The sequence below is a fragment of the Eurosta solidaginis genome, chromosome 2 (assembly GCF_040869045.1).
Source record: "Eurosta solidaginis isolate ZX-2024a chromosome 2, ASM4086904v1, whole genome shotgun sequence".
NCBI lineage: Eukaryota > Metazoa > Arthropoda > Insecta > Diptera > Tephritidae > Eurosta > Eurosta solidaginis.
The window spans coordinates 151,107,032-151,251,210 of NC_090320.1; the positions used below are offsets into that span (position 1 = coordinate 151,107,032).

The 144,179-nt window shown below is 38.4% G+C and overlaps 2 protein-coding genes and 1 pseudogene across 3 annotated transcripts; 2 read left to right on the forward strand and 1 right to left on the reverse strand.

Annotated features, from left to right (window-relative positions):
• Positions 1-7,151: 7,151 nt before the first annotated feature.
• On the forward strand, positions 7,152-76,267 carry LOC137240284 (uncharacterized). Its single transcript, XM_067766331.1, has 3 exons — positions 7,152-7,208; positions 75,499-75,677; positions 75,746-76,267. Exons 1-3 carry the CDS (start codon positions 7,202-7,204, stop codon positions 75,911-75,913), a joined length of 354 nt encoding a protein of 117 aa, XP_067622432.1. The 5' UTR covers positions 7,152-7,201; the 3' UTR covers positions 75,914-76,267.
• On the forward strand, positions 45,514-51,726 carry LOC137240282 (uncharacterized). Of its 2 annotated transcripts, none has more exons than XR_010949675.1 (3): positions 45,514-48,995; positions 50,143-50,548; positions 51,108-51,726. XR_010949675.1 is itself a non-coding variant. In XM_067766329.1 (3 exons), the coding sequence occupies exons 1-3, from the start codon at positions 48,731-48,733 to the stop codon at positions 50,269-50,271; spliced, it is 339 nt and encodes a 112-aa protein (XP_067622430.1). In that variant the 5' UTR covers positions 45,514-48,730; the 3' UTR covers positions 50,272-51,726. The 2 variants fall into 2 exon arrangements, 1 of the variants encoding a protein (XP_067622430.1); XM_067766329.1 differs by having other exon boundaries at positions 45,514-48,747; positions 48,803-48,995; positions 50,143-51,726.
• A 45,867-nt stretch (positions 76,268-122,134) lies between the features above and the next one.
• On the reverse strand, positions 122,135-130,385 carry LOC137241695 (uncharacterized; annotated as a pseudogene).
• Positions 130,386-144,179: the final 13,794 nt, after the last annotated feature.

The following is a 144,179-nucleotide window of genomic DNA, read 5'->3' on the forward strand; positions in this document are numbered from 1 at the left end:
CTCTGCTGGCTGCCTGCCTCTGATGTCAACTGGCAAGCTGGAATGCCAGAGGTCGTGGTGAGTGTTGAAATCTACAAGAATAAGGCGATTTTCGCCCCAAAGTAGCGTACTGATATCAAGGTCATAGCCACTTTTACAGCAGATGGCTGGAGGGATATAGGTGTTAATTATTTCTTGGTAAGCGACGCCTGACCGGATGGTTATGCCTTAAATTTCTAAGGTTTTATCCCTGCGGCTGGTCGTCACTTTGTCCGATTGCTGCTGGAGTACCTCGTGTCGATGAGACGGTTGCCATTTCTAAGCCCAGAGCATCTATGAAGGTGACATCGGCCAAGGCATGAACTGCATTGGACCGAATTCGCTATCACAAGTATTCTTAACTGGCATAAGAAGCACATAGTGCGGGTGACTAGGAGTTGATGACTCCTTCTTACGCGTTTACGTGTCGGAAAAGGAGGGGAGGGACGGGGGTAAAAGCTGGTGCTCAGCATTGCTACTGTCCATGCTACGTAGATTGTAGTGATGGGTTGCAGCGACCGCGTTAGATGGAGGCGCCGTTTGACGCAAGCAACAGCGGACAGTTGATGTGGCCTGCTGGGCAGCGTTGCTGTTAGAAGGTGGCGGACATTGGGATTGAACCGCGGGAAGTCAGATGCTAAAGTAAGTATCGCAATCAACGCAGCTTATGAGCCCTGCGATGACGATTGAGATGTCAGGCGAGCTGTGACTAGCTGGTGGGATCATCGACGTTTATCGTGCAGAAAGTCGTATTGTATATTTGCTCTGCTAGCTGCCTGGTTCTGCTGTCAACTGGTAATCTGGAGTGCTAAATACACAATTGAACGTCGTTGCGTGGGGACTTGTTTTTTGTTTACCACTCGCTCAATTTTATTTGTTTATATTTTTCATAATGGATGATTTCTGTGCAAAGTGCAATAAATATTTTTCGAAATCAGAATCTAATGTCGTTCCGTATAATGGCTTTTGTATAAAAGTATTTCATCGTGCATGTTGCAAAAATATCTCTGAATATAATATTAGACTATTAAAAGCTAATCGTCATTTGTTGTACGTGTTCCAGCAGTGTGTTGACCTGCCGGATAGGCTTTGTAAAGCTCTTCATGCTGTGCTCACAGCTCAAAATCTGGGTTTCGAACTAATTTCAAGTGCTATTGATAGTAAATTCCTAAATGTTTCAAAACAATTTGACTTGTAAAGGAAGAATAAATGAATTGCAACAAAATTTTTAATGTTTCTGCAAATTATTCGAATGTCAACATCAGAAGCAACATTAACTATAATGTTCAAAGTTTACTAACAATTTCTATGCAGTAGTCAAATGGTCTTTCTTCCAATAATATTCGCGCTCTGCCTACATTCGCTTCTTCTTTTACTTCCACATCGACTTCAGAAGCAGATAAAGCGAATTGTCGACATATCAACGATCAACATCCATCTTCTTACACATCTACATATGTGACCTGGAATCATCAAACGACCCTCTTGTATGAAAATACCCTTTTTCACTTTTTGAGTGATTCTTATAGGAAATTTAACGCACACATATCGCATTTAAAATAGCTGAGTACCCCCCTACACGATAATTCAAATCTTTAAACGTTGATGAGGTTTTGTACACGCACTTACCTTAACAAAAAAAAAAAGTGCTTCATGCCTAGATGAGAATACATAGATAGATGGAAAGTAGGAGGTGGAGAAAAAAGGAATTAATGCCCGTCCAGAGTCAGGGGCGCGAAGTCATGGGCACTGCGCTAACTCCGATCACCTTACAGTGTCCCCTATGCCTGACTCAAGTTCGTCTGTCTAAGGGTCTCTCACGGCATTTCCCTACTCTTTTGGCTCAAATGTATATATTGTGGCGAATGTTGACATCACTATGCTCTTCGTAAAAGAAAAAAATTCGTACAAATGAATAATATTAGAAACTCTGCTATGGAAATTAAAACGGGTGTTCCACAAGGATCAACGCTAGAGGCAACATTAAAGCGTACGCTACATAAATAACGTATTAAAACTAAAACTTAAAGGTTCCCCCCAGTTATATGCTGATGACGGCACGTTTATGTACTCTGCAAGTACATTAGAGGAATTGGTAGCCAACATTAAGATGGACTCGGATGAGATAAAAAAGTGGTTCGATTGTAATTTGATAAAAAGAAATTTAGCAAAAACCAATTTCATTATTTAATTTTTTTGTTGGTTTTTTGGCCTTTAGTTTGTAAAAATGTTTGTAAATTGTCGAGCTTGAGGCCATACAATATTAAATAACAAACAAATAAAACTGTTTATTTGTATATGTTATATATTGTCGTTTTTTATTTATCGATATTTCGACTTCAATTAGAAGTCATCTTCAGGACTAGAAATACAAAAATACAAGTATTATAATAAAAAACGTAAAAGTACATGTATACATTTGACTTACATCGTTGGATGTACCAGATCGACTAATTTAAAATTTGATATGACAAAAACGAAAATAAACATAAAAAGTAAACAAATAAAGAACCGTAATTATAAACATAATTCTTAACTAACAACAATATAGCATAAAAAGTTAAACTGTGAGCGACACCCATAGCATAATTATGTATTAAATTCCCACCAGGTAAATGTTGTTGTATAACACTCTCAGCATTAATTTTTGCAATTTTGCTTTACCAATTGTCGGTATGCGTGAGCGCATTGGTCTGTGTCTGACATAAAATTCATTCTTTTATCGTTGGGTGTGCCGATGATGTGAAGCATCTCCAAAATATAGCGTTTCGTATAATGTTTTTCTTGTTGTAGAATTTCTACCTCATCGAAATCCGGAGAGTGTCCAGTTGTTTTGCAATGCTGAGTGAGGGCCGTTTTGTTATCATTAGTGGGGTCCCTATTTTTTATGTTTGATTTGTGAGCGGAAATCCTTGTCTTTAGTTTGGATTTAGTTGTCCCCACATATACCTTATTGCATACGTGGGACCCGTCGCCGTTGCATTTAATTTTATATATAACGTCAGATTTCTCATATTTTCCGATTTTGCTTTTTGTATTTGTAAATATTTTTTGTAAAGTGTTGTTATATGTGAAGGCAATTTGAAATTTTTCCCTGTCGTACAAATTCGAATGATTTATCCTATTCGACAAACCTGGTACAAAAGTGGTGGATTTATATATTTTATCTGGTTTGGCTTTCTTGTCTCTAGTCGTCTTGAAATGGCTATGTATGAATTGTTTTATAAGTTGAGCAGGAAATTCATTATTTTCAAGAACTTTTTGAATTATTTCAATATTTTTCTTATGGTACATCGCATCACTAATTGTGAGAACACGTCTTACGAAATTTTTGGCCGTATTTACAATTGCAGACTTGTCGTGTTTCGAATAAAAGTTTAATAATCTACCGGAGGCAGTAGGCTTTCTATACCAATCGAACGTGAGGTGGTTGTTGTTTTTTATTACCAGAGTGTTCAGAAATGGCAATTCTCCATCTTTCTCAACTTCTAACGTAAATTTTATAGATCTGTTGTATTCATTTAAGTTAGCCAGCATTTTCTCAATATGGTCCGTTCTTGCAATGGCAAACAGATCGTCTACATATTTAGTGAGGAGGCGTGGTTTATATGGTGTATCTTCCTCAAATTTAGTTAGCAGTTCTTCCATCACAATATCTGCTATGACCGGAGATGCCGGTAACCCCATAGGCATTCCTGCACGTTGTTCATAAATCTTATTGTTGTAGTTGAAGTACCTGTTTTCTTTAATACAAAATCGTACTACCTCAAGGAAGAGATCTTTGGTTAGATTTGTATGCTTTTTAATTTGGTTCCATTTGGACGAAATGATTTCCAAAGCATGGTCTACTGGAATGCTAGGGAATAATGAGACAACATCGAACGAAACTAGGCTCTCATCATCAAAGACATATGTATCCTTAATTTTATTTTTAAACTCAAAGGAATCTTTTACATTGTATTTTGATTCTTTGGTTCATCAAAATATTTACAACGAATTTACATATGTTATACGAAGGCGAATTGATGGAAGAACATATAGGCCTCAATGGGATACCTTCTTTATGAATCTTCGGTAGACCATACAGTCTTGGTGCATTAACGGTCTTACTCAAGAGTCGGTATTTTTCTTTCAAGTCTATCATATTGTTTTTAAAGAGCTTTTCCACGATCGCATTGTTTCTGTCTTGGAGCTTGGTAGTTGGATCTCGTTTTAATACTCGATATGTGGAAATGTCATTGACGATGCGTTGTAATTTTGTTTCGTAATCGTCCCTTTGCATTAAAACTGTCGCACTTCCTTTGTCCGCGTTTAGAACTAACAATTCTTTATTATTTCTAAGAAATATTTTTGTCGACTGTAGGGTATCTAGAACAAACCTGTCCCTCGCGCTAATGTCTGCTTTGTTTTGGTGATCTCGTATAATTGTTGTAAAATTATTTCTCTCTATTTCTTGCTGTTCTTTGTCTTTGATTGTATGTATGCAATCTTCGCCATCTGCTATAATTTGAAAAAGGGGGAGGCTATTCTTTGTTGTTGGTAAAGAGTATTTTGGGCCTAGTGAGAGAATCCACTGAACGTCTGGTGGTATGGTAGTACTTGTTGTATTATGAAACCACTGCGGTACGTTTTTTATGTTAAGTAATTGTTTTTGTTTTTCCCTAGGCTTCTCATATTTGTTCGTTTGTGTTTTCTTTATTTTTGCGGTAATATTTTGAGCTAACACTTTTTCGCTCTCGAAAAACATGTTGGAATCATCCTCACTAAGTTTTTGTTGTAATTTATAATTTAATGTATTTACCTCTTTTATTTTTTGTTGTTGTAGTTCATGTTTTATTTGTATTATGAGATTCAGGAGCTTCTTATGCACATTTTCTAAATACCTCGATGTTGAGTTGGTGATTTTCTTTGATATTCTATTTTTTCCGATGTTGCAGTTGACAATATAAGAAATAGTCTTAGTAGCGTTGCTGATAAAACTTGGTATAATTCCACTCTTTCTACATCTCCCAAGGAATTTAATCGACTCAGTCAGCCTGCTTAGTTGTTGTGCGCTGCGCTGATAGCGTTTTGTACATTTGATAGTTTTATTATTATACTTATCTTTTAAATTTCTGTAGATGTTGTATGTATTTTTGTTATTGCGGCGTGCTCTCCGTTCCATAATTAATTTTTTTGTTGGTTTTTTGGCCTTTAGTTTGTAAAAATGTTTGTAAATTGTCGAGCTCGAGGCCATACAATATTAAATAACAAACAAATAAAACTGTTTATTTGTATATGTTATATATTGTCGTTTTTTATTTATCGATATTTCGACTTCAATTAGAAGTCATCTTCAGGACTAGAAATACAAAAATACAAGTATTATAATAAAAAACATAAAAGTACATGTATACATTTGACTTACATCGTTGGATGTACCAGATCGACTAATTTAAAATCTGATATGACAAAAACGAAAATAAACATAAAAAGTAAACAAATAAAGAACCGTAATTATAAACAAAATTCTTAACTAACAACAATATAGCATAAAAAGTTAAACTGTGAGCGACACCCATAGCATAAGTATGTATTAAATTCCCACCAGGTAAATGTTGTTGTATAACACTCTCAGCATTAACTTTTGCAATTTTGCTTTACCAATTGTCGGTATGCGTGAGCGCATTGGTCTGTGTCTGACTTAAAATTCATTCTTTTATCGTTGGGTGTGCCGATGATGTGAAGCATCTCCAAAATATAGCGTTTCGTATAATGTTTTTCTTGTTGTAGAATTTCTACCTCATCAAATTGCCTTCACATATAACAACACTTTACAAAAAATATTTACAAATACAAAAAGCAAAATCGGAAAATATGAGAAATCTGACGTTATATATAAAATTAAATGCAACGGCGACGGGTCCCACGTATGCAATAAGGTATATGTGGGGACAACTAACTCCAAACTAAAGACAAGGATTTCCGCTCACAAATCAAACATAAAAAATAGGGACCACACTAATGATAACAAAACGGCCCTCACTCAGCATTGCAAAACAACTGGACACTCTCCGGATTTCGATGAGGTAGAAATTCTACAACAAGAAAAACATTATACGAAACGCTATATTTTGGAGATGCTTCACATCATCGGCACACCCAACGATAAAAGAATGAATTTTAAGTCAGACACAGACCAATGCGCTCACGCATACCGACAATTGGTAAAGCAAAATTGCAAAAATTAATGCTGAGAGTGTTATACAACAACATTTACCTGGTGGGAATTTAATACATACTTATGCTATGGGTGTCGCTCACAGTTTAACTTTTTATGCTATATTGTTGTTAGTTAAGAATTTTGTTTATAATTACGGTTCTTTATTTGTTTACTTTTTATGTTTATTTTCGTTTTTGTCATATCAAATTTTAAATTAGTCGATCTGGTACATCCAACGATGTAAGTCAAATGTATACATGTACTTTTATGTTTTTTATTATAATACTTGTATTTTTGTATTTCTAGTCCTGAAGATGACTTCTAATTGAAGTCGAAATATCGATAAATAAAAAACGATAATATATAACATATACAAATAAACAGTTTTATTTGTTTGTTATTTAATATTGTATGGCCTCGAGCTCGACAATTTACAAACAATTTCATTATTTTTAACAACTATAAACCGATTCCAACCATTAGTGATTTTCCTAGTCTAGAATTTGAAAGCACTTCCATTAAAAGAGTTGATAAGTTGAAATGCTCCTAGTATGGTTCGACTCTAACTTAAATTGGAACAATCATATAAGCAAATTGAAATTTAAGTTGATATCACTAAAAAAAAAAAAAATCACTAAACTTCCCCATATATCGAAATAGAAATAATATACCCAGAAAACAACTCTGGTGACTACGAAGCATATTTCATGTCTCAAATAGCACATTTAAACCCAATTTGGAGCCGGTGCGCAGATAACAAATTAAGCGAGTTACAAATATTACAAAATAAAATAATTAAAAATATTCTATTCCTGCCAAAAATTACCCCTTTAATTTGTCTATATTATAGTAATAACATCTAAATGGAGTATTGTCAAAATTAAGTTCAAAATTGATTTGACTTCTTTATTAAACAATTGTTTCTTTTAGTTTCAGATCCCTGGGAACTGCAATCTAAACAAACGGAATTAGTTGTGGGAAATGCAACGTAAGCATAAATAAATCGTGGGAATACTTGGGTGCCAATAAAGGCTTGTTAGCATTTAGTCAGCTTTAAGTTGAAATACGATAAGCTTCAAGTTACTAGACAGCGCACGGTGTAGACTGTCGTAGCGCAAGTCAGAATATAGGTGTGTACAAATGAATGTGAATGTATGTAAGAGTCAATGAATCTCAGGCCATACCAAAGCGAGCTCAAGGAACGCTACCCCAGCCGCCTTTGAAAGAATGGTCATACATTGTTTGTGCACAAACCCTGTATGACCATTAAATTTTGCATCTGTATATTTTGTTGTTTTGTTTATTCATTTGACGTGTGCCAGTATTTTATGACATAATTGCAACTCGATTTCAAAGAAGATTTATGTTCTTTTTGATTTCTTTTACATGTGTTTTTTTCCATGTGTACATTGTATGTTATGCGTACTTAATGGATATTATGAGTAAAGTGGAATGCTTTTATTTATTCAAGTGTGTGCAATTGCAATAAGTTTCTTAAGCCTATTTTTTTTCCTCACTAGGGTAGGCACCCTGTCGTTGGTGTGAGGGCTTAGCCGATCTCCATAGCGCCCGACTACGAGGCGGAGCAGTTTAGGCTTGACATCTACGCCGTTTCGCCTCATAGGAGGGCGGTGGGATGTCGGTGACCAAGAACTGCCAACCCCCTAATCCAGGGTGTTATGCGGACCGTGCCTATTGGACGATTTGCAGCCAAGGGATAAATTCGGCTGTATTCGAACGGAGCCTTCCCGATACCGAGCCACCTCGGGAAGTATTTATGGCCTTACCACAGTAAGGGGCGCTGCTGTGGCGGACGGTTCTTTCCCCGTATATAATACTGGACCATTGAGCCCGCCTTGTCGAGCAGGTGGTCGTACGACCAAGATGAACGAGTCATTACCTGATTGTAATAAGGACGATGTACAGAGGAGGACCGAGTCGCAATCCAAGGACGACAAATACGAATTAAGCGATGCGTCGGGAGAGTAGTGCTGATTCAATGAACTCCGTGTTGGAGAAGCACACAAATAAAAACGGAGTAGAAGAGTGGAGAAGAGTACGGAGCAGAGGAAGTAAAAGAGCTCTCTCGCAGTACCGTGCAGCACTAAGAATTGTACAACGCTTGGGAGCTGTGGTCGACCCAACAGAAGTGGAGATCGAGCGCTTGGAATGGGCCCATGAGGCGGTAGAAGTAGGTAGAAGGCAGTTGAAAAGGTTTGCTGCGAGAAACCCTCGGTTCTGCAACCGGTATGAGGAGGAAGAAGCGTCGAATGGCAGAATGAAGAGGCAACGTTCTGCTGAAGGCGACAAGCCTGATTTCAAGAGGCAGAAAGGACCCAGTCCTAGAGCCGCGAGGCAGGGCAGTCGCATAGACAAGACAAGTAGGCCCAAAGCTGTAAGACAGATGGGTTCCAATAGCGAGGTAGCAACTACCTCGAAAGCTGCGAGTCAGAGGGAAGTTCCAACTACGCTAGTAGGAGATAAGCCAAGGGGATATAACGCTAAGACTCCGGCTTTCTCGGAGATGCTAAAGGGAGTTAACGCTAAGGCTCCCGCTTTCTCGGAAGTGCCAAATGGAGATAACACTAAGACTCCGGCTTTCCCCGAGAGGATGAGAGATGTGGAAAAGCAGTCACTAACTGTGGCGCTGGTTGATCGTAGCAGCCTTTCGGACAAATGACTACTGAAAGGTGGAGATATGTGGAAAAGTAGCTTATTAGCTTAATGCTTAAGATGATGCGGGATCAACCAAGTAAGTTTCTTCCAACCTTTGATTCGGGGGGATGGTATAATGGTGTGAAGATGATAGCGTTCGACAACATCGCGAGCTTGCGCTGGCTGCAGGGAGTGGTTCCAAAACTCAAGGCACGAACGCGCGGTTTGAGGTGGTGGATAAAGCGCAAATCCCCACGGTACCAAAAGTTAAGGTATGGATACCATGCGTGATTAAGTCGGAGGATACACTGCGACTTCTGCAGAATCAGAATCCGAACATACCGACCCAGGATTGGAAGGTACTTACTGTATCTCGGCCTACCGAGAATGGTCAGTTCTACATCTTCCAAATAAACAAGCAGGCGGAGGATATGGTGTACACGCAGCTTGACAAAATGTCCTTTGGCACTGGCAAAATTCACATGCGACTCTGGAAAAGAAGTCCTGAGGATAAAAAACCCAACACGCTAGAGGTGGGTGAAGTCGAAAAGGACCTCAAAAGCCTAAGGGGAAAAAGACAGGTGCAGGTCCACGACGTCACCACGAAGGTGTTAGAAGAGGACCACCGCCAAATGGTGCTGTGATTCGCACAGAGGAACACCCAGCGCAGCAGTCATGAGAGGCTGAAGGGGGCCTCGAATACTCTAAACGTTTGGCGTTTTGGCGTTTACTACGCGCAAACGGAAGGACGGGTGGGAGCTGTAGTAATGGTAAGGAAACAGCTGCGTTCATATATGCTGCCTAATTACACCGCTGAGGACCTCGTAGCGGTGGCCGTTGAGCAAAAGAATAAGCAGGAATTTATCCTGGCATCCTGCTACATGGCCCATGCTGCGGAGGTTCCACCGATGATAAAAGGCTACTAAAGGTGGAAGGGCGCAAAGGGCGGTTGGTCATAGGCAAGATGCAAATGCGCACCACAATGCGTGGGGAGGAGCAGATACGAACGAGAGAGGCAATCTATATTTTGTTACATCCTGCAAACCAATTTGCAGATAGCCAACAGGGGAAATGTCCCTACATACATTGGTCCAACATCCAGAAATGTTCTGGATATTACATTGAGCTCCGAGCGTGATATATCAAGATATGATTGAATGGTTCCTGATAGACCATCCTTCTCCGACCATGCGTATATCAGCTTCAGCATCCCCCTAAAGAGGGTAGAGAAGGAAGGAACCTTTAGAAACCCTAAGTCAACGAACTGGACTAAATTTCAGAAACATGTATAAACAAAACTGGGACAACCCAAAGAGGTTGCCAATATGGAGGAACTGGAGGAGTCGTATGAATTCCTAACAAGGACGCTTATGACTGCGTATAACAAAGATTGCCCTCTAAGAAGATTCAGAGGAAAAGCAAAGCCGCCATGGTGGAGCAATAAGCTAAGTCTTCTAAGAAGATAAAAGAAATGTTTAAGCTCGGAAAGACCGCGGAAGCGTAGCGTGTCGAGTACAGGGATCTACTGATGATCTATAAGCGTGAAATTACCAGGGCGAAGAGAAACTCATGGAAAAGTTTCTGTACGGACATAGAGTGCTCCAGCGAAACAGCACGGTTGAAAAAAGTCCTAGCAAGGGGAAACATAGTCAAGGGACTAATAAAGAAAGAGAACGGGGAATGGTCACGTAATAGTGAGGAATCCCTTGAGGTGCTTCTCGACACACATTTCCCATCTGGAGACGGTTTAGAAGAGCCAGCAGACTTCACTCACACTTTGATCACGGAGCTAGTAGTGCCGGGCTTGGTGACCGATACCAAGATAGAATGGGCAGTGAAAACGTTTTCTAAATTTAAATCGCCGGGCCCAGACGGTATATTCCCGGCCATGCTACAAGTTTCAAGTAGGGCGGTCGTGGAATGGCTTAAGATAATATTCGATGGGTGCATAAGGCTGAATCATGTACCGAACTCTTGGAGAACTGCTCGTATAGTTTTCCTACCAAAGGCGGGAAAGATCGGTGACGTGTATCCCAAAGACTATAGACCCATTAGCTTAACATCATTTCTGCTCAAAACCTTTGAGAGGCTGATAGATGTGTATATAAAGTCAAACGTGGATGAAAAGCTGCTCTCCACAACACAGCATGCGTACACCAAAGGCAAGTCGGTAGACACCGCTTTGCATAGGGTGGTAATAAGCATAGAGAAATCCCTGGAATATAAGGAGTATGCTCTAGGAATCTTCTTGGGCATTGCCGGGGCTTTCAATAATGTTTCAAAATGGCCGATTATGGATTGTCTTAATTACATTAAAGTACATCCTGCCTTAATCAGATGGATTGGCTGCATGTTAAATTGCAGAAAGATTACATCACAATGGGGATTGTACGAGGCCACGAAATCAGTGGACAGAGCCACGCCGCATGGGTGCTATCACCTCTGCTGTGGACGCTGGGCATCAACCAACTACTCAGGCGATTCGATGAGAGACCCGTAAAACTTACGGTTTACGCAGATGAAGGATTGGGCGCTTCTGTATATTCATACCTGCGCATCTAATGTCGAGTTGAAAGTCAATGCGGAGAAGACGGATATGGTCGTGTGTACAAAGAGGCACAAGGTCCCAAATTGGACCTAAGGCCTAAGTTAGAAGGGGTGACTTTACAGGAGAAACCTTGCACAAAATATCTAGGAATCATCCTAAACAGCAAGCTGTCATGGAAGCTCAACGTGGAGACGAGGTTCAAGAAGGCCTCAATGGCACTCTATGCATGTAAAAGATGCAAATTTCGTAATTCCCCAACATTCCTTACAATCTATAAAAATTATCGAAAACAACAGGAAAACAAAATGTCTAAATCTTACTTACTTACTTAATTGGCGCTTAACCGTCTACACGCTTATGGCCGTCCAACAATGCGCGCCAGTCGCTCCTTCGCTCCGCCAACCGGCGCCAATTGGTCACACCAAGGGAGTTTAAATCGTTTTCCACCTGGTCCTTCCAACGGCGGGTTCCGATAGAAACACTTTCTTGGCCGGAGCATCATCCTTCATTCGCATAACATGGTCTAGCCAGCGCAGCCGCTGCGTTTTAATTCGCTGGACTATGTGGATGTCTGCATATAACTCGTACAGCTCATCATTAAATCTTCTTCGGTACTTGCCATTGCCAAAGCGTAGAGCTCCATAAATCTTTCGAAGAACTTTTCTCTCGAACACTCCCAAAGCCGCTTCATCTGCTGTTGTCATGATCAATGCTTCTGCCCCATATAGCGTACCCGTCCTATAAGTGACTTGTAGAGTATGATTTTCGTTCTTCAAAGTAGCATTTATTGGCACGATTGATTCATCGCTGGATTTCAGTGCTGATGTTGCTAGTGTTGATGTTGGTTGCCAAATAAACGAAGTTTTTTACTATTTCGAAATTATGGCTGCCAACAGTAGCGTGGTTGCCAAGACACGTATGTGCTGACTCTTTGCTCGATGACAGCAGGGACTTCGTTTTGTCCTCATTCACCATCAAACCCATCTTTACCGTTTCTTTTTCCAGTTTGGAGTAAGCAGAACTAACAGCGCGGGTGTTTAGGCCGATGATATCAATGTCATCAGCATATGCCAGTAATTGCACGCTTTTATAGTATATTGTTCCAGTGCGGTTAAGTTCTGCAGCTAGTATAATTTTCTCCAGCATCAAATTAAAGAAATCGCACGATAGGGGGTCACCCTGTCTGAAACGTCGTTTAGTTTCGAACGGCTCTGAGAGGTCCTTCTCAATTCTGACTGAGCCGCTGGTGTTGCTCAACGTCATTTTGCACAGCGGTATAAATTTTGCGGGGAAACCAAATTCAGACATAGCGGCATATAGGCAGCTCCTTTTCGTGCTGTCGAAGGGGGCTTTATAATCGACGAAGAGGTGATGTGTGTCGATTCTCTTTTCACAGGTTTTTTCCAAGATTTAGCGCATTGTGAAAATCTGGTCGATGGTAGATTTACCATGTCTGAAGCCGCACTGATAAGGTCCAATCAGCCGGTTCACGGTGGGCTTCAATCTTTTGCACAATACACTTGAAGGGACCTTATATGCGATTTTAAGAAGGCTGATTCCACGATAGTTGGTGCATTTTGCAGTATCCCCCTTCTTGTGGACTGGGAAAAGAACACTTAGATTCCAATCATCGGGCATGCACTCGTCCGCCCATATTTTGCGAAGAAGCTGCCTTACCAACACCTCGCCGCCGTACTTGAATAGCTCCGCAGGCAATCCATAAGCGCCACGGCCTTGTTATTTTTCAATCTGGTTATTGCTATTCTAACTTCGTCATAAACGGGCGGGGCGACATATATTCCATTATCATCGATTGCGGGATCGGGTTCGTCATCTCTGCGCGGTGAATCGCTGCCTTCATTTAGGAGAGCAGAGAAGTGTTCCCTTCATAATCTAAGCACTCTCTGGACATCAGTTACAAGGTCATCGTTTTCGTTCCTACAGAAGTTTGCCCCGGTCCTAAAACCTTCCGTCTGTCGTCGTATTTTTTGGTAAAATTTTCGGGCGTTATTCTTGGTGGCTAGCAGCTCCTCGCACTCACGCCTTTCTGTTTCTGCTTTTTTCTTCCTGAAAAGGCGTCTCGCTTCCCTTTTCAACTCACGATAGCGTTTAAACAGTCCTCTTGTTGCGCTCGCTTTTAACGTAGCCCTGTAGGCAGCGTCTTCTCTTTCGGATGCAACGCGGCATTCTTCACCGTACCAGTTGTTTTTTCGTGGCCTTCGGTAACCAATTTTTTCCTTGGCGGCAGTTCGAAGTGCTTTGGAGATATGCTCCCACTGCTCCTGTATTCCTTCAGGATGAGTTGTGCTCTCAGAGAGCAGGTGTGAGGGTCGAGTTGCGAAATCATTGGCAGTCTGTTGTAATTGAAGCTTTTCGACGTCTAGCTTTCCTTGTGTTTTTTGTTCCTTGGTTTTAGCCGCGCTGAGGCGGGTGCGTATTTTGGCTACAACGAGATAATGGTCCGAGTCGATGTTAGGTCCTCGGATCGTGCGCACATATAAAACACTGGAGGCATGCCGTCCGCCTATCACAACGTGATCGATCTGATTGCGAGTATTTCGATCTGGAGAGAGCAATGTAGCTTGATGTATCTTTTTATGCATGAACTTCGTGCTGGAAATGACCTTGTTTCGAGCACCGGCAAAGTCAATCAGCCTCAGTCCATTAGGAGAAGTTTCATTGCGTAGGCTGAACTTCCCGACTGTAGGGCCAAAAACGCCTTCTTTGCACACCCTGGCGTTAAAGTCGCCAAGCACGAATTTTATATCATGACGGGGGCAGCGCTCGTATGTGCGTTCTAATTGTTCATAAAAGGTGTCTTTCACCTCATCATCTTTCTCCTCTGTCGGCGCATGGGCGCAGATGAATGATATATTAAAAAATTTTGCTTTTATTCGGATAGCGGTTAGACGCTCGTCCACAGGCATGAACGCCAGAACTTGGCGACAAAGTCTCTGTCCCACCACGAATCCGACGCCCAAACTGCGCTTATTTGTATGGCCACTCCAATAGATGTCACAATTTTTGATCTTCTTTCTTCCTTGCTTCGTCCAACGCATTTCATGGATGGCAGTGATGTCAGATTTTGCTTTGACGAGGACATCAACCAGCCGGGCATCTGCACCAATCCCATTCAGGAGCGGATGTTCCAGGTGCATGCACCTCAATTCTTTGTCCTTCAAACGTTTGCCATGGTCGTCATCAATAGAGAGTGTATTTATCAGAGGCTTGTTGGTATATTGCATTGGAGTATGGTTTTACGTGGCGGGTCTCAAGCCCAGCGCACAACCCGCTCAGAAGGGGTGAAAATATTACTTGCACGTTTATATAGCGAGCCGCTTGCTCCAAGACAGACGTCCGCTTGCAGCCGCACCTAGAGGTGTACAGACGCTGCCGATGAAATCTCCCCCGGCTAGCCCTTAAACCGATTATGTCAGAGTGGCCTAGCCAGGTTGTCGCCTTCTCACATTAGCTCACCGCTAAACGGGTGTTTAGCGGCTACCCAGAGGATACTTGGCCGCAAGCGACCGGCAGTAGTGAGCTGATTGAACCGCATGCAAAAGAATCGCTCTGGCCATTCCCAGGTGAATGGCGGTCAAAAGCTTTCCCCACTTTCGTTGACTTCTACACACGGCTCCACCCTCCATTTTTTCGGAGCTTTGTAACATAAATTATTAAATAATAAATTTTAAATAAATATTAAATAATAAATTTTATTTCAATGGTGTCACTTGTGGTGTTAGTGTCCTCTGCTAACTGTTCTTAGTGTTCTACTACATTGTGGATAAAACAAGTGTGATAACTTCTGCATAGATGTCAAAATGACCAATAGAATGGATCACCTGATATCCCTTTCTATCAACCGCTGAAGATAGGTGGCCCTATGTGCCGCCATATTGAACACCCTGTCAAAACGCTACCAAATTCCGAAAAAGTTGCTATATTGAACATCCAGTTGACGGATAAGATATCACACTTATTTTATCCACAATGTTCTACTACATTCTCCAACCCATCGACGATAACTTTAACCGCTTGAATTCTGGAGCTCCATCGTGTTTCAGATTCATGCTCGACAGTTTTTTTAAAACATTTTTTAATAGATCCCATCGTGACGTTGACCGTGAGCAAAAAAGATATATGCTTTCAACTATTCCACAACCTGTCGCAAGTGTTCCGGATATATGCATGCATTTTTTAGTATAGAAATTTTTTTCAAGAAATCAGTTATAATAAAAATACAAATTATCCGAGAAGTTCTGCTTTGCGGACCATTTTGCGCCCCCCTGTGAGTAGCGCCCAGGGCAAGATACGCCCTTGCCCTCCCTCACTTCGCCACTGGACTTTAGGAGAAATGGGTGAACGAAAAAACTGAGAGTACAAAAGCAACGCAAGCTGAGGAATCAGGAATCAGTTTGATTTAAGCACGCATTAGTTGTGAAGTATAATTGTACTACTCCCGAAATAGACTAAATAAAGACCGTATTGCAATACAGAATATTGGAGTTATTTATTCGACAGTTCAGCGATGCGAACGTTAGTAGAAGGTGCAAATAATCGTAATCCCCCCAAATTCCTTACAGTATATAAAAATTATCAAAAACAACAGGAAAACAAAATGACTTAAATTTAGTTTTGACAATTCTATCTAGTTAAAAAAACACAATATATCTATATAAACCAAAGCTCGAAATCTTCAAACAACTCTTCAATTATAAATTCAAAAATATGCAAGTTTGAAGCTAGTTAAATAAATAAAAGAAACTTACAACAAAACAAGTAAGGAATGCTAAATTTGGGTGTAACTGAACATTACATACTCAGCAGAGAGCTTAGCTGCGTTGGTTTCGTAGGGTTTCGTAGATGGTTTATAAGTGGTTTTTAATTCCATATCACATACTTTTGCGAAATATCGACCAAATTGTAGACCAAGGGTGACTTTTTTGGAACGATTTTCCTTCATCCTTTTTCAAATAAGGGAAAATCAATATGTAGGAAAATGAAACTAGGGTAACCCTGGTATGTGTTTATATGACATAGGTATCAAATGAAAGGTGTTAATGAGTATTTTAAAAGGAGTGAGCCTTAGTTTATAGGAAGCCGTTTCGAGATGTCGCCATAAAGGTGGACCAGGGGTGACTCTATAATGTGTTTGTATGATATGGATATCAAATTAAAGGTATTAATGAGGGTTTTAAAAGCGAGTGGCCCTTAGTTGTATATGTGAAGGCGTTCGAGCAAAATGTGGACCAGGGTGACCTAGAACATCATTTGTCGAGTACCGCTAATTTATTTATATATGTAATACCACGAACAGTATTCCTGCCATGATTCCAAGGGCTTTTGGTTTCGCCCTGCAGAACTTTTTCATTTTCTTCTACTTAATTTCATTTCATTTATTTATTACGACTCGAAGAGCCTAGCTTATACAAAAAAAAAATTATTGCATTAATTAACAATAGGTACATCAGTTTAAATAGATATATGTATATATATATATAAACGAGGAAATATATATAAATTAGGAATACGTATCACAAACCAGCTCAGATCTTAGTATTTATTTTATCCTCATAGATTTGACGTAAGTGTATAACCTTTTTTTAAACAAGTTATTGTCACTATTTTTTATGTATTCAGGTATTTCATTGAAGCATTTTAACCCTTTGTAAAAAAGACTATTCTGTTCAGATTCTGTTTTATAATTAGGTAATTTGAAATCATTTCTTTGTCTTGTATTTCTTCCATGGACATCATAATTAACTCTAATATTTGTTCTTAAGTATTCAGGTAAATTTCCGGTTTTTATATTGTATATAAACTTCATCGTAAAGAAAAATATTTTTTGCTTCACGCTCATCCAATTTAAACTAAGTAGCATATCTTTTATTGGGGTATCATAACGTTTGTTTAAGATGAGCTTTATTCTGTATTTTTTGCAATTTATCGATTTGCGAATCTTTCATAACAAATAAAATTGTAGAGCAATATAAAAAGTAATGTTCAACAACGGATCGATATACTTTAGTTTTATAGTAATTACTTAGGTTTTTGCAGGTTCTTTGCATAATATGGTAGGTGTCACACCCATTTTACAAAGTTTTTTCTAAAGTTATATTTTATGTCAAAAAACCAATCCAATCACCATGTTTCATCCCTTTTTGCTTATTTGGTATAGAATGATGATATTTTTTTAATTTCTCGAAATTTTCGATATAGAAATAGTGGGCGCGGTCATAGTCGGATTTCGCCCATTTTTAATACCAAGATAAAGTGAGTTCAGATAAGTACGTAAACAAAGTTTAGTAAAGATACATCGATTTTTGTTAAAGTTATCGTGTTAACGGCCTAGCGGAAGGACAGACGGTCGACTGTGTATAAAAACTGGGCGTGGCTTTAACCGATTTCGCCCATTTTCACAGAAAGCAGTTATCGTCATAGAAGCTATGCCCTCACCAAATTTCAGGTGCCATATCTAAATTATTAAATAATAAATTTTAAATAAATTTTAAATAATACATTTTATTTCAATGGTGTCACTTGTGGTGTTAGTGTCCTCTGCTAATTGTTCTTAGTGTTCTACTACATTGTGGATAAAACCGTTATAACTATGTGACGTTGATTTCAACCTCGTGCTTTATTTAACGAATAGTCATTGTACATAGATATGTGTTTTCTAATGCATAACTGAACTAGGGTTACCTATATAGCAGAGCTGTAAAAAGATTGAATCAATTGAGTGTGCATTCTCTCAGCATTCTTTTAAAAATTTGTGATTTTTTGGTTGCATATTATAAATATCCATTCATGAATGGCTTAAAATACTTTAACTCAAATCTAAAGGGTGTGTGTTATTGAATGGTAAAATATAATTCAATATAGAGTGTGAATGTAGGAACCATTCCAACCCTTTATTGAATGTAAACTTGAAATGACTGCACACTTTTTTACCATTCAGTACTAATTTTCTTATATCAGAGTTGATATTTTTATACATCAGTAGCTATACAGGTATGTTAAAGGAATGCTTTCTTTAAAAGGTTATAAATATATGTGATCAAATATGTAATTTTTTAATCGAAACGGCGTATGTTCCGTCTAGCGTTCCATCATGTTCGTTTTCATGAACATGCGTTTATTTTTGACAGTTCATGTACGCTGTACCCTTGTGGCCAGACGATGATTCCTGTACTAAGCAAAGTATGTATTTGTGTACCAGATATTCAATTTTGTAAATGTTGATTGAGGTATCACAATAAAACCCATTTAATTATGATACAAAAGAGAAAGTCGCCCCACATTTAAACACGTCATCAAATATTTCATGTGGTAATCAAATGTAATTCCAATTAGAGGTAAATGTAGGGGTATATAATATTAAAGTTGTTATGACGCTTATAAAAAAATTAACAAGGTTTAGAATATATCAACAGCAAAACCATATTAAAAAGAATTAACTTTCATTAAGAGAAGCTTTTCAAAATTTTCGTCAGTTGCTGGTGAAAACAATCTCCCTACTGATGCTGATGAGGGCAAAGGAGTATTAAATTTCATATAGCACTTTTTCCGCTCTGTATACGTATAAAGCATTTCTTTACTAGTGCTGGGATCTGCAATATAATTGGAATATTCATTTTTGGCTTTATTGATTATCAAACTTTCGGATGCATCATCATCTATCATCTATGATTTTTGGAAAACTTTAAAATATATAATGTGATATATGATTAACCTAAAATTTTAATTACTTCGGTTTCCAAAATCGAAAAATTGGGGTCTATTGTTTAAGGAACTAGTTGCGACAATTTCATTTCGGCACTCCATCGAAAGAATACTTCTGACCCTCTCGCCCAATTCTGAAACCTTTGCGTCTCCATAAGTAGGATCCAGTGCATGTACCCATTGTAGCTTTACGTCTGGGCATAAAGTTGATGCAGTTATGGCTTCATCAACGTCTTCTTGAAGTGCAAATAAGTTTTTAAAGCGCTCTCTGATAGCCTCCATCAAGGGTGACACAATTTGCCAAAAATATCTTAGTTTATCTGTTGTAATTAAGTTGTTGTACTTTGTACAAATGGTGGCAAGTGTTGGCAACAGGTAACCATATAGCATTTCTTTATCATCCTGCAAGAAATCTACCTATTCGGCTAATGGTTTTAGCAAATGAATATAATCCTCCATATAAACAAAATCATTTTCATAAAATTTTTCAATTTCAAAAATTTCGCAAAGCGTATTAAGTTTGTCATTATGGGACCACAAAGAACATATGGAGTCGTACAAGGAGTTCCACCTAGTAGCAACAGGATACTTAAGCTGAGCTCCAAGAATTGTTTTGATCCTTTCGGAGCTTTTAGGCCTATTTACTCTAGCCCATAAGCTCGAGCACTTCGAAATTAACTAGAAATATAATATTATAGGTTGTATTATTTAAATGAGGGTGTAAGGATCTAGCTAATGGAATATTCAATACTTACAAAAGTGTGCTTCTCATACGCTGAGGGATACTTTTTGAAAATTTTTATAAAATATTTTACAAGTTTTAAATACATAGAGAAAAATAGTATATTACTATTGCATTTGCAAACCCACAGACCAGTATATAGATACAGTATTTGACCATATACCGCTAAGAAGAATACATAAAGGAACTTGTACTAAGACTTTTTATAATGAATTGCCTTTTCTTCAATTGTTTAATCACCAATTGAGGACGTTCAAATGTAGGTTAGTACTTTTACATGCAAGTAGCTTTTATATGGCACATTGGCAACACTTATTTAGAACGATGACAAATTTCGGAACAGAGATGTTGAAATATTTGTCATTTGCTTTTTTTATTATTAAATTTTTAGAACAATTTTAATAAAAATGCTTTTTCAATTAACTTCTTTGTGATTTATTACCATTTAAATAACGAAAAAACTGGCCATCACTGTCAATGACTAAATTTTTGTGTTGATATATTTGAAGTGGCTTTAATTAAAATGTTTGTGTTTCATTCAATTACTTCATTCTTGTTAATTTGTTTTTAAATCTGGCAATATCAAAATAACTCATTTGTATTAAATAACCACACGTCTGTATACATATATACTAATTAATAAAAAGTCACTTGATGTACGACTGTCAACGGAGATTCACGTGTTCTAATTAATAGGTTATGGGCCTCACGTTTTTTTTACATAAATAATTTTAAGAAAAATTAGTTGATCTTTAACTTTGTTTTACCAAACAATGGCTATCAATTATATACAAAGTGTGCCGAAATTGAAAGGCAGAGAAAACTACGATGAATGGTGCTTTGCGGCTGAAAACATGTTGGTACTGGAAGGAAAGGTTCACTACATTAAATCTAATTCCCAACAAGAAAAAAAAGTTGAGGAGGATGCAAAAACTAAGGCAAAGCTAGTATTGACCATAGACCCAAGTTTGTATGTGCATATTAAGGCAACTAACACCTCGGAAGAGTTATGGGCAAAACTGAAAGCAATGTCTGATGACTCAGGTTTTTCGAGGAAAATAACATTGTTGCGGCACTTAATCTCGTTACGCCTAGAAAACTGTAATTCAAGGACAACGTACATAACCCAAGTAGTTGAAACAGCACATAGGTTGAATGGTACAGGTTTTCAGATTACCGACGAATGGGTAAGTTCCTTACTTTTAGCTGGTTTGCCAGACAATTTTTCGCCAATGATAATGGCAATCGAACACTCTGGAATCAGTATAACTTCTGACGTCATCAAGTCAAAGTTGCTGGACATTGAAGTTTCTAAATTCGACAATGAATCAGCTAACGCTACATTTGTTGCGAACAAAGCACAAAGAAAATACGTGAAAAACAATAGCAAGCATACATACGGAATGTCAAATAAAGCGCAACTCAGTGCACAAAATAATATTACTTGTTATAAATGTAAGGAAGTTGGTCATTATAGGAATCAGTGTCCTCTATTGAAAAATAAACAATCGAATGCGTTCAGTGCCGTCTTTCTGAGTGGTAGTTACGACAAAAATGAATGGTACGTGGACTCCGGCGCTAGTTCACACTTAACAGCAAATCGGCATTGGATTGAAAACGTTAATAATTCCCCTGGCATGTTAGAAATTATAATTGCAAATGAAACAAAATTACCAGTTGTGTGTTCAGGAGAAATAAATATTGTCACTGGTTATAATTACGATATCACAGTAAAAAATGTGCTGTGCGTGCCAAATTTAACGACGAACTTCTTGTCTGTAAGTGCCCTGATCGAAAGTGGAAATCATGTATCATTTGAAGCCAACCACTGCTACATTCGCAACCAAAAAAATGTTCTTGTCGCCAGGGCAGACTTGGTTAATGGGGTTTATAAATTAGAGTTAAAACAATGTTCCGTTTTAGCAGCAAAATCATTAGTGAGCGCACAGCTATGGCACAGACGTTTAGGACATATTAACAGTTCTGAATTGAACAAAATGAAAAATGGAGTTGTTGATGGTGTAGATTACTCATTTAATAATGACATCAAGAAAAGTTCATGTGTGACATGGTGTGAGGGAAAACAAGCAAGATTGCCGTTCCCATCCAAATTGCACAAAAGCGACGACGTTCTGCAAATTGTACATGCTGATCTTTGTGGTCCCATGGAATCGAGGTCTATTGGAGGTGCAAAGTATATTTTGTTATTTGTAGACGACTATAGTCGCATGACATTTATATATTTTTTAAAAGAAAAGTGTGAAGCTTTTGAGATGTTTAAAGCATTCAAAGCAATGGTAGAAAACCAACAAAATAAGAAAATCAAGATTTTGCGTACTGACAATGGTGGCGAGTTTTGCAAGAAAAGTTTTGATAAGTTGTTATTGCAGGACGGTATACTACATCAAACCACTTGTCCATATACTCCCGAACAAAATGGTGTTTGCGAAAGGGCTAACAGAACAGTAATTGAAAAAGCAAAGTGCTTATTATTTGATGCTAATTTGCCAAAAAAGTTCTGGGCGGAAGCTGCTAATACAGCTGTTTACATAAAAAACAAATCCATTTGTTCAACGTTAGGAGACAAAACTCCACATGAAGTTTGGTTCTCTAAAAAACCGAACCTTGGTCATATTCGTTCATTCGGAAGCCCAGTTATGGTACACGTTCCAAAAGAAAAAAGATTAAAGTGGGACAGAAAATCTGCAAAACATATTCTTGTTGGGTTTTCCGAAAATGTTAAAGGTTATCGTGTCTACGATCCGAAAAAAAATATTGTTACTGTGAGAAGAGAGGTTATCATTATGGAAGATGCGTTAAAAAGCACAGACAACGACAGTTCTATATGGATTTACAGTGCAGATTCTTCAATCGAAGAGAAAGAAAGTAAAACAGTCGAGGAATGTATACCATCGAAGGAAGAAGAGGAAAGCAGAGATTCAGTGGGGGATTATTCATTCAATGAATCTCTGCATATTCCAACCTCAACCAACCCTGATTACACCTGTTCAGATGAAAACACCTCAAGTGAAGAAGGTCAAGAAGTGCAACAATCTGCTGAAATTGTTAAAGGCAGAAGAACGAGGAAAGCCCCAAACCGTTTTGGTTTTACTAATATGTGTGTTTCCAAAATCGTTTCAGAACATATTGACTTTACAGAGGCGTTAGAAGGTCCAGAAGCAGAGCAATGGTCATTCGTTATCCAAGAAGAGCTACAATCATTCAAAGACAACAATGCTTGGCAGATATCCGATATACCACACGGGGCATCAGTAGTTAAATCTGAGTGGGTCCTTAACAAAAAGCTTGATGTAGATGGTAACGTGCGTTTTCGAGCCCGACTTGTAGCGAAAGGTTTTAGTCAGAAGTATGGAATAGACTACTCCGAAACTTTCTCACCTGTGGTAAAGCACTCTACGTTGAGAATGTTATTTGCTATTAGCGTGAAATATGCGATGAATATCACACACTTAGATGTAACTACCGCTTTTTTAAATGGTCATCTGAAGGAAGATATTTATATGTCGTTTCCAGAGGGATATGAAAAGAAAATTACTGAGAAAGCTTTAAAATTGAAACGAGCCATTTACGGTCTTAAACAATCTTCTTTAATTTGGTACGAAAAAGTAAAAGAATGTTTATTACAATTAGGGTTTAAAATTAGTTTTTATGAATCTTGTCATTTACAAAAATTGATAATGATGTAAAAGTTATAATTACGATCTATGTAGATGATTTTTTGATTTTTTCAAATAACGCAAAAGAAACAGAAATGTTGAAAAATGTGTTAAACTCACAATTTAAAATAACAGATCTAGGACTTGTAAAACGCTATTTGGGTATGAGGATTCAACTGAATGGAAATTGCAGCCAAATAACTATAGATCAACAAGAATATATCGAACAATTATTATGTAAATTTAATATGTCAAGTTGTAAGCCAATCGATACACCTATTGAATGCAAACTCACTTTTGATCAATCTAAAACTATTTGCGATAATGTTCCATTTCAAAAACTTATCGGCTCTTTGATGTATCTAGCCGTTTTAACAAGACCAGACATTGCATATGCAGTAAGCTATCTTAGCCAATTTAATAATTGTTACAAAGAAGTCCATTATGGTTTATGCGAAAAGAATTTTGAAATACTTACAAAAAACCAAAGGTTACTGCTTAAGATATACTAAAGAATGTAATGAAATGTTGACAGGTTTTGTTGATGCTGACTGGGCGAGCGACAGTACAGACAGAAAATCATATACTGGCTACTGCTTTACGATGTTTGGTTCTACTATTTCTTGGCAAAGTAGAAAGCAGAAAACAGTCTCTTTATCCAGTACTGAAGCAGAGTACGTAGCTCTCTCAGACGCATCTAGAGAAGCTGTTTACTTAAGAAATTTACTTTATGATATCACTAAACAATTTTATATGATACCTATATATTGTGACAACCAAAGTGCATTAAAACTTGCAACAAATCACCAGTCGCATAATAGAACTAAACATATAGATGTTCGTCACCACTGCATAAGAGATGTTGTTAAAAACCAAATGGCTTCACTTAAATATGTATCAATTGACGAAATGCCTGCTCATTTGTTGACAAAGGGCCTTACGCCAGGGATGCACCTTAACGTTAAGCTAATCGTTTATCAAAAAATTTTCACCGTTTCCGTTGAAACACTTCGAAATATTATCGATAAAGAAATTATCAAGATAAATTGTATCTCGTTTTTAACCGAAACGAAAAGCTTTCGTTAACGTTAAAAACGTTAACAAAAACGTGATACTTTATGTTTGAATCAGGCATGCTTAACGAACGAAACGATATCATTTCGTTACGATAATCAACGTTAATAAACGAAACGAAGTCACTTCGTTTCGTTTATTAACGTTAAGATCGTCAAATTAACGTTAATTTGGCGTTCTTAACGTTAATAAACGAAACGAAATGACTTCGTTTCGCTTATTAACGTTGATTCTCGTAACGAAATGATATCGTTTCGTTCGTTAAGCATGCCTGGTTTGAATTGTTCTGGCAATGCTATAGCCATGGTAAAGCCGTAAGGTGGTAACAGCGAGCGGACATACACACACAAACTCCATGTAATTTGTTTGTGTAATTCGTTGGTGGTAATGTCAAAAATACTCAGAGAAATGTTCGTACTGTCAAAATTTATGAGAAAAGTTGCCATCAGCTTGGCTAGTGCTTTCACCTTTAATGACTCCGCCATCAATCAGCTTTGCCAGCATAGTTTGAAATAATAATCAACATAAACGATTTGATTTCGTTTGGTTATGGCAGAAAACGAAGCAAAATCATTTCGTTAATTTGACGTTCTTAACGTTAAAAAACGAAACGAAATGCCTTTGTTTCGTTTATTAACGTTAATTATCGTAACGAAATGATATCGGTTCGTTGGTTAAGCATGCCTGCCTTACGCCAACGAAGCATTACAAATTCATGAAAATGTTAGGAGTTACACCAACATAACATAAAACTATTGTATTTAACGCTAAATTTTGCAGCTATTTTGATAAGTGGGGGTGTTAATTTATTTTTAAATCTGGCATATTAAAATAACTCATTTGTATTAAATAACCACAAGTCTATATATATATATACTAATTAATAAAAAGTCTCTTGAAGTACGACTGTCAACGGAGATTCACGTGTTCTAATTAATAATTCTTTCTTCGAATGAGTTCAAGAGTGCATTCTTTTTTTCCCACTACTGAATGAAGAATGGGTTGACTTTTAAGCCACATTCCTTAACAAGGAATGAAAGAATGAAGAAACAGCATTCTTAAATCAATGATTTAAAATTTCAAATGATTGCACACTTTTACAGCTCTGATAAATAGTGTGGGTATGCATATACAACATCTTCCCTTTATAAAATATGTATCAATACAATTTGAAATATAATGCTTTACAAGTTCAGTTTGTTTGGCGGCTTAACTTTTCTTCCTTTTTGAGTTGTATACATTTCATTTGGTTTATCAGTTTGGTTAGCTATACTAGTATTTTCAAAATTCATATTTTTATTTTCTACAGTCTTGTTTTCTTGGATTTTAGTTTGGTTAGCTATACTAGAATTTTCAAAATTCATATTTTTTTTTTATGGTCTTTTTTTCTTGCATTTTAGTCTTTTCATTTACATGTGTATGGTAATTTATTACATTCCGTTCTTTTGCAATATCATCACTTATTGCGCAATTTTCATTTACATTTTCTTCTTTTCCAGGTTATTTAAGAATATGTTCTCGGCTTCTTCTATATAAACCGCCTTCAGTATCTTGAACTAAATAGGACCTCGGCTCTGAACATTTTTTAATTATTACGCCTGGATACCAAACAGAAGTGGGAGATTTCTTATACATAATTTTCTCCTTTTCATTAAGTGGCTTAAGAGTTCTGGTTTTCTTTTTGAAATTTTTAGCTGATTTTTGACTTTGTTTTTCGATTTCCATTCTATACGCCGACTTATCAACAAGCCTTGCTTAAAAATTTTGTGCCATTGATGGTATTTTAGTTCTCAGTCTTCGAGACATTAGTAACTAGCTTGGGCTATTTTTGGGAGTTGTTCTGTAATGTAAAAGTGCCGTGTATGGATCGGTTTTTTCATCTAGACATTTATGTAACATTTGGATTGACCTCTCGGCCAGGCCATTCGACCTAGGTAGATATGGACTGGAAGTTGTATGTTGAATATTCCATTCGACACAAAATTTTTTAAAATCAACAGAATTGAATGGCGGACCGTTATCCGAAACAAGGATTCCCGGTACCCCATGCCGGGCAAAAAGAGATTTCAATTTAGTTACTACTGCCAAGCTTGAGAAACCCAAGTTAAGAAGTTCAATTTCAATATACTTTGAATAGTAGTCTACGACCAGTACATACGTTCTTTTGTTGAACTCAAATAAATCACAGCCTAATTTGTACCATGGTATATCTGGTACCTAATGGTTCATCAATTCTTGTTTTCGATTTGCTACTCTGTATTTCATGCAAAGCTCGCATCTAGATACTACGTTTAAGATGTGATTATTTATATTTATATACAACTTGTAAGTTGTAACGTTGTAAACGCATCATAAAGCGTTGTAGTCGTGGTGGAATTTTAAAAAGAGGTTTATTAAACAGCGATACTCAAGGTTTGTGGTCAGTCTCTCGAATAACTTTCAACCCATAAACATATTGGTGGAACTTGTCGTAGCGGAAAAGAATAGTGAAACGTTCTTTTTCAATTTGTGCATAATTAATCTGAGAGCTAGTCAAAGAGACTGAGGCGAACGCAATCGGGGTTTCCTCATGAAAAATAGCAGCACCGACTGAAATTTAGAGGCGTCTACAGACAACCTCAGGTGTTTGCGGGTATCGAAATACGTCAGCACCGGTGCTCTTGTAATTTATTTTTTTAGATTAATGAATTCCCTTTTATGAACATCATTCCAATGCCACTGTATATCTTTTTTCAGTAATTCGCGTAAGTTTTTATTTTTGGCCGACATATTTTCTATAAAAGCCCCTAGATAGTTAATCATGCCCATGAATCTCTGTAACTCAGGCACTGAACGTGGTGCTGGTAACTCTGTTATGGCTTTAATTTTTTCTGGGTCTGGTTTAATTCCCTGCTCATTAAAAATATGCCCTATGAACTCAATTTCGCGTTTATAAAAATATGATTTTGTTTTATTAAACTTCAAACCTACGTTTTGATCCCTTTCCAGTACTTTCTTCAATATTCTGTCATGTTCCGCGAAGTTAGATGCATGTATCAAAAAGTCATCCATGTAAATTATTAACCCTTCAATGTCACAAAATAATTTTACCAATTCGGCATGAAATATTTCTGGCGCTGCATTGATACCAAAAAGTAAGCGTAAAAACCGATACCTGCCGAATGGTGTATTAAATGTAAATTAGCTTGGAGGATTGTTCATCCAATTTCATCATCCAAAACCCTGAATTCGCATCCAGTGTACAAACAACTTTAGACCCGCGTAATTTAGATTTACATTCATCAATATTCGGAAACGCAAAACGTGGTCACAAAATCACTTTATTCAAGTTCCGTGGATCTAAACATAAGCGTAAATTGCCATTTGGTTTTGTAACTAACACAATTGAGCTCACCCACTCGGTTGGTTCTTTAACAGGTGTAATAACTTTTAAATCCACCATACTATTTAGTTCATTTTGTAAAGGCTCATACAGTGTAAATGGAATTTTCCTAGGAGGATTTGTTACTGGTTCCACCTCCGGATTGATTTTTAAATGACATTCATCTTTAAGTAGCCCTAGACCCTTAAACACATTTGAATATTCTTCGAAGTTTTTATTTAGTCACTTTACCATATTGACCTGTTTCACTAAATCCATCAAAATGGCGCTTTGTAGACCTATAATATTATTACAATTCATATTTATAATATAGAATTATAATTTCTGTTTGAAATATAATTGTATGTTGCACATGCCTACGTTTGGCAATTTTTCGCCACTAAAGGTTAATATTTTGGTTTTGACATGTTTTTTTTAATTGTTTAGCTTCCATGTATTATACATACTCAATGACATAACATTCGCTTGTGCTCCTGTGTCTATCTGACAAATAATCTTGCTGCTGCCAGTTTGTACGGTGATGTTCCACTCCCTATCTGACTGACGTGGTTTTAGTTTTTTCATGACGCCCACAAAAAGTTCCTCGCTCTCGTCTTCATTTTCGCTTTCATCTTCCTGTACATTTTTTATGTATTTCTTCCGTTGTTGTTTGTTGTGACAATACTTGGCGAAGTGGTTGGGCTTACCGCAAGCATGACATTTGACACCTGCAGCTGGACATTTGTTTCTATGAAACTGTCCGTACTTCGTACATTTCGTTGTAGTCGTTTGCTCCTTCTTAGAGAGCTTGCTGTACTTGCTGTTTGAACGCGTCAATGCCGCAATGGTGCTCACTAGAGATCTGCTTTCAGTACGAATAAAATTAGTGCACTTAGTCATAAGCCAAAAAATTGTGTCTAAATGTGTACTTAGTCAAATACAGACAAATACTATGAGTCATTAGCACATAAAATAGAAAATACATACGAGTGCCCCGTAACACATATGTCTCATACATATATGACATTGTTGAGTATAAACTGATGTCGTCATAGTCGCTTTAACTCAGTAGCACTTTGAGTTCGTGTGTAATACACTGCATACTTCGTTTATCATCGGTTTTACTTTGGCGCTCTATTCAGTTTAGTTTCGTGTACATCGTTGTGTTGCTCGCTTCAAAAGACTGATATTACTTTATTCATTTTATTGCACTGTCAGTCTTACTTATTCCAATTAGTGTTTTCGTATAACACGGTTAATTTTCTTGCTCAATAAGTCAATGGCGGCCACCGTGGTGTGATGGTAGCGTGCTCCGCCTACCATTCCCTATGCCCTGGGTTCGCACCCATGGCAAAGCAACATCAAAATTTTAGAAATTAGGTTTTTAAATTAGAAAAAAATTTGTCTAAGCGGGGTCGCGACTCGGCAGTGTTTGGCAAGCGCTCCGGGTGTATTTCTGCCATGAAAAGCTCTCAGTGAAAACTCATCTGCCTTGCAGATGCCGTTCGGAGTCGGCATAAAACATGTAGGTCCCGTCCGGCCAATTTGTAGGGAAAATCAAGAGGAACACGACGCAAATTGGAAGAGAAGCTCGGCCTTAGATCTCTTCGGAGGTTATCGCGCCTTACATTTTTTTATTTTATAAGTCAATTGAGTACTGAACTGCTTCGTGGCTTATGAGCGGTTAGTCATTTTACGAAGCATAACTATGTAAATGTGTGTTAGTGGATATAAGTGCTTGATATTCCTTATTTGCATACGCACTAATACTAATTTTCTTGTTAGTCCACTAATAACCTTAAAAGATGAATAATTGCAGCTCACTGGTGCTCACTTCTTGTTCTCCCGAGTTTTCAATGACGTTCTTGTGAGCTGTGGCCAATTCAATGGATTTTGCTATGTCGAGTGCTTTTTGCAAGCGTATGTCACCTTCGCTTAGAAGCCTCTCCTTTATTTTTGAAAATTTGTGTGACAGGCCACATATAAAAATGTCCCGGACAAGGTCGTCACGGAGACTGCCAAATTCGCACGTCGAACTTAAATTGTTTAACATATTCATTTATTGATCCGCCTGTAAGTTGACCACCTGTGAAAAATTTGTGGCGCTCCATCGCTCTGTTGGCTTTTGGCACAAAATAGCCCTCAAATTTTTTAATCAACTCACTGTATTCGACCGTGTCCATATCTTCATTAAATGAGTTGAATATCTGTAGGGACTCTGCCCCGACATGGTGTATTAATAAAGAGACTTTTCGCGCGTTTGGTTGGTCCTCCAAATTTGACGCGCGTAAAAAAAGTTTGAATTGAGTAGACCAATTTTTCCATTCTACTGCCAAATTAGTTGCCGCCAAATTTATTGGCCCAATGGTTGTAGCAAAAGTCATTGCTGGCTTTTGTGAATTTGCCACCAATTCTTCGTTTCCGTTTTCATGTTTAGTTTAGTTATTATTAATTAAATGGTTCGAAAACCTGACACCATTTATAACTATATGACGTTGATTTCAACCTCGTGCTTTATTTAATGAATAGTCATTATATATAGAGATGTGTTTTCTAATGCATAACTGAACTAGGGTTACCTAGTTCACTTATGCATGTACAAGTTGTGTCTTATAAATAGTATGGGTATGCATATACAACAAAAACAAGTGTGATAACCTCTGCATAGACGTCAAAATGACAAATAGAATGGAGCACCTGATATCCCTTTCTATCAACCGCTGAAGATGGGTGTCCCTATGCGCCGCCATATTGAACACCCTGTCAAAACGCTACCAAATTCCGAAAAAGTAGCCATATTGCACATCCAGTTGACAGATGAGATATCACACTTATTTTATCCACAATGTTCTATTACATTCTCGAACCCATCGAAGATAAAGCTAACCGCTTGTATTCTGGAGCTCCATCGTGTTTCAGATTCATGCTTGACAGTTTTTTAAAGCATTTTTTAATAATTCCCATCGTGACGTTGAACGCGAGCATAAAAGATATATGCTTTAAACTATTCCACAACCTGTCGCAAGAGTTCCGGATATATGCATGCATTTTTTAGTATAGAAAATTTTTTCCAGAAGTCAGTTATAATAAAAATACAAATTATCCCAGAAGTTCTGCTTTGCAGACCATTTTGAGCCCAGGGCAAGATGCCCCCTTGCCCTCCCTCACTACGCCACTAGACTTTAGGAGAAATGGGTGAACGAAAAAACTGAGAGTAAAAAAGCAACGCAAGCTGAGGAATAAGGAATCAGTTTGATTTAAACACGCATTAGTTGTGAAGTATAATTGTCCTACTCCCGAAATAGACTAAATAAAGAGCGTATTGCAATACTGAATATTGGAGTTATATATTCGACAGTTCAGCGATGCGAAGGTTAGTAGAAGGTGCAAATTATCGTAATTCCCCAAAATTCCTTACAATATATAAAAATTATCGAAAACAACAGGAAAACAAAATGTCTTAAATCTTACTTACTTACTTAATTGGCGCTTAACCGTCTAAACGGTTATGGCCGTCCAACAAGGCGCGCCAGTCGCTCCTTCCCTCCGCCAACCGGCGCCAATTGGTCACACCAAGGGAGTTTAAATCGTCTTCCACCTGGTCCTTCCAACGGAGTGGGGGTCGCCCTCTACCTCTGCTTCCATAGGCGGGTTCCGATAGAAATACTTTCTTCGCCGGAGCATCATCTTTCATTCGCATAACATGGCCTAGCCAGCGCAGCCGCTGCGGTTTAATTCGCTGGACTATGTTTATGTCTGCGTATAGCTCGTACATCTCATTATTAAATCTTCTTCGGTACTCGGCGTCGCCAATGCGTAGAGGTCCATAAATCTTTCGAAGAACTTTTCTCTCGAAAGCCGCTTCATCTGCTGATGTCATGGTCCATGCAGGACCATATAGCAGGACGGGTACGATAAGTGACTTGTAGAGTATGATTTTCGTTCGCCGAGAGAGAGGACTTTACTTTTCAATTGCCTACCTAGTCCAAAGTAGCATTTATTGGCAAGATTGATTCTTCGCTGTATTTCAGTGCTGATGTTGTTGCTAGTGTTGATGCTGGTTCCCAAATAAACGAAGTCTTTTACTATTTAGAAATTATGGCTGCCAACAGTAGCGTGATTGCCAAGGCACGTATGCGCTGACTTTTTGCTCGATGACAGCAGGTACTTCGTTTTGTCCTCATTCACCATCAAACCCATCTTTACCGCTTCTTTTTCCAGTTTGGAGTAAGCAGAACTAACAGCGCGGGTGCTTAGGCCGATGTTATCAATGTCATCAGCATATGCCAGTAATTGCACGCTTTTATAGTATATTGTTGCGGTGCGGTTAATTCTTAAATCTAGTTTTGACAATTCTATCTATTTAAAAAAAACACAATATATCTATATAAACCAAAGCTCGAAATCTTCAAACAACTCTTCAATTATAAATTCAAAAATATGCAAGTTTGAAGCTCGTTAAAAAAATAAAAGAAACTTACAACAAAACAAGTAAGGAAGGCTAAGTTCGGGTGTAACCGAACATTACATACTCAGCAGAGAGCTTAGCTGCGTTGGTTTCGTAGGGTTACGTAAATGGTTTATAAGTGGTTTTTAATTCCATATCACATACGTTTGGGAAATATCGACCAAATTGTATACCAAGGGTGACGTTTTTTGGAACGATTTTCCTACATCCTTTGTCAAATAAAGGATAACTACCATGTAGGAAAATGAACATAGCGTAACCCTGGAATGTGTTTGTATGCATGGGTATCAAATGAAAGCTTTTAAAGAGTATTTTAAAAGGGAGTGGGCCTTAGTTCTATAGGTGGACGGCTTTTCGATATGTCGCCATAAAGGTGGACCAGAGGTGACTCTAGAATGAGTTTGTACGATATGGGTATCAAATGCAAAGTGTTAATGAGTATTTTAAAAGGAAGTGGGCCTTAGTTCTATAGGTGGACACCTTTTCGAGATATCGCCGTAAAGGTGGGCTAGGGGTGATTCTATAATGTGTTTGTACGATATGCGTATCAAATTAAAGCTATTAATGAGGGTTTTAAAAGGGAGATGGCCCTTAGTTGTATATGTGGAGGCGCTTTCGAGATATTGACCAAAATGTGTACCTGCCATGATTCCAAGGGCTTTTGATTTCGCCCTGCAGAACTCTTTCATTTTCTTCTACTTAATATGATAGGTGTCACACCCATTTTACAAAGTTTATCTAAAGTTATATTTTATGTCAAAAAGCCAATCCAATCACCATGTTTCATCCCTTTTTTCGTTTTTGGTATAGAGTTATGAAATTTTTTAAAATTTTCAAAATTATCCATATCGAAAAAGTGGGCATGGTTATAGTAGGATTTCGGCCGCTTTTAATACCAAGATAAAGTAAGTTGAGATAAGTACGTGGACTAAGTTTAGTAAAGATATATAGATTTTTGCTCAAGTTATCGTGTTAATGACCGAGCGGAAGGACAGAAGGTCGACAGTGTATAAAAACTGGGCGTCGCTTCAACCGATTTCGCCCATTTTCACAGGAAACAGTTATGGTCATAAAGCCTATGCAATTCCCAAATTTCATAAGGATTGGTAAATTTTTGTTCGACTTATGGCAATAAAAGTATTCTAGACAAATTAAATGAAAAAGGGCGGAGCCACGCCTATTTTGAAATTTATTTTTTTTTTTTTTTGTTTGTATTTTTTGCACAAAATCATTACTGGAGTTGAATATTGACACAATTTACTTATATATGTATATATTTACTTATATACGATTTTGCTAATTTTTATTTAGAACACATATAGTAATAGAAGTAACGTTCCTGCCGAATTTCATCATGATATCTTCAACGATTGCCAAATTACAAATTGCAAAACTTTTAAATTACCTTATTATAAAAGTGGGCGGTGCCACGCCCATTGTCCAAAATTTTACTAATTTTCTATTCTGCGTCATAAGGTCATTCCACCTACCACGATTCATCGTTTTATCCGTCTTTGGTAATGAATTATCGCACTTTTTCGGTTTTTCGAAATTTTCGATATCGAACAAGTACGGAGGGCTAAGTTCGGGTGTGGCCGAACATTACATACTCAGCTGAGAGCTAAGCTGCGTTGCAACGCGTTGGTTTCGTAGGGTTTGGTAGATGGTTTATAAGTGGTTTTTAATTCCATATCACATACGTTTGGAAAATATCGACCAAATTGTACACCAAGTGTGACATTTTTTGGAACGATTTTCCTTCACCCTTTGTAAAATAGGGGAAAATCAATATGTAGGAAAATGAAACTAGGGTAACCCTGGAATGTGTTTATATGATATAGGTATCAAATGAAATGTGTTAATGAGTATTTTAAAAGGGAGTGTGCCTTAGTTCTATAGGAAGCCTTTTCGAGATGTCGCCATAAAGGTGGACCAGGGGTGACTGTATAATGTGTTTGTATGATATGGATATCAAATTAAAGGTATTAATGAGGGCTTTAAAAGTGAGTGGCCCTTAGTTGTATATGTGAAGGCGTTTTCGAGATATCGACCAAAATGTGGACCAGGGTGACCCAGAACATCATTGTCGGGTACTGCCAATTTATTTATATATGTAATACCACGAACAGTATTCCTGCCATGATTCCAAGGGCTTTTGGTTTCGCCCTGCAGATCTTTTTCATTTTCTTCTACTTAATATGGTAGGTGCCACACACATTTTACAAAGTTTTTTCTAAAGTTATATTTTATGTCAAAAAACCAATCCAATGAAACATGGTCCCTTTTTGCTTATTTGGTATAGAATTATGACATTTTTTTTAATTGCTCGAAATTTTCGATATAGAAAAAGTGGGCGTGGTCATAGTCGGATTGGTCGGCCCAGTACCAAGATAAAGTGAGTTCAGATAAGTACGTAAACAAAGTTTAGTAAAGATACATCGATTTTTGTTGAAGTTATCGTGTTAACGGCCTAGCGGAAGGACAGGCGGTCGACTGTGTATAAAAACTGGGCGTGGCTTCAACCGATTTCGCCCTTTTTCACAGAAAACAGTTATCGTCATAGAAGCTATGCCCTTACCAAATTTCACAAGGATTGGTAAATTTTTGTTCGACTTATGGCATTAAAAGTATTCTAGACAAATTAAATGAAAAAAAGGGCAGAGCCACACTCATTTTGAAATTTTCTTTTATTTTTGTACTTTGTTGCACCATATCATTACTGGAATTAAATGTGGCCATAATTAACTTAAATACTGTAAATTTATTAAAATTTTTGGTAAAATTTGACTAAATTTTTTTTTTAAGTGGGCGTATTCGTTATCCGATTTTGCTAATTTTTATTTAGAAAACTTATAGTGTTAGGAGTAACGCTTCTGCCAAATTTCATCATAATATCTTCAACGACTGCCAAATTACAGCTTGTAAAACTTTTAAATTAGCTTCTTCTAAAAGCGGGCGGTGCTGCGCCCATTGTCAAAAATTTTACTGATTTTCTATTCTGAGTCACGAGGTCAACCCGTCTACCAAGTTTCATCGCTTTAGCCATCTTTTTTAATAAATTATCGCACTTTTTCTGTTTTTCAAAATTTTCGATATCGAAAAAGTGGGCGTGGTTATAGTGCGATTTCGTTCATTTTAAATAGCGATCTGAGATGAGTGCCCGGGAACTTACACGCCAAATTTCATTAAGATACCGCAAAGTTTACTCAAGTTATCGTGTTTACGGACGGACGGGCGGACGGACATGGCTAAATGAATTTATTTCTTCGCCCAGATCATTTTGATATATAGAAGTCTATATCTATCTCGCTTAGTTTATGCCGTTAAGGATTACCGTTATGCGAACAAGATTAATATACTCTGTGAGCTTTGCTCAGCTGAGTATAAAAAGGGGCGTTGTTATAGTCCGATTTCGTTCATTTTAAATAGCGATCTGAGATGAGTAACCCGGAACTTACATACCAAATTTCGTTAAGATACCTCAAAATGTACTCAAGTTATCGTGTTTACAGACGGACGGACGGATGGACATGGCTAAATGAATTTCTTTATTCGCCCAGATAATTTTGACATATAGAAGTCTATATCTATCTCGATTAGTTTATGCCGTTACGGGGTACAATTATGCGAACAAAATTAATATACTCAGCTGAGTGTAAAAAGGTAAATGAACAATACCGAGGGATGTGTATAATTCGCCACACCCTAATGTACCCGGTATAAGACAGATACTTGGCTATATTTTCAAAAATTGGCAAATAGATATGTACATATATTCCAAAAAAAAAAAAACAAATACCCAACGACCAATTTTTCGAATACCTGACCGTAAAACGAAATATGTAAGTCCAAAGAAATAATGTAAGTGAAAAAGAATTAAATAAAAATATTTTAGCCCAACTCCATAGCGCCCGACTATGAGGCGGAGCTGTTTAGGACTGGCATCTACGCCGTTTCGCCTCAAAGGAGGGCGGTGGGATGTCGGTGACCAAGAACTACCAACTCCCTAATCCAGGGTTTTATGCGGACCGTGCCTATTGGAAGATTTACAGACGCGGGATAAATTCGGCTGTATTCGAACGGAGCCTTCCTGCCACCGGGTCACCTCGGGAAGTATTGATGGCCTTACCACAATAAAAGGCGCTGCTGTGGTGGACAGTTCTTTCCCCGTATATAATACTGGACCGCTGAGACCGCCTTGTAGGGCAGGTGGCGGGACCACGAAGATGAACGACTCATTACCTATTTGTAATAAGGACGATGATAAGAGGACTGAGTCGCAAGCCAAGGACGACAAATACGCATTAAGCGATGCGTCGGACTCGTGGGGCGAGAGCAGTGCTGATTCAATGAACTCCGTGGTGGAAAATCATACAAATTAAAACGGAGTACTAGAGTGGAGAAGGATACGGAGCAGAGGAAGTAAAAGAGCTCTCTCGCAGTAGCGTGCAGTACTAATAATTGTCCAATGCCTGGGAGTAGTGGTCGACCTAACAGAAATGGAGATAGAGCGCTTGGAGTGGACTCATGAGGAGGTAGAAGTAGGTCGAAGGAAGTTCAAAAGGTTTGCTGCGATAAACCCTCGGTTCTGCAACCGGTACGAGGAGGAAGAAGCGTCGAATTGTAGAATGAAAAGGCAACGTTCGGCGGAAGGCGACATGCCTATTTTCAAGAGACAGAAATGGCCCATTCCCCGAGCCACGAGGCAGGGCAGTTGCATAGAGAAGACAAGTATGCCCAAACCTGTAAGACATATGGGCCCCAAATAGCAAGGTAGCAACTACCTCGAAAGGTGCGAGTCACAGGGAAGTTCCAACTGCTACATGGCCGATGCTTCGGAGGTTCCACCGATGGAGTGCAAGAGGCTAGTACAGGACGAAGGGCGCAAAGAGCGGTTGGTCATAGGCGCGGATGCAAATGCGCACCACAATGCGTGGGGAGGAGCAGATACGAACGAGAGAGGCGAATCTCTATTGTTACGGACCCAACTGAGCGAAACAAAACTTAAGTTCTTTTCTTTATTCGTATGGTAACTCTTATTTTATTGTAACTTGAATTCTTATACCACTGTGAATATTGTATAATTCGATTCTTTGTAATATTGGCCGTTTTCGGTTCTTTTAAAAAAGAACGGAGAAGGAGAAGCACGAATAAGTAACAGAGAGAATTTGTCAAATCATTTTGTATTAATCAATAATATTCTTCCAGATATTAAAACGCTAAAAATTTTAGAAGTACATATAAACTGTTGTTTTTAATATATTTGTGTTCTTATGCCACTGCCGAACATTATTTTTAATATTTATTCTAAAACGCATATCACGATACAATTTGCGAAGCAGAATAGTTTGTTCAACTAGTGCAAGCATAGATATGACAAATTCCGAACATAACTCAGAAAATGAGGACGGGATCGCACCGTAATCGACCAAGGGGATGCAATTTTCAAACTACAGGAACAAATACAGAATTTGTAATTTTCTCTTGCTGCTTCTGAGAAGGAGACCTCTCCTTGACACAAACACTTTCATTGACACAATTAGGTGCACTTGCCAGCACATCAAAGGCCACCGTCTCTCTTGCCGACATGAGCCACGCCAATAATTTTGCCGATCGCACAATACAATCAAACGCCTACGTCAGTTGTGCCGACGAAAGCTTCATACGCATGATAAATTCTACCGCCAACCTAGATGAAGTGTAAATCTCTACTCACACCAACGCCGCCTCCTTCGCCGAGTTACCAGTCTCTGCCAGTATTTACACAACCAACGCCAATGCTTGTCATTGTAGAACAGGTAGTTTTCCTTCATTTTACTTGCCCAACGTTAGTTCTGCCGAAGTAAACGCCCCTACAAACACCCCACATAATTTGCCAGTAAACAATCAAATAATGTGGACACCGTCATATAATCAACCGCCAATACGAAAATTGCAAGATATGCCAGAGTTTTCCGCCGCCGCAGAAGAGTGGCCAATGTTCTCGGTTGCATTTAAAGATACTTCAAGCGCATTTGGCTACTCAAATTTCGAAAATTTACAACGCCCCCAAAAATGTCTGGAAGGAGACGCCCGTAATAGGGTAGACTCTTTATTGATTCACCATTTGAACGTTAACGCAATCATGTCAACGCTCCAGTTTCACTTTGGCTGCCATAAGTTGCAATTTTTAGTTCCAATGAGAAGAGGGAGGACAACACAACCATTTGTCATGTGCATATCGAAGAAAATGATATGTGTAAGCTACAAAAACAAATATCTGATTTCCTTATGTTAGAGAATTTCCATACAAATGCTTTGCCTGAAATAAAATCTGCTAGTGATGGTAAGGCCGAAAAAATACTTGAAGAAACAACCAAGTTAATTGATGGTAGGTATAAGACCGGAATTTTATGGAAAGATGATGACGTGCCGCTTCCTGAAAATTACAATATGACGTTAGAACGTCTCCAAATAGTAGAAAGATAAATGGTGCTTGATGAAAGTTATGCTAAATTGTATAATGAAAAGATAAACGAATACGTAGATAAGGGCTAAGCTAGAAAACTGAGTTCAACTGAAGCCGGTCATGTGGATCAGCGAACATGGTATTTACCGCATTTCGCTGTGTACAACGTGAATAAAAGTAAGAAACCTAGACTCGTTTTCGATGCTGCTGCAAAAATAAATGGAGCTTCGCTAAATTCAGTTCTCATGAAAGGGTCCGATTCTTATCACCCAAAGGCCTTGCATTCTGATGCGATGTCCGAAATATAATTGTATTTTATTTATGCAAATTAAAATGACGAACCTTACTCAACGAGTTATAAATCCAGAAGAAGGTTTTATTTAACGAAAAAGGAAGTTATAAAGTAATATGTGATGACGTTTATAATGACATTGTAAGTTATGACAAATTACATGCATAGTGTTGTTAAGAGACAAAATGAATAATAATTCCAACACGCCCTCTCAATATGCAGGTAAACCAAGTCCGATCAGTTGTACCTGCAAGGCTTTGCAGAATTCCAATGGGTTTTCGTTGGTTTATTCACAAACTGTGCTAATATTGCGAGTTTATTAGATATGTCCGGCCTAGTAGCAATGGACAAATACATAAGAGCGCCAATCAATTCTCGATATGGGCAGTCCTTATCAACTTTTTCAGAATTCAAAATAAAATTCAAATTAAGTTCCGATGGTGTAGCAACGGGGTTACACTCACTCATGCCGTATTGCTTTAGAAGTTCTTTTATGTAAGCCGTTTGTTTCAAATTAATCGCACCAATCGTTTGTTATATTTCTAAGCCGAGACAATAGTTTGCTTTACCAACATCTTTCATGTCAAACTCGTTCAAGAGCTGTTGTTTAAATTTACGAATTATGATCTCTCCTTGAGACGCGATTAAGAGGTCATAACGTATCCATAAAATAAACACGGTTCACTTTGCGAAGCCTTAATTCCCATGCTTAAAAGCTTTGATTTTAGTTTTGTATACCACTGCCACCCAGCTTGCTTAAGACCATAAAGCGCTCTCTTGAGCAGGCAAGCGTTTCCACCATCTTGTAAATTCTGATTCCAAGGCATTTTGCCACTCATTGCGCTCAGTCCATGTAATGCACTGTGTATGCTCACTTCAGCTACACCATCAAAAACATCGTCATCAGAAGTCGCATGGTCGTCAGCAATTGCATGGTCATCAGCCAAACCGTCGTTATCAGCCTCGCCCTATGGACTAATCGACTATGCTGGTTCTGAATGTGCACGATAGCGGAATAATTTACGTGGGCGTTATCTCCTTCCAGTTCGAAGTAACTTTGGCGCTCCTGGTGCGCTTTTATTTTCTTTTGCGTTTTCTTTCGTTTCTGCAACGGCTTCACTTGATGCACTGTCATTCACTGGATGAGGAGAAAACTCTGCAATTTTACGACTGTTGTTATTGTATCTTGCACAACCGCTGGCGGTGGCAGCAAATCAATCGAACATGACTGTGAGGGAACGAGTTGTTGTTCATTATATCACGCGCGCATACAATTTTACGTGCGCCGGGCAACCACACTCGATAGCCTTTCCTATCCTTCGGATACCCTACAAATACTCCTTCAAATGATCTAGGTGCAAGCCTGCTTTTATTAGGTTCTTTATTAAGTATTATCACCTTAGATCCAAACACTCTCAAGTAATTCAAATTAGGCTTTGATTTGTTCAGGCATTCATAAGGCGTTTCGCCATGTAAACATCGTGAAGGGCACCTGTTTCGTATGTGACAAGCAGTCGTCACAGCTTCCGACCAAAAACTATGACCAAGACCGGATTGCTTCAAAAGGCACCTAGTCATATCTAACAACGTCCTATTCATCCGCTCTGCCACGCCATTTTGTTCGGGTGTGTGTGGAAGACTCAACCGACGTGCAATGCCCAAATCTGAAAGATACTTATCAAAATCATTATTGATAAACTCACGGCCATTATCCGATTGAAGGCACTTTATTTTGAACCCTGTTTGCCTCTCCATAAATTGCTGGTACATCTTAAACGCCTCAAAAATACCAGATTTCTATCGTATTCACGAAGGTTACAAAGTATTTGGCTCTACCAATGGACTCCTCTCGAAATGGTCTCACAACGTCCGAGTGCACTATCTTCAAAGGCTCTGAACAGGGCAATCAACCTTTATTGAAATTTAGCGCATACATTTTTCCGACCGCACACACGCCACAGTGTTTCAGCTGTTCGATTTCTTTACAACCTGATACAGGTATTAAACCATCATGAACCAAGCTTTATAAGTCACCCGAATTTAGATGGCCCAAACGATAGTGCCACTTCAACAGTTCGGAGCACTTCCTCTGGACAGCAGCACATTCACTGCTTTCTCGTACATAATAAAAATCGCCTTTTCGGTCTGCAACCACTGTTGTCTCTCCTCGTGCATTACACAAATACGCGCCTTTACAAAATATAACTCTGTGCACTCTATCAGTAATTTTTGCAACTGAAATTAAATTCGAACGTAGCTCTGGCACAAATAAGGTGTCTTTGAATTCAATATTTCGGTGACCGCCTGGTCCTGTCACTGATATATTCACAATGCCTTTGCCCTTAACGGCAGCACTTGCTTTATTTGCTAAGTTCAACTTTGCTTTTACGGATTTTTTCATTGAGTTAAAAATGTGCTCATCACCATATAGGTGTGCAGTACAGCCACTGTCCCATACCCATGCTCTCTTTACTCGCTTAGCGCTGTCAACCAATAACGTCCCTGCTTGTGTAGAATAGAACGCTGCATACGTCTTGTCAACGTTTTGTGTTAAATTCTTAGATTTGCGACCCTTTTCGTATTTCGCTAAGCACGCATTCATCTTGTGCCCTGTAGCACCACACTTAAAACATCTCAACTCTTTCTTGCTATTCGGAGAACTCTTATGATTGGAGCTGCGTGACTTTGCAGTAATTGCTATTACTCCTTCATCCAGCTTTTGTAGCATCAGCTGCTTAAGCAATGTTGCCTTTCGCGCCGGACCTTTTGACGCATATATCGACTCCAAGTTGAGCCAAACTTCTCGCGAAGTTTCACAACCACGTACCTACTTCAACTCTGATGGCTGTATAGTCAGAAACAAATGTGCTTTATCTTTCTTGTCAGCTTTTAACCACGTGGTTCGCGCTGCTGTATAACTCTCTGCCGGTATTAAATTTGTACCATTTACATATTCCCAAAGTTCGTTTTCACAAGTAACGCTTCCACTTGCATACTCCAAGTGTCGAAGTTTTCCTTGGATTGTAACTCGATTAGGGACGAACTCGGTGTAGAACTCACGGCCATCACTGTGGATACTTCGTTACACGTGTTGACAGGAATTGGCGTAATATTTTCTGATTTTTGCTCAAACTTTGTAAAATCGTCCATAACATAAACGATTATATAAAATACGTATTATTTTCGGGTCCTGTGTCCATAACCTGATGCGATGTCCGAAATATAATTGTATGTTATTTATGCAAAGTAAAAAAACGAACCTTACTCAACGAGTTATAAGTCCAGAAGAAGGTTTTATTTAACGAAAAAGGAAGTTATAAAGTAATATGTGATGACCTTTATAATGACATTGTAAGTTATGACAAGATTACATGCATAGTGTTGTTAAGAGACAAAATGAATAATAACTCCAACACATTCCATTCTTTTTAAATTTCGCGAAGGCAAGATTGCCGTTTGTGGAGATATTCGCGAAATGTTCCACCGCGTGAGTATACGCAAACCAGAACAAAATTCTCAGCGATTCCTTTGGCGAGAAGGTGATCATGCGAGACAGCCTGATGTGTACGTTATGGTTGCAATGATTTTCAGTTCCACTTGTTCTCCATGCTCGGCCCAGTACGTAAAAAACCTGAATGCGAGTAGATAAAGAAGAGTATCCGAGTGCTGTAGAAGCGATTGTTGATCGCCACTATGCAGACGACTATGTGGAAAGCTTTTCTAGTGTACACGAAGCTATACGCGTTAGAAAGCAGGTAATTGACATTCACCAAAAAGCTGGGTTCGAACTTCGAGGTTTTGTGTCGAACTCAACCGAACTTCTGCGAGCAATTTACAAAAAGTCGATGCCGGAGGAATATACTAATACTACGAAATATATGTGTAGTGGTGAATCCATTTGCGAGAAAGTGCTAAGCAAGCACTGGGATGCAAATCGCCATGCATTCACTTTTAAACTAATGTTTTCAAGAATACCAAAGCAAGTTTTGGACGGTATTCGGCGTCCGAATAAAGCGGAACTGTTGGGCATTACAATGTCTACCTTTGATCAGTATGGGTTTTTATCTAACATAATATTAGTACCAAAAATTTTGCTGCAAAAGTTATGGCAGTTACAGATTGACTGGCATGAACCCATACCGAATGAAATTAACGAGACCTAGTATCATTGGTTCAGGTCCCCCACCGCGCTAACAGCATTTAATATACCCAGATGTTATCATTTAAATTTCGGGATCCCTCAACTGATATCCTGCTGTATTTATTTGTCGATGCGAGCGAGCTCGCTTACGCAGCCGTTTTATACTGGCGCATATGTCACTCAAACCAAGTACGAGTTAGTTTTGTTGTTGGGAAATCCCGTTGCAGCCCACTGAAGCCGTTATCGATCCGACGTTTGGAACTTGAGTCTGCAGTTCTTGGAACGCGAATCAAAGACGTTATTTTAAGCAGTCACACCGTAAAGCCACGAAAAATAATGTTCTGGTCAGATTCAAAGACCGTAATCCAATGGATTCGTTCTGATGCGCGACGTTATAAGCAATTTGTGTCCAATAGAATATCTGAAATTCTTCAGTCGTCGGAAGTCCTACAATAGAGGTGGGTTCCAGGATCTCAAAACCCAGCTGATGATGCACCCGACCGCAGAAGGAAGTTAGGCTTTCATCAAACTCTAGGTGGATTCTCGGACCCTCGTTCCTCGTGTGCCCGGAAAAAAATTGGCCCGTTATGCCAGAAGAAGTGTCGATTATTTCAGAAGAAGAAGAGAAACGGACAAAGCAGCTCTTCACCATCCAAGACGATGCAGACGTAATACCATTTATTAAGTATTCCAATTATTACAAATTTTTGAGAGTTATGACCTGTGTAAGGTTTGCAATTTCCAAGTTCAAGGCATATTTACGGAATAATACAACTACGCGAGAAGATTGGAAAATCAATGCATACAAGTTAAAAATAGGCGTAGTATATGCTAGTTCGGTTCGTGCAGGAAGCAGCATTTTCTGAGGATATTGTTTTACTCGGAAATAACAAGATCCTGCCAAAGAATAGTTCACTTTTTGATCTAACGCCGGTGATAGATGACGAAGAAGTACTGCGACTGGGTGGCCGAATCGACAATGCTGAATCACTTCCAATGTATACAAGACGGCCAATTATAATGCCAAAATATCATGCGATGGCACGGTTAATTACTCGCCAGTATCATGGGATGTTCTATCATCAAAATCAAGAAGCCATCATTTGCGCTATTAGAAGCAAATACTGGATATAAGAAACCTCCTACGGTCAGCACAACATGAATGCCAGCTTTGTAAAAACAAGTCAGCAGCTCCAAATCTGCCATTAAAGGGAGAAATCCCCATAGATCAACTTACGCCCTATGTTAGACCATTTTAGTACACTGGCCTAGACTACTTTGGGCCCATTATGGTATCTATAGGCCTCCGGCGTGAAAAAGATGGGTTGCACTAATTGCGTGCTTGGCAGTGCGGACTATACACTTGGAAATAGCACGAGATCTATCTTCTGACGCCGTAATTTTATGTCTAAAAAATTTTGTGAATCGACGTACAGTGTACGTATACGCAGCGACAGTGGTTCAAACTTCGTTGGGAAAGTAAAATTGAATGGGTTTGCGTTGAAAAGGGATTGGGAGCAGAGTGCAGTCGGCGCGGAATTTAGTGGATATTTTACTCACTGGCTAATCCATCGGCTGGAGGGGCCTGGGAGCGTATGGTCCGCAGTGTAAAGAGAGTTTTATCATTTACATTAAAGGAAGTAGCGCCACAAATAGAAACATCTATTTTGTCACATCCTGCAAACCAATTTGCAGAAAGCCAACAGGGGAAAGGTCCGTACATACATTGGTCCAATATCCAGCAATGTTTTGGATATTACATTGAGCTCCGAACATGATATATCAAGGTATGATTGGATGGTTCTTGATAGACCATCCTTCTTCGACCATGCGTATATTAGCTTCAGCATCCCCCTAAAGAAGGTAGAGAAGGGAGGAACCTTTACAAACCCTAGATCAACGAACTGGAGTAAATTCCAGGAACAGGTAGAAACAAAACTGGGACAACCAATAGAGGTTGCCAATGTGGAGGAACTGGAGGAGTCTAATGAATTCCTACCAGGGACGCTTATGACTGCGTATAGCAAAGCTTGCCCTCTAAGAAGATTCAGAGAAAAAGCAAAGCCGCCATGGTGGCTCAATGAGCTGAGTCTTCTAAGAAGGTAGGTAAAAGAAATGTTTAAGATAGCAAAGACCGCGGAAAGCGAAGCGCACGGGGACGAGTACAGAGATCTACTGAGGATCTACTAGCGTGAAATTTCCAGGGCGAAGATAATCTCATGGAAAAGTTTCTGTATGGACATAGAGTGCGCCAGCGAAAACGCCAGGTTGAGAAAAGTCCTAGCAAGGGGAAACATAGTCCAAGGACTAATAAAAAAGAGAACGGGGAATGGTCACGTAATAGTGAGGAATCCCTAGAGGTGCTTCTCGATACACATTTCCCATCGGGTGATGGTTTGGAAAAGCCAGTAGAGAGTACTTACACTTCCAACACGGAGCGGGTAATGCCGGGCTTGGTGAACGATACCAAGATCGAATGGGCCGTGAAGACGTTTAGATCGCCGGGCCCAGATGGTATATTTCCGGCCATGCTACAAGTTTAAAGTACAGCGGTCGTGGAATGGCTTAAAATAATATTCGCTGGGTGCATAAGACTGAATCATGTACCGCACTCTTGGAGAATCACTCGTGTAGCCTTCCTACCAAAGGCGGGGAAGATCGGTCACGTGCATCCCAAAGACTATATACCCATTAGTTTAACATAATTTCTGCTCAAAACCTTTGAGAGGCTGATAGATGTGTACATAAAGTCCAACGTGGATGAAAAGCTGCTCTCCACAACACAACGTCCGTACAGCACAGGCAAGTCGGTAGACACCGCATTGCATAGGGTGGTAATAAGCATAGAGAAATCACTGGAATATAAGGAGTCATCTTAGACATTGCCGGGCCTTTCAATAATGTTTCTAAATGGGCGACTATGGATGGTCTTAACCACATTAAAGTACGTCCAGCCTTAACCATATGGATCGGCTGCATGTTTAATTGGGGACTGTACGAGGCCACGAAATCAATGAACAGGGGCACGCCGCAGGGAGGGGTGCTGTCACCTCTGCTGTGGACGCTGGTCATCAACCAACTGCTCAGGCGATCCGATGAGGGACCCGTAAAACTTACGGCTTACGCAGATGACGCTGCAATTGTCATAAGTGGAAAGTGCCTTCCAACGATTAGCTCTTTGATGGATGGGGCGCTCCGGGATATTCATACCTGGGCATCAAATGTCGGGTTGAAAGACAAAGCCGATAAGACGGATATGATCTTGTTTACAAAGAGGTACAAGGTCCCAAATTGGATCAGGCCTAAGTTAGGAGGGATGGACCTACAGGACCTACAAAATATCTAGGAATCATTCTAGACAGTAAGTTGTCATGGAAGCTCAACGTATAGGAGAGGGTGAAGAAGACTTCAACGGCACTTTATGCATGTAAAAGAATGCTGGGGTGTACGTGGGGCTTATCGCCCTCTCTTTCTCATTGGGCTTTTACAGCGATTGCAAGCCCTATTCTATACTATGGGGTTCTTGTTTGGTGGAAATCCACACAACAAAAACAACCTACCTCAAAAATTAGAGGGGGAATGCAGACTATCAGTGCTTAGCATTACTGGAGCCCTGAAAACAACCCCGACGGCTGCATTGTATGCCATTCTGCACATTCCACCTGTACACCTGGTAGTGAAGAACATAGCGTTACCAACTGTAACCAGGCCGGTTCCTCGGGGCAGCTTGAGGGTTCTCAAATGTCGGACGAGGCGATACATATGTACACAGATGGTTCCAAATGAGTGGAAGGAGTAGGGTCTGCGGTACACTGTGCTGATCCGGATATAAACAGATCCTTTAGGCTGCCGGATTACTGTAGCGTTTTCCAAGCGGAAATAGTAGCCGTAACCAAAACAGTAGAAACCCTGGAAGAGAATAGCCTAAGCTGCAATCGTGTTAACTTTTATATTGACAGTCAAGCAGCAATTAAGGCAAAAAATCTCGCATAGCACAGCATCTAAATGCGTGTTAGAGTGTAAGCAGTCCTTGGAGATAATCGTGACAGGGAGAAGCATACATCTATATTGAGTCCCAGGGCATATGGGAATAGATGGGAATGAAAAAACGGATGAAGTAGCTAAAAAGGGCGCATCCCTTGCTCCGTAGACGTCCAGATTAGACTGGGCGAGATCAAGCGAAGGCGAGAGGTGCACATGATCGACGAAGCAGGAAAGGCGTCGGTTCGAGCGCGGTTCTGTAAAGTGTCGATTATTATGTGTAGGTCTTACAACCTTAGACTGACAAAGTTGCTTCTATCATTAAAAAGAGAGGACTGTAGACTCAGGACGAGTATTCTGACTGGACACTGCCTTCTGGCGTCACATGCTTTAAATTAGGCTTGGTCAGTGATAGCAGATGTAGGAAGTGCGGGCTGGAGGAGGAAACGATAGAGCACGTTCTGTGCTCTTGCCAAGCTAAGACTCCAGCTATTAGGGGTTATACGGCTGTCAGATCTAGAAGCAGCAAGTGGCTTAAGTCCTAGGAAGCTTCTAGTATTTGCCAAGAGGACGGAGTTATTTTATAACATAGGTCCTGGTTTGTGATAGGGTTTTTCAGTTTGGTCGTTAAAACAAACTTCTGGTAACACTACGGACTTATTCAGTCTATGTGAGGTCCTCATGGACCGGCCAGTTCAACCTAACTTAGGCCAAAGGAAGATAACGATAAGACTCCGACTTTCTCGGAGGTTCCAAAGGGAGATAACACTAAGAATACGCCCACACAGCCACCGATTTTGATTGCCCGATGCCGGTCGTAATCGTCCGATAAAAATATACACATGTATTTAGATGAGGGTGTGTACATTTCAACCGATCACCAAATTGTGTCAGCCGTTGTCGTTTTTCACTGCCGATAAATTCGCGCATGTTCAATTTCATCGTCCGATAAATTGCGTGCATTTACTGTGAAAAATGTATTATTTGTGCGATGGACTGGAAAATTGATTAATTGCGTGCCAAGCAGGCGCCCTTTATGGGATGAGCACATAAAAGCATTCACGCAAGCGTATTTTTGGGAAAAAGTAAAATGTAAGAAAAAAAGCTGCCGGCCGATAATCGGTTCAATTTTAACACCAGCCCGGCCGATTTCATCAGCTGATTGCAATTTTTCGGTTTATCGGTGGCTGTGTAAGCGTACTCTAACGGCCCTATTCTGTGCATTTGACAAATTGTCAATAAGTTGACAAATAATCAAGACTTTTATCAACTTGATAAATTTTGTTATTCTGTGCGTAAGTTGACAACTCTAAAAAGCTCTTATGCGTATGCTTTTCCCCACACAGTGGTGAACTAAGTATTGTAAACACAAAACAGCTGTTTAGCGCGAACAATTGTTAAATGGAGTCTGCAGAAACGTAAGTATTTTATTATTTTTCATTATATTTTGGTTATATTGTATTTCTTTTATAGAAAATCAAAGTGCGATCGTGCTACGCGCGAACAATTGGAACACTACGTGTTTTTTTATAGCGCTAACCCTGAAATGGGGTCAGGAAAAAATAACCCCAGGTCACCGCAACAAATGCGCTCTCTATGGGCTCAACTGGCAGAGGAGCTAAACGCCTTAAGAGGACCAACACGTTTTGCAGAAAAATGGAAGGAAGTAAGTTGTAAATATAAATAAATAAGTTAATATCGATCAAAAATTTTCAATGTTTGTATCAAAAGACGCGTCTTGACCGCAGAATTAATAATACGAGAGCGGAAATTAAAAAATATATTTGTGTGAAGAGATATTTACAAGCATACATAAAAAGTATGGCTAATTTTAATTCGTTCAAAAGATATTATCGAAAAACCGAAAAAAGACCCGCGGGCACCTCCGAAACCGGGGATGGAATCCCTATTATTTTTGCGCAGAACACCTTTCTGCGTTGGCGGCCTTCGGCCGCGCTTATAAAAAATGGTAATAGTCTAGTTGCGGGGTTGACTGCTAATACGCGTCAAAAAATATCGAGAGAAGTGTCAAAAGACGCGTATTAATCTCGAGAACAATAATCCGAAGGCGGAAAAGAAAAATTTTATCTCTGTCCGGAGATATTTGCAGTTGAATTTGGCGATTTTCATGTGGTTGTTATTGTGTTTGTACCCACAAAAAAAATTGTGCATCACCGTGGCGGTAGCCACGGTTATACCACACATCCGGCCTTGGCATGGCGTAGGCCAGGGTTATTTTTTAGGTAATTGTCTAGTTGCGGGGTTGACTGCTAATACGCGTCAAAAAATATCGATAGAAGTGTAAAAAGAGGCGCATTAATCTCGAGAACAATAATCCGAAGGCGGGAAAGAAAATTGTATCTCTGTCCGGAGATATTTGCAGTTGAATTTGCCGATTTTCATGTGGTTGTTATTGTGTTTGTACCCACAAAAAAAATTGTGCATCACCGTGGCTACCGCCACACATCCGGACTTGGCATGGCGTAGGCCAGGGTTTGCGCGTCTTTTGACACTTCTCTAGCTATTTTTTGACGCGTATTAGCAGTCAACCCCTCAACTAGACTTTTACCAAAGTATGGATTATACCCCGGTTTTAGACCGACCTTTTCTAATTTTTGGGTTTTTTGGCAATAACTTATATGTATAATATATATGTATAATATTTTCACTTTCCACTTTCGGATTATTGATACTGGAGTCAAGGCGCGTCTTTTGGTACCAACATCATTTTTGATCAATAATAAGCATTGAACCGTCCTGTAAAATGTAACCAAATTAGTTAATGGCTTTGCGTATAATTTTTTTAAATACAGACGCTTGGAGTATGGAAGAGCCAGTTACGTACACGTGCACGACGTATAAAAATGAGCCAAAGGGTTACTGGTGGTGGTCCACAATGCAAATCACTTAATGAGTTCGAAGATCGCGCTTTGGCTTATTAGCGGTTGATGGTGCCGGTTTAGGAAGTAGTGGACTGAACTCGCCACCACAAGAACTACCAGCAAGAACATCGTCCATATTCCAGAGTCCGTCACCAGCTGAGAGTGATACACAATCTCCAAGCCGTATCCTTGCGATGAGTCCTTTGAATTGGCCAACGGTTTTGCTGCAGCAAACCATGCATCAGACTTATTTGTATCATCGCCGGAGACTAATACTGAATCAGCAAGTTTCGAACCATCGATGCCTGGTATGACACCTCTTGAGGCAGAGACTGAAGTAAGTAATTCATATATGTTAGGGTGGGGCAAAAATATGGTTTTCCTTTTCTTGGATAGGTTTATACATACATATATTTTCTCGAAATTGAACGCTCCACAAAATTTGTTTTAGAGCGTTATACTTTCTGCAATTTTTGAGTAGAAATTTGTTGAATGACGTGCCATACGAAAACTGACACTCAAAATTCTGTACGAAAACTAACATTTTCGACTTGTGTCTGACGAAAACTAGCAATTTCATTTTTTTGTCAGACGAAAACTAACACTTTTAGGTAGTTAGTTTTCTTCAGACATAAAATGAAATTATTGGTTTTGTCAGACACAAAATTTCTTTTGTTAGTTTTCGTATGGCACGTCGATATAATGATGTTCATAGAAGTAAAGGAAAAACTGCTATGGGATTTTTGTCCCGTTAATATTAAAAACTGATATTGGATCAGTATGCATACTTCCTTTTCCGTATACCAATAAAATAACGAAAATAATTTTTTTGGCCTCCCTATATATAAATATGTACACAGATCGGACACTTTTAAATTGAAATTTTTTCCTTCAAGAATGCTGGAGTTTTGAATGGAAGCTCAGTCCGTATGTCTCGAACGGAACAGAACGAGGCAAACTTATAAGTACTCTAATGAGCAATATAAGCAAACGGAATAGTTTTGAAGAACGACGGGAAAGAAGAGAAGAGGAACAGCGTCAGGAGCATCGTGAAACGATTCAAGCTATCACAACTTTAACGAACTGCTTGACTGAACTAGTCAAAGTTTTAAAACCAAATTAAACTTAAGAATAGAGAAGTTTTACGGACTAATAATTTTCTTTAATTATAATTTAACCAAAGACTGAATTCCTTATAAAAATATGCTAGTTACTATAATAATAGTCCGTAAAACTTCTCTATATACATGTTAGAGTCATGGACTGCTAATAATATTTTATTTTATTATACAAATTGCTAGTAATAACTAGTTATTTTTCGTTTATTTTATTTTAATTGGAAAACAAATTTGAATTGGAAAATAAAAGTTATGCATATATAACAAATACCCATATTTTAGTGCCTTTACAGTATTGTTTTACCAACGACTTTTATTTTCCAATCAAAATTAAAAAATTGAAATCATAAAAAAATAGTATGGTAAAATAATGTAAACTAAAATTAAATGAAATGAAATAAACAAGAAAAACTGTAATATGAAATAAAATAATAAAAATAAAATAATAAAAATAATAAATAAAAATTGTAATCAAATAAGATAGAATAATAAAAAATTAAATAAAATAATAAAAATTGTAATCAAATAAGATAGTATAATAAAAAATGAAAAAAAAAAATAATAAAGATTGTAATCAAATAAGATAGAATAATGAAAAATGAAATAAAATAAGAAAAATTGTAATCAAATAAGATAGTATAATAAAAAATTAAATAAAATAAGAAAGATTGTAATCAAATAAGATAGTATAATAAAAAATGAAATAAAATAATAAAAATTGTACAAAATAATATAAAATAAATGAGAATTATAACAAAATAAATTTAATATTTTAAAATAAATTAAATAATATATAAAAAACTCAAATAGCATAAAATAAAATGAATTAAACGAAAAAAATAAAACATAATAAAAAGTTACTAAAGTCAAACTTTATATTCTACATTATTTCACTAAGCTACATATATAACTTTATTTTTATTTTTAAATTTTTAGTTTGTCTGTGAGAGCTATTGAAATGAATTATTTCTGTTGTTACATTTATGTAAGTGTTTTCTTTTGTTTTTATAAATAAAATTTAATATAAAATACATACATATTTATGTACATATAAAAATCTTGTGTGTGTCTATATGATTAGGACTACGGATTGTGATAGGGGTAGATATATGAATGAAGATAGAAAAAGGTTAAGATAAAAAAGAGAAGGACGATATGAGAAGGTAAAAGCGAACAAAAAGGTTATGATCCGTAAGAACAAAAAAATCTCGACCCTCAACAAAATATTGAAACTGTTTAATTGCTTCGTAAATAGCTAAAAGTTCTTTGTCGAAAGTGGAATACTTTATTTGGGCTGGGTTCAGTTTTTTGCTGAAAAATGACATAGGCTGCCATTGGTTATTAACATATTGCTGTAAAACACCCCCTAATGATGTGTTTGAAGCATCAGTGCTAATAGAAACTGGGGCGTCTGCTTTTGGAAATGCCAATAATGTTGCTTTTGACAATGATAACTTTGCAGATTTGAATGCACTTACACACTCTTGGGACCATTTAAACTCCTTACCTTTTGTACTTAGCTTCTGTAAATTTGTAATGTATATAAGGGAGACAAAATTTTTGCAAGATTTCGAATGAAACGATGATAGGAATTAATCCTACCTAAACACCTTTGTAGCTTGATTGATGTAGGAGCTGGAAACTCTGTAATAGCTTGAACTTTTTCTTTAGTAGGTCTAATACCATTAACGGAATTCTTGCACTCCAAAAATACACATAGAAGCCTTAACCCTGATGCCATATTCAACTAATCGCTTAAAAAGACTACGAAGATGTGACTTGTGTTCCTCATAAGCTGAAGATCAAAATATCACCAAAGAGGATAAATACAATAAGAGCCGTCACTCGTTATTTTGTGGCGAGTATCTCGCTGTAAATTGAAAAAATTGATGCCGAATGTTTTCTGAAAGGGATATTTCTAATTGTCTCGCATTTATCCATGCCGTGTAGGCCCCTTGTGCAACTGTGATTTTTGGAAAGAGAATTAAATAAATTAATTAAATACAGTCGAAAAATAAACAGAAATACCCCACGAAAATGTATAGACGACATTTATAAACATCTCGCCCAAAAAAAAGTAGCGACTACCTCTCAGTATACATCGAGCAAATGCTAAAAAAATAACGAGTGACGGCTCGACGGAGGATAAATAATCCTCTTTGATATCATCAAGATAAACTAGGCATGCTTAACCAACCAACCGATATCATTTCGTTACGATAATTAACGTTAATAAACGAAACAAAGTCATTTCACGTTAATTTGACGTTCTTAACGTTAATAAACGAAACGAAATGACTTTGTTCGTTTATTAACGTTGATTATCGTAACGAAATTGTAATGTACCTTAACTTTGGTACAAATTACTTTTGTTAAATAAAATAGAACGATTGAGAAGGCACGTGTTTTATTATAGTTCGTGTCTAGAACAATCTTTAATAATATGTATATTCAAGTGTGTACAATAATAAAGCAGGGATGCACCTTAACGTTAAGCTAATCGTTTATCAAAAAATTTCCACCGTTTCCGTTGAAACACTTCGAAATATTATCGATAAAGAAATTATCAAAATAAATTGTATCTCGTTTTTAACCGAAACGAAAAGCTTTCGTTAACGTTAAAAACGTTAACAAAAACGTGATACTTTATGTTTGAATTGTGCTGGCAATGCTACAGCCATGGTGAAGCTGTAAGGTGGCAACAACGAGCGCACATACACACACAAACTCTATGTAATTTGTTTGTGTAATTCGTTGGTGGTAATGTCAAAAATACTCTGAGAAATGTTCGTACTGTCAAAATTCAAGAGAAAAGTTGCAATCAGCTTGGCTAATGCTTTCAGCTTTAATGACTCCGCCATCAATCAGCTTTGCCAGCATAGTTTGAAATTAATAATCAACATAAACGATTTGATTTCGTTTTGATATGGCAGAAAACGAAACGAAATCATTTCGTTAATTTGACGATCTTAACGTTAATAAACGAAACGAAATGAGTTTGTTTCGTTTATTAACGTTGATTATCGTAACGAAATGATATCGTTTCGTTGGTTAAGCATGCCTGTAATAAAGTGGTTGTGCAGTAATATGTATATATAGGAATGTGTATTGTGAATCGATTGTATGTGTGTTCCTGACATCCCTCCTTTTCAGAGGTACCTTGCGGGTGTCTTAATTACACATCCAGAGCGAATGCGTGGTGGATGATTGAGGCTAGCTGCATCCTGTGGTGTAGCGGGCGTGGAAAGTTCAGCTTCACGAGGCACGTCATCTGGCGAACACTGTTGTGTTGTGGTTTCTGTAGGTGGCTGTGTTGGACTCGAAAAACTTTGGTTTTTTGGTTCAACAGTAGGACGATCTGTGGACGAGTTAGGATCAACGTCGAGGGATGAAGTGGCTGGCTTAAGATGCCATGTGTTTCTTCTGTATATGGCGCCATCCTTGGTTTGTACTCTGTACGAGCGGTGTCCTTCTGGTCTCACTATATAAGCTGGAACCCAGTTATTATGGCTTTGTCTAAGCAGTACTTTCTCTTGCATTGTGTATTCTCTACTCTGTTTTTTTTATTTCTATCTGCTGTTTCTTTCTCACCTTTCTTGAGTTTTGTTAGTTTTTTGCTTACGTTTTTTATTATTTTTGGATTGAGTAGCTTTCCATTGGTAGGTAATAGCGTTCTGGTTCTTCCGTTCATTAACCGTTGAACTGGAGACCCTAGGTCCATGCGTGGAGTATTCCGATGATGTAGCAACGCTAGCTGTATGTACGTGTTGTCTTCGAGGCACTTTTTCATCTGGTTTTTTGCCTCTTGTACATAGCGTTCGGCTATACCATTTGAACGTGGAAAATGAGGGCTCGAAATTCTATGTTCAAAGTTCCATTCTTTCTGAAAAGCCCTGAAATCGCTGCCATCAAATTGTTTACCACCATCTGATAAGAGTACTTCCGGGATGCCGAAGGTAGCAAACCATGTCTTAAATTCTTTAATGACGTTGAAGCTGGTGATATTGTTTAGTTTTTTAAAGTCAAAGTATCCTGAGAAGCTATCTGCAATGAGGACGTAATCCTTTCCTCTTAAGTGGAATATGTCCGAAGCGACAATACTCCATGGCCGTTTCGGTGCTGCTTGTAAACTTATTTGTTCCATCTGATTATCTTTTTGTATTTTGCTGCATGCACTGCAAGTTTTTATGTACTCAGTTAAATCTTTGGTCATTGTTGGCCAGAATACATTGTCACGGGCCAGTTTTAGCGTCCCTTGTAGTCCTTTATTACTAAGATGGCAATGTTTCATTACTAATGGCACCATTGAGTTTGGAACCAATACTCTGTGATCTTTAAAAATTATGTCCTCGTAAACGCAGAGAGCCTCTCTGTAGTACCAATATTTTTTGAGATTTACCGGCACTTTATTGATGGTCTCTGGCCATCCTTTTAATATGGTTGACTTTAAATCATTAAGTTCTTTACTTTTTAATGTATCTGCTTTAAGTTCGTCTTTTCGTGTTTTCGTGAATGATAAAATAGCACATATTTGTAAATTTTCTGTATTTAAATCTTCACTATCTAAGTTTTCGCAGTCTCTACTCAGTAAATCTGCTACATACAATTCCGTACCTTTTTTATAAGTGACTTTTGGATTATAAGGCAGGAATTGATACATGATTCTTTGCAATCTCGGTGGTGCATCTGTAATTGGCTTTTTAAATATTGCCTCAAGAGGCTTATGGTCAGATTCGATCGTTAAATCTTTGCAACCCCAAATGTACATGTGAAATTTTTTACATTGAACTAGAATGGCGTTTGCTTCTTTTTCTAATTGGCTATAGCCCTGTTCAGTTTTTGTGAACGATTTCGCACAGTATACCACATGCATAACTACTGGCATCTACTGACAGCAAAATTGGCGCTTTAGTGTCATAATACCCTAGTACTGGTGGATTCTTCAACAGATTTTTTAATTTATTGAATGCTTCATTGTGTTGCGTATCCCACACCCACTCAACATCTTTTCGCAATAATTGTCTTAGTGGTTGGGTGATATCTGCCAAATTTTTTATAAATTTCGACACGTATGTTACCATACCCAAGAATCTTTGCAACTCTTTCACGTTTTCCGGTTGCTTAATTTTCGTTATAATTTCAATTTTTTCGGGATCTGGTTTTACCCCTTCAGCGGAGACTATATGTCCCAGAAGCTTTACTTCTTGTGTATTAAAAACGCATTTTTCTTTATTAAGTTTAAGGCCTGCTTTTCTGAATTTGTCAAGTACCTCTTGAGTGATCCTCTCTAGTTCTAGTTTGCTGGTGGCATGCAAGAGAACATCATCCATAGACACCTCCGCGTTCTTTACGTCCGCTAGCAACGAACTCATTACTTGTTGGAAAACTTCCGGAGCCGATGCTAAGCCAAATGGCATTCTTAAGCAAGAGTATCTTCCGAATGGGGTCCTGAATGTCAGATATTCTGAAGTACGTGGTGTTACTTGCAGTTGCCAAAAGCCTTTTTTACAATCGAGTAACGTGAACCACTTAGAGCCGTGGATACGGGCTGTTATTTCTTCTAACGTAGTAAGTGGATAATAACGTCTTTTGAGATTTTTATTTATCTCCGATGAATCTAAACAGAGTCTAATCTTATTATTTTTTTTTACTACGACCATGGGTGACACAGCCGGTGTCGGCTTGGTTATGGGTTTAATTATTTTTTGCGCTACCATACTATCAAGCTCATCTTTAACCTGCTGTCTAATAGTATGCGGGATTTTTCGCGCAGGGCATATGCTTAGTTTCGGATTTTCTATTAAGTCTATGTCGTATTTGTATTGCTTAAGGCAACCAATTCCTTCAAACAAGTTTTCATCAAGAGTTAAAGTTTCAATACGCTTCCCTAATTTCAATTTCTCACATGTTGACTTACCAAGCACTGCTGTAACATCCGCTTTGAGGACTAAGTATTTTATGGGTACCTCTTGTTTTTTAATAAGCGTGTCTATGACCACTTCACCCAGTACGGGGATTTTATGGTTTGAAAACGATGTTAATTGCTTTGTTGGCGATGGACTGATGTGAACGTCTATTTTCTTTATTATTTCGTAGTTTAACATGTTGCACTGGCTACCTGTGTCAAGCTTAAACTTTACCATTACGTTTTTGGCCAGCGTAGCTTTTTCATACCAGTCTTCGACGTCCACATTGTCTAAATCCGCACCTACCGTAGACACTAAAAACTGTAATCGTTGCTTTCTCGGTCTTGGACCAGTTCGTTGGCCGTTTTGCTTTTGCAACATTTGGTAAGGTGGCCTTTTCTTTTGCATTTTTGGCAAACCTTTTTAAAGGCCGAACAGTTACAGCAACCGTGCGTGGTATCACACCTATTGCAGTGAAAGGGTTCCTCGTTTTTGTTAGTTTCTTTGATGTCTCTTTTATTTTGCTTTTTGTTCCACGTAACGGCGTCAACTGTGGCCGCTTGCTTCATTGTTGTTACCTGCATCTTAACTTGCTCTGCAGAGTGACATATATCTATTGCTTTTTCCAGGGTTAATTTGCTTTCCGCTAGTAGTTTTTCTCTTGTTGTATCATTTGTTATACCCACTACTATTCTGTCGCGAATTTAAGTGTCTTCTAACGTCCCGTAGCCACAATTTTTAATTTTGCTTCTTAGATCTGTAACGAATTCATCAAATGTTTGACACTCCTTTTGTACGATGGTGTTGAATACATATCTTTCGTACGTTTCGTTGATTTGGGGTGTAAAATATTCTGTAAATCGCATTTTGGCTATGCTGACGCTTTTTTATCACTTTCTGTTAAATTAAAAGTATTGTAAATTACTGCTGCGTCATTTCCTACCGACGAAATGAATACTGCGACTTGCACTTCTGGTTTCTTAGTATCCAGTTCTGTCGCGATCGCGTACCACTCGAATTGTTGAAGCCACAATTTCCACTCGTTTGTCACATTTTGGTAATTGTTGATGAAAAAACTTTTTGGTGGTCTAATATTGTGATCCGATTTTTCGCTATTAGTTGCTGATTCTGGCATTTTTTCGCTTTAATTCAGGTTTCGGCACCATGTAATGTACCTTAACTTTGGTACAAATTACTTTTGTTAAATAAAATAGAACAATTGAGAAGGCACATGTTTTATTATAGTTCGTGTCTAGAACAATCTTTAATAATATGTATATTCAAGTGTGTACAATAATAAAGTGATTGTGCAGTAATATGTATATATAGGAATGTGTATTGTGAATCGATTGTATGTGTTTTCCTGAACCTATGATAGGTGTGTTCCTGACAGAAATGATATCGGTTCGTTAGTTAAGCATGCCTGAGATAAACATACATAAAGCCAAAACCTCTAACTACTTGGTGCATAAAGCGTTGGAATGTTTGCGCCGAATTTCGCAGACCAAAAGGCATAGTCGGAAATTCGAACAAGCCGAAGGGGGTTATGATTTCTGTTTTATGAATGGCCTCTTCTGCTATAGGAATGTGATGATAAGCACGACAAATATCTATCTTTGAGAAAATTAGACACCCTTCAAGAAAATTTGAAATGTCTTGAATATGGGGAATAAGATATCTGTCTGGAGTTGTTATTGCATTTACTTTCCTATAGTCGCCACAAGGTCTCCAGTCATCGATACCTTTAGGCGCCATGTGCAGAGGTGACGAGCATGGTGATGAAGACGGACGACAGATTCCTTTCTGACACATAAAATCGAACTCTTCTTTAGCAATCTTAAGCTGACTCTTTGTTGTGATACGATGGACAACATTGTGTTTAACAGGGAGATTGAAATCGATTTCATTGAGAAGAGCTGGAAAAACTTTCAATATATCACCCCAGTTAGACACAATGTTAAAAAATTTTGGCGTAGGAAATTGTTTCTTTGAAAGGACTCCTGAAACCTTTATATTAGTTTTTCGATCAATAAGATTTTGGGATTTGATGTATATTACAAGACCATATTTGCTTAAGAAATCAGCACCAATGATTGGCTCTGTGATTTCAGCAATGTAAAATAAATGTGGAAAATTACGACGTAAATTCAAAGTTAATGTAAATAGTTTTGATCCAGAAACATCTATTTTTTGTCTTTCGCTGCGGAAAGAACTTGTGTTGGTACCTTCGAAACTTTGGAATAAAATGATTTCGGAATGGCGCTAATGTCTACACCAGAATCAACTAAAAATGTTAACCTAGTATTTTGGTCAAAACAAATAAGCGACTAGAAGGAAAAATGCTACTGTTCGTCGCTTTTACAGTAGTATCTACTGGTTTTTTGAGTAACTACAGGGTTGGATCCATCCAACTCAAAAAAAAGTTATGAATTTTTAAAAAAACACCGTTTTTGTTTTCAAAATGCTATGACTTTCAAAAATTGACCGTTTGGGATCTTTTTTTTTAATTTGTTTTTAAATGTACTTTTCGGAAAAAATACAAAAAAATTTTTTAAGTTTTTTCTTAATTTTTCAGTTTTTCGAAATTTTTCGAATTTTGCCATTTGACAAAAAAATGACAGCGAAAGCGAGTCATTTTAATCGTAGATTACCATAATACATAAAGAAAAGAATACTTAAAAATCATTTTCTTACATTTTTTTGTTATATAAATAAAATTGATAAAAAAAATTTTATTTTTGTAAATATTTTTTTTTCAATTAAATAAAAACAAAATTTAAAAAAAAATCGACCCACTCCGGGATTAGTGGGGATGATTGCAGAATTGATTGAAGTTTTTTATGAGAAAAAAAAACTGAAAAATTAAAAAAAAACTTTAAAAATTTGTTTATATTTTTTCCGAAAACTACATTTAAAAACAAATTTAAAAAAAAGATCACAAACGGTCAATTTTTGAAAAAGTTATAGCATTTTGAAAACAAGAACGTTGTTTTCTTAAAAATTCATAACTTTTTTTGAGCTGGATGAAAAAATTTGAAAAACTTCTGAAAAACATCTTTCGTAAGCTAGAAAAAGAAGAAAAACTTTCAGCCAATTCTAAAGGGGTCGGGTTCAAAATTGGTCGAAATGGGATGGAATACCCTATATATACCTATTAATCACTTACAATTTGTAAATTTTACATAAGGTTAGGAACATATGATGATGGATTCACGACGAAAGATGCTTGCGGATGTAAATAAATTATTATACTTGCAGTTGATTAAAACTTGAAACATTCATTTGTTGAAGATGCGGAGTTCACAATCGTGGATCAGCTATGAATTGCTCGTCCAATCACCAGACTTTATTTCTTTAAAATGTCATGTAATTAGCGTAGTACATTCATATGTATATTGACCATAAAACATATGTTCGTCACAATTAGATCGTATGTATTATGTGAAGCAACTAACTTTTGGCAACTATTTTTTTTGATACAGAATTATCCATAGGTTTGGTTAGCTGCTATACAAATAGGTTTTTTGAATTTGTATCCGTTGGCGTAAATGCAGAAAACGATTAGTTGTTGATGCAGAAAATAAGGTCGTTTCTCCGCTGGAACTGCTTAGGAATATTCTTTTTATCGGGGTCACCAAAATATTGGAATAGTCACCAATTTTATTAATTGTTTTAAAAATATTTATTTAACTGAACTTTTTAAGTTGAGAAAATCTTGTAGAATAATATTCGTTTTACAAATTTTTATTAACATATTTTCTAACGCCTATTTGGTCTCTTTTTATATATTTCAAATAACAATAAATTAACAAAGTTTTACCAAACAAAGTGAGTAAAGCCCGTTACACCGAGCATCAGCCCCTGCCACCGTATTCTTCCCACCTCTTTTCCGGCAGCAATGGTGTAGGTCAGGGAAACAGACTCTTAGTCCCTACCTCCCTTTGCACAGTCTGCCAGCACAGAATATATATGTTTGCGACATCCGCCCAATGCAGCTCCTGCCATGGACGGTGCCACTTTCCTAGATGTTCTGGTCTCCGCGACGGCAACCACTCGACGGGTTTCATTGCGCCATGTTGCCAGGCCGCATACCCAAATACACCGGGTACCCCAATACTTACCCAAGGACGTCCAGTCCCAGGGCCGCAACAGCAGTCGCGTCGTGGCCTTCCACAACCCAGGCGTAGTCACCCGTCACTTACTCCCAGAGTGATGACTGCACTTCAGAATTCTGCAGTTAAACTGTAATGGATTAACTGGGAAGATCACGGAGATAGTCGATTTTATGAAGCGGCATATCATCCACATTGCTGCGATTCAAGAGACTAAACTCACAGCAAGATCTGCACTGCAGACCTGTTCTGCATATAATGTCCACAGAAAAGATCGCGAGAGCGGACATGGAGGCGGCCTCGCCTTTATCATACACCACTCTGTGCAATATCATATATTTGATCCCCACTTTGACCGCAAGGACAGTGTCTTAGAACGTCAAGGCTTATCTGTCCGGTCAGGTGATGCAAACCTAGAAATCATCAACATCCTGCCACCTGTTGCCCCAGTGGATACCACCCTAATATCAGCGCCTTACTCACTGGCAACAATCGCATTATCTTAGGCGATTTCAATGCCCATAGCGATCTATGGCATTCAAATTTGCGGGTGGACAGTAGTGGTGAGATGTTGGCGGATCAAACAGAAGAAACGACGTTCTGCACAATAAACGGAGACGCCCCCACACGTATGGTAGGAAGCTGTCACAGTTCGCCGGATATTTCAATCGTGAGCGCAGAACTTGTAAACTGCGTCAACTGGCAGCCGATGGTAACATTGGCATCCGACCACCTGCCTATACTTATTTCGCTCGAGAGTTCCGCCGACTTCATCGTCACAGAAAAACGCACGTTCATAAACTTTAAAAAAGGAAAGTGGGACGAATACAAATCCTTTACAGACGACCGCGTTGTTGCCCTCCCTATCCCGACTGATGCCCGCCAAGGGGAACATGCTTTCCGCAAGGTCATTGAATCCGCCTCGGCTCATTTCATTCCCGCCGGTAGAATTCGGCCCCACTTTCCGGCGGAGGCCGCAAGTTTAGCGAGAGAACGTGACCTTATAAGACAGCTCGATCCCGGCGACCTCAAATAAGGGATATAAACCAACGCATCAGATTGATTGTGGATGAACACAAGCGGGCGAAATGGGAGGAGCACCTAAGCGGTTGTAACCTCTCTGCCGGTGTAGGTAAACTTTGGTCCACAGTAAAGTCCCTATCGAATCCGTCTAAGCACAATGACAAAGTTTCCATCGCCTTTGGCTATAAAGTGCTGCCGGATACGAAAAAATGCGCGAGCGCTTTCTGCCGACAATATATAATGCATTCTACGGTCGACAAAGATAGACGGAGGGCCAACAGACACGCACATATACATAAATTCAGCGCGTCACCAATTACCATCACCGCCAAAGAGGTTGAAAATGCCATCGGTCATGCTAAACCATCCAAAGCAGTGGGCCCAGACGACATAGCCATGCCGATGCTTAAAAGCCTAGGGAAAGAGAGTTTCAAATATTTAGCGCATGTCTTCAACCTGTCTCTTTCCACCTTTGTCATACCCGAAAAATGGAAAATGGCCAAGGTGGTCCCGCTACTAAAGCCTGGGAAACCAGCTAACATAAGAGAGTCATATCGCCCGATATCTCTCCTATGGCCAGTAGCCAAGACGCTTGAAGCCATTTTGCTCCCCTACTTCAAAGCAAATTTGCAGCTAGCCTGTCATCAGCATGGCTTCAGAAAACTCCATAGCACCACCACCGTGCTAAATGCCATCAGCACCCAGATAAATTGCGGTTTAAATCAAAACCCCCCACCATAGAACAGTACTCGTTGCGCTAGACCTATCAAGAAATGAAACATCAAAACTAAGAAGAATTAAACAGGGGGTGCCACAGGGTGGTGTCCTATTCCCACTTTTGTTTAATTTCTACATATCTAAGCTACCTTCGCCACCAGAAGGAGTTACTATCGTTTCCTACGCCGATGACTGCACAATAATGGCCACAGACCTAGGCCCAAAGATCGATGAGCTTTGCAACAGAATAAACGGCTACGTCCCTGATCTCTCCAGTTTTTGCGCCTCGCGAAACATGGAATTATCACCGACGTCCTAATTGTCGCCATTTTGAACATCCACGTCGATGGCACTACGGTACCGACTGTCCTACACCCCACAATCTTGGGTGTGACGTTTGGTCAGGATCTACATTTTGGTGAGCGCGCAGCCGCAATTGTACCGAAAATCCAGAGCCGTAATAAAATCCTCAAATTCCTTGCTGGCAGTACTTGGGAAAAAGACAAAGAAACGCTCATTACCACATACAAAGCAATTGGCCAGCCGATTGCATGCTATGCGTCCCCTATATGGTCGGTCGCCAAGCCTAAAAATTACCCACTGGAAGAAGCCACAGGCCTGCCAAAATACTGCTCTCAGAACCGTCACGGGCTGTCTTCTTATGTCCCCAGAACACCATCTACATAATGAGGCGAGAATACTCCCCATCAGGGAGAGAAATGAGATGCTAACCAAACAGTTCCTGTTGAATACCCAGAAACCTGGGCATCCCAACAGACATCTGATTGATGAGCCAACACCGCCTAGGAATTTGAGGAGTCATCTCCGTAAGCATTCTGAGGAAATACGGAACCTGAGAACTCAACCGTATGAAGCAAAAACACAAGCAGGTCCTTAGTGAACTCCACAAACATGCGTCGGACCTTTATGCCAGGAATTGCCCGGTGAATCCAGTATTCAAAGAACAGTACCCAAAACTTGCGGAAGAGGACCGCATACTCCCCAGGGAAACGCGAGTCTCTCTGGCTCAACTTCGTTCTGGATACTGTAACAGGTTAAACTCTTACATACCCCGACATACAAAATATATGCCCCTCTTGTAATGTGTCCCCACATGACACCAACCATCTCTTTAATTGAAATGTGGAACCAACGCTTCTAACACCCCTTTCATTATGGTCCACCTCTGTTGAAGCAGCAAGTTTCCTTGGACTCCCGTTAGAGGATATTGACGACAATTTGTGATCGGTCGCAGCTATTAGGTGGGGCGAAGCACTGCTACAACAACAACAACCACATTCGTATTCTGCAGGTGGTGCTGGAGTATTTATAAATAATAAATATCAGCGTGTAGTAAAATTTCCCAGCCTGTCAAGCGGCGGTGTCATTAAAATATCGTTGATATTGAGAAATATACCGCTTACTTTTGTATGTGTATATAGGTTTCATTCGAATAACTTTAAACTTTTTCAAGATGAGTTTTATGTTCTTTTAAGCGAAGAAAAAGAAACTAATTTATTTTTTCTCGGAGATTTCAATCTCGATCTACTTAATCATAATGCTATACTAGACAACTACCTTGCCCCTTTGGCGAACCATGGTAGAAGAGTTGACAATTACGAATCGCCATCAGCTATCAAGAAATTAAAGAATCACTTCGATATGAACACTGGGAAGATGTTTTTTATGAAGATGACGTAACGAAAGCATATAGCCTATTTATAAATACACTTACGCGTTACATAACCCTTTATAGTCTTTCTCTTTTCCCAAAAAATCCACTCTATCTCGTAAGCCTTGGGTTATTAGTTCATTAATTAAAAGGAGACAACTAAAGAATACATTACGCAGAAAATACTACAGCCACCCAACGAACACCAAACTTCGGAATCGTGCACGTTGTTTATCTAATAAAATTAATAAAAGCATCCGTTCAAGGCGCGACAAATATTTTCAGGATTTATTACTGTCAGCACAAGGTGGCACTAGAAAAGACTGGGACGCTGTTAATAGAATTATGTACAGGAAGGTAAAGGCTAAGCCTGACCCACTTGTATTGAGCTTGGATGGTGTGGAGGTCTCGAAACCTCTGGAAGTTGCTCAAGTTTTCAATAACTTTTTTTGTAAGTGTTGCAACATCCTCTGCTACAACGAGTAACTCATTGCCTAGGTGCAACTAGGAACGAACCAGGGGATACACAAAGCTTGACACAAGCAACAGGGCAGCCTATACTGCACAACCTAATTACAAGAGATAAGATATCTTGGGCCATCCAATCTTTTGAACCATTCAAAACTCCAGGGTCGGACGGAGTTACACCTATACAACTGCAACAATCACTGGAATGCAGCACTAACTAGCTATACGCTATAATAGGAGGTGTCATGGCACTAAACTACATACCTCGTATATGGTAAATATCTAAAGTGGTATATATTCCTGTTTGAGCGACAGTCGTAAACGTCAACAACCAACCCCTTTACTTTGTATATTTAGACTTAAGAATATTGAATTTTAAATTGAAGGTTGAATTTATAAAAAATCTAAATGTATCTCTTACGTATAAGTACGAATCTTGAATTAATTATACGTACAAATAAGTATTTTATTACCCCTTTTTTATATTAATGTTAAGTATGTGAATTCTCTGCATGAGTCGTACTCACGACTCATAGTAAGCACTCACAAATTGTAGTATAACACTTTATATTTCATCTCTCTGGCAACCCCAACAATGGGTTGACAGATGTGAGTATGTATATACATTTGTTGATATTTTTCTTATACATATATTATAACTCGAGAATTTAAGCTGGAGACATTGGTGCTTTATCGGTAACCGTATCGGTAACCTTATAACAGCTGATTCGACCAACCTTATGAGAATCAATGCAATCGATTATTGGTGCCGCTAAGGTCGTAACCGTATCGTAGCCAACCAATTGGGTTTTGGTTTACCGTCGTAACGATAAACAGCTGATTACGTTAGGGATACGGATACAGCGATACGACATACGGCACCAATGACTCTGGCTTTATCCATATCAGAGTGACACCAAAAAGTAAATTTCAATTTAAAAAACCTGTATAAGTAAAAGGAAAAAAGTTTCTTTATGCATTTAAAAGTGCGAAATATATGTTATTCGACCGTACACTGTATCATTTGGAGCCTTTTATATAATAAACGGTTTATTCTGTGCCCAATTGGAATTGCGATTTTATTAAAGCATAAGAGCATAATTTGTCCACCTAGGAAAAGCCGGTATTCTCCGCCCAGCGATTTTGATTAGGCGCAATTCATCAAGCCAAAAATCAGAACCACCATCTAATAAAATCCAGCTGAAGAAGCAAACGCAATTCAAAGGGTATTTAACCTCTGTTGACGTACCTCAACCATCGACAAGTCCTCAGGAGAAATTGTCCAGCCATCATCACATCGTCGACACCGCCGTGTCCGCTGTAGCCGTATCCAATCCTAAAAGTAGGTAACCCCCTAATCAATGGTCTTTCGACGCCACTTAGGAACCAGCGACACAAAAAGTTATCATTTGGAAACCGTGAGTATTAAATGCGATTTTAATACATCACCACACGAAAGAATATATATAAAAGCGGAAAATAAAGGCAATTTGATTCTTGGGGAGTGGTGTTCCCGCCAAAACTTCTCAATTCCCGCCAAAAGTGTATATAATTTTGCATATATATATATATATATATATATATATATATATAATCCCATACTGACAAGTCTCGGTACGGTATATGTGCAAAACAAAATAAGAAAACTAAGCTAGATACAGTGGGCACGTATATCGATTTTACCCCTCAAATATTTTTGTTGGTATTACAATTGTATACCGCTCTAAAATTATTAATCCCTCTTAAATCGATACAGTGTCTTCCCTTGCTATTTATCATAGCATAACCCTCCACAGTTTTCTTATTTATCCCCATAATTAATAAAATACGCAAAGAAGATTCTTTCGGTTCCCTTACTTGCGTATACACCATGATTCAATTACTAGAGGTTTGTTCTTCAATGATGACAGATCTTTGACACTCCGAAATTGAGAAATCTGGCCGGCAACAGAGCTTCTCGGATAATTTCTATTTTAATTTTAACTGATTTCTGGAAAAAATTTTCTATACTAAAAGATGCTTGCATATATCTGGAACACTTGCGACAGGTTATGGAATAGTTGAAAACATATATCTTTTTTGCTCACGTTCAACGTCACGATGGGAATTATTAAAAAATGCTTTAAAAATACTGTCAAGCATGAATCTGAAACACGATGGAGCTCCAGAATACAATCGTCGATGGGTTGGAGAATGTAGTAGAACATTGTGGATAAAATAAGAATGATATCTTATCCGTCAACTGGATGTTCAATATGGCTACTTTTTCGGAATTTGGTAGCGTTTTGACAGGGTGTTCAATATGGCGGCACACAGGGCAACCTATCTTCAGCGGTTGATAGAAAGGGATATCAGGTGATCCATTCTATTTGTCAATTTGACGTCTATGCAGAAGTTATCACACTTTTTTTATCCACAATGTAGTAGAACACTAAGAACAATTAGCAGAGGACACTAACACCACAAGTGACACCATTGAAATAAAATTTATTATTTAATATTTATTTAAAATTTATTATTTAATAATTTAGATATGGCACCTGAAATTTGGTAAGGGCATAGCTTTTATGAGGATAACTGTTTTCCGTGAAAATGGGCGAAATCGGTTGAAGCGACGCCCAGTTCTTATACACAGTCGACAGTCTGTCCTTCCGCTAGGCCGTTAACACGATAACTTCAACAAAAATCGATGTATCTTTACTAAACTTTGTTTACGTACTTATCTGAACTCACTTTATCTTGGTATTAAAAATGGGCGAAAACCGACTATGACCACGCCCACTTTTTCTATATCGAAAATTTTGAGCAATTAAAAAAAATGTCATAATTCTATACCAAATAAGCAAAAAGGGATGAAACATGGTGATTGGATTGGTTTTTTGACATAAAATATAACTTTAGAAAAAACTTTGTAAAATGGGTGTGACACCTACCATATTAAGTAGAAGAAAATGAAAAAGTTCTCCAGGGCGAAACCAAAAGCACTTGGAATCATGGCAGGAACACTGTTCGTGGTATCACATATATAAATAAATTGGCGGTACCCGACAAATGATGTTCTGGGTCACCCTGGTCCACATTTTGGTCGATATCTCGAAAACGCCTTCACATATACAACTAAGGGCCACTCGCTTTTAAAACCCTCATTGATACCTTTAATTTGATATCCATATCATACAAACACATTATAGAGTCACCCCTGGTCCACCTTTATGGCGACATCTCGAAAAGGCTTCCTAGAGAACTAAGGCCCACTCCGTTTTAAAATACTCATTAACACCTTTCATTTGATACCTATGTCATATAAACACATTCCAGGGTTTCATTTTCCTACATATTGATTTCTCTTATTTGAAAAATGATGAAGGAAAATCGTTCCAAAAAATGTCACCCTTGGTGTACAATTTGGTCGATATTTTTCAAACGAATGTGATATGGAATTAAAAACCACTTATGAACCATCTACGAAACCAAGGCAGCTAAGCTCTCAGCTGAGTATGTAATATTCGGCCACACCCGAACTTAGCCTTCCTTACTTGTTCGATATCGAAAATTTCGAAAAACCGAAAAAGTGCGATAATTCATTACCAAAGACGGATAAAGCGATGAATCTTGGTAGGTGGATTGACCTTATGACGAAGAATAGAAAATTAGTAAAATTTTGGCCAATGGGCGTGGCACCGCCCACTTTTATAATAAGGTAATTTAAAAGTTTTGCAAGCTGTAATTTGGCAGTCGTTGAAGATATCATGATGAAATTCGGCAGGAACGTTACTCCTATTACTATATGTGTTCTAAAAAAAAATTAGAAAAATCGTATATAAATAAATTATATATAAGTAAATTGTGTCAATATTCAACTCCAGTAATGATATGGTGCAAAAAATAAGAAAAATAAAAAAAAATTCAAAATGGGCGTGGCTCCGCGCTTTTTCATTTAATTTGTCTAGAATACTTTTATTGCCACAAGTCGAACAAAAATTTACCAATCCTTATGAAATTTGGGAATTGCATAGGCTTTATGACCATAACTGTTTCCTGTGAAAATGGGCGAAATCGGTTGAAGCCACGCCCAGTTTTTATACACAGTCGACCTTCTGTCCTTCTGCTCGGCTGTTAACACGATAACTTGAGCAAAAATCTATATATCTTTACTAAACTTGGTTCACGTACTTATCTCAACTTACTTTATCTTGTATTAAAAACTACCGAAATCCGACTACGACCATGCCCACTTTTTCGATATCGATAATTTGGAAACATTTTAAAAATTTCATAACCCTATACCAAATACGAAAAAAGGGATGACACATGGTGATTGGATTGTTTTTTTGACGCAAAATATAACTATAGAAAAACTTTGTAAAATGGGTGTGACACCTACCATATTAAGTAGAAGAAAATGAAAAAGTTCTGCAGGGCGAAATCAAAAGACCTTGGAATCATGGCAGGTACACATTTTGGTCGATATCTCGAAAACGACTTCACATATACAACTAAGGGCCACTCCCTTTTAAAACCCTCATTAATACCTTTAATTTGATACCCATATCGTACAAACACATTATAGAGTCACCCCTAGCCCACCTTTATGGCGATATCTCGAAAAGGTGTCCACCTATAGAACTAAGGCCCACTTCCTTTTAAAATACTCATTAACACTTTGCATTTGATACCCATTTAGTGCAAACACATTCTAGAGTCACCTCTGGTCCACCTTTATGGTGACATCTCGAAAAGGCGTCCACCTATAGAACTAAGGCCCACTCCCTTTTAAAATACTCTTTAAAAGCTTTCATTTGATACCCATGTCATACAAGCACAATCCAGGGTTACCCTATGTTCATTTTCCTACATGGTAATTATACCTTATTTGACAAAGGATGAAGGAAAATCGTTCCAAAAAACGTCACCCTTGGTCTACAATTTGGTCGATATTTCGCAAACTTATGTGATATGGAATTAAAAACCACTTATAAACCATCTACGAAACCCTACGAAACCAACGCAGCTAATCTCTCTGCTGAGTATGTAATGTTCGGTTACACCCGAATTTAGCCTTCCTTACTTGTTTTGTTGTAAGTTTCTTTTATTTTTTTAAGTAGCTTCAAACTTGCATATTTTTGAATTTATAATTGAAGAGTTGTTTGAAGATTCCGAGCTTTGGTTCATATAGTTATATTGTGTTTTTTCTTAACTAGATAGAATTGTCAAAACTAGATTTAAGACATTTTGTTTTCCTGTTGTTTTCGATAATTTTTATATACTGTAAGGAATTTTGGGGAATTACGATTATTTGCTCCTTCTACTAACGTTCGCATCGCTGAACTGTCTAATAAATATCTCCAATATTCACAACTTCACAACTAATGCGTGTTTAAATCAAACTGATTCCTGATTCCTCAGCGTTGCTTTTGTACTCTCAGTTTTTTCGTTCACCCGTTTCTCCTAAAGTCCAGTGGCGAAGTGAGGGAGGGCAAGGGGGTATCTTGCCCTGGGCGCTACTCACAGGGGGCGCAAAATTGTCCGCAAAGCAGAACTTCTCGGATAATTTGTATTTTTATTATAACTGATTTCTGAAAAAAATTTTCTATACTAAAAAATGCATGCATATGTCCGGAACACTTGCGACAGGTTGTGGAATAGTTGAAAGCATATATCTTTTTTCTCACGGTTAACGTGACGATGAGAATTATTAAAAAATGCTTTAAAAAAACTGTCAAGCATAAATCTGAAACACGATGGAGCTCCAGAATACAAGCGGTTAGCTTTACCGTCGATGGGTTGGAGAATGTAGCAGACATTGTGTGTGGATAAAATAAGTGTGATATCTTATCCGTCAACTGGATGTTCAATATAGCTAATTTTTCGGAATTTGGTAGCGTTTGACAGGGTGTTCAATATGGCGGCACACATGGCCACCTATCTTCAGCGGTTGATAGAAAGGGATATCAGGTGATCCATTCTATTTGCCATTTTGACAGCTATGCAGAAGTTATCACACTTGTTTTATCCGCAATGTAGTAGAACACTAAGAACAATTAGCAGAGGACACTAACACCACAAGTGACACCATTGAAATAAAATTTATTATTTAATATTTATTTAAAATTTGTTATTTAATAATTTAGATATGGCACCTTTTATGTTACAAAGCTCCAAAAAAATGGAGGGTAGAGCCGGTTGTAGAAGTCCATGAAAGTGGGATAAGGTTTTGACCGCCATTCACATGGGAACGGCCAGAGCGATTCTTTTGCATGTGGTTCAAGCAGCTCATTACTGCCAGTCGCTTGCGGCCAAGTATACTCTGGATGTTTAGCGGTAAGCTAATGTGAGAAGGCGACAACCTACCTAGGCCACTCTGACATAATCGGTTTAAGGGCTAACCGGGGATATCTCATCGGCAGCGTCTGTACACCTCTAGGTGCGGCTGCAAGCGGCCGTCTATCTTGGAGCAAGCGGCTCGCTATATAAACGTGCAAGTAATACTTTCACCCCGCTGAGCGGGTTGTGCGCTGGGCTTGGGACCCGCCACATAAAACCATACTCCAATGAAATAAACCAACAAGCCTCGGATAAATACACTCTATATTGATGACGACAATGGCAAACGTTTGAAGGACAATGTATTGAGGGCATGCACCTGGAACATCCGCTCCTGAATGGGATTGGTGCAGATGCCCGGCTGGTTGATGTCCTCGTCAAAGCAAAATCTGACATCACCGCCATCCAAGAAATGCGCTGGTAGAAGCAAGGCAGAAAAAAGATCAAAAATTGTGACATCTATTGGAGTGGCCATACCAATAAGCGCAGTTTCGGCGTCGGATTCGTGGTGGGACAGAGACTTTGTCGCCAAGTTCTGGCGTTCACGCCTGTGGACGAGCGTCTCACCGCTATCCGAATAAAAGCAAATTTTTTTAATATATCATTCATCTGCGCCAAAGCTCCGAGAGAGGAGAAAGACGATGAGGTGAAAGACACTTTTTATGAACAATTAGAACGCACATACGAGCGCTGCCCATCATGATATAAAAGTCGTGCTTGGCGACTTTAATGCCAAGGTTTGCAAAGAAGGTGTTTTTGGCCCTACAGTCGGAAAGTTCAGCCTACGCAATGAAACTTCTCCTTACGGACTGAGACTGATTGATTTTGCCGGTGCTCGAAACATGGTCATTTCCAGCACGAGGCTCATGCATAAAAAGATACATCAAGCTACATGGCTGTCTCCTGATCGAAATACTCGCAATCAGATCGATCACTTTGTGATAGACGGACGGCATGCCTCCAGTGTTTTAGATGTGCGCACAATCCCAGGATCTAACATCAACTCGGACCATTATGTCATTGCAGCCAAAATACGCACCCGCCTCAGCGCGGCTAAAACCAAGGAACAAAAAACACAAGGAAAGCTAGACGTCGAAAAGCTTCAATCACAACATACAACCAATGATTTCGCAACTCGACTCTCACACCTGCTCTCTGAGAGCACAACTCAGCCGGAAGGAATACAGGAGCAGTGGGACCATATCTCCAAAGCCGGCGGCCACGAAAAAACAACTGGTACGATGAAGAATGCCGCGTTGCATCCGAAAGAGAAGACGCTGCCTATAGGCCTACGTTAAAAGCGAACGCAACAAGATGAGTGAAAGTTGAAAAGGGAAACGAGACGCCTTTTCAGGAAGAAAAAAGCAGAAACAGAAAAGCGTGAGTGCGAGGAGCTGCTAGCCACCAGGAATAACGCCCGAAAATTTTACCAAAAAATACGACGACAGACGGAAGGTTTTAGGACCGGGGCAAACTTCTGTAGGAACGAAAACGATGACCTTGTAACTGATGTCCAGAGAGTGCTTAGATTATGAAGGGAACACTTCTCTGCTCTCCTAAATGAAGGCAGCGATTCACCGCGCAGAGATGACGAACCCGATCCCGCAATCGATGATAATGGAATATATGTCGCCCCGCCCGTTTATGACGAAGTTAGAATAGCAATAAACAGATTGACAAATAACAAGGCCGTGGCGCTGATGGATTGCCTGCGGAGCTATTCAAGTACGGCGGCGAGGAGTTGGTAAGGCGCATTTAGCAGCTTCTTCTCAAAATATGGGCGGACGAGTGCATGCCCGACGATTGGAATCTAAGTGTTCTTTGCCCAGTCCACAAGAAGGGGGATACTGCAAAATGCACCAACTATCGTGGAATCAGCCTTCTTAAAATCGCATATAAGGTCCCTTCAAGTGTGTTGTGCAAAGGATTGAAGCCCACCGTGAACCGGCTGATTAGACCTTATCAGTGCGGCTTCAGACCTAGTAAATCTACCATCGACCAGATTTTCACAATGCGCCAAATCTTGGAAAAAACCCGTGAAAAGAGAATCGACACACATCACCTCTTCGTCGATTATAAAGCCGCCTTCAACAGCACGAAAAGGAGCTGCCTATATGCCGCTATGTCTGAATTTGGTTTCCCCGAAAAACTTATACCGCTGTGCAAAATGACATTGAGCAACACCAGCAGCTCAGTCAGAATTGGGAAGGACCTCTCTGAGCCATTCGAAACTAAACGAGGTTTCAAACAGTGTGACCCCCCATCGTGCGATTTCTTTAATTTGATGCTGGAAAAAATTATACTAGAACTTAACGGCACTGGAACAATATTCTATAAAAGCGTGCAATTACTGGCATATGCTGATGACATTGATACATCGGCCTAAACACCCGCGCTGTTAGTTCTGCTTACTCCAAACTGGAAAAAGGAGCGGTAAAGGTGGGTTTGCTGGTGAATGAAGACAAAACGAAGTACCTGCTGTCATCCGGCAAAGAGTCAGCGCATACGCGCCTTGGCAACCACGCTACGGTTGGCAGCCATAATTTCGAAATAGTAAAATACTTCGTTTATTTGGGAACCAGCATCAACACTAACAACAACATCAGCACTGAAATCCAGCGAAGAATCAATCTTGCCAATAAATGCTACTTTGCACTAGGTAGGCTATTGAAAAGTAAAGTCCTCTCTCGGTGAACCAAAATCATACTCTACAAGTCATTTATCGTACCCGTCCTGCTATATGGGGCAGAAGCATGGACCTTGACAACAGCAGATGAAGCGGCTTTGGGAGTGTTCGAGAGAAAAGTTCTTCGAAAGATTTATGGACCTCTAAGTGTTGGCGATGGCGAGTACCGAAGACGATTTAATTATGAGCTGTACGAGCTATACGCAGATATCCACATAGTCCAGCGAATTAAAACGCAGCGGCTGCGCTGGCTAGGCCATGTTATGCGAATGAAAGATGATGCTCCGGCCAAGAAAGTGTTTCTGTCGCAACCCGCCTATGGAAGCAGAGGTAGAGGGCGGGCCCCCACTCCGTTAGAAGGACCAGGTGGAAAGCGATTTAAACTCCCTTGGTGTGACCAATTGGCGCCGGTTGGCGGAGCGAAGGAGTGACTGGCACGCCTTGTTGGACGGACATAACCGCGTAGACGGTTAAGCGCCAATTAAATAAGTAAGTAAGCACACTACAGCAATAAAATTCACTAAGAAGAAATAAAATTGATAACGGGAAGAAATTATAAGTTGGCATTTCTTCTAATTATAAATTTTAATATGTCTGACTAGAATAACCTCAGATAGTGAGTGACACAGGTAAAAAAAGGAATTTGCTTATATGTTTATAACTAAATTAATTTGTGTAATTATCGGTTATTATTTTTAATAGAAATCTACCCTGTGCAAAGAAGTAAACATTCCAGAATTTCTGATTTAGAAAGTGAAGATGACTTAGAAAACAATATTTCTAATAGTATTATAAAGAGAAGAGGAATGATAGAAAATTATTTGTCATCAGATGATGATGGAGTGCCATGTGATTTCAGCACAAATTCTCTGAAAGATAATGAAATACCAGAAAGAAATGGTAATAAATACGCTCAAAAATTAAGAAAATCTTACAGGAATACAGGAAAGAAATATTACACTGCAGCTGGAAAAATTATACGGGAAGAAATATTTCAACACAAAGACTGCCATTGTTCAAGGAATTGCATAAATCTTATTAATGTGGAAGTAAGGAAAAATATTTTTGATATCTTTTGGAATTTGGGGGATTTCAATAAACAAAATGTATATTTACACGGAGCTGCAGATCAGCTTATTGTGCAACGTAAACACTTGAGAAACGGCAAAGTTTCACCAAGAAATTACACTTACAAATATTACTTAAAATACTCACGGAAATGTTTCAGTATGTAAAAATTCTTTACGAGTACTTTTTTTAGGATCTTCTAGGAAAATGTATGAAGAGGATAGAGAAACCGTAACCAATCATATTAAATCTTTTCCTCGATATGAATCTCATTACACAATTACTCATAATCCAAGAAGAAGATACTTACACACTGAATTAAATGTTACTAAAATGTTTTATCTATACCTGGAAGAGTGTAAACAAAAAAATGTAAGCAATGTTAATGAGTGGACATATTAAACATTTTTAAAAACGAATTTAATTTGCATGTTCATCAGCCACAAAAAGATACTTGCCAAAAATGTGATCAATTGAATACTAAAATTAAAGCGTCATGTACTCGAAATAAGGAAGAAAAGGAAAACCTCACGGAAGAGCATAATATTCATTTACGATGTGCTGAATTGGCCAAAAAATCATTAAAAGAAGATAAAGATTTGGCATGAAATAACCCAATTGTATATTTCGCTTTTTCATTCGAATTAGAAAAGGCGTTACCTTTTCCAAAATTGCCTGGAGTCTTCTCTAAGTCAAACAAAAAAAAAAAAAAAGAAAAATTTTAAGAATATCATACATACTGATTTCCCATATAAAAAAGTATAATAATTCCCCCTGGATACTTTTTAATACGTATATATATATATATATATCTCATATAATTTTTCCCACGTATATTTAAACCACCCTCATATATACATATTGAATATATTCAAACAAAAAAAAAAGAGTTTTCTCTCTATAAGTTAAATTTCGTTTATTTCTCAACCGTAAGAGAAAACAAAAGTAACAATGAGTGATGATGAAAGGTGACAAAATAGCTCCAATACTCAAGGAGTTAGAAGATTTAAGTTCTCTTCTGCCCCTAAAAAGTACATTACCGACACGGATATTTTCATGGACTATTGTGCTCGGCTTAAGTCAACGTCCCTCCAAGACAATACTGAGTCGTCCCTTAACGTTAAAAATTCGAATATCGACAAAGTTTGGAATAGAGTCCAAAAAACATTCGATAAAGTGATAGAAACCGACGATCACGACAAGCCCGACGATTTTGCAAAATCTGCCCATATCAAATATATGACCTGCCTCGTAACTTATGAGGAAACGAAGGCTCAGATTGAGGACCAACTTCAGTTGATAAACTTGGCGAAAACCCCCGCGCCCCCTGCCGGACACAACAGGTCCATCTGACAACTCCGGTATTTCGCTAAAAATCCCTCCCTGCGATACCGAAATATTTTATGGTGGTTATGAAAAATGGCCCTCGTTTCGTGACATGTTCACAGCGGTCTACATTAACCACCCCAAACTCTACCAAGCGCAAAAATTGTATTACCTCAGATAAAAAACCCAAGGAAAGGCCGCTCAAATAGTCAACCAATTTCCATTGACTGATGACAACTTTGCCTTAGCGTGGGAAGCTTTAAAGTCTCGATACGAGAACAGACGAGTTCTCGTAGATAACCAAATGCGTGCCCTGATGAATTTAAAAACTATCACTACGGAAAACAGTGAAGACATACAAAGGTTGCAAACGTCGGTAAACAATTACCTACAATTCTCGCCACGCAACAAGTCTCCACAGAAAACTGGGACCCAATACTTATTTATCTGGTGGCCTCGAAACTTCCAGAGAATACAGTCACGTTGTGAAAGCAGTCTCTAACCTCAAGAAGAGAACTTCCCAACTGGTCCCACATGGACTACTTCCTCACAACTCGATACGAAGTGGTAGAAAGAGTTTATGAATGGCGCCCAAGTAAATGCAAAATCCCTACTTCTCAAACTAGGCCGCCATTTAAACCCCAACAGTCACATTCGTTCCAAAATATATCGACAGCTCAGACTCAGTCTCACATAACAGAGCATCGAACGATGTACAAATGCACAATGTGTAAAACCTCCTCTCATCCCTTAATAAATTGTTTCAAATTTAAGAAATTGTCTACCTCTGACCGCAAGAAGTTTGTCAAAGACAACAATATGTGTTTCAATTGCCTCTTCCAGTCACACATGTTGAAAGATTGTCCTAGCACTCAAACCTGTTATCAATGTCGAGATCGGCACAACTCAGTGCTTCATGAAGATACTTCACACACGCCGAAGAGACAACCCTCCCAAGCGCAAAGGACAATCTCCCAAACCACAACGACAAACCCCATTAACTATTCCGTAAAACATCGGATCTAGCAGATCTTATGGATGAAGGACCTTCCTGCTCGCAGAAAAGCCAAGTTCAATCGTTTGCCGCAGAAACCGATTGCAAAATAATTTTACCCATCGTCCCGGTAGAAGATAGGGGGGAGATTTTCAAAGTCAGAGCTCTCGTGGATCAAGGATATGAAAGACACAAGAGCCCAATACAGGGTAAGAATCCCTTATAAACCCTTAAGTTTGAAATCTCCAGCATGGGAGGGAAAGTAGTTCCAACCTCAAACAAACTGTGTTCCCTGACCCTTGTTTCTGCCGATATGCAGACAAAAATACATGCGGAAGCAATACTATCACCTCAGCTGACGAAAATGCTCCCCAACTTCGAACCTACCAAATACTCCAAACGAAATGGGTGCACCTTAACCTCGCGGATTTGAAATGTCACTCTCCATCCCAAATAGACCTTGTTCTATGTAGTGATATAATCCCCCAAATAATCAAGGAAGGCGTCGAAAAGCTCTCACCTCACCTGTTAGCTCAAAACAGGATAATTGAATGGATCGTCAGCGCCAAGACGCTCGTCGAAGTATCCTCCTACTCTATACAAATGTTCGAGGTAACGAATAACTAGCTAAGCTCTCTACTCCGAAAGTTTTGGGAATTGGAAGAAATACCCAGCTTCAATGACAAAACTCCTGAAGATGAGTTTTGTGAAAATTATTACACAGCCACAACTACGCGCGCGGATAATGGACGTTATGTGGTCAGGCTCCCCTAGCTTCCCCGACGCGATCCCATTATCAAATTCACGGCACTCGGCCCTCAGCCCTCAGCCCTCAGCCAATTTTTAGGGATGGAAAAAACTCTCCCAAGAAGAGGAAATCTAAAGGAACTATATGATAATGTATTAGAAGAATACATCACTCTCGATCATATGGAAGAAACGGGCTCCCATGAAAAGTTCAACGAAGGGAAATGCGCCTCCTTTTATCTCCCCCATCATGTGGTCATAAAACCCGAGAAAAAAACCACGATGGTAAGGGTCGTATTTAACGCCTCTAAAAAATCGGCATCAGGATATTCTCTTAATGACGTTCTCTATACCGGGCCTACACTCCAACCGGATCAGATGCTCCTTATTCTCAAATGGAGGACATACCAGTTTGTTTTTAACGGAGACGTAGAAAAAATGTATCGTCAAATCATAATTCACGAACACGATAGATACTATTAGAGGATCGTCTTTCGCTCATCACCGAGCGACCCCATAAAAGATTATCGTCTGAAAACAGTTATATATGGTGTGAACTGTTCCCTCATACCTCGTCATACGTACCCTTAACTAACTGGCCAAACATGTAGAAGAAACTTTCCCCAAAGCCGTCCCTGTCTTGACCAAAGAAAGGTATATAGATGACATTATCTCTGGTAGCCATGATATTCTCTCGGCTGAACAGTCTCTCTCAAGTCATCCAAGCACTCGGTTCATTACGAAAAATAACGGCCGACCACCCTAATATTCTGAAGGATAACGACAAAGAGGACTTGCTCGACTCAAATCTCTTAGAATTCGAGAAAACGAGTAACGCCAAAACTCTCGGTATTCAATGAAACGCCCTCATGGACATATTCTCGTATACAGTCGACCCTATACCCCTTTCGTCTGCTAGGACAAAGCGTCCGATCCTCTCCTCTGTCGCTAAACTTTTTGGCCCGGCAGGGTGGCTTACACCGGTAATGATTCAGGCAAAGATTCTCCTCCGAGAGTTTTGGATAGACGGAACCGTCTGGGATGAAGAAGTTAAACCCCTCCGTCTCATAAAGTGGTCTCAATTCACGGAAAATGGCACTAGAGGGTGTAAATCCATTTACTTGGCTAGTTCTCCGTTATGGTGGAATGGCCCTGAGTGGCTGACTTTGCCCCCGGAAGCCTGGCCAAAACGCATTATACGAAACACCAACCCACCGGAGGTACGCCGAGGCGGCCCATTCGACCTTGACCTTTAATGAACAAACCCCATTCATCATCCCTGAAAAATCGCGATTCGCGACTCTCTACATTAAGTTCCTGCATGAGCTATTTCTCCACGCCGAGGCACTTCTCTTGCAACAATGCCTAAGGCAGGAAGTCTATATACCGCGGCTCAAACCCCTTATAAAGAAATGTATACACCAATGCAAGACCTGTAACGTCCATAAGCAGCAGATGCGCTCGCAAATCATGGTAGCGTTGCCCCCAGAACGGTGCACTTATGCTCTGCCTTTTACTATCACCGGTGTTGATTTTTCGGGGCCTTTTCACTTAAAACCCTCTATGCTAAGGCCTCACACCCTACTAGTGATGGAACGATATTTCACTCTCGGTGATTGCATCGCCGCGAATGAAAAATATCTATAGTGATAGATATCTAAATATCCAAATGTCAGTGATTGCCGATTTTCCGTCAGCATGAAATTCTAATACTAATAGTGATAGCGGCGATGCAATCACCGATAGTGAAATATCGTTCATCACTATCCGAATATGTCAGTGATTGGCGATATTTCTTCATGAAGCGATATTTCTTCACTCGGTTGTTTTTTACTTTTAACTAGTTTGCTCTTTCAGGCGACGTTATTTTGAATTGATATTTTTATAAACGACGTTTTGATCTGGTTTGCTGCGAAAATTTGGTTTTATTAATTTATTAAAAATCCGTTTTAATACCGAGTGAAAGATGAGAGCAAATTATAGTAAAAAAAGAAGTGAAATGTGGCAATTTTATGAGCCCATAAATGAAACGCATGCAAAGCCCGGTGATAATTGTAAATGTCCCCGTTCATAAAAAAATTTCATGAAGTGTATAAAAGAGATTAAATGACTGAATTTTTTTTTTGTTTTTAATTACAAATGACGCCAAATGACGTGTTTAGACTTGGTCTAAGATTGGTTGCCTGTGTAATTCCTAAGTTAATACTTCTAGGCACTATCCGTTAGCAGTTTTATAAAATTTGTATTTTTGATGGAAAAATAAAAGAATTATAGAAATATATATCACTCGTCTTATTGTAAACAGATTTAACTAAAAATTTAAGTATTTTGGGAAAATGCAATTCAAGTTTTGTCATATTATATGGTTGATTTCTCCGGCTAATTTCCAGGTCACTGAAGAGGGTGGCTAATTTTCTGTTAAAAAATATTTTTATAATAGTTTGAAGAATTTGCTATATTTTGCTCTGCATTTTTCATTTAAAATTAACTCACTTTACTATAAAAAACATTACGCAGCCAACTAAAACTTTCAGAATAAATTCATACGGAGTATTTCTGAATACATCGGTGTAATATAAAAATAATAGTAAATAAATAATGTTTTTATGGTGTCACATATACAGATTTATTTCGGGTTGATTCATCTTACATTTAAAAATCAAAGCATTTTCAATTAGCAAAATTTATAAAACAAAGATGCATAGACATCTATTTCCGCTAGTTTTATCTCATTGAGTGTAATACGAGACTGAATATAATGTCGTCAGCAGTTAATAATATTGTATCATAATATCTCAGGAAATTTGATTTTCACATTACATCAGTTTATAATAAAAGGCACATATTTTTTTCTTTTTATTCAAATTTTGGTTCTATATTCTTTACACTAAACTATGTAAATTAATGTATAACATTCAATCTACTCCGGTAAACAAACTTAAACATTCCTTTTTTATATCCAAGTATACAAATTGCACATTCGCGTATTAAAAATAAATTGATCGATCGCAATAGCTATAACAAATAGCTAAAGCTATAAAAAATAGCCGCGATTCAAAAATATCCATCACTTTTCTCACTGATGCTTCAAAATCGCTGTATCGGCCATCACTGCACCCTAGTAAAAGATTACGTGGCCGTTTTTGTCGATTTCTCTACAAAAGCTGCCCACCTTGAGCTGTGCTCCGATCTAACAAGTAACGCTTTTCTCGCAGCGTTCGCTCGCTTCGTCGGACGTCGCGGATATCCAGCGAGGAACTAAAAGGGCAACCGAAGAGGACTTTGTCGACTTTCTAAGAATTTCCTCCCAAGAAGTCATACAGAAATACTCCCCTCAAGGTATTAATTGGCAGTTTCTTCCCCCCGGTGCTCCCAATATGGGTGGTCTGTGGGAGGCCGCAGTAAAAAGTTTCAAATTCCATTTTAAAAGGACTGCAGGAACTCATACCTTCACCTTTGAGGAATTCACTACTCTCTTAGTGAGGATAGAGGCCGTCTTAAACTCTCGCCCGATTTCGGCTCTATCTCAAGACTCCTCTGATTTCACTCCCGGCCACTTCCTCAGAGGCTGCCCTCTCTTGGCCATCCTGGAAGTGGATCATGCAAATTTGTCCCTTATGAACCGTTGGGAACGGGTAAAAAGCGTCCATAAACAATTTAGCAAAATATGGAAAGTAGATTACCTAAAAGATCTGCAGAAAAGGCAAAGTGGAAAAATCCACAACCTGAGCCCAAAGTCGGTGAATGCGCGACGACTTACTCCCCCCCCCCCCCCCCCCCCCTGCCATGATTTGCGAGCGCATCTGCTTCTTATGGAGGGTACAAATTTTGCATTGGAGGACACATTTGTTTATAAGGGGTTTGAGTCGGCGAATATATACTTCCAGCCGTAGGCATTGTTGCAAGAGACGTGCCTCGGCGTGGAGAAGTAGCTCATATAGGAACTTAATATAGACAGTCGCGAATCGCGATTTTTGAAGGATGATGATAGGGTGTTCTTCATTAAACGGCATGGTCGAATGGGCTAATCTCTCATTCACCCGAAGCAGGACATCTTTATCGAGCGATGGACTAAGAGCCGAGAGGGGGCTTCGTTTGTCTATCACCTTAGAGTTTTCTAAACACCCCTTTTCATGGGTAAAGGAGCGGGTTTGCGTCAAGGCTATAATTTTACATTTCGCTTTATGGAGATCATCGTAAGAGAGAGTGGAGGACGCGGAACGTGTGCCTCCTGATCGATGACTCAGGTTGCGGATGAATTTTAAGACATATGCCATTACCCTAAGGGCTCGTGAAAAAGAGGAGAATCGGTCGAGAAAATCCGGTTCATCTTCCGTGGCGAATAAAGATTCGACTCGACGTACCTCTGGGGGGTTGGTGTTTCGTACAATGCGTTTTGGCTTCCGGGGCCAAAGTCGGCCACTCAGAGCCATTCCACCATAACGGAGAACTAGCCAAGTCAATGGATTTACATCCTCTAGTGCCCATGTCGGCTGAGTTGTCGCGAGTGCCGACATGTTTCCATGACGCATTTCCAACAAGATCCATTATTTCAGCGGTGCGGTTAGAGACAAAGGTCTTCCAAGTATGGGGAGTTTTTCAAACCATGCTAGAACTATTTCCGAGTCAGACCATAGTATTACCTTTGTAATAGAGAGAATGAGGTTTGACTGGACGACGGCGACTAGACTTGCCAAAAGAAGAGCCGTGCATAGTTCTAGCCTTGGCAGGCTGGATGTGCGAAGGGGTGCAACTTTATCCTTGGAAACCAAAAAGATGAGAGGAAGTACTTGTATCATGAGTGGTCCGAACATATATATTGGCGCAATATGCCTTTTCCGATGCGTCACAGAATACATGCAGTTGGGGTTATAATTGACCCATCGGGCTATCTTAATGTTTGAGATACCGTACACATTCTCCGTGAATTGAGATCACTTTATGAGACGGGGGGGGGGTTAACTTTGTCATCCCAGTTGGTTCCGTCTATCCACAATTCTTGGAGGAGTATCCTTGCCTGAATCATTATCGGCGTAAGCCACCCTGCGGGGTCAAAAAGTTTAGCGGCAGAGAAGAGGATCTGACGCTTTGTCCTAGCAGACGACAGGGGTATAGAGTCGACTGTGTACGAGAAGGTGTCGGTGAGGGCGTGTGCTAAGCATCCTAGTAATAGAAGGCTCCGCACTGGATACAACAAAATAAGTAATAACACCAATAAGGCTATACGACTGACGCAGGAAAACTTCTTTCGAAACAAGTTTAATTTAGCACTTGGTACTATTAGGAAAGAATGGGAAGTTGTCAATAATCTTCTTAATCGAAACGGTGAAAAATTTAATGAGCGAATAGTATTGCAAGCTGGAAGTCAGTCGATTACGGATGCTTTGGAAGTAGCTAATAAACTTAACACGCATTTTACAACGGTTGGGAACACAGTATTAACTAACTGCAATTGTCGGTTTGCGACCCATTTACCATCGGGCCAAGATGCTTGAAATAGCTTCTTTTTTGACCCTATCACACGTTTCGAAATTATAAGTATTATAAAAATCTTAAAAAACTCTAGTTCATGCGGTGAGGATGGTATTTCCAATTTAATTTTAAAAAATATATATTTTAATGTGGTTGATAAATGTGCGATTGTAATTCCGATCTTGAAAAAAGGGGATAAAAGAGATGTTAATAATTACAGACCTATTTCACTACTCTCGGCCATATCTAAAGTTTTGAAAAGGCTGTTAAAACCAGAATTGTTAATTTTCTAAATAAAGCGAGCTTTTTTAGCTCCATGTAGTTTGGCTTTCGTTCTGACCTTTCAACAGAAGACGCTTTGCTAGATTTTTGCACCAACGTCTACAAAGCTCTGGATGAAAAAAGAAGTTGTGCTGGTCTCGTTGTGGACATACCAAAAGCTTTTGATATGGTCGATAGGGGTGTACTATTGGATAAACTATATAGTGCAGGATTCCGCGGTGTTATGCATAAAGGGCTTAAATCGTATCTATCGGGCAGAACACAAAAAGTTAAAGTTGAATGTAGCTGCAGTAGCTTACAGCTTGTTAATCTCGGCGTTCTCCAAGGCTCAGTTCTTGGTCCAATACTGTTCTTGGTCTATATTAATTCAATATTTAAGCTTCCATTGAGAAGCAAGGCCACTGCCTTTGCAGACGATCTTGCAATTGCGTACAGTACACCGACTTACTTTGATTTAATATGTGACATTAACCATGATATACATTTGTTACGAACCTGGTTCGCTTCACACAAACTGATTGTAAGTAGTAAAACTAGACTTATGTATTTCAGTCATGTTCTCAAAGAACAACCAAGCTATGATGTCATATTTCACTCCGCAGTGTGCTCTCGTTTTAACATGCACCATATAGCGTGCACTCAAAGTGACGCGATGAGATCTTTTGATTGTAATAGAAACTGTAGTGAGAGCTGCTTCAGGGTTGAAGTTGTTGAGAATTTCAAGTACCTAGGAATTATAAAAGACAACCGCTTGAGTTAGTCTGAGCACATTAATGTTCTAAAAAAAACTTTCTATATACCACTCATCACTTTTATCGCCTGAAAAAGTTATGTTCAATATCCACTCTAAAAACAGTTTACTACGGAATATTTCAATCCAAACTGCAATATGGTATCACATGCTGGGGCGGCGCTTCGGCTAATAAGCTGTCAGCAGTGGTAACAATTCAAAAGGGGGTTATAAGGCGAATCTGTAGTGCAAACTATAGGTCTCACTCTATGCTATATTTTAGGAAACTAGATATATTTCCCTGTCGACATCTCTATCTTTACAAAGTTTTAAAAACATTCTTTATACGGTGTGGCTACCTGGAAAGCTTTCCTTCGGAAGTCTACAACTTACGAAGAAATCTACTTCCGATGGTACAAATTCCGCATACTAGGACGTCGCACTTTAGAAGTTTTTACACATACACGTCGTGCAAATTTTTCAACTCCCTTCCTGCCACTGTACAGGTAATAAGAAATGTCAACTTATTTAAAAAAGAAGTTAAGCTGTATCTTTTTGGTTATAATCACTTTGAATTAGAAACGATGCTGAGGACGACCCTATAAACCGTACATACCTTAGGAAGCTGCAAATATTTAGTATTGATTCTCTTTCATATCTTTGATGATTAAATTTAATGTATAACTTAAACTCTTTATGAAATTTTTATTTTTGTACACCCCACACAAATCAATATACCAAAGCTAGGACTGGCATTTAGAACTATGTTAAACTTTAATATAAAAAATGCCATATACTTTTCCTATGCTGCATAGTAATTTGAAATTATTTAATGCAATATTGTAATTTTAGGTTAATAAGTATAAAAAAAAAAAAAAAGTATAATAAGTATGCATCTAGAAAATGTTTAATAAAATACAATATAATACAATACAAATACAATACAATTATTCGAATACACTATCATATAGTTCCTTGAGATTTCCTCTTCTGGGGAGAGTTTTTTCCATCCCTAAAAATTGACTTAGGGCAGTGGGACGTGAATTGGATAAGGGGATCGCGTCAGGGAAGCTAGGCTTAAAGGGGAGCCTGACCACATAACGTCCATTACCGGAGCGGGTAGTTGTGTCTGTGTAATAATTTTACAAAACTCATCTTCAGGAGTTTTGTCATTGAAGATGGGTATTACTTCTAATTCCCAAAACTTCCTTAGTAGGGAGCTTAGCTCATTATTTGTTGCCTCTGATACTTGGATGGAGTAGGAGGTTACTTCCATGGGCGCCTTGCCGCTGATGATCCATCTAAATATCGTGTTTTGGGCTAACAGTTGGGGTGAGAGCTTTTCAACGCCTTCCTTAATTATTTGGGGTATTATGTCACTACCGAGAACAAAGTCTATTTGAGATGGAGAGTGACAATTTGAATCCGCGAGATTGAGATGCGCCCATTTTGTTTGGAGCACGTTAGTAAGTTGGAAGTTGTGGAGCATTTTAGTCAGCCGAGGTAATACTATCGCTTACGCATTGATTTTTTTTTTTTGCATATCGGCAGAAACAAGGGCCAGGGAACACAGTTTATTTGAGGTTTGCACTACTTTCCCTCCCATGCCAGAGATTTGAAACTTGGAGGGTTTATAAGGGAGTCTGATCCTGTCTTAGGCTCTTGTGGAAATGAAGTTTCTTTTAGATCCCTGATCTACGAGAGCTCTAAGTTGAATATCTCCCCTCTATGTTCTACCGGGACGATAGCCGTGGGCAAAAATACTTTACAATCGGTTTCTGCACAGAAAGATTGTACCTGGCTTTTCTGAGAGCAGGAAGGTCCTTCATCCAACATCGGCTTGATACGGGGTTTGTTGTTGTTGTTGTTGTAGCAATGCTCGCCCCACCTAATAGCCGCGACCGATCACAAAGTGTCATCAATATCCTCTAACGGGAGTCCAAGGAAACTTGCCGTTTCAACAGGGGTGGCCCATAAGGAAAGGGGTGTAAGAGGCGTTGGTTCCACATTACAATTAAAGAGATGGTTGGTGTCATGTGGGGACACATTGCAAGCAGGGCATACATTTTGTATGTCGGGGTTGATTCTGGATAGGTAAGAGTTTAACCTGTTACAGTATCCAGAACGAAGTTGAGCAAGAGTGACACGCGTTTCCCTGGGGAGTATGCGTTCCTCTTCTGCGAGTTCTGGATATTTTTCTTGAAGTACTGGTTTCACCGGGCAATTCCCGACATAAAGGTCCGACGCCTGTCTATGGAGTTCACCAAGGACCTGCTTGTGTTTTTCCGCTTCATACGGCTGGGTTCTGAGGTGCCGTATTTCCTCAAAATGCTTACGGAGATGACTCATTAGGCCCCTAGGCGGTGCTGGTTCGTCAATCAGATGTCTGTTGGGATGCCCAGGTTTCTGGGTATTCAACAGAAACTGTTTGGTCAGCATCTCATTTCTCTCCCTGATGGGGAGTATTCTCGCCTCATTATGCAGACGGTGTTCTGGGGACATAAGAAGACAGCCCGTGGCGATTCTGAGAGCAGTATTTTGGCAGGCCTGTAGTTTCTTCCAGTGGGTGGTTTTTAGGCTTGGGACCATATGGGTGACGCGTAGCACGTAATCGGCTGGCTAATTGCTTTGTATGTGGTCAAGAGCGTTTCTTTATCTTTTCCCCAGGTACTGCCAGCAAGGGATTTGAGGATTTTATTACGGCTCTGAATTCTTGGAACAATTGCGGTTGCGTGCGCACCAAAATGTAGATCCTGATCAAACGTCACACCTAAGATTTTGGGGTGTAGGACAGTCGGTAGCGTAGTGCCATCGACGTGGATGTTCAATATGGTCGACATTTGGGGCGTGTGTGATACGGGGTTTGTCGTAGTGGTTTGTGAGGTGGTCGGGAGGGTTGGATCTTCGGCGTGGGTTGACTAACTTCCTGTGGTCAGAGGTAGGTAATTTCCTAAATTTGGAACAATTTATCAAAGGGATGAGAGGAGGTTTTGCACATTGAGCATTTGTACATTGTTCGATGCTCTGTCGTATGAGACTGGATGTGGGAGGTCGATTTACTTGGAAACGAGTGTGCCTGTTGGGGTTTGGCGGCCTAGCTTGAGGGGAGCGAATTTGCTTTTACTTGGGCGCCATTAATCAACTCTTTCTGCCACTTCGTACCGAGTTGTGAGAAACTGGTCCTTTTGTGACCAGTTGGGAAGTTCTCTTTTTGAGGTTAGAGATTGCTCCCACAACGTGACTGTAATTTCTGGGATTTTAGAGGTAACCAGATAAATAAGTATGGCGTCCCAGTTATCTGTGGAGACTTGTTGCATAGCGAAAATTTGAAGGCAATTATTTATCGACGATTGCAACCTCTGAATGTCTTCATTGTTTTCCGTAGTGACCGTTTTTAAATTCATCAGGGCCCGTATTGGATTATCTTCGAGAACTTGTCTGTTCTCGTATCGGGACTCTAGGGCTTCCCACGCTAAGGCGAAGTTGTTATCAGTCAAGGGAAATTGGTTGACTATTTGAGCTGCCTCTCCTTGGGTTTTGTATCTGACGTGATACAATTTTTGCGCTTGGGAGAGTTTGTGGTGGTTACTGTAAACAGCTGTGAACATGTCACGAAATGAGGGCCATTTTTCATAACTGCCATAAAATATTTCGGTATCGCAGGGAGGGATTTTTAGCGAAATACCGGAGTTGTCAGATGGACCTGTTGTGCCGGTAGGGGGCGCGGGGGCATTTGCTTGTTTAAGCAACTGGAGCTGGTCCTCAATCTGAGTCTTTGTGTCCTCATAAGTTACGAGGCAGGTCATGTATTTTCTATTGGCAGATTTGGCAAAATCTTCGGGTATTTCCTGATCCTCGGCTTCTACCACTTTGCCGAATGTTTTTTGGACTCTATTCCACAGTTTATCGATATTCGAGTTCTTAACATTAAGGGACGACTTAGTATTGTCTAGGAGGGAGGTTGATTTAAACCGAGCACAATAGTCCATGAAAATATCCGGTTCGGTAGTGAACTTTTTAGGGGCAGACGAGAGTTTAAATTCTTTACCTCTTTGAGTTTTGGAGCTACTTTGCCTCTTTTCATCATCACTCATGTTTACTTTTTGTTTATTACGCTTGGGGTTGAGACTTGATAAAATTTAACTTGGAGAGAAGACTTTTATATTTTTTGAAGAGAGAGTATTTGCTTTTAACTATGTGTGAGGGAGTTACGTTTAAATATTCACGTTTAATAGCAAGAGAGAAAAAAGTTTCAAAATCAAGAAAAGTTTTTGAGTTAAATTTTATTTGAGGGGGTGACCAATCGAGCTGACCACTGTGCCGCGTTTGCACTGTATTTAGTGTATTTAATTCGATATGGGGAAGGGTTAAATATACGTGGGATATATACTATATATATATATATTAAATATGATGAGTAATTATTTCTTAATTTCACTATCGATATTATTGTGGACTGTATAAGAGGGATACAGAGAGAAAATAATAAATAACTCGGGGAAAATATAGCTTTTCAAGTGTTTAGGCCAGAGGCCTGATTTATTTCCTACCGGGTAGCCGCTCCCGACTTAACTATTTTTCTTGTCAGCAAGCAACGGCTAACTTCCAATCGTCCTCTCGATCCAATATTTTCTTTCGTTAAGTGAGAAAATTGGGGTTTGGTGGCGATCTGGAAGTTGGCGGCGGCTCTGATCCAGTTTGCCTGTCAACGAATCACCAGCTGTTTCTGCGTTCGAGATTTCTCAACATTAAAAACGTAAGTTCCTAAATTCCATATTGTGATATTTACGTATATTTATATACAAATAGACGAAATAAAACATTAACTTTAATTTTAATACATATTCCTATGTAAATATGTATTAATTATCGTGTTTTATTTCTTTCACGCAAAACGCAATTGGTCGAAGGACTTGCATTTGGGCGCCATTTGTGTTCATGGTCCTTCGCAGCCGTTCTACGAACTAGCGTTTACAGCAACACAAATTGTTCAACAAACATACAAGCACGAAAAAGCTAAAATCAACTTGAAAAAAAAAAAAAATCTGCAGCCAAAAGGTGCCGGCAAATCCAAATCAAGAACATACAACATACATTTCACACATTTCATTTTAAATCAAAAAACAAAACAAAATATACGGGTGAGTTGCTCCAATTTATTGTGACAAAAACATAAATAATCATACAAAGTGATTTTCGCAGAGTTTCGGTATAATTATTTTAATTAAATTCTGTGCGAGTGATTTTGTGTTTTTCCATTTCTTCCAATACTTGGAAAATGTTTTCCAATTTAGTAGATCTTCGGCTTACGCCATCTTTATAGAGTCCATCCGAACGGACATAAACAAAACAAAAAAGTGATAATTAATTGTTTTTCAGTGAGTGCTTTTCAATTTTAGTGCAAATCAATACCAATTAATACGTAAAAAAGTGTCCACAATAAGAGTATCCACCCTTATTTTACGTGCATTATTCGCCAATTGTGTCGTGTTTGCTTTTTTCTCTTGTTGACGGCACAAAGATATTAATTCTCTTGCCCACGGGACACTATTTTTGTATTACAACAATACAGCACTGCACTCACTATCCATTTAAATTAAATTAATTAATTACCATTTTGTTTTTTAAATACACACAAAATCGCCGTCACCGCGTTATCTTCGATAAGAAAAAGCATTAAAATTTTTAAGAGTTAAAATAATAGCGATTTGCGATCGCATTATTAAAAACAAGTGCAAGAAAAACAAAAAGAAACGAAGAAAACAAATTACGGCGAATTTGCATATGTGCATGCAGATTGTTTAGGCCAGCAGGCTAACCCCAAAGGAAAATTAAGGGTCGGCCACCCTAATGCAATCTAATACAAAACCGCTTATTTGTTACGGTCGTTAGCACTTATACTAAAAGAAAAAGTGACGTTTCGTTAAGTTAGCTTTGGGGGTAAACGGAATGCGTGGAAAGGGAACTCGTTCACTTGGATTGAAGCAGCCACAGTTTACGCACGCTCGAACGTCCTGAAGCCGCAAGTTTTTAACCACCAGTAAAACATCACCGCAAGAAAGCAGAGTCCCTGAATATATTAAAGGTAACATTGTAGCAATTGCATGCTTGCTCCTTTAAACTCTACTTTCTATTTTTATATTGCACATTCCCTTGAAATAAAACACCATTGTCAATTTTAATATTAATCACTGCCTTTTCATTCCTAACCCCCTCTCGAGAGAAACTCGTCTGGAATCCGCCAGCTCAAGTTTTCACAGATAGTGGTGGGTGGTGAGCAGCATACCAAATAGGAGTGCAAATCCCGAAACTAGGAGTGCGAATCCCGAAACGGCAAAAGGAGTTTAAAATGCAAGTAAAATATTAAAATAAATTTTTAAACGCATTTTAACTCTTTTTTTCAAATAATTTGTAAAATTATTATGTTTTAATAAATATATTTATACCGAAATTTCGGCTTTTTATTTGTGCAAATTGTGGTTTTTAAAGTTTTTCAATTGGAATAGTACAATAATTTATTCATACGTTGCGGCATTCTTCACTTCTTTTACAAGAAAAGAGGAATTTTAAACTTTTTCAGTTTTTTTGGTTAAAAAACTTGATATCTTTCGTGGGAATAAAATTTTCTGTACTTATCGGCTGCTAGATCTGAGACCAATCTAATACTTTTGTATTACCTATAGAAACGCTTCAGCACTACGTGTACTTTTCGGAATTCCTCCAAGTTTAATAATCCAAGGTAAATTTTTCAATTTCAAATACCAAAATGGAGTGATATGGACAAGTTTCTAACAAGTCGGTTCCAGACCTTAGAAACTGTTTCTCACTTGCTAAGTTCACAGCCGACCAAGTCTCAGCCCTCAAAATTTCATAACGACGGGAATAGCAAAAAATTAAAGACCTTCCAGGCAAGCGTATCGAATACGAAATGTAAACTGTGCAATCGTGACGCACATCACATTCGATCTTGCTCACGATTCTTGAAGATGAGTTCTTCTGATCGTAGTAAACATACAAGAAGGGACCATCTGTGCTTGAATTGTCTGTCCTCCGGACATGGTGTAGCGAAGTGCAATAGCGCCTACACTTGTTCAACCTGCCACTCACGACACCATTCATTATTGCATTTGAATCCAGTTCAGGCTTCTTCCTCTAAGAAGGACTCTTCGAGTTCAAACCAGAGTGGTACTGGAAATACTTCCAAGCGGACCACTCCTGAGTATAGTGGTACTCAGACCAACAGTGACTCTCCGAGTCAAGTTCAGTCGTGTTTTTCGAACAAACATAAAGGTGTACTACTGGGAACCGCTCAAATTAACCTAAAATACAGTGATTCCGTGTACTCGGCCCGAGCATTAATAGACTCTGGTTCCGAGTGTTCATTCATTACTGATCGGTTTCGCCGACGTATAGGACTTCCTGCCCAAAAGGTGAACGCTAAGGTATCGGGTATCAACAATACGGTATCAGCTCGTTCCAGCCTAGCATGTCCTATTCAGATAGGTTCACCGGTAGACGCGACGGTCTCCATAAATACCACGGCCTTAGTATTACCTCAATTAACGGGCAATCTTTCAACCTGCGATATCGACCCTAACATTCAACAAAAATTCCCAGCGGACAGCCGATTCTTTGTTAATGAACAGGTTGACCTGGTTCTTGGAAGTGATGTGTATCTGCAAGTCATTCTGGAGGGTATTCGAAAGGACTCAAGAAGCCATATTCTAGCCCAGGAAACGGTATTCGGATGGATCCTTACAGGTTGGACGAATGCAAGTAGGCGACATCCTGTCTCTCCTACAAATTGCAGCGTTTTGGGATTTGGAAGATATCCCAAGAAACCCGGCCCGGACCGACAACGAGAAATACTGCGAGGAGATTTTCAAGGCGACTACAATGCGAACGGCTACCGGAAGATATACTGTCTCCCTACCATTTCGAAAGAATTTCCCAGTAGATATTTCATTAGGGTGTTCACGAAAAACTGCCTTCTCGCAATATTTTCGTTGTGAAAGTAGGCTAGCAAAAAGCCCCTCTTTACGAGAGGAGTATACAAGAGTGCTGAAGGAATATGGCCAATTAGGTCATATGTCTGAAATCCGACCAAGCCTGTCCTAGAATCCATCCGAATCCTACTACTTACCCCATCATGTGTTGAGTAAGCCAGAAAGCACTTCTACGAAGGTGAGAATGGTGTTTAACGCTTCGTGTCCATCAGCTAACGGCGTGAGTTTAAACGATGCTTCCTGGTCCCATCCTACAAAGCGATCTCACGATCTTAATTCTTAGATGGAGACTGTTTAAATTCGTTTTTAGTAGCGGTATCGAGAAGATATATCGCCAAATATTTGTCCATCCTCAACAGAGGAAATTTCAACGAATTCTCTTCCGTGAGTCTTCGGACGAACTCATCCGTCAATTTCAATTGAATACGGTAACTTTCGGGTAAACTGTGCTCCGTACTTAGCAATAAGAACATTGCTTCAATTGACAGACGACGTTCAAGATTCACATCCAGTTGCCGCCACTATTTTAACGCGACATATGTACGTCGACGACGTACTTGCAGGTGGGAATCCACAATCTAAGCGCGTGATGAAATTTCTGGCGCCTTATATTCAGCAGGCTTTCCTCTTAGAAAGTGTGCCGCCAACTGTAGGCAAGTCTTGAGCGATATTCCTGCAGCTCATCTGCTTAGCCAAGACTTGAATTCAAGGACGCAAGCAGCGTTAAAGCCCTCGGCATTCGATGGAATGCATGTTCTTCGTGTCCATCAGATAACGGCGTGAGTTTAAACGATGCTCTGTTTCCTGGTCCCATCCTACAAAGCGATCTTACGATCTTAATTCTTAGATGGAAACTGTTCAAATTCGTTTTTAGTAGCGAAATCGAGAAGATGTATAGCCAAATATTTGTCCATCCTCAGCAGAGGAAATTTCAACGAATTCTCTTCCGTGAGTCTACGGACGAACCCATCCGTCACTTTCAATTGAATACGGTAAATTTCGGGGTAAACTGTGCTCCGTACCTAGCAATAAGAACATTGCTTCAATTGGCAGACGACGTTCAAGATTCACATCCAGCCGCCGCCACTATTTTAGCGCGACATATGTACGACGACGACGTACTTGCAGGTGCGCACGACTTGGAATCCACAATCCAAGCGCGTGATGAAATTTCTGGCGCCTTATATTGAGCAGGCTTTCCTCTTAGAAAGTGGGCCGCCAACTGTAGGCAAGTCTTGAGCGATATTCCTGCAGCTCATCTGCTTAGCCAAGACTTCGAGGACGCAAGCAGCGGTAAAGCCCTCGGCATTCGATGGAATGCATGTTCGGATCATTTCTACTTCACTGCGAAAGAATTCGATCAAGGTCAAGAAGTAACTAAACGTAAGATTTTGTCAGCAATCGCGAAACTTTCTCCTCTCGGGTGGCTTGCTCCAATAGTCATAGTAGCGAAAATTGTGATGCAAAATGTTTGGTTAGAGGGAACAGGTTGGGATGAAGAAGTGTCTTCAAGCACATTAGACCGGTGGCAAAAATTTTCGGTGGAGTATCCAGCTATTAATAACATTCTGGTTCCACGATGGGTTAGGTTTTCTCCACAGTGCAAAATGGAACTCCACGGATTTTGCGACACCTCCGAAAAGGCATACGCGGCAGCCATTTATATGCGCGTAGAAGAAGGCAGTGCCGCCCATGTAAATCTTCTGTTAGCAAAAACAAGAGTAGCCCCGGTGAAAACGATCTCCCATCCTCGACTCGAATTGTGTGGAGCAGTATTGCTAGCTGAAATGATGGACGCTGTACTCATGAACCTGGATCTTCGATCACTACATGTTTATCTGTGGACTAACTCCACTATAGTGCTAGCGTGGCTTAGAAAGCCACCATGCTCTTGGTCAACCTTCGTGTCCCACAGGATTACCAAAATCATCAACAAGGTTGGACAACACCATTGGTAACACGTCGATTCAGCGTCGAATCCTGCCGATTTAGCTAGCCGTGGAGTGACAGCGCAGGACTTAATTGAAAACTCCTTATGGTGGCAGGGTCCTTGTTGGCTTCAAGAAGGCAAGTCAGAGTGACCAAAACAAGAGTCGGTCTTTCAAACGGTCGAAAAAGAAAAGCGCGTGGTCTCCCACGCAATCAAAGTAGTTGAGGTGTCGGACATTCTCCAACGCTTCTCCTCACTTCCAAGGGCTCTACGAGTGCTATCGTACGTATTTCGATTCGTCCAAAGGACCCACCCTATTCAAAAATCCAACTTCCAACCTACTTCTGTTTCAATATCTCCAGATGAAATGAAGTCTACGACACAGCGGCTTATTACCCTCTGCCAGCAACAACATTTTTCGGTAGAGTTTTCAAATTTGAGGACTGGACTTCCGCTAAGTGCGAAAAGCGAACTCATAGCTTTAACCCCATTCATCGACCCAAGCGGAGTTATAAGATTCGAAGGCCGTATCGGAGCATCAAAAGACATCAGCTATAAAGAAATGCATCCAATTCTTCTGCCTTACAATTGCCATTACCCTCGCTTGTTGGGTAAGTTTATACATGAAATCTCGCTTCATGGAGAAAATCAGTTAATGTTGCGAATATTTCGAGCACAGTACTGGACTCCCCGGATCATAGTTATGATAAAGTCTGTCTTTCATAATTGCAAAGTGTGCACTATTCACAAAAAGCATACCCAATCCCAAATCATGGCTTCACTTCCCGCAGAACGCACTAACAAGAGCATTCACAAATACTGGTGTTGATTTTGCAGACCCAATCGATATTAAAAACTATAGAGGTCGAGCGTGTGTTATCACCAAGTGGTACGTCTGTTTCGCAACAAAGGCAATTCATCTGGAACCAACAAATGATCTCGGTACACCTACCTTTCTGGCGGCCTTTTCTAGGTTTATATCGCGCCGAGGATGTCCCAAAAATATATATTCAGACAACGGAACCAACTTCGTTGGAGCATCTAAGGCCTGAAAAGCGGAATTCAAGGCATTTCTGTCGGATTCTTGTACTGCATTACTTTCCAAGTATTTTTATCAAGAGGTTTCTTGGCATTTCATCCCTGCATTAGCTCCTCACATGGGCGGCTTGTGGGAGGCTGGGGTGAAGAGTTTTAAAACCCATTTTCGAAAAATGGCATCTGGGCTTAAGTATACATTTGAGGAGTTTTCCACACTTTTATGTAGAATTTAGGCCTGTCTCAACTCAAGACCCCTTAGTCCCGCTTCAAGTTGCCCCTCGAGTTTAGAACCACTAACTCCTGGACACTTTCTTATAGGCGCTCCTCTCTTGTATCCGCCGGAGACTCAGATTAGCGATAATCCAGCATCAGTGACCAACCGATAGCAAAAGATGAAGGCATTGCATCTTTCATTCTGTCAACGATGTAAGACCGAATACCTTACGGAGCTGCAAAAAGGACTAAGTGGAAGCGACAACAGCCGGACATGACAGCGGATGATGTCGCCGTGATAACTGAGGATAATCTGCCACAAAACGAATGGCGACTCAGGCGAGTCGTCGATGTTCATCGTGGGTCTGACAACCGCGTTCGAGTAGTAAAAGTTCGAACGGAGAAAGGACTAGTCACACGACCAATCGTCAAACTTGTCCGACTACCATCGAGTGAATCCACTGATTAATCAAGGACACTAAACGCCTCGTCACTCATCACCCACCCATCGCCTCCATTTTCCATTTTCATTACCTTTTCACTAAAACACATTCTTTTCATTACAGAATTTCTCGTTTTGTCGCATCCCGCAGAAAGTCAGAAAATGGTTCACATTCCTTCCCGATACCATGCCGCATCTGCAACAACAAACATGGGATATAAGGGTATGCCCTCAGTATCGTGCCAAGTCACCGGAGGAGAGGTTGCGGGTGGTACTCATCCACAAATACTGCCCAAATTGCCTCTCCCCGTTTCATCGCATGGAAGTTTGTCCAAGCTCTGCACGCTGCCATCATTGTGGTGAGAAGCATCACACTTCATATAGAAGCCGATGCCAACGAGTCGCCGACGTCAACGGGACCTTTACGTCACCGCGACGAAAAAAACGTCGATTCCGACGACGCACTCTCGATACATTTCACAGAGGAAACAAATTCGTGGGCTCAACAGATAGAGGAAGAGGAACTGGCGCAAAGTGCGGAAGAGAGTATTCTTCCAACGGAGGGCAGGGGCGAACATGAAAGGCGGTCGTGCGACTTGACATTAAATCCTTGCAAATCGCCGATGCCACGAAGCCTTACGAATGAGACTCCCGCACATCAGTTCATAAACGCTTGGGAGGTGCAGTAAATCGTCCTTCTGCTACGCAGAAATATTTTTGACAGGGCGGCTCGGCATTAAATACTTTCCGACCGTCCTACCGTCGCAATCGTCATCGACCTTCCATGAAAATCCGACAAGGCGGCTCGGCATTAAACACTTTCCGACCGTCCCAAAAATCGTATACGCGGAAACAGCCCAAGCCTACAGAAGAGAGCCACCTTCTCGCCCTCCAACATGCCGCACCGAAAGGTTTTCGAGCCGGGAAACTATTTTCGATAGCATCTGCGCCAATTTTGACCACCCTCCTGCCTGTAGCTCCTACAGCTATCGTGAAAATTGAATCCGGCGGTCGACTCCATCTTGTGCGGGCAATAATTAACCCGTGCACCCCGAATACGCTCATTGATGCAGAGCTAGCACGTAAAATACAGCTGGAGCGTGCAGGGAGTGGTCACAACGAAAGTCGTTACCTGATACTTCGAGGTAAACATGGCGATAACGAACGGATATCGACACTGGCTACGGTGGTCTAGAGATACGTTCGAATAAGTCCGAGAACTAACCTGGATCCAAAAATAGGTACGCCGTTCCAGTTCATGCGGCTAGCGGATCCTCAATTTTATATGTCGTCCCCTATTCGACTGGTCATCGGTGCTGACATTTATTTTTGTATGGTTGGTGAGCGGTACACTTACGTCATCGGTAGGAGGCCTGTTTCTGTAACCGACCATATTCGGATTGGTCATTTCTGGTTCCACGGTGCCGTAACAGAGTGACTCCGACCTAACTCTTGTCTAAATTTTCATGTAGATAAGTATATACAAACGTAATTTTTTTCTTTTTATCATTTGAACTCTCTATAATGTAAATTTTTAAAATTTTTCGAATTTTTCATTTTCAACAAATTAATAATTTACTTCACAAGTTCTAAATCAAATGTTGGACCAGCTGGTGTCGTTATTTCTAGTATTGCTTATAGCAAGGGGGCCGGCATATATAGGCCAGAGGCCTAATTAATTTCCTACCGGGTAGCCGCTCCCGACTTAACTATTCTTCTTGTCAGCAAGCAACGGCTAACTTCCAATCGTCCTCTCGATCCAATATTTTCTTTCGTTAAGTGAGAAAATTGGGGTTCGGTGGCGATCTGGAAGTTGCCGGCGGCTCTGATCAAGTTTACCTGTCAACGAATCACCAGCTGTTTCTGCGTTCGAGATTTCTCAACATTAAAAACGCAAGTTCCTAAATTCCATATTGTGATATTTACGTATACTTATATACAAATAGACGAAATAAAACATTAACTAAACTAAATATAACATTAATACATATTCCTATGTAAATACTAATTATCGTGTTTTATTTCTTTCACGCAAAACACAATTCGTCGAGCAACTTACATTTGGGCGCCATTTGTGTTCAACAAGAGAGAAACTATATTTTTTAAACGCTAGTGTACGCACCGAACCACTCTTGTACCACTGTATGAGATTTTAATTTACCGCTTATGTTGTATTCTTTCTTTTATATATCCGTATATATGTGTATACGCAAGTAAGGAAACCGAGAAAATTTGCTTGCGTTTTTTATTAATTCAATTGAGGATAAATAAGAAAACTGTGAGGTTTATGCTATGATAATCAACAAGGGAAGGCACTGTATCGATTTAGAAGAGATTAAATATTTTTAGAGCGGTATACACATGTAATGCCGAAAAAAATTTTTGAGATGTAAAATCAATATACATGCCCACTGTATCTAGCTTAGTTTTTCGTATTATATATTTAATTGAGGACAAGAGATATTTTTGTTCAACTTGAGAAAATTTTAAAATATGTTGAGATTTGTCGCAATAAAATCAAGCGTGCCCACTGTAGCTCTAATCGAGTTTTTCTTCTTATGCTTTGCATATATACCGTACAGAGTTTTGCAATATGAGGTTATTGCTGTATATATATATATATATAAGTATATATATGTGTATATACGAAAAGGTATGTGCAAGTTTTGGCGGGAAATTGAGAAGTTTTGGCGGGAATCACCAATCCTCGAGAGTCAAATTTTTCCGCTTCTATATATATTTTTTCGTATGGTGGTGTATTAAAATCGCATTTAATACTGAAGTCTTTTAAGGGATAGCTTTTTTGTCGCTGGTTCCTTAGTTGTGTGGAAGGACCACTGAATAAAGGGGGAACTGACAATACCAATGTACCTGATTTTCCTGGCGGGTGTAGCTGTGGTGGATGCGGCGACGATTGTAGCATCGATAATAGTTGGTAGTTATCGATAAGTATACTTTGTATCACCACTATGTACATTACTAAATAAAAGCTATCATCCGGTGGCAAAATCTTGAGCCAGATAAATAATTTTGCATGTAAATGCAACAACAACGATTTGAGCCAGATAAATCCAGATAAAAGTCTGGTTCAATTTGTGAGCCAGATAATTTGTTAATTACTTCTTTTTAGGTTGGCAACGCGGCCTTTAATATACCTACTTTTTCAAAAATAAATGTCGCTGCTTAGCCTTTCGCCGTATGAGTTAAATGAAAAACAGCGGCGACATCTGCCTATCACATTTCACGTGTGCGAAAATTTCACGACATCTGCTTCTCAAGTCTCTCAATTATCCAGAGCATTCCCGTGAGAATTGAGCGTGAGCCGAAGCTGCAAAACTCACTGAAAGACGGGAAAAGACAGTTGAAATCATAAGCTCAAAGTGTAGCATCGATAATAGTTGGTAGTTATCGATAAGTATACTTTGTATCACCCCTATGTACATTACTAAATAAAGACAGTTGAAATCATAAGCTCAAAGAACACTTCAATGCAACATGGCACTGCGGACAAACTAATAATTGAAGTATTGAAATAAAATGAAATTAAGATCAAGAGAAATAAAAAGTAATACAAAATAAAAGCAGAGTTATTAAAAAAGGAAAGCGGGACAGAGAAATTTATTGAACTGATCGTAAAGAAAACTCCAGTTGATGAACCAAAAAAGCGGTAACAAAAGTAACTGAAAAAGTGATTAAAAACGAAAATCAAGTGAAAAAACAAGAGCGTGAAACTTCGTTATATAAGCACATAACCGAAGAATTCGGCAACTCAGCTTTGACACTTGAACAGAATTCATTAGAAGAAACACGATTGCTATAAAAATGGTTGACTTCGTAAGAAAGCCCGAGCCTTTGCAAATTGATGGGAATTTATCAGAAAACTGGCGAAGAATTAAACGAAATTTTGACATATATATGCAAGCAGCAGAATTAAATACAAAGCCAGATGCTGTTAAAATTAATGGTTTCTTGAATATAATTGGTGAGCGGGCTGTTGAGGTGTGTAGGTTTATCTACTTTGTAAAATATACTTTAATTTTGTAAATTATTTTTATGTTATTTTACTTTTAATGTTATTTCAAAATGAAAATTTTAAAATGAGTTATTTTAGAATTATTAAAATGTGAAAATATTTAATTTGAATATCAATTAAATTTTTAATAAAAATATAGTTTAACACTATATATTTTGGCGATTCTACCAACGGACCTAAATTTATTTTAGTCTATTAGTGATTTGCAAATACTACCAATTTTATACATCAAAATATCACAGATGTTATTGCGGATGCAAATGTCTTATCATATAATAATGAAGATATTGACTTGAGGACTGCGAATTTCTAAGATACCGATATAACTAAATTTAAAGCGTTACAATATTCATTATTTTCGACAAGTTTTATTGAAGTTTTGGGTGCTATCTTCACTTTTCTAACTGCAATATATATTATAAATGATAAACGACGCGCTATGCAAGCAACATTTAGCAATGCAACAAATCGAGATTGAAATGCATTTCCAATTAATTATACAAACAAAAGAAATAAATATATTTTTGGATACTTAATCAACCATTAAGCCAGTCGGGTCAACCTATAAACAAATCAAGATTACAATCACATCCCTCACGCTCTATTGCACATGTCTGTTAGCGAGGATATATTATTATAAATGCAAAAAAACATATGACTAAAAATATTAGTTTTTACAATTATATTTTAGTAGTAATACACGTACAATATAAATATATATTTAAAATGAATGCGAACCTCATAAGTGAGTGTTTTCATTCCTAAACATTTAATAAAATATATATATATATATATATATATACTTACAAATTGGAAATTAAATCATTATAAACATCAAATTATCATATACAAAAGAAAATTCATGTATAATTAACTAAGGGAATGTGTACTCAACAAAATATTTATATTCATAAAAAGCAGTTTGTTTCTTCAATCTTTTGTTACATAATGAAATGAAAATTTTATCTAAACAAAATAATTCCGTTTAGAATAATAATATTACATTATTAAAAAATTTATATTAATTGGTTTAAAACAATAGTCAATTTATTATTAATATTAATTATGTATACTCTTTCTCCAGTTTATAATCAAAAATATATATCATTAACACATTTAAGAAATTTTACAACAACAGGCATACAAATTTCACAATACAAGTAAATTCATATTTAACAAACCAAAGAGCAAAGAAATAACTTTAAATTTTTAAAATCAAACTAATTACTATAATCAATTTTAAAAAATCTCAAAAGATTTTTTAAAATAATTTTTATTGACATATATCAATTCTTTCATATTGAAATTTAAATCATAAGACAATTTCATATCTACCTCAAACGAATAACGGAATCAACTTTTCATTCCTTATCAACAACTTGGACATACATTATGCAGAATACAATTATATATTGAACATATAATTTGCATAATACAAGTTTTTAATTTTTGAATGATTGCGCACACAAAGTTGCCCTCTACTATCATTCAACCTCATTCTAATTTCTTCAAAAACATAATTATAATTGACAATATTTTACAAACAGCTATTAAGTTATTTTTAACCTCAACAACATAGCAATAACACAACCTAATATTAATATGCATAAAATGTTATTACAATTAGTAAACAATAACAACACCTACCGAAAATTAAAAAATAAAATAAGCTATCAAGTACATCGAATCATCAAAAATTTAGTACTTACATCAATACCAAAAATACATTTCTCAAAATTCTGACAATTAAAAAATAAAAATACAATATATCTACAACACAAAATTCTTACTAAGTCTAAAAAAAATAAAATTAAAATAATAAAACGAAAGAACAAAGAAAATAATTCGGATTTGAAATGTTTCATGTATGTATATAATAATATTACTTTAATATGTATAAATTTATTTTTGACATATATTCATGTAGAATGAAGCAATTTAAGTTCCACTGCAAGTTTTATGATTTGTAAGTTAAGCTCGACAATGCATTCACTTCTTGAGTTGAGGTTGATAATGAAAAAAGCAATAAAGTATATGCCATATTAATTTTTCACAATTTACACGGGCATGCTGTAGTTAGTAAGATGGCAGTAAGCAATAAAAATTTGCATGTACTTTAATTTACATTATCACTAAATTTAACAGTTTACTGATAAAGATTATAGAAAATAGTATATTTTTTGTTGATGATGTAAATTAATTTGCATTACTTGTTAATTGCATCCCCTAATATAAATTTAATGCGTTTTAACTGATAATGCAATTGAATTTGAATTACCAATAAAACTTTATTCCTTACAGAAACAATATCAATACCTTTTGCTCATTCCAAAAACATATCATCAACAATTGCATTAATTAAAAAGTAATAGTAAAATTTTACTGTAACGCGAAGCAAATTTTAATACCTGAAACCTATGACCATTAAGATATGTTTTGTTTTTTTTTTTTTTTTGCTTCTAAGTTAATTAAACCTCCTTACTTCACTTTACGTTACGTCTAATTTTTTTTTTTTTGCATGGTATAATAAGTTAACTTTACTACAAGTGGATGCAGCTTGCTAAAGAACAAGGTTAAGGCTACACATACGTATATTTAGTTCAGTATTGGAACGAACTCACCGCTTTAACCGCTGATATTCGTTGTCGCAATTGGTCTGGCCGCAGGCCTATGTTCGCTGCCCTGTGGTTGTCATTGTAGCTGGTATATTGTAGCCCGTATGGTCGTAGCTGATAAAGATGCGGCTAGTATTGTTGTAGCCGTTATGGTCGTAGCTGATAAAGATGCGGCTAGTATTGTTGTAGCCGTTATGGTCGTAGCTGATAGGGTTGCGCTAGTATTGTTATAGCCGGTATGGACGTAGCTGATAAGGTTGCGCTAGTATTGTTGTCGGTGGTACCGCCTGTTGTAGGTGTTAACATTAGTGGCCGCAGGCCTATGTTCGCAGCCCCGCTGTGTGCGTTGCAACTGGTGGTGGCGGTACGTCTGGTTGTTGTTGCGCTCGTGGTTGGCGCTAATGGAAGGGTTGGGGGAGGTACTACTGATGCTGATGCCCGTGATAATAGTAGGCGCCGTTGGTGGTGGTGGGCGCTTTGGGTCGAGGTAACCGAGTGAACCGGGTGGCGATAAAGCTTCGCGCTACCCTGTACGAGCCGGATGACTTGGCTCTTTGACGTTGATTGTATTACGTGGCAGCGTACTGCTGGCCCTGGAGGCGGAGGTGGTGTCGGACGCTTTTCCGCAGGTGGTAGTGTTCTTCGTAAACGTAGAGGAAGAGGTTTATCTCACTAAGTGTGACTGCGAACGCCGACCTACTTCAACTGGACCTTGTGTCCACACAACACAACCGGTGCAGAGTTTATTACCACCCAAAATAGACGCGTAGAAACGAGATTTGTCGGAAAGAACGGTTTCGGTGCTTTGCGCTATCGACTCTTTCCTAGTTTCTGGACAATTACCTGCGTATGTGCACAGCCGGCGAGGATGTTTTGTGATCACAAAATTTTTCCACCCTTCCACTTTTTTATCTTGCCGGAAACTCCTGGCAATTTTCGCTAGTGATCGCCCGTCTGTCTTTTTCCTTGTTTTTCGATACTTTTTATCGCAACTTTCGCCACATCACTAGGTGTGTTCGCGTGAACACGCTCCCAAGTGAATCGTAGCCGTAGAACGTAGCAGCAGACCGTAACAAACCTGCTTCGCTTTGAAGACCTGACGATGAAGCGAACAGGAAACCGGATCATCTGTGGGAAGCCACTGCCAGGGATCTCCGACGACAAGCAACGTGGGGCACGACTCACCCCTGAGATAAGAGTCTCAAAGTCCTACTACGAACCTAGCCGAGCAACATAGGTCCATCAAAAAAAACTAAGTCAAGGTGGGAATTAATTCTGTTTCCTAGTTTAAAAGGGCTTTGCGGCAATTAGACATTTGTTATGGAGAACTCGTCAAAACTCCGAAAGATGATTTCTAGTGGGTATCGCTCCCACAGGAATGCAAAACAAAAAAAAAAAGGTGTAGACATTTTGATCTGGAGAACACGTCCAAACCTCGAAAGGCTAGTCCGACCTAAGAGTGGACTGCCAGGGAGTTCACGGTCCTCGGTGAGCACGCGCGTGAACATCCTATGAGGTCAGTGCTCGGGGAGAATACTGGGCGAGATGTCCCCGACCGCAAAAACGCCCAGACAAAAAAAAAATCAAATTGTAAGTTTAAAATAAAAAAAATCAATTTAAAAAAATCTTGGTAAAAAAAATTAAAAAAAATTACCATTACTCCCGGAAGGGGTGTGATGAGAATTCTGGCATCCCCTTCGAAGGCAGTATTACTACAGGCAAAAAAAAAATTACATAAATTCATTCATACTTGTCCCTAGTGCTCCCAACCGCAATGCGAGGGGGTCTTAAGGCCCCCCTCCGAGACTGGTTGGGGCCACTAGGGTCAGGGTGTTGAGGCCTCCCGTCCATTCTTACTGGACACCCCTCCTGCCTCCGCCGCAATGGGTGGAGCGGTTTCGAATTATTCGAAACTACCACCTGGGACGTGGGATGAGCTGGGGTTCTTTCAACACATACACACACACTCACTCTAACAACACAAATTCGGCAGATAAACTAAAAAAAACTACTTTACAAAAAAAAAAAAAAAACCAGTTTAGCGGACAAATTTATTCCTAGCCGAATAACGGACAACATTCCGGAAAAAAAACACCACTTACAAAAAAATAAAGTACGTGCAGCACTGCCTCACCGGGTGAATACAAAAATCCGGATAACTTGACGTAAAGTCCCGTGGATCCCTCAGCTACTGGAGACGATGATCACTCCAGACACCCTGATCCGTCCAACCATCCCACCGCAACGCAGGTGGCTGCTCGTGCGGCTGCTCAGCCCGGACTGGTGGGATGGTCAACTTCACAGGTTGACCAGGAGTGACCCGGCGCCTCAGGAACCACGTTGGGCGCCATCTGTTATGGCGCCCTCAGCAACTGTCAACGATGATCACTTCGGGAACTTGATCCATCCAACCATCCCACCGCAACGCAGGTGGCTGCTCCTGCGGCTGCTCACCTCGGACTGGTGGGATGGTCAACTTCACAAGTTGACCAGGAATGACCAGCGCGACAGCGCCTCGGGCACCATATCCCGTTGGGCGCCATCTGTTATGGAAACGCATTTACGATGGAAGCAGTAAGGAAGGCAGTCGGCATGATGTGTTGGTGCACAGTGGCTAGTCATTGTCGGCTGGGGCGGGTCCTTGCCAACCTTACCGTTCCTGCGCCATAAACAGAAAAAAATTCCTATCATGCCTATCAAAACTAACAGCTGTCAAATTCAAAAAAAAACCTGACAGAAGCGCAGAGACCGACTCAAAACGCTTAAAATTCAAATAAAACGACATCCGGCAGAACCGGATGCCACGGACAGACCGTTAAACATTTAAACTTGAAATTCAAAAAAAACAGAAAATTTAAAAAAAAACTGTTCAAAAAAAAACTAACCGAACCGGAAACGACCGGTTCCTAACTGCTGAAATTAAAAAAAAGCTGAAAAGTAAAAGAAAGGGAAAAGGGCCGAATATATAGAGGAGCGCCGCGGGTGGTGTTGCGACGCCCGGTGCTATCCCACCCTCAAAACCATGGCCACCGACGCAGCTATTTTTCGGTGGCCCCTTACCTGGTTTACCTAAGTGCCTTCTAAAAGAATGTAGACGCCAGCATTCCCATTCTAATTACAAGTTTATTCAGATATCATTATTACTAAAGTATGTATGCTATGAAAGAAATATTTAAAGCTATACCTATATATATGTCACCTCCTTTTTTTTTGACAAGGGTTATAAGCGCTTGGTGCAAAAAAAATTGTAAGTAAATGTGCTTATGAATAGTAGATAGATTACACACAAAGTAGAAATTTGGTTAAATGCCCTTTCTCTTTTCATTCACAAACCTATCTTAGGGCTGTACAGTTTGGATACAACTTCCGATAATTGGGGTCCCCTTACAAAATTAATATGTTGTTGTAGTAGACTTATTTTGAGTTTAACAAAATATCAATACGGTATAACACATAGTATAATGACACTAATATGTACTATGTACTAAGAAAATTGTTATAAACGCAACTAAGACTAAATTTGGGGTAAATCATACTCCTCGAAGAAATTGTTTCACATGTTCAAGTTAAACGTGAACTTTTAAATTCACAGAAAAATTAACGAAATCATTTACATGTTCAAGTAAAACGTGAACTTTTACATTCATAGAAAAATTAACGAAATCATTTACATGTTCAGGTAAAACGTAAACTGTTTTGCATTTACCAGTCAGTGCTGGTATTGTTTTGTTTTTAGTTCAACTAAGTCTAAAAAAAATAAAATTAAAATAATAAAATGAAAGAACAAAGAAAATAATTCGGATTTGAAATGTTTCATGTATGTATATAATAATATTACTTTAATATGTATAAATTTATTTTTGACATATATTCATGTAGAATGAAGCACTTTAAGTTCCACTGCAAATTTTATGATTTGTAAGTTAAGCTCGACAAAGCATTCACTTCTTGAGTTGAGGTTGATAATGAAAAAAGCAATAAAGTAGATGCCATATTAATTTTTCACAATTTACACGGGCATGCTGCAGTTAGTAAGATGGCAGTAAGCAATACAAATTTGCATGTACTTTAATTTACATTATCACTAAATTTAACTTTAATTTACTGATAAAGATTATAGAAAATAGTATATTTTTTGTTGATAATGTAAATTAATTTGCATTACTTGTTAATTCCATCCCTTAATATAAATTTAATGCGTTTTAACTGATAATGCATTTGAATTTGAATTACCAATAAAACTTTATTCCTTACAGAAACAATATCAATACCTTTTGCTCATTCCAAAAACATATCCGCAACAATTGCATTAATTAAAAAGTAATAGTAAAATTTTACTGTAACGCAAAGCAAATTTTAATACCTGAAACTAAGTCTAAAAAAAATAAAATTAAAATAATAAAATGAAAGAACAAAGAAAATAATTCGGATTTGAAATGTTTCATGTATGTATATAATAATATTACTTTAATATGTATAAATTTATTTTTGACATATATTCATGTAGAATGAAGCAATTTAAGTTCCACTGCAAATTTTATGATTTGTAAGTTAAGCTCGACAATGCATTCACTTCTTGAGTTGAGGTTGATAATGAAAAAAGCAATAAAGTAGATGCCATATTAATTTTTCACAATTTACACGGGCATGCTCCAGTTAGTAAGATGGCAGTAAGCAATAAAAATTTGCATGTACTTTAATTTACATTATCACTAAATTTAACAGTTTACTGATAAAGATTATAGAAAATAGTATATTTTTTGTTGATAATGTAAATTAATTTGCATTACTTGTTAATTCCATCCCTTAATATAAATTTAATGCGTTTTAACTGATAATGCAATTGAATTTGAATTACCAATAAAACTTTATTCCTTACAGAAACAATATCAATACCTTTTGCTCATTCCAAAAACATATCCGCAACAATTGCATTAATTAAAAAGTAATAGTAAAATTTTAGTGTAACGCAAAGCAAATTTTAATACCTGAAACTTTTTTTCTTTTTTCGTTTCACACGCAGTACAAATTGCCTACCTATGACCATTAAGATATGTTTTTTGTTTTTTTTTTTTTTTTTTTGCTTCTAAGTTAATTAAACCTCCTTACTTCACTTTACGTTACGTCTACTTTTTTTTTTTGCATGGTATAATAATTTAACTTTACTACAGCTTGCTAAAGAACAAGGTTGAGGCTACACATACGTATATTTAGTTCAGTATTGGAACGAACTCACCGCTTTAACCGCTGATATTCGTTGTCGCAATTGGCCTGGCCGCAGGCCTATGTTCGCTGCCCTGTGGTTGTCATTGTAGCTGGTATATTGTAGCCCGTATGGTCGTAGCTGATAAAGATGCGGCTAGTATTGTTGTAGCCGTTATGGTCGTAGCTGATAAAGATGCGGCTAGTATTGTTGTAGCCGTTATGGTCGTAGATGATAGGGTTGCGCTAGTATTGTTATAGCCGGTATGGACGTAGCTGATAAGGTTACGCTAGTATTGTTGTCGGTGGTACCGCCTGTTGTAGGTGTTAACTTTAGTGGCCGCAGGCCTATGTTCGCAGCCCCGCTGTGTGCGTTGCAACTGGTGGTGGCGGTACGTCTGGTGGTTGTTGCGCTCGTGGTTGGCGCTAATGGAAGGGTTGGGGGAGGTACTACTGATGGTGATGCCCGTGATAATAGTAGGCGCCGTTGGTGGTGGTGGGCGCTTTGGGTCGAGGTAACCGAGTGAACCGGGTGGCGATAAAGCTTCGCGCTACCCTGTACGAACCGGATGACTTGGCTCCTTGACGTTGATTGTATTACGTGGCAGCGTACTGCTGGCCCTGGAGGCGGAGGTGGTGTCGGACGCTTTTCCGCAGGTGGTAGTGTTCTTCGTAAACGTAGAGGAAGAGGTTTATCTCACTAAGTGTGACTGCGAACGCCGACCTACTTCAACTGGACCTTGTGTCCACACAACACAACCGGTGCAGAGTTTATTACCACCCAAAATAGACGCGTAGAAACGAGATTTGTCGGAAAGAACGGTTTCGGTGCTTTGCGCTTTCGACTCTTTCCTAGTTTCTGGACAATTACCTGCGTATGTGCACAGCCGGCGAGGATGTTTTGTGATCACCAAATTTTTCCACCCTTCCACTTTTTTATCTTGCCGGAAACTCCTGGCAATTTTCGCTAGTGATCGCCCGTCTGTCTTTTTCCTTGTTTTTCGATACTTTTTATCGCAACTTTCGCCACATCCCTAGGTGTGTTCGCGTGAACACGCTCCCAAGTGAATCATAGCCGTAGACCGTAGCAGCAGACCGTAACAAAATTGAAATTGTTGACATAGACACAGTGCCTTTACTTGGGTTGAATGCTGGCGTTGCTTTTGGTTTGGTGGACATTGCACGTACCCAGAAACAAACAGCAAGAAACAATTTTTTATAAATGCGGTGGCGAGAGAAGTAAATCAGAAATTTGTTGAAGATCAGTATTCGGATTTATTTAAGGGTTTGGGAAGATTTAATAAAACATATAAAATTCATATAAAAGAAAATTTAGTATCTATAGCTAAGTCGGAAAGAAGAGTGCCTCAAGCCAAGTCGTTTCAAAGAAAAGCTAGATGAGTTAGAGAAAAATGGAATAATTGCTAGGGCAGATACTAACGAATGGGTTCATCAGATAGTTTTAGTTATGAAGAAAAATAGGAAAGATTTAAGGGTATGCATCGACCCATCCAACTTAAATGACTGCAAAGCAGATGAGAGTTTTTTGATACCGACTTTAGAAGATCTTACAACAATATTAGAAGGGGTGAATTACTTTAGTGTACTGAACCTGAAAGACGGTTTCTGGCACGTTGCACTAGATGAGGAATCACAGAAATTATGCACTTTCGCCACCCCATTTAGAAATTTTAAATTTTTAAGTATGCCATTCGGTATTAAATCCGGCCCTAAGATATTTCAAAAAATGAACCACGAAAACTTTGGGGATCTGATGAACGTGTTCGCATACATGGATGATTTACAGGAAAAACGCGGGAGGAGCATGATAGAGCACTGATTTCAGTCTTAGAAAGAGCTAGGGAAAAAGGTGTGAAGTTCAACAAAAGTAAAATGAAAATAGCTGTAACTGAAGTTAGTTATTTAGGCCACGTTTTTTCAGAAAATAAAATCACGCCCGATTCAGAGCGAATTAAAGCAGTAGTAGAAATGGAAAAGCCCAAAATCAAAAAAAAACTTACAAAAATTTTTGGGCGTCATAAATTACATGCGGTCTTTAATTTCAAACTTGTCTGAGCTAACAGCTCCGCTTCGTGCTATACTTAAAAATAATATAATTTTTAACTGAACTGAACGTCATACAGAAGCTTTTAATAGGATTAAAAAGCAAATACTTAAATGTCCTATTTTAGTACCTTTCGATGAGAAAAAAAGCATACAGATACAGTGCGATGCATCAAAAGATGGACTTGGATGCTGTATATTACAAGATGGCAAAACTATTGCATTCGCGTCTAGACGTTTGTCGGAATCTGAGAAACGTTACTCGCAAATTGAAAAAGAATTACTTTCTATTTTGTTCGCTTGTAAAAAATTTAAATTTTACACGTTTGGAAGACAAGTCAAAATTGTTAGCGACCACAAACCGTTAACGGTAATTATAAAAAAAGAAATTCACAAGATTCCATCAGTGAAACTGCAAAACATTAGATTGAAACTGCTAAATTTTGAAATAAAACTTGAGTACAAACCCGGGAAACAATACATATAGCCGATTACCTTTCTCGTTATGCTGCAAAAGAGTGTATTAAATAGCTATGTACTTAACATAAATTTAAGTGATGAACGCAAACTCCAATTTCAAAGAGAGATAGCCTCGGACCCGATATTAAGTACTATCAAACGCTATTGTATAAATGGGTGGCCACACAAAAAGACAAAATGCAGTGAAAATACAAAGTTTTTTTTAAAAGCAGAAACGAAATTTTTCTAGATGAGGGAATATTATTTTTTAATGAAAGAATTATGGTACCAGTGGCAATGAGACAATTAGTGTTAGAGCAACTTCCTGAGACACATAGCGGAATTACAAAGACGCGAAAGAAAGCTACAAATGCAGTTTATTGGCCTGGAATGGACGACTAAATCAAAAAAATGATTAGCACATGTATGGTCTGCCAAGTAAATGATAGTAAAAATCAAAAAGAGCCGCTTATTGCTCATGAAATACCGGAGAGGTCCTTGGTAAAAATAGCGTGTGATATATGTCAATTTAACAATAAGGACTACTTAGTCGCAGTTGACTATTATTCCAAATGGATAGAGTTAAGAGAGCTTAAAGGCAAACAAGCTAAAGATGTAAATTTGCAATTGACCGAAATATTTAGTAGAAACGGACTACCGAATATTGTAATAGCAGATAATATGCCGTTTAATTCTTTTGAATGTAAAGAGTTCGCGAAGTTGCTAGATTTCAAATTTGGAACAAGCAGCCAACATTATCCAAAACCAAACGGACTAGCTGAACGCGCAGTTCAGATCTGCAAACATATATAATGAAAAAATCGTCTAGTATTCATGATGTGTATTTAGCTTTATTGGATTATAGAAATACTCCGAAAAAAAAATTTATCATTCTCTCCATCGCAATTAATGAACAGTAGGGTTTTGCGTTCAAAATTACCAATGTTTAATAAGAAATACGACCCCCAAATTTGTGCAAATTCCACAAGTCAAATCAAGAGCAAACAAGAAAATGTTAGAAAATTTTGCAACCGAAATGCTAAAAGCAGAGAGAGCTTTAAATTAAACGAAAAGGTCTACGTATGGACAGGCCGTTGGGAGGAGGGCATAATATTCAAAGTTTGGCACACACATAGATCATATGTGGTGAAAACAACAAACGGGGAATATCGACGAAACAGAAGAGACATACGCAAACGTGTTGTTTCGGAAATTCCTGGCCAAGACAGCTTCCTTCCTGACGGAAAATCATGTTCAATTGACAAACGCACTCGTAGTGGCAAGAAGTACTGAGAAATTGTAAAATATTGTATTTTTAATGCTAACATATATTTAAACCATAATAAAAAAAAAAATTATTTACTTAAATAAATTGAATTTAACTAAGTTTCATATGTATGAAAAAAAAGTTAAAAAAAAGAACTTAAATGAATTGAACTTAACTAAATTTATATTAAAAAAAAATATATAACATGTTAAGTAAGCCTAGACTACAATAATATGTATATATAATACGTCTACTTAAACCCCCCAAAAAAAAACAAGGAAAGATACAGAAAGAATTAATGTGAAATTGTTAAATATTGCTGATACCGAATCCCTTACAAAAAAGGGAGATGTAGCATCGATAATAGTTGGTAGTTATCGATAAATATACTTTGTATCACCACTATGTACATTACTAAATAAAGACAGTTGAAATTATAAGCTCAAAGAAGAACCCCTCAATGCAACGATAGTGATGATGTGGTGATGATGGCGAGGATTGTGGCGGCAATAGCAGCGCGTTGCACTTTTATGGTGCTGCAAGTGCACTTCCTTTTTTTTTTTGGATGTGGATGTGGCTGCTTCGGTGGCGGTGGCAGTAGATTCTAAATGTTCTCATTAATGGGGTTCAATAAGTGTGGAAAAGGCTTCACGAGTGAGACCGGCAAAATGCGGTAACACCGGAATATAATATAAAGAAAATGAAAATCGCACTTAACACGTCGCTAGTGAACGCGGAGAACGCTATACTAGTTTGTATAATTATTTCGATCCGCACGTCTATGAACTCTCGTATTATCAAGAAAATAAGGCACTTTTTAGATTTTAGAAACAAAACTATTTCTATTTAAAATGGTTTATTTAAGATTCTTGCTCACACACCGGGAGAGATAGAATTCGAATGAATGTAATAAAGCAAAATATCAACATTGTATATACATATATACATGTATTTCCTCAACCAATGGTTGGGGTTGCCTGAGGAGCGAAGTATACTAATTTATAATTTTCTGAGTGCTCAGTATGATTCATGAGTACAATTCAAATATAATATAAAATATAAAATATGTAATAAAATACATATTTGGACGTATAATAATTCATAAATTCAAATAAGCTTAAATTCCATAGAAATATGGAATAAGACATATTGTAACGAATTTACTGCAAATCCTCTTATTTGCAACCTTCTACTAACGTTCGTATCGCTAAACTGTTGAATAAATAACTCCACTCTTCAATATTGCAAAATGGCCTTTATTAAAGTACGTCACAATAACACTTATAACTCGCAACTAATAGCTTGCTCAAATGAAATTGATTTTCAAAATAATACTGCTATTGCTCGCTAGATAGCGTCTGAAATCCAACTGGTTGTAGCGCCTCTACTGTTGCTGCCTTTATACTCTTTGATTTCCTCATTGCATCTTCTAGGCGCTTCCAGAATTTACTTAGTTACTGCTATAAAATTATAACTACAGATGCACGTGTATAGCTTCTCATATGCGCGTGTATTTGTGAGCGAAACTTCCACAATTATAATTGCATTCTTTTGGGAGCATCTCAGATAAGATATCTGCATGTGTACGCTGCGTGTACGTACATATGTGTAGAACACCTTTCCGCCGGTGAGGGTTGTATAATAGTACAAAATCTCCCGCCAAGAAACCTTCCGAATTATTGTTCTCATCGTACTTGCGTTTCATCTTACTACTCATTATCCTGGATCGTTCCCTCGCACCCTGTTGTTTGGCCAATGAACTACTTCGCAGGGCTTGCGCTTGACGGATTGGCTTCGGATAATCAGTATCGTTCCCACGTTTCACAACAGTGGTGCGCCCTGGCTTGAAACTATCCTCACATTCTTTCTGGAAAATTCTTTCAGTCGTTTTAGTGCGTCCATTAAGGTTTGTCAATGCCAGTGTTTTTCTCGCAGGTACCGTCGATTTTGCTTTGTTTGGCCCATTCGTTCCATCAACTTTTACCTTTGACTTTCGTGGTCTTTGTCGACTCTTCTCCACCAGTACTCGATTAATGCTGAGCCCTTTTTCCAAACTGAAGTTAAGTGGCATATCCTGGTTCTCATAACGCATCACCCTTCTCTGCATATCGATCTTGATGTCATGGTCAACCAAGAAGTACACTCCCAATATGACTTCATCAACGATCTCCGCCACAATGAATTTGTGTAGAACCATAACCTTCCCAGTTAAGACTTCACATACCACTTCTCCCTGGACTTGGTTATACTCGCCAGTAATCGTACGCAGTCTTGATCCAGGTAATGGCTTTACTCTCCTATTGACCAAATCAGATCGGATTAAGGAGTGAGATGTGTCCGTATCTACAGTCAGTACACGCTCCTTCTCATCCAGCTTTCCTTTGACGGCAAGACTGCTCGATCTTCTTCCACTTTGCGAGATAAATATCACAGGACATTCAACAGCTGGAGCTAGCTCTTGATCTTTACATGTGGCACGCTCTGGCTCATCTCTCCAGCTTTGTTATTAAGACAACTCATGCTGTTGCAACCACTAGGATCAAGATCGCAATGACGTACAATGTGACCGAGCTTCCCGCATTTGAAGCATTTGATAACACTCTCACTCCGCTTTTGCGATCCTTTCAGCGCCTCCAATATTGCGTCTACCCACTCTGGCCTTTATACTTCCACACGGCGTGCTTTGAAAACTGGCTTACACAGAAGCTACGCTGTTTCCTGAAACAGAGCTTGTGAAACCGTTTCTGCGAATGTTGGCTTTGGGTTTGGGTATGTCGCTCGCTTTGTTTCGACGTCCCGTATGCCATTTATAAAGCTCTGAATCTTTACCCTTTCAGTGTATTCCACGGGTGCGTCCGCATTCGCTAAAGGTGCTAGCCTTTCAATATCCGACGCAAACTCTTTCAATGTTTCACCAGGCCTCTGGAAGCGGTTCAGCAACTCCATTTGTTATATCTGTTTCCTATGATCGCTTCCGTAACGTCTCTGTAGAGCGCTCATCAATGTTTCATAGTTTTTCCGTTTGTAATCTGGAATTGTCTCTAAGATTTCAGCTGCAGGCCCTTTCAATGCCACGAACAGTGCAGCAACTTTATCCTCAGCATTCCAGTTGTTCACTGCTGACGTCTTCTCAAATTGAAGCTTGAATACCTCGAAAGGAACAGAGCCGTCAAAAGATGGAGTTTTTATCTTCGGATTATTCGCTGGAACAGCTGGGCGATTTAGTTGTAACAGTTGCATAAGACCTTTCAACGGTTCTATCTCGGCATCAATTTTATCTTCGAGTTGTAAAATGTTTGCATCCTGCTCTTCCTGTTTCGCAAAGAGCTGCGATGATATCTGTTCCGAAATTTTTGTCTACATTCCAGATATACGTGCCTCTTGCGCTTCCAGTTGAGATGACATATATGTCTTCTGTTCTTCCAATTGAGATGACGCCATTTCTGAAATGCGTGCCTCCTGTGACTCCAGCTGAGATGCCATTGTCGATGTTTGGGCAGATATTGTCCTCGTCACTGTCTGCGGTGTTTCGTTTTTTTCTTCCATTTTTGTTGTTGTCTTGTCGCTATCATAGTGAAAGACATACTCCTCGGCATTGATTCCTTCAAATACCATAGCTACCCTTAGTCGTTTTTGTAGCTGGGATTTATCGCCAAAAATAGCCAATCCACGGATTTCCGACTCCTCCTTTAGTTGCTGGATCGCCAATTCACTCAACTTTGCCATGTCCAAGTTGTATTCGAAGTCTTCGGAATTTATTCAACACCAATTGTAACGAATTTACTGCAAATCCTCTTATTCGCAACCTTCTACTAACGTTCGTATCGCTAAACTATTGAATAAATAACTCCACTCTTCAATATTGCAAAATGGCCTTTATTAAAGTACGTCACAATAATACTTATAACTCGAAACTAATAGCTTGCTTAAATGAAATTGATTTTTAAAATAATACTGCTATTGCTTGCTAGATAGCGTGTTAAATCCAACTGATTGTAGCGCCTCTACTGTTGCTGCCTTTTATACTCTTTGATTTCCTCGTTGCATCTTCCAGGTGCTTCCAGAATTTACTTAGTTACTGCTATAAAATTATAACTAAATATGCACGTGTATAGCCTCTCATATGCGCGTGTATTTGTGAGCGACACTTCCACAATTATAATTGCATTCTTTTGGAAGCATCTCAGATAAGATATCTGCATGTGTTTGTGCGCTGCTTCTCCGCTGCGTGAACGTACATATGTGTAGACATAATGATTGATTCGTTTATGTAAATACAAGTGACTGTCTGCTTTATTGTTGTTGTGATTTCATTTACTTAGCATCAGACTAGGGATGTGAGTATCACTTAGTGTCACTAATATTCGTCACAATATTGAAGCATATAAGTAATTCACGTCTTTTTATAAATTCAATGTTCTTAAGACTAAACTAGATAAAATAAAGGAGTTGGTGGTTGACGCCTGCGCCAGTCGCTCCAACACCCCTAAACAATTCCCCAGGCAGGCAAAGCGAGGCCTAAAGACTTCAGACCCATCAGTCTATCTTCGTTTCAACTGACGGAGAGGCTGATGGAAACATATATCAGGGAGGCTGTGAATGACCAACTCTCTGAAGCACAACACGCCTATATGAATGGTAAATCAACGGAAACGGCATTGCACGAAATTACATCGTGCATAGAGTGATCGTTCTCCTTCAAGGAATACTGCCTGGCAGCTTTCCTACACCTAGAAGGAGCGTTCAATAACATCAAACCCGATTCAATCATTAAGGTACAGACTGAACTGGGCATCGAATCTCAGCTGGTGAGTCTTGTGCACCAATTGCTGCTATGCAGGGTAGTACAAGCAGTATTTGCAGGGGTATCGGTGAGCAGGTTCGTCAGTAGGGGAACTCCCCAAAGTGGAGTCCTATCCCCTCAGAAGTGGGTCTTGGCGGTGAATCAGCTGCTAAGGGACATGGAGGAGGAGAGGGGCTGTTGTTGTTTGTTGTTGTTGTTGTAGCGGTAAGGTTGCTCCCCGAAGGCTTTGGGGAGTGTTATCGATGTGATGGTCCTTTGCCGGATACAAATCCGGTACGCTCCGGTACCATAGCACCATTAAGGTGCTAGCCCGACCATCTCGGGAACGATTTATGTGGCCACATTAAACCTTCAGGCCATTCCCTCCCTCCCTACCCCCAAGTTCCATGAGGAGCTTGGGGTCGCCAGAGCCTCGTCTGTTAGTGAAACAGGATTTGCCGCGGATAGGTGAGGTTGACAATTGGGTTTGGAGAAGCTATATATTGCGCTGGCAACCTGAAAGGTTGCGCTACACAGCCCCTTGAATATGGTATTTTAGTTGCCTCTTACGACAGGCATACCTACCGCGGGTATATTCTGATCCCCTAACCCGCTGGGGTAGGAGAGGGGCTGTAAAGTTATAGCATATGCTGATGACCTTGCCTTGGTCATAAGTGAGAAGTTTCCACAAACTCTCTGCGATGTGATGCAGGTGGAATTGAGAAGGGTCGAAGCATGGGCCATTGATAATGGTGTGGGCGTGAACCCAAATAAAACGAAACTGGTGCTCTTTACGAGGAGGTATAAGATACCACCTCTCTCAACTCCAGTGCTGGCAAACACAGTGCTTAAGTAAAGTGAGTCCGCCAACATTCTAGGGCTCACACTTATTAAGAAATTGAACTTTACACAAAACACCGCGGAACGTGTCCGTAAGGCCACGGTTGCCCTCTAAACATGTAAAGGGGCAATTGGACGGAAATGAGGTATGTCCCCTATGATAGTTAAGCAGAGCCATCCGTACAACGCCAACGGAGGCTATGAATGTAATACTGAACATACCACCCATAGATATAGTAGGCATAAAATATGCAGCATGTGCGGCTATTAGGCTAAGGAAACTGACCACATGGTCTCACTGCAACCGTACTGAAATTATCGACAGATTCTGTATACGAGAATGGACAGATTTCTGCAAACCACATACCAACTTTAACAAGGGATATGAGATATTAATCCCTGAGAGGGAACAGTGGGTAAATGACCCTGATTGGCCCACAGCATTCAGATCTACACAGATGGATCTAAGCTAGATAACAGGGTCGGAGGGGGTGTCTATTTGGAACGATTGGACATACAAAGACCGATTCGCCTTCCGGTTCACTGTAGCGTACTTCAGGATGAGCTTGCGGCCATACAACACGCTGTGGATTACCTTAGGCAGACGGCAGTCTCTCAGAAGCATATTTATATTTTCTCAGACAGACAGAAGCACTGAAAGCCCTTGACTCTGTCACAACTAACTGATGGAAGCGGGAGCCAGATGGAAGCATCATGATAGATGCCACACGGCAAAACTCATATGGTCGAAATGGAATGAGAAGAGATAGCGAGGCCTCTCACCCTCCGTAAAGGGATCTGTCCTTAGCTGTAGGTCTTCTCACTGTTCATGTTTGTTTTGGACCGCATGCGGAAGGGATTGGCGATCCATTTAATGATTATTGTAGAAGCTGCGGCAACGAAGAAAAGCCCTAAACTGTTAGGCATCTACTCTGTGAATGTCCAGCGATCGGTAGAAGAAGGCAACGTTTTATGGGCAAGATGTTTCTCGATAATCTGACTGATATAGCTGAAGTCAATACACGACGCTTAGTAGCTTCACAAACTCAACGAAGTGGTTTGATTACGAAAGCAGGAACAAATCCGTGTGGTTTCACAATGGGACCATAAAGGCCTAGGTGTGCCGCTCCGACCTAACCTAACTTAACTCATTACCTTGCATGTGTCACTCTGTCCCAATGCTCTTAGGTTTCCCACCTCCCAGTAATAGCTTCCTTCTTGATCCGATTTCAGGTTCGGAAATACTTAGTATAATCAATTCATTGAAAAATGACAGCTCAAGTAGTTGTGATAATATATCAAATCGAAATGGAGAAAATAAATTACTTTAGCTCAATGCAATTTGGTTTTAGATCCGGTCTTTCTACAGAAAATGCTCTCCTAGAGTTTTGTTCATTTATTTATTAGGCAATTGATGATAGGAAAAGTTGTGCAAGTATTTTTGTGGCATCACAAAGGCATTTGATATGGTCGACCACAATATTCTAATCAAGAAGCTCAATTCCGCTGGTTTTCGAGGTAACTTCCTCAGTTGGTTTGAATCATACCTCACAAATAGAGTTCAAAAAGTAAGAGTTGGTAATAATCTAAGTGAACCGAGGCTTATAACACAGGGAGTACCCCGGGGGTCGGTTCTTGGACCAGTATTGTTTTTAATCTACATTAACTCTATATTTTCGTTAAAATTTATTGGTAAAGTTACAGCCTTTGCTGGTGGCCTTGCCATCGCATACGGGTCTAATAACTCTTTTAACATTTTTGCTGATATAAATTATGATGTTTATTTGTTAAGATCTTGGTTTGCAAGCCATAAACTCGTGGTAAGCAGCAAAACCAAGTTAAGGTATTTTAGCCTTTGCGGTAAGGAAATACCAAGTTTCGAAATAATCTTTCATGCGTCGGTCACAGGTTGTGCTCAAACAATTGTACTCAGTAGAACTCTTCTGTAATTTTTGACCAGATAGCAAGATGCGACAAGAAATGTTTCGAGATCGAAATTGTTTCTAATTTTAAATATCTGGGTATTATAATAGATCAAAATCAAATAAGTTGGTCGTCGCATATTTCTGCTGTCAAACAATATATGCTATCAGCCGCACGATCTTTCTATACCTTAAAAAAGTATGCTCTAATAGAATACTGGCATTGGTGTATCATGGATTAATCAACTCAAAATTGCAATACGGGATCAGTTGTTGGGGTGGTGCCTACGGCGTTAAGATTAGATCTCTGCTAGTCCTTCAGAAATGTCTTATTCGAAGAATCTGCCACGCGTCGTCTAACGCACTCAATGGATCTTTTCAGAAAACTTACCTTACGTCATTTATATTATTTTAAAGTTTTAAAAATTGTCTTTAATAGAGGCGGGTATACCCAAAACCCTATGTACAATCGCTATGGTCTAAGAATCAAATTCTCATCTCATATAACCGTACCTAGCTTTCGCACCACTCTTTTTCGTAACTTCTACACTATATATTGTAATATATCATGTTAATTATTTAATAAGCTTCCTGCAGAGTTACAGACAATTAGAAGGCAAACTATGTTCCTGAGGGAAGTGAAGCAGTGGCTTCTTGGTTTCAATCATGAGGATATTGAAATTCCGCAGCGACCTATAATGTAATTTCTCGCTGTCTTTAAAATATAGTAATAACTAATTACTAACTTAAGTATTTACTTAGAACCTCCAGTTTTTTTATATTCAATACTTATATTAAGCTCACTTAAATATATTTCACTTTTTATAAGTTTTTATTTAGTTTCACTTGGCTGTTGTATGTAATGAAATCTTGCAAGTTAAATTTGATACACTTCCCGGTGTCCGATTGAGCTGAAATTTTGCACTCATGTATAACTTCGATGACAATGCAATATTACTTTGCGAGAATTCGATAAATTAATCGATAACACAGTCATCGGTAAAGATTTGTATTAACTTTGGCATAACAGCCTAAGTCCCATACAAACCCGACGGTACCTAACCGTGGATTCTGAGCCTTAGAAGTGGCGAATCCCACGCTTGCGTAAAGCGGAGACACAACCCCCTGTTGTATTTCTGTGTATAACCAACATAGCTGATTTTTTAAGGCTGTTTAACTCTGTAATCTTTGCTGCATTTTATTTTGCTTTTGGAAAAATTACCTATTTGAAATAAGCTGGCTGAAAAATATTGGCATAACAGCTTAAGTTAAATCAACAGTGGAAAATCTTGGAAAATTTGAGCAGATGTGGCAATTTCGCGCGTTCTTTGAACGAAATATTGACAATCTATTCATCATCGCTAGGAAATTAGCGACATTCCATCAACTAAGCAGCACTTTAGCAATACTACTGTTATTATTTGGCTGCTCAAACACACTCATATTAATTGTGCATTAAATCTAAAATATAAAACTCAAAAATGACTCCGGTTGTTATGTCCGCCAATAACACCAAACTCGTGCCTGACACACAAAAGTCGTTTCGATCAATAGCGCAAGTGAAATGTACTTCTCACTACTACCCTACAAGACAGGTACCCGTTCCCTAATCGATTACTTAATCGTCACCAATAACTTGTTCACCAATTATCGTCTTAATGACTTTTACATTGCTGTCGTGAAAAAGGTAACGCATGCGCTCTCTCAAAATAGTGTACGTGTGACTTGCTTTCTCGCTCTTACCTATTGTGTTTTCGACATTCCTTCTCGCTCGATGTTATTTACATTTTTAAGTTACTTCATCAGTTATGTTTTCGTTATCGCTAACCAAAACATATGCAACAACAACAACACGGGTAACTGGCCTATCGGTTACCCGTGTCGGTTACATTCTGTCAATTCGCTTTTTATATGAATGAAACGCGTCCTTTTGTTTAAATAATAGTTTTTACATTTAAAATCATGTCCTATTATTCTAGTAATATTTACATATTTGCATTTTTATATTCATAAACTATATAAATACACTATTCATGCGGTGGTGGTGTTGCTCATTATCAGTTTACAGAGTCATATTAGTTTGGTAGGTATAGTAAGATCAGACGTAGCGGAATATAGGCAGCATGTCAGGAGCATCACCAGAATCCAAATAAGCACTGTAATTCATTTCGTCATTATAAATAACTTGTAGATGCAACATAGGTGTAACCATACTCTGAGGATTTTTCCGTTCAGATCTTGTAGTGTACAATGAGCAAACTTTTCATAAACATGCACACGTAAACTTGTATTTGTTCTAAATTCTTCACCACATTCGAAAAAAGATGTTCTTTCATCCATTGTTTTCTCATGTTCCTGTGTTTGCGTAGGTACCATTGTGATGCAAGTTCTTGATTACAATATGGACAAACAGTTAATTCTAGACTTTTCGTTGTTACATCAATTATTTCAGCGTGTTGTGCATGTAAACTAAAATTCATACTTGAATGTGCTTTAGTCTTCCAATGGCATAATTTACATTTTAAATACTGACTATTGGGCATATGAGAAATCTCATGGTCCAATAATTTGATGAAGCTTGGTGTAGCTGTTTGAAAATCCCACAATTTTTAAATTGTAAATGTTCTAGCTTCTCTAGACGATGCATAAAGTAGAATGGCGTTGGCTATCTTCACCTGGTATATATTGATATTCGGGGGAATAAACAAATGGACCATTTATAATTGCACACCTCATGTGCATTCGCATACATATGTTGCATATGTGAAACATATAACGATGTACCAGTGGCTTTTTATGCAGCTGACGCTGGATGAAGCATTGGATTTTGTGTTGCAAAGTAGGCGACATATGTTGCTGTTGATGGATGCGCATATTGCGAATATGTTGGTGGTTCACTTGTCATTAATTGATTAGAACTTTCAACTTGTTGCGATTCTTGTTGTTGTTGCTGGCTGCTGATGTGTTGTTAACGTCTGTTGTACAAAATTTATTGTTGGTGTTGTTATGGTGCTGGAAAGCCTTCCGATATTGAAAGTCGTTGATTAGTGTAATCTCCACGTAGTGAACTACTCCCACGGCCGCGTCCGCGGTAACTATTACATTTGAAGGCCCTTAAGTGACAGGCATAGTTGACATCGCTTACATAACCGGTTGACTCTAAAGTAAAAACCAAAACAAAATATTAGAATCAGTGTTTATGAATAACATGTTTAAAGTAAGCTCTTACAACAACGTGATCGGCGGCTACATCCTGGAGTGAGGGATAGTGGTTCACTAGTCATTAATTGATTAGAAGTTTCAACTTGTTGCGATTCTTGTTGTTGTTGCTGGCTGCTGATGTGGTGTTAACGTCTGTTGTACAATTTAAGATGAAAAGAAGTTAAAATCTATTTAATAAAATGAAAAATAAAGGACGATTCTATACAACTTAAGAGTATTTTGGCAATACCTTGAAGCGTGCTGGAGTAAAGACTACCTCTGCGATCACGTTTTGGCCATTTGCTAATCATAAAAATAAAAAAATAAAAACCTGAAAAAATATGTAAGTTTTTATAAATTGCCAATACTAAAACATTCGACAATCATTGTGATGCTCACATTTGGTAAGTTTTGAAAAATCTTCTGGTTAGGGCCTTTTGAATTAATCTTACCCTATGCACCTAAAACTATGAATATTTACACACGCAACTATCTATTTACAACACTAAATTAGTTATTTACAGATAAGACTACTTTTTTTTTAGTTTGCATAATTTTTGCTTATGTCTATTGTGGCTTAATGCTACATATCTCCTTATATCATCTAAAACCGACTGCTTTGGCTTTTCTGCAAATACATCTGTAAATGTATAAGCACAATATAAGTATATATGATATTGTTTTTGTTAGCATTATACATAGACTCACCAAACACGATTTCCACACATTTTAACGATATAAGGGACTTTTCCCTTTGCGCCCCTCAAGGTTATAGTCCCGTGCCAAATCGTCATGCAGCAAGGTCCGCAGAACGCCATCAACAGTGCCTTTAACCGCCCTTGCCTTTACCAGCAGCCGCATCTATAAATCAAAAATTCAAAAATTTGAACAACATTATATGTATATATTTATAGTTTTTACCATGGCATCAGCACTGGCTCTGTTCTTTAATTTTTCCTCCACAGTAGCCAGATGCTCAATGGAGGACATGGGAAGCTTTGAGGCAAGATCGAGGTACTCCTCATCTTCCATATCACCGGTGATACGGCTGATAGCCTGGTGAGTTCTAGCACCAATAACTCTACACTCTCTAAGTAGTTTGCTTTGTGCTTGAACTTCAGATTTATCTGGCACCTAAAGAGAAAGAAGATTCGTTAATAGCGCTCAAACTACATAAATTATTTTCTTTTTACATTTTCCTTTAGGGCGGTCTCGATAACTGCGAGGCGATTAATGCAGTCCTTCTGTAACCCTTGCAGCACATCCAGACGCTTTAAAACTTCTGCCTCTGAAACGTTTTGGATGGCAGGCTCTTGGCTGTAGGGAACGCAATCGAAACTGAAACGGCGCCTTTGCACAGCTTGTACACTCCGCTCTATAAAAAGTTTGCATTATTCTATAATTAATAAATATTGGCATCAGGATACTACCTTCAACAAAGGGGGCCTCTTCACATTCTACTTCGGAACCTGTTACTTCAAATAAATCTTCGAAGTTCATTCTAAAACGAATTGGTATATTGCAATTATAATGTTATATATAAAATTATTGCGTCATAGTGTTTGTGGTTGAACTCCTTCGGAATGACTTGACCGATTCTAATGAAAATTTGTGAGCATATGGAGTATGTCTGAGAATCGGATCTTATATTTTTTCATACCTACCGTGTTTTTAGACACAATTTTTTGTTTTTATTTTTTTGTGAAACAGCATTCAAAAAAACATAAAACCCTAATGGGGATGGGCATTGGAATGTGAGTGGGAGAGTGAGGTGGATCGCGACTGGAAATAAGGGATGGGGAAGAATAAAATTAAAAAAAAATAAATGATTATTCTTGACAAATGGTACTTTTTTATTCATATTCGTTTGAAATAGTAACACTGCATCTTCGTTTCACATGTATAAAAGATTCATACTAAAATTTATTTAGGTTTTTCCTCTTTTTATAAATACAAATTTATATTATTAGATGTTTTAAAATTTGTAGATATATAAATCTAGGGGTTTATTGCAACGCACTACACTTACATATATATACATAAATTGTAACTTATAATAGTTATAGCTTTACTTTTAACAATTTGAAATTACTTTAATTACAACTTAGAATAATTTTACTTAATAGAAATCATTGAATAAATGATGTAATAATGGAATTAATAAAAGCTTATTATCTATTGGTATGCTAAAATATTTATACTTAATGTCGTTTCTATTTATTGTTCTTTCTACGTTCGATAAAGTCCCTAACACAATACCTAAACCTGCTGATGAATCAACAGGTTCTTCGAAATAACTCGTTATATCACACAAAGCATAAGCAATAAAAACTTCAGCATCAATAGTTTCGCCAAAGAGGATAGATATAATAAGAGACGTCAATCAGCTATTCGTTTCTTTTCAGAAATTTTTGATCGCTGAAAGAAATTTTACTCGATGTTAACCGAGAGATAGTCGGCCAGTTGCCTTCACATCTTGTCCGCAATTTGACAGCGAGGTGTGGGGAAATAAAAATTGACTGAGTGGAAGTTGAGTTTTGGTTGAGTGTGGCTGCAACTTCTGCAAAATGTCAAAGCAGCCAAAACAAAGTAAAAATGAAAACAATAATACAGTGAAAAAGTGATAAATTGTGTAAATCTCTAAAATAAAGTGTTAAATTGTGTTAAAAATGTTTACTATTTTAATAATAATTGTGTTCAGTGCAGTGAAGTGGTTAAAAAGTGTAGAAAACTACATAAGTGAAGTGAAGTGAAATTTGTGCAAAGACATTGTGTGTGGCATGTGGCACACGTATGTACATATGTAATTATGTGTGTCATAAATATGCAAAAGCCAAGGGTTGTGTTTTGTGAGTGATAACAGTGATAACATTGATAACAAAATAAGTATACTTTTATCAATAAATTGAACTTGTGTTTTAAAAGCAGTTCATTTATATATAAATGTATATGAATTTTGAAAACAACATTGTAAAAAAGTTTGTTAAATAATTAAATAAATAAAATAATTAAATTTGCTCTAAGCATAAGCTAACAAATGTTTGTACATTCACATGTTCAAATAAAAGACAAACTTTGTTTCAATCAACCACTTCCAACAAAAATTATTCTTACGCTCAAGCATATGTACAAATCTATGTTCATATGTAAGCTAAGAAATATTTTTATATTCGCATGTTGAAAAATAAAACAAAATTCCCTTCAACCAACCATACGCACAAGCACACATGCATATGTACATATGTATGCTCATGTTTTGTATGTACATCGCAAAATCCTGAAAACTAACTTCCTCTTGATTTTTCATTCATAAATGCTTCTTCTTAATTTGTCTAAATTGATGATAGAATTTTGCAATTTGGCAACATGGCATTTGATGAAATCGTCAAAAGACAAATTTTTGCGATTTTATAAATTCCAACTTCGATGCATATTGGGGGTATTCATTATGACGAGCATAACTACTTTCATAACCCCGCACTTTTCCTTTAAAATAATTCCAAACTATTTATAAGTCTGTATGAAATTACTAATATGGTAGTAAAAAATGCAAATAAACATGCACAGATATTGCCTAGTAAATGTCCACTAACATATTAGCAATATAATCTAAAAATTTCCATCCATTGTTCATATAAATTATTGCAAATAATTTTCCCATATCCTGAATTGCCGAGTTGTCACAGCTTATGGACATTTTTATTTGCTATTTGAAACCCCCTATCATATTCTGCCGAAAAATTGTTCGCGCAGTCACGCAGCCAAATTTGCAGCAACTGTGTTGCAATTGCTACATAAGAATGGTGTTTTACCCGTTTCTGGCCCGAATTCGCACTGTGACGTCATACTGTATATGCTGACTTGTTTATCACATGTCAGTACAAAGTAAGAATTTTACATTATTTTCATAGATACAAATTAATATATGGGAGCGGCGAAATGAATGAAAGAAATTTTGCGAAGAAATATAACATTATTTCGCAAAAGAGCAATAAATTCGTTTATTTTAATTTTATAATAAATTCCCCTTTTAGCTATGAGTTGTTAAAAGTATAAACGGCAACACTTTTAACCACCGACGACACATAATTTGGCTCGTGCCTATTGTATTTCGTCGGCTAATAGCCACGAGCATTGATATTTACATATACATGGCCGTATACGCGGATTGCCATAATTGATTTGGTCGCTTCATAACGCGTAAAGCGGCAAGTTGTTTTATTAATATCTTAAGCCACTGCCACAGCATAAAAGCGACCAAGGTTTTTATACATGTCTGCCTTTAATTGGAGTATTATTGAATATGTATATATGTATGTACATTTGTACTTTTTTGCTTTGGTTTGTATTTTCATATATATATATTCAATGATACAATGCTCAACATCTGATCAACATGCACATGTCTTTTGTGTATTGTTGGTCTTATTTACATATTTAAGGGTTGATTTGAGGCAGGTCAAATGTATTTAAGTTTGACTTGGCTTATCAAACCTGCCTTTGAGAATATTCAAGTACATAGGTACTTACATCATTGTACTGAATAACACATATAAAATGTTTTAGGAAATTTCTTTATAGATACTTCCCCTCCCACCCATAGTTCAAATAATAACTAAATTAACGTTTTATGAATATGCAATGGTTTTCGTTTGCACAAAAATTCCTAGTGTGCAAATGCCGTCGGCAAAACACTATTTGCATACATTTTCCTAACATTTTAATTTATTAACAAAAGGGGATGGGATAATTCATAAATGTATGATTAATTTACATACATTTCATGAAAGGGCATATTTTGGTTATATGAATAGGTTTTTGTTTGTAAACAAATAAGCAAAATTTCTGCAATTTGCTGCAAATACACAAAAACTCAAAATCTGCAAAGAGCTCAAGTAAATATGGATACTCATTTCATTTTGGCATATTTCCCCACATTCATAATGGCCGCCGAGCAAATACACCACAAATGAGTAAAATGAAATACGAATATAAATGGGCAACAACTGGCCGACTATGTCTCAGTCAACATTCGTTGCTTCGTTCCAGCGAGCAAATTCGCTACTTTTTGACGATTGACGCCTCTTATATATCTATCCTCTTTGGTTTCGCCAATAATTTTCACAGGCCCTGTTTTGTCGCTAAAACAAAAACTGTCCTTATCCTTTTTATAATCTAATATAAATGAGCCTATTCTGGAAACTTTGTTAGAATCCGCAACAACATCTTTCTTTTCAAAATATCTATTATTTAATTGCTGCAGAACCTGATTTGATTTCTTTACCATTTTCTTTAATTTTTGCATATAGTTTTCAAATTTATACGCGGAAAAATTATCTAAAGGGCCGAATTGTCTGACACAGTCTGCAATGTGCAAAATTCCATGCAGGTTAAAATTAATTCGTTCATTAATGTATATTGTAGAAAAAAGTTTAACAAACTCTTGCAAAATTTGGTCAGCTATATTTATTCCGATATTATTAGATCTCTCAATACAAAGCAGCCGAATTGCGGTATGAAGTAAAAGAAAGTGATAATACCGATCTTCACTGCTGCAGCCTTTTAATACAAATATTCCGGTATATAATAAAAATTGCCGATATTCCGTTGATTTCCAATTGCTTAATTCATTAAAATCGCGAGCCACTCTGCTGAACTCCGAAGGTACAAATTTGGATAGAAACTGAAGCTTTTTATTCATGACAGACACATTAGTTTTAGAAATTAGCAAATTTAATAATTTTTTCATTACACCCAAATCGACCAAATGCATTGGATCCAAAGGAAACTGAGAGACCATGCCGAAATTTGCAGACTCTAACACCGTTTCCTTATTTTTATATTCTAATCTATGATGGCTTATATCTTGCCGATTCTTAAATGATTCATCGGTTCGTGCTATTCCCACACTAACAGGGAAGCTACATATGTTTTTCACTTGTGCAGATACATTTTGGACAAGCGTTTTTTGCAGAATGAGACATAACTCCAGTGACAAAAGCACGTGCTGGTGAATCACAGGTGAACGAACGGACTCTAAACTGTTTAATTACCTCATTACTTCCAACTTTAATACCATTTTCTCTTAAGTTACTTACCTCGTTGCAGAAACATTAAAAAATCATCAGGGTTTGGTGGATTACTGTTCCCTTGGAAACAGGCAATCAAAAATGGGTCAACTTTAGGATGATCAACTAATGCCCCCAAAATGGGCCAAAGACAAGTTTTCGAGGACCTTGTAAGCTGTAAGCCATCAATCCCAACATCCAATGTCACATTATTACTACTTTGAAGGAAATCGAAATCTCTACGACACAAATTGTTTTCGATACCTATATACATAAAAGTTCCCTCTCCTAAAACACCAAGTTCCACTTTATCCCGATTTGTACCTAAGAGAGTTTTTGCACACAATGTCAGTCCATCATAACCAATTTTTCGCATGGTATGAAGTAATGAGGTAATTTTGCTAAGAGGTAAGTTTTCTTCACCTGCCCACCTTTTCATTTCAGTATATTTGAAATTATCAATATTTTGTGGATCAATTTCGTCCTCGTCGCAATCATAATCAGAATCTTCGAAAAAATAATCAATTTCGATGTCGCTATCATCTTCAGCGCTGTGTCCAAAACCGCATGATTTAGATTCCTTGCTAGTACTGGGAATATTGTCAAATAAACTTGTGCCTAATCTGTTATTACTACTACAAGGAATATCGTCAGAAATACTTAAATCTACTCTATTTACTCCACGGATTTCATTTCTTTCATCTTCTTGAGGAGGATTATTTAATCTGCGGAATTTTGCTATGGATGCTTCAAACTTCGCCTTTTCCAAACTTAAGAGGTTTGACATTGTTCCTTTACTCATTTTTAAAACTTATATTTTTATATAAAGGACCAGTTATTAAAATTATTTTCCACCGCAGAAACTAAAATAAAAAGGTTATGATTTGTTTGCAATTAAATATATCTGCCAAACAGAAGAAGTTTACTTAGATATATCGCATGTTTTAATGTATAGTGAGATTATGATCACATATACAGAATACTTGAAGGGACAAAAATAGCGTCATTAAAATAATAAATAAATGTAAGGCGCGATATGAATACCATAGAGCGTCCACGTAAAACAGTTACCGGGTAAAACCTTCAAAATTTAAGAACTTAAAAGCAATCAGCAAACAAACGATTCAAATAGAGGTAGCAGGTCATTACAAAGAGTGCTTATTATATTCTCACAAGCAGCGCCGTAGACAGAAATTCCGGGCCCAGGACTAAAGAATTTACGGGCCGCGCTATATAAAATCCACTAACACATTGGATTAACTTGAATTAATGACGTCTCATTCATGAATCATTATTGATGGATTACATAAAAAAAAAATAAAATCCACTAACACATTTGATTAACTTGAATTAATGACGTCTCATTCATGAATCATTATTGATGGATTACATAAAAAAAATGTTTGCCACATCAACTAAATTACTTCTGGACTAAGAGCTGACAACAAAATTCTCTTTTAACAGCCAAAAATGGAAAATGGTGCTACTAAAGCCTGGGAAACCAGCTAACATAGGAGAGCCATATAGCCCGATATCTCTCCTATCGCCAGTAGCCAAGACGCTTGAAGCCATTTTTCTCCCCTACTTCAAATCAAATTTGCAGCTGGCCTGTCATCAGCATGGCTTTAGAAAACTCCATAGCACCACCACCGCGCTAAATGCCATTAGCACCCAGATAAATTGTGGTTTAAATCAGAAGCCCCACCATAGAACAGTATTCGTTGCGCTAGACCTATCAAAAGCTTTTGATACGGTCAACCATGGCACGTTACTGCAAGACCTGGAATGGTCTACCCTTCCCCCATGTCTTAAAAGGTTGACCGCAAATATACTGGGTGGTCGGCAGGCAACGGTGCAATTTAGAAACGAAACATCAAAACCAAGCAGAATTAAACAAGGGGTGCCACAGGGTGGTGTCCTATCCCCACTTTTGTTTAATTTCTACATATCTAAGCTACCTTCACCACCGGAAGGAGTCGCAATCGTTTCCTACGCGGATGACTGCCCAATAATGGCCACAGGCCCAGGCCCAAAGATCGATGCGCTATGCAATAAAATAAACGGCTACCTCCCTGATCTCTCCAGTTTTTTCGCCTCGCGAAACCTGGCATTATCACCGACTAAATCTTCCGCGACCTTATTTACAACATGGACGCCCCAAATGTCGAGCATTTTCAACATCCACGTCGATGGCACTACGCTACCGACTGTCCTACACCCCAAAATCTTGGGTGTGACGTTTGATCAGGATCTACATTTTGGTGAGCACGCAGCCGCAATTGTTCCGAGAATTAAGAGCCGTAACAAAATCCTCAAATCCCTCGCTGGCAGTACTTGGGGAAAAGATAATGAAACGCTCATGACTACATACAAAGCAATTAGCTAGCCGATTACGTGCTACGCGTCACCCATATGGTCGCCAAGCCTAAAAATCACCCACTGGAAGAAACTACAGGCCTGCCAAAATACTGCTCTCAGCACCGCCACGGGCTGTCTTCTTATGTCCCCAGAACACCATCTACATAATGAGGCGAGAATACTCCCCATCAGGGAGAGAAATGAGATGCCAACCAAACAGTTTCTGTGGAATACCCAGAAACATGGGCATTCCAACAGGCATCTGATTGATGAGCCAACACCGCCCAGGGGCTTAAGAAGTCATCTCCGTAAGAATTTTGAGGAAATACGGCACCTGAGAACCCAGCCGTATGAAGTGAAAAAACACAAGCAGGTCCTTGGTGAACTCCATAAACAGGCGTCGGACCTTTATGCCGGGAATTGCCCGGTGAATCCAGTACTTAACGAAAATTATCCAACACTCGCGGAAGAGGAACACATACTCCCCAGGGAAACGCGTGTCACTCTTGCTCAACTTCGTTCTGGATAATGTAACAGGTTAAACTCTTACCTATCCAGAATCAACCCCGACATACAAAATGTATGCCCCGCTTGCAATGTGTCCCCACATGACACCAACTATCTCTTCAATTGTAATGTGGAACCAACGCCTCTAACACCCCTTTCCTTATGGTCCACCCCTGTTGAAACGGCAAGTTTCCTTGGACTCCCGTTAGAGGATATTGATGACAATTTGTGATTGATCGCGGCTATTAGGTGGGGCGAGCATTGCTACAACAACAACAACAACAAATGCTGATATTTTTTTTTTTTACCCACTGTGTCAAACATGCAGCCTTCCACCCCACCAAAATCCATGTTTGCGTACAAAATGCGCCAACTGCGATAAACAACACCCATCTATTTCGAATAAATGGCCGGTTCCTTCCAGAAGGAAAAACTTATTTCCTACAGATTCATCCCGACTCTCCTTCGCTGAAGTAGTCCACCCCAGGAACAATGGACTTACGACAAAAAACATTCGACATATTCGACATAAAAGCTAGTGCAAACTCAGATCTGTTACTCATAGGAGATCTGAATGCATGGGGTTCAGAAACCACCAATCAAAAAGGTAAAATAGTTGAAGAATTTCTGCTATCCAAGAGCCTAAAAGTGTTAAACGACATGCCACCGACCCATTTCACAAGACACCAGATACATATTTACACACATTAATGTATGCATATGCTCCGCTGGCATGCGTCCAAAACTAAATTGCTCAACCCTATCCCAACTCCATGGAAGTGACCACTTTCATTTGGTCACAAAAATGCTGTTACCTGGATCAAACCCGCGCACCCCCAACCCGAAGAACTTTATTTAACACTTCGGTAATTGTCTAGTTGAGGGGTCGACTGCTAATACGCGTCAAAAAATATCGAGAGAAGTGTCAAAAGACGCGTAATAATCTCGAGAACAATAATCCGAAGGAGGAAAAGAAAAATTTTATCTCTGTCCGGAGATATTTGCAGTTGAAGTTGGCGATTTTCATGTGGTTGTTGTTGTTTGTACCCACAAAAAAAAAGTGTGCATCACCGTGGCGGTAGCCACGGTTATACCACACACCCGGACTTGGCATGGCGTAGCACAGGGTCATTTTCTATAAGCGCGGCCAAAGGCCGCCAACGCAGAAAGGTGTTCTGCGCAAAAATACTATGGATCCCACCCCCGGGTCTTTTTCGGTTTTTCGTTAATATCTTTTGAACGGGTAAACAACGTTAAAACAACTTACATGTTACTCGCTTCTTGCTACTAGCTGACTTGCTGAGAAGGATGATGCTGTTCCACAGTCTTATTATTGAACTGAATTGGCTGTAATAAAACAAAGAAAATATTGGCTTTATTAAGGCATCAATTTTTGTAAAACTACTTACATGTTACTGGATGATGCTTTTCCACCGTCTTGCGAAATGTAATTTTATTGAATTGCAGCTAAATACAAAGATGGCCGTACCGTTTGAGAAATTTATAATAAATTTATAATAAACGAGAAGTTTTGCCGGTTTTTCTTTAATGAGCGAAGGCCGCCAACGCAGAAAGATGTCCTGTGCAATACAATTGTTAATTTCCGTTTTCCGTTTGCTCTGTCTTGTAAAACGTTACCTTTTTTTTGGTTTTGGAAATCGAATCTTCCAATTGCAATTGGTGGCAAGAGGACTTGGTTGCCTTTAGTTATATAGCCAGGTTAACGTATAAGGTATAAGGCAATATACTTACAACATTTAGAAGTGCCTAAACAACTAGAACATATCACAACTAAAAGCACATGAATTTTTCCTTTTTATTAACAACTCAATTTCATTTTTTTGCGTTTTAATATTCTCCGGAATAATTATTGTACCGTTATTAAAGATGACACTGTCATTTCGATGACAGCATGAAACGTCGATGTGTTAGTGGAGAGCGAAAAAAGCTTTGAATGTGTGAGTGAACTGGTTACCTCCGTCTTGTAGGGTAAGTAGCTTCAAAAATTCTCTTGGAGTCATTGCGTCAATGAGCTACCATTGAGCTGGCACCGCATTGGCGCTGGCGCCATGCAATTTACATCACTAAAATTGCGCGAATGCCCAGGCTTATGATTTTTTTAATCGTGATGCACAGTGTTTCGTGTAGAACAAGCTAGCTGGACAAAAGCAAAGTTCTTATTCCAAGAAAAGTGTAATGAGAAATGAAAGAAAACAAACAAAATAACGGGATTTTTGCTTTTTTTTTGATATTTTTGTTCATATATATTGAGTAATTGAAGTAAGAATGCAGGAGTGGCCGTAAAATGCATTGATTAATTTGCATCTTGTTGAATATTAAGCTTCATATTTCTTTTAAGTGAACACTTTTATATAATTTTTTTGATGGATTCTAAGCTCGAAGGTAAGTAATATTTTTTAATAGTAATTCTTTCGCAATTAGAGTATTTTCAATTTATTTAGCATTTCGTTATTAAGAAGAAAATATATTTTTCTTTATATTTTTAATTTTAGGGACAAAAAACTTACATACATCCACGGACATCCGGGCTAAATTTTACATATGTTATAGTCGCAAGTATTCTCTAATAGTCGAAAGAGAAAACCATTGCGAATTCTTTGCACATCTATTTTTAATTTTTTTTTTTTTGTAGATTTAGTTATCTCTACATATAAAATAGGATGTATGTACGTACCAGCTCCGACGAGTTATTTGAACCTTTAAAGCTGATCTACAAACGGCAAAACCAATTGCCAGGTACAGGGAACAAACACGTAGCCATAAAACACACAAAAAAATGCGCATGGTCAACAAGAGCACACCAAAAGCAAAAAGGCGAAGATCACTGACTTCAACCTGCCACAACCTACCGCACCAGTCACCAAGGCATAAAAACAGGTACACACAAAGCAATCCTAATGCAGGTAAAACCACAAGCCCATTTGGTAGCATCTACGCCAATACCTGAATGTAATATAAATACTGCACAACTGATCACAAATGAGAACGATCAACGACACTTAACATGGCAGCACAACAATCATCAACTATTCACCCTGTCGGAAAATCAACAACACAAAGCAGTTTAGTTATAACCGTACCAAGAACGGAGTTTTTTGACATTTGGGTTCAACATTCGAAGGAAACCAGATATAAAGAATTATTGAGTTTTGTTGTACTTAAGTACGATTTAAGCGAAGCAGCCGAGTATTCGATAAAAAGTTTAAGCCTACAAATATCGGCATATTCGTCGAAGCTGGATCAAAAGTGGAACACTTCTGGAAGACATAAGGAGCGATTTTTGAATAAAATCTCGGAGTGGCTTTTGGGTCCAGATTTCACATTTACAATAACGGTGGATTCAAAGTTGCCATCAGACCAACCAACCACTTCTTCAGGTAACCCTGGCCCCGGAAGACGAAAGAAGGACTTTGTTAGCTGCAGTGAAAAAACCAAACGGCGTCGAGTTGATGACCTCTTGCAATCTAGAAGTCCTGGTGAGTTACTTTATGCGGCAGAAGTATCAACGCGTATGTCCGGCAACTAAAATGTTGCTAACATTATAAAAAACCACAGGAAACTACTCAAATATCCGATAAAAAGATGACATGTGAGCCCGATGCAAGATGCTTGAGCAATGTAGAAGCTTTAGCATACTACGTAGATAGCAAGTTGACGACTCATGCAGGCCATAAGGTTTATCCATCATTTTATAGTCTAAGAAAAGCTAAGGCAGAATGCTACCCAAATGAGATTGATGTGGGTGAAACACGTGCGGAAATTAAAGTCCAGTCCGTATTAGATAAAACTGTTGAGCGTTTAGTTTCAGCAAATCAAGAAGTTTTTGTTAGTTTGTTACGTACAAACTCGACGTATACTTTAATCAGCAAGTGGGGTTGCGATGGAAGCTCTGGCCATAGCACATATAAGCAAAAGTTTACATGCAGCTCTGACACTGATGAGTTTTTGTTTATATTTTCTTTCGTTCCTCTTCAATTACAGGATGAAAAAGGTAACATTGTTTGGCGGAATCCTCGAGCTTATTCTACCATGTATTGTCGTCCAATTAAATTTATTTTTTCTAAAGAAACAAACGATTTTATTGTTTTGAAACGAACAAAGTTTTAGTGGAGATAAATGCGTTGTTGCCAACAAAGTACATGCTCGAAGAATACGAAGTTTCCGTAAATCACAATATGCTTCTAACAATGATTGACGGAAAAGTTTGCAATGCTTTGACTGAAACTTCTTCCGCACAAAAGTTTTATGTTTGTGGTGCCACTCCAAAAGATATGAATAATGAGTTACGGGACTTTACGCCTAACCGAGATAATCTTGGTTTTGGTTTGTCTACTCTCCATGCATGGATAAGATGTTTTGAATGCTTGCCTCACATAAGTTATCGCCTCGAAGTAAAAAAATGGCAGCTTAGGAATGAGGCAGATAAAGAGAGTATAAAGCTACGTTCCAACGAAATTCAGAATAAATTTAAAAGTGTACTTGGCGTCGGCAATACCAATGACCGCAACACTGCTCGTAGTGCTGAGATTACGGGATTGGATGTAACGCTCATCAAAAGATTCGACACTCTCCTTCGCGCATTAGCATCTGGGTACAATATAAATATCCAAAGATTTGAAAAATGTGCGGTCGAGACTAAAAAACTAATCATAGATCTCTATCCATGGTTTAATATGCCTGTTACAGTTCATAAAATCTTAGTGCATAGTACTGATATTATAAAATCAGCAATTTTACCTATTGGTCAACTTTCTGAGGAAGCACAGGAAGCCCGTAATAAAGATTTGAGACGATTCAGGGATGTTAACACACAAAAGCAGTCGCGTGAAGCCACGAATAGAGATCTTATGAATATGTTGCTTATAACATCGGCTCCTTTAGTTAACAGTTTTAGGGAGATACATAAGAAAAAATTTAAAAGTCTGACTTCAGAAGTCTTAAATTTACTGTCCCCCGATAATGTTGAGGAGTCAATAAATACCCCAGTTGTTTCAAGCTTTCACAGTAGTGTTGCTGATGCTCATGACTATTTCACAAGTGACTCATCGAATGAAAGTGATGATACCGAATAATAACATAATTATAAAAGATAACCTACCCTACAACTTTTTGTTGGATCAGGTTTTATTTAGTTTAAATCTGTTGTCTTTTCTACTTTGTATGATACTTTACTTTAAAGTTTTTGTAATAAGTAATTTTCACATAATTAATTTAATTATTTACATTGTTATTATTATTATTGTAATTCACTTTTACATTCCTGACTGCTACTCTAAAATAATTTTGTAAAAATTGTATACCAGGATAAATACTTAAATAAATACAAAATATGTATGTATGTACATATGTACAGTCACTCACATAAATAAGTAGACACCCCTTTTTGGACAATTCTTACAATTTGCGCTTTCACAAATTTATTTTAACTAATTTCACATAAGAAAATTTGTCACGATCTATAACAAAAAATAAATTATATTTAAAAAATGTTTGAAAAATTCGACGAATTTTCATAAAAAATTTTAATTTTTTTTTGGAATTTTTAGAATTCTTTAGAGTATAGAGATTTGTAGTCCATTCAATTTAAGTACAATAAAGTAATATTCTTAAGTCCTTTAAATTTTTTTGGATCTATGTCAATTATTCACATGAGTTACTGTATATGAAATAAGCAAATGTATGCATATGAAGTAAAATTTTGGAAAAAATAAAAAAAGGACATATGGCTGAAAAAATGACGTAGTTGTAATAAATGACTGCATATGAAACGGAAAATCTCATAAAATAATTTTGTCCAGCTAGCTTGTTCTACACGAAACACTGTGTGATGGTGAAAACGAAGCAGGGGCAAAACGAATGGTGTATTCCTGGCGCAGCCGTCCCACTTTGTGGAGAATGAACGACTCTACAATGCTCCCTCTTATTAATCTACTCTCTTTGGTAATACCTTGAAAGAGCAGTGGATGCACCAAAAAATGTTTTAACGGGATGAGAATGTGCGGGAGCAATACCGCAGATACCTACATTTTAAACAGATGTTTTATTTTAGTTGATATACAAGTGATACTTGAATGTACAGTGAAGTTTGTCTTTTAGATGCCATCAACGCAATTTTATGCATTCCAGTAACACCGCCACCGAAAAACTCTGTACAATATAATTTACGTATTTGACCTCAAGCTTTTAAAATGCTTCGGAGTGCTTTAAGCAACGCTATATTTAAATTGTCTTTATGCTGTATCCACGAAATGTTGCAGAATTGGCTCACCGACTCCAGATCAGATTAATTTCAACTTTTCATTCTTAAAATTTTATATTTTCTCATTATTAAATTATGTTTTCTCATTATCAATTCATATTTCAATTTATGTATTCTCAATATGAAGTAACATTTTTCACTATCAATTTATATTTTCTCAATAAGAAGATACGCTTCTCATTATCATATTTTATTTTCTTATTATAAAGTTGGATTTCCCGTTATCGATTTGCTTTTCTCAATATAAACTTATATTTCTCAATACAAAGTTATATATTCTCATTATAAACTGGAAAAGGTGTAGTACGTAAACGAACTATCAAATTTTGTATGAAAAATCATTTACAACATTTCATGGTGTAAACGCGATAAACTCAAAGGAATGCCATCTTGCAAACAACAGCCGTCATTTTCATGTGTAAAAATTCTGTGATACAACGAACGCTAACGCGTTTAGGCTGTTATCGGTAAGTGTTGCATACTTTTCTGCGCACTTGATTTTGTTTTACAGATTTTTGGCGATGGAATTTTAGCTAAGCGAAATTTGGAATTTTATTTTAAAACAGATTTAGGCAAAGCCACAATAAAATATGATTTTAAGTTAGTTGGCACTCGAATAGAAGAACTTGACTGTTCAAAGTTGACTTCGAAGAAACCTGTTGATGCATAGGAAATGGATAGGATTTACATAACATAGATTACATAACTAATTTAAACAATATTTTACCCTACTAAAAATTAAAAAAAAATTCATATTTAAACTAAATTTAAGAAAAAAGCTTTTCTAAAAATAAGCTTCTATTACTTGTTAATAAAACGAACTAAAAAGTAAAAAATAAAATTAAAGAAAAAATTTTTTTTAAAATAACCTTTTATTATTGGTTAATAAAATTAACTAAAAAGTAAAAAATAAATTGACTATAAAGAAATATAACACTTTATAAGTTCATTGTAACCTTTAACGATAATTAGGCTTTTTCGTCTTCGACAAAAAAATTCTATATTGTCCATAATTATATATTTTTAACATTAAAACTTTACACCTAAATTATTAAATCTTTCAGTTTATATCACACTCCAAATTGTTCTAATAAAAGCGTGTTACATTGCGATAATTGGGGTAATTTCTGGGACACCCTGGGGATCCTACCGGGGTCTATTGGGGTCCATTCCAGGGGCTCCCTCGCGATCCTTCTAGGGTTTTGGGGTCATTTCGGGATGAATTTTGCGACTCCCACGGGGTCTTTTTGAGGCCATTTTGGCATGGTTTAGGGGAGTACCTCGGGGTCCTCCCGGGGGCATTCCGTGACCTTTTTGGGACTCCCTCGGGGTCATTTGGGGTCATTCCGGGATGATTTTGGGGACTTCCTCGGGGTCCAGTTTTGTTTTTAATCTACATTAACCAGGCATGCTTAACGAACGAAACGATATCATTTCGTTACGATAATCAACGCTAATAGACGAAACGAAGTCACTTCGTTTCGTTTATTAGCGTTGATTATCGTAACGAAATGATATCGTTTCGTTCGTTAAGCATGCCTGACATTAACTCTATATTTTCGTTAAAATTTATTGGTAAAGTTACAGCGTTTGCTGATGACCTTGCCATCGCATACGGGTCTAATAACTCTTTTAACTTTTCTGCTGATATAAATTATGATTTTTATTTGTTAAGATCTTGCTTTGCAAGCCATAAACTCGTGGTAAGCAGCAGAACGATGTTAATGTATTTTAGTCTTTGCGGTAAGGAAATACCAAGTTTCGAAATAATCTTTCATGCGTCAGATTGCATGCGTCACAGGTTGTGCTCAAACAATTGTACTCAGTAGAACTCTTCTGTAATTTTTGACCAGATAGCAAGATGCGACAAGAAATTTTTCGAAATCGAAATTGTTTCTAATTTTAAATATCTGAGTATTATAATAGATCAAAATTTAATTTGGTCGTCGCATATTTCTGCTGCCAAACAATATATGCTATCAGCCGTACGATCTTTCTATACTTTAAACAAGTATGCTCTATTAGAATACTGACATATGTGTATCATGAATTAATCAATTCAAAATTGCAATACGGGGTCAGTTGTTGGGGTGGTGCCTACGGCATTAAGAGTAGATCTCTGTTAGTCCTTCAGAAGTGTCTTATTCGAAGAATTTGCCACGCTGGTCATCTAACGCACTCAATGGATCTATTCAGAAAATTTAATATCCTTCCCTTACATCACTTATATTATTTTAAAGTTTTAAAAATTTTCTTGAAAAGAGGCGGGTATACCCAAAACCCTATGTACAATCGCTATGGTCTGAGAAGCAAATCATCATCTCATATAACCGTACCAAGCTTTCGCACCACCCTTTTTCGTAACTTCTACACTATATATTGTACTATATCATGTAAATTATTTAATAATCTACCTGCATAGTTACAGACAATTATAAGGCAAATTGTGTTCCTGAGGGAAGTGAATCAGTGGCTTCTTGGTTTCAATCATGAGGATATTGAAATTCTGCAGCGACCTATAATGTAATTTCTCGCTATCTTTAAAATATAGTAATAACTAATTATATGAAAGTATTTACTTTGCACCTCCAGTTTTTTTATATTCAATAGTTATATTAAGCTTACTTAAATATATTTCCCTTTTTTATGATTTGGTTCTTTTTTATATACATATGTATATATGTCCTTGTATTATCATTATGCGCCCCACAAGCATCTATAATACAAAATGTAGGATATGACATTTCCACTGTTGTTAAAATGAACATTAAATGCCATTAACTATTTTCTTATTGTTATCATTTTAGTAATATTTTGTGAAAATTTTTAATTAAACTACTCGACAAAAAAATCTCCAAAAATAAAACAGGCCTTTCCTAAAGTAAAATTTTCTCCTGATTCCGAATATGACTTCCATTTTCCTGTGGCAGAAAATATGAAAATTCCCATTTTTGCAGAATAGTACTTCATATAGGTAGGGCAAAAATTTTTAGTTTTAATTTTTTCGTTTTTAACTGTTGAATTATACATTATACCAATTCCCATAAACATTTCTTGCCTTCACCTCCTTTCACTATCTTCAGTAGTTTGGCCACTATGCCAAAAAGCGTTGAAAAAATTTTGAGAAAAAAAAAGAAATTTTGTACAAAATTTCAGATTTAACCACTTTAAAATCGGAAAAATTCTATGGACGAAAAAAAGTTAGCCCTCCTATGTTGTGGGTAATTTAACTACGAAAATTTTATGCATACCAGTACAACAATCGGACGTGCCGTTGAGACTATAGCCCCGTTAACTTGCAAGCGTCTGTCCTAAAATTTTAGTATTACTTTGATAAAATTGCCGAGACATTTAATTTGGCCCTTTAACCCCAACCAGTGCTATTTTTGCGTGATAGACCTTAAAGGTAAAACGAGAAAAAAGAGGAAATTAATAAGTTATCCAAATGTGACAGGAGCTAAAAAAACCAGAATTAGATAACCATACCTTACCCATACCTAGGCCGCCTTTAAGTTTTGAAGCCTCAAGCGAAAGTGACTCCGAAGCAGATAATTCAGACAGTGAACAAGAAGGAGAGGTCCCACATCAAGTCTCACAAGCCGAACCTAATGACTTGGTCAGATATTTGAAATTATCGAAATTTGATAGCGAAGTTCTAGGATCTCGTTTGCAGCAATGGGGCAGCCTGGGCCCTTCGACAAGTACTTCCAAATTTCGAAATAGACACAAGACTTTCTCTTCTTTTTTTACTAAAAGCGAAAATATTTGCTACTGCAATAATGTTCAAGGTTTATCTGAAGCACTAAAATTAGAAAATAAAGTGGATTATTGGCGCTTGTTTATAGAGAGTTCAACGCATAGTTTAAAAACAGCATTACTCCATAAAGGAAATTCGTTACCGTCAATACCAGTGGCACATTCTGAGAATACTAAAGAAACTTATTTAAGCATATCCACTTTACTTGAGCTCATTCAATATAAAAAATTTAATTGGAAAATTTGTGCGGACTTAAAGGTAAGCAGTTTCGGTGGTACAATTTAAAATAAATAGTATATAAAATACATCCCAGGTTGTAGCTATAATTCTCGGACTTCAAGGAGGTTTCATTAAATATTGCTGTTTTCTCTGTCTTTGGGACAGCCGTGCAAGAGAAACCCATTATATTCAGGAAAACTGACCACCAAGAGCTGAGTATGAAGCAGGTGCCTTCAATATCGCAAACCCGCCTTTAGTAAATCCCGAACGAGTTATTTTGCCAGCACTTCACATCAAATTAGGATTAATGAACAATTTTGTAAAGGCTTTTAATAAGGACGCGCCATCCTTCCAGTACCTAACGAAATTTTTCCATAAAATAACTGAAGCCAAATTAAAAGAAGGTATATTTGTTGGTCCGCAAATTAGAAAGTTGCTGAAAGACGAAAATTTTGCGAATCATTTATCATCAGTAGAAGCAGCGGCTTGGGACAGCTTTAAGCAAGTCGTTAGTGGATTTCTTGGCAACAACAAAGATCCCAACTATAGAGAGATGGCCAAAGCCTTGTTGAAAAACTACAGTGCTATGAAATGCAACATGTCCCTCAAAATGTATTTTTTGGATTCACATTTGGATAATTTTCCCGCAAACCTAGGTGCTGAAAGTGATGAACAGGGTGAAAGGTTTCACCAAGACCTCTTGATTTTTTAAAAGCGTTTACCAAGGTTTTTGGAATGAAGAAATGATGGGAGATTATTGCTGGACAATAATACGGGAGACAAACCCAGAAAATTATAAACGGGTAGTTAAAAGTACCCACGTCCCTCACTATTGACCACCACGGTAAAATCGCTCAATTTGACTTTTTTTAGATGTAGATATGTTTGTATTTAATGTTGTTGTCGTTGTTGTTTTTACTGAATTGCTGATTTATACTCATATTACTCCACTGAAAACAGTTTAACGTGCAAACATATGTCTATAATAAAACGTTGTAAAAAAATAAAAACGTTGTTTGAATAAAAATTGTCTCTATAAAAAATTGCAAGTTAACGGGGCTATAGTCTCAACGGCACGTCTGATTGTTATACTGGTATGCTTAAAATTTTCATAATTAAATTACCTACAACATAGAAGGGCTAACTTTTTTTCGTCAATAGAATTTTTCCGAATTTAAAGTGGTTAAATCTGAAATTTTGTAAAAAATTTCGTTTTTTCTCAAAATTCTTTCAACGTTTTTTGGCATAGTGGCCAAACTACTGAAGATAATTAAGGGAGATGAAGGCAAGAAATTTTTATGGGAACTTGTGTAATGCATAATTCAACAGTTTAAAACGAAAAAATTAAAAATACAAATTTTTGGCGTACCTATATAAGTAGTGTTCTGCAAAATATCTCGGAAACTAGATATGCCACAGGAAGAAGTCATATTCAGAATCAGGAGAAAATTTCGCTTTAGGAAGGGGCTATTTTATTCTAAAGAGACTAAAGTTGATCAACATTTGTTGAGTAGTGTTATTATAAGAAAATAATGAATAAACAAACAACATCTTCCAAATAAACAAGCATGCGGAGGATATATTGTACACGCAGCTTGGCAAAATGTACTTTGGTACAGGCAAAATTTACATGCGACTCAGGAAAAGAAGTTCCGAGGATAAAAATCCTAACACGCTAGAAGTGGGCGAAGTCGAAAAGACCTGAGGCTGAAGGGAGCCTCGAATACTATAAACCAAAAGGGAGAACAACGACGTCACGACGAAGGTGCTGGAGGGGGACAAACAGCCCAATGGTGATGCGAGTCCTGCAGATTTACCTCCAACACAGTAAAGTGGCGTCGAGTAAACTCCTCCTAACCATTAAGGAGGGTTCTTTTGACGTGGCGCTGATCCAGGAGCCGTGGCTCTCATCGAGAGGAAAGCTTTCAGGACTTAGCGCTTGTGGATTTGGCATTTACTACCCGCAAACGGAAGGACGGGTGCGAGCTGTAGTAATGGTAAGAAAACAGCTGCATTCATATATGCTGCCAATTACACTACTGAGGACCTCGTAGTGGTGGCCGTTGAGCAAAATAATAAGCAGACATTTATCCTGGCATCCTGCTACATGTCCCATGCT

Bases quoted from the DNA above. Each gene is read 5' to 3' on its own strand.
- LOC137240284 (XM_067766331.1), top strand. The intron at 75,678-75,745 runs GTAAGCAATGTT...CATGTTCATCAG, and splicing joins AAGAGTGTAAACAAAAAAAT to CCACAAAAAGATACTTGCCA.
- LOC137240282 (XM_067766329.1), top strand. The intron at 48,996-50,142 runs GTAAGTTGTAAA...TTTTAAATACAG, and splicing joins TTGCAGAAAAATGGAAGGAA to ACGCTTGGAGTATGGAAGAG.